General features: G+C 40.0%; 1 long non-coding RNA gene across 1 annotated transcript; it reads right to left on the bottom strand.

The window, feature by feature from the left end:
• Nucleotides 1–72208: 72208 nt before the first annotated feature.
• On the bottom strand, nt 72209–123292 carry LOC122744381. The gene is made up of 3 exons (XR_006355075.1): nt 123089–123292; nt 121950–122060; nt 72209–72247 (listed from the first exon to the last, which is right to left on the bottom strand). It is a non-coding gene; the product is annotated as an uncharacterized LOC122744381 (long non-coding RNA).
• Nucleotides 123293–144179: the final 20887 nt, after the last annotated feature.

Here is a 144179-nt window from a genome sequence, read left to right as displayed (position 1 = left end):
ACTATTTCAAACCTGTTCACTAATGGAAGATCATTCTACGTATATGTTCTTATCTCCACAAATAAGTTTCTCTAAGTATCAATAGCTGCTCTTTATTGTTGTTGTTGTCCTTGTCAACACTGTAGTTGTAGTCCTTGCTGTTTAAGGACTGAGTTCCTCAAAACAAAGACAAGTTCTGCCTCTTCCTCTATGAGCATAACATTCATTGATATGCTTAGGGATCAGACTTGTGTGATCTAATGGATCTAGTAGTTAGACCTTTCTGTGTCTAGGTTTCACTGAGATCAATAGGAACAGTATTTGGAACAAAGGATCAAGAGCTGGACTTGGAGTCAGGAAGTAAACTGAGTTCAAATTTCACCTCCATATCTTTGTGATCCTGTGCAGGTCATTTAACCTCTGTTTACCTCAGTTTCCTCAATTGTAAAATAAGTATAATTATAGCATCTATCTCCCAGCCTTGTGGGGAGGGGAATGACATAATATTTGTAAAGTACTTTGTAAATACTAAAGATAACTGCTATCATTATCAGCATTACTACCTTGCATCATAGGGCAGCTAGGAGGTGCACAGGGCTTGGAGTCAGGTAGACTTAAGCTCAAATCCAGCCTCAGACACTTATTAACTGTGCGACTGTGGGCAAGTCCCTTCACCCTGTTGACCTCAGTTTTCTTACCTGTAAAAATGGGCCAGAGTAGGGGGCAGGTAGGTGTCGCAGTGGATAAAGCACTAGACCTGGATTCAGAAGGATCTGAGTTCAAATCTAGCCTCAGACACTTGACACTTACTAGCTGTGTGACCCTGGGCAAGTCACTTAACCCTCATTGCCCTGCAAAAAACCAACCAACAACAAACAAAAAAACCCACCAACAACAAAAATGGGCCAGAGAAGGAAATGGAAAATCACTCCAGTATCTTTGCCAAAGAAAATCCCAAAAGAGATCACAATGAGTTGGACACAACTGAAAACAACTAAACAAGACAAACTTCTATGGTGACTGTGAAAATAAAATGGGATAACAAATGTAAAAGTACCCGGAAAACTAAAGGGTTATGTTATTGTAATTATCTGTAGAGTTTATCATTGTGTTTCATGTGTACAATGGACAGCACATTGGTAGATAACCCTAAAATATGTTTAATGCCCTACCTACAGTCAACTCTTGAGTTTACTTTGCAGATAAGCCAGGTACTCAACAAGCATTTATTATGTGCAATGTTAAAATAGGTATCTACAAGATATATCCAGTGTAGATAAAAACTTACCTCAGAGGGAAAGGACATTTGCATGAAGTGGAATTTGAGCTATCTTGAAGAAAACCAGAAAGACCAAGAAGGAGAGATGAAGACGAAGAACATTGCAAACATAGGGAGGGGACATCTTGTGAAAATACCTGGAGTCCAGGGGGGCAGCTAGGTAGTGCAATGGATAAAGCATTGGCCCTGGATTCAGGAGTACCTGAGTTCAAATCTAGCCTCAGACACTTACACTGACCCTGGGCAAGTCACTTCATTCCCATTGTCCCACCAAAAAAAAAAAAAAGTAGTCTACCTCTATGGGCAGCTACATGACGTAGTGGAAAAAGTACTGGCCCTGGATTCAGGAGGACCTGAGTTCAAATCTGGCCTCAGACACTTGGTACTTACTAGTTGTGTGACCCTGGGCAAGTCACTTAACCCTCATTGCCCCACCAAAAACAACAACAACAACAACAAAAAAGACTACTTTTGGGGGCAGCTAGGTGGCACAGTGGGTAAAGCACCAGCCCTGGATTCAGGAGGACCCGAGTTCAAATCCAGCCTCAGACACTTGACACTTACTAGCTGTGTGACCCTGGGCAAGTCACTTAACTCTCATTGCCCTGAAAAAAAAAGAAAAGAAAATACCTGGAGTCCAGAGATGGGATGTCATCTTCAGGAATCAATCAATCAATAACCATTTGTTAATTAACCAATTAGTAATTAGTAACCTAAGCACTGAGGATACAAACAGAGGCAAAAGTTTCTACCATCAAGGAGTTCACAATCTAATGGGGGGAAAAAACTTGAAAAAAAATATAGACAAAACAAACTCTTTACAGAAGTAATAGGAAATAACAGAAGGAAGGCAGTAAAATTAAGTGGGATTGGGAAAGGTTTCCTGTAGAAGATATGATTTTAGTTGGAACTTGAAGGAAGTCAGAGAAGCCAAGAAGTAGTTGTGAGGAGGGAGAGAATTCTAGGAATGGGGTATAGGCAGTGAAAATTCTGAGAGATGGAACGCCTTGTGCATGTAACAACCAGGAGGCCAATGTTACTGGATTTAAGAGTACATGTCGGGGGCGGCTAGGTGGCACAGTGGATAAAGCACCAGCCCTGTACACTTACTAGCTGTGTAACCCCGGGCAAGTCACTTAACCCCCATTGCCCCGCAAAAAAAAAAAAAAAAGAGTACATGTCTAGGAGTAAGGTGTTAGAAGACTAAATAGATAGGAGGGGGCTAGGTGATAAAGGGCTTTGAATGCCAAACAGAGCATTTTGCATGTAACCATGCTGTAGGGAGCCACCAGAGTTTACTGAGTGGGCAATGGCAGGATAGGAGGACATGATCAGACCCGCACCTTAGGAATATCACTTTGGTGGGTGAAGGGAGGATGGATTGGAATGGGGAGAGTCGAGGCAGGCAGTCCCAAGCAGCTATTGCAATAGTCCAAGCATAAGGGCCAAAGTGGTAGCAGTGTCAAAGGAGAGATGTTGAAAAAGTGAAATTGACAGGCTTTGGCAACTGCTGGAATACGGAGGGGTGAAATAGTGAGGAATCCAGCTTCATGCCTCGATTTTGAGTTTAAGGATGGTGTTGCCCTCACCTTCTTCTTGTTATTTACTCATTCTCAAAGAGGACCATGACACTGGAAAGGTGATGTCATGATTTGGAATGAAGTGAATTTAAGTGAAGTAGGGCTATACAAGATCACCAACCTTGCTCTCTCCTCCAGAGCCATCTGGATCCTGTGGCAAGATATAGATCAGGATGGCTGGAGGTGACTCCAGATGCATTGGGAGACCTTGGCCTTTTCCTGTTGCCCTCTACAGTAATAGGGAAGGTAGGAGATGGTGAAGATGTAGGGAGAAAGTTCAGTTTTGGACACAGTGAGTTTAAGATGTGTGCTGGACATTCAGTCTAAAATATCAGAAAGGTAACTGGAGATTCAAGATTGGAGGCCAGAGTTTGGGACAGGAGAAGTAGATTTGAAAATCATCAGCATAAATATGGATCAGAAAGTAGGCCAGTGTAACTGGACTATGGAATGTTTGGAAGCGAGTACACTGCAAGAAGACTAGAAACAAGGGGCAGCTAGGTGGCGCAGTGGATAGAGCACCAGCCCTGGAGTCAGGAGTACCTGAGTTCAAATCTGGTCTCAGACACTTAACACTTACTTGCTGTGTGACCCTGGGCAAGTCACTTAACCCCAATTGCCTCACTAAAAAAAAAAAAAAAAAAGAAGACTAGAAACATAGGAAAGGGCCAAGTTGTGATGAGCTATAAATGCCAGAGGATTTTAAATTCAATCCCAGAGGCAATAGGGAGCCACTGGAGTTTATTAGAGGAGGGAGAGTTGTCACATGTTTAGACTTGCATGTTAGGATAATCATTCTGGTAGCTAAATGGAACATGGATTGGAGTGGAGAGAAACATGAAGTATGTAGACTCAGAATCAAATAGTTCAAGCACAAGGTGACAACTGTATGACCAAAGAGGAGATGTCCTCAAGATGTTATAAAGGTAGAGAGAGCAAGACTTGAAAATAGATTGGATATGTGGGGTGAATGTGAGGGAGGAGTTGAGGATGACACTGAGTTTGTGGGCCCTGGTGAGTCACAAGATGAAGGTGCCTTCAAAGGGAATAGGAAAGTTGAGAAGAGGAAAGGGTTTGGGGGAAAGCTAATGAGTTCTGTTTTGGAATATGGAAAGTGAACCACTTACCACTGAAGTTTCCTATTATTTGCTTTCTATTTATAGTGCATAGAAGAAATTGATTTTTTAGGTAAAAGACAATATAGGCAGGCCCTGAACTGTCCCAGGACCCACAGCTTTGAGAGACATTGGGAGAGAGGGGGAGGGGCCTTAAAGCTTATAGAGAATCTGAGTGTTCAGAAGAAATAAAATCTGTGAAAAGCAGGAACAGCTGAAGAAAGCTGACTCTGCGGGAAGATTCCCAGGCCTAGTTTTTCCTCTCTTTAATCCTTGCCTCCCCTCTATTTCATCGTTCACACTGTCTGAAATCATTCGTTTTGTTTTGCTACACTGCCTACCATTCCATCAATCGGAGCTTTTATTTCTGTTAAGAAACTTCCCCTGGAATAATACCATGCTGTAAGAAACGATGAGAAGGGTGATTTTAGAAAAACATGAAAGACTTGCATAAAATAATGAAAAGTGAAATGAGCAGAACCAAGAGACCATTGTACATAGTAATAGCAATATGGTTCTAAGAATAACTGTGAGCGACTAAGATTCAAATCAACTACAAAGGCCCTATGAAGCAAGATGCTCTCCACCTCCAGAGAAAGAACTGATAATTAGAAGTATATATGATATGGTATGGTGTGTGTATACATGGGGGTGCATGCACCCAGATACATGTATACACCTGTGTGTATATATATACCTATGTATGTGCACATGCATGTATGTGCATATGCATAGCAGTGTGTGCTTACACATGTGTGTATGTACATATATTGTATATGTACAGTATATTATGTGTATGTAGGTGTATACACATGCGTGTCAAATGGTGGTCTTCTCTAAAGCTGGTTGGGGAGAGAGAGAGCGAGGGAGACAGTTCAAAACTTAAAATGTAACAAAAAATAAATTTAATTAAAACAATAAAAGAAACCTTTTTGCTTCAAAAATGCAAATATTTCTAGTAGATCTATAATAACAATATTAGTACGGTGAATTAATATCACAAATATTAATGGTAGATACTGTTGGTAGCTAACTCAATGATAGAATACAAGCAAAATGTAAAGTAAAATAATACAAGCAAAATGCCCTCAAGTTGCTGGGAAGATAACACATAAAAGGGAGCTGAAAGAAGATGGTTAAGAGCAGAGAATCAAAATCATGGCCAGGAGAGGAATTAAGAATGGTTGGTTTGGGGGGCGGCTAGGTGGCGCAGTGGATAAAGCACCAGCCCTGGATTCAGGAGTACCTAAGTTCAAATCCGGCCTCAGACACTTGACACTTACTAGCTGTGTGACCCTGGGCAAGTCACTTAACCCTCACTGCCCCACCAAAAAAAAAAAAAAAAAGAATGGTTGGTTTGGACACCTCCCCAAAATAGAGGCCCTTCTCCTCCCTCTCCCCTCAGGAACTCATCAGTGGGGGAAGGGGGCCTGAGCAGAAAGATGTTCCTGGGTGAAAAGGCCCAGGGGTGCTGAGGGAAGTCCAAGAGTGAAAAAGCAGCTGGGGAATGATGGTCAAATCCAGAGAGTTAGAAGCATAGGCAAGAGGAGAATATGGAATGAAACCTTGGAAGAGCGTATACTCTTAGCCTATTGTTGTTTGTCCTTCATTCTCAAAGAGGACCATGACATCAGAGTGATATCATGACTTGCACTGAATTGGATTTTTAAGTGAGGGAGGGCTGTGCAAGGTCACCAACCTCACTCTCTCCCTCAGAGCCATCTGGATCCACTGGCAAGATAGATATCAGGATGACTGGAGATGTATGAATCCCCTATACATGTCTCCAACAAGATATCCTCTATTTAAAAAATCTTCAATAAAAGGGAACAATTTAAAAATGAAACTAAAATTAATTTAATCAGATTAATTTCCTCTTAATCTAGCTGGATTTAAATGCACTAGAAAAATGGGAATTTTGAATGGAGACATACCTGTCCTTTCTCACAAAGTAAAGGCATTATAGGGGAATTATGGGGCAGCATAAAGGTTCTAAGGGCCAGGGGGAAAACACCAGGGTGGGGAAGGAAAGTACAGAAAGGAAGATGGGAAGGTGTCAAAAGCAAACCATTGCCTTCAATAATTTACCATGGGTCAGTTCTGTACCACAAAAGAAAAGAAACACTATTTCTCCTCCTGTACCAACCACAAGAGACAGCTTCCCACTCCATTCCTTGAACCCAGGATTCAAGTGAGTATTAATAGTACATTTGGGAGGTTTAATGGGCTAGTTTGGGAAACTAGCGCCGATTAATAAGACTTTATGAAGTAAAATCTAATCTTGCTTCCAAGAAACAATTTACAAATGAGCTTTTCTAATAAAACCCATTCATAAATTAAAGATTGCCCACATGGTAACTCATATATGGTAACCACAAACCATCTCTAAGATGACTACATCTTTAAATATACATATATATTTAAAGCATATGTGTAGGTATGTACATATATATGTGTGTGTGTGTGTGCGTGTATATATTTAAAGTTATTAACAACAATCTATGGCTTCCTTTGCAGGAATGCTCAGTGACCGTTGACCAGATTGCCTGTTTTCTCCACCAGCCATCTGTTCAGAAGTACTAGATTGTTAGAACTTTGAAGGAAATACTACCCACATTATTCTAATAAGAATCTCAGAAAGAAGAGGAAGTGTATACACACTGTGGAAATTTATTTTGATTTGGGGACCCTACCTTTAGGCTGAGATTGGAGAGCCTTGGGCCCTCAGGGTCTCTCCCCCTCCTCCTCAGCTTCAGCTGAGCAGAAAAAGCCCCGTGGGCTATACAAGATGCCAGGTCAGACAGCTGGGGGGAAAAAAAGCCCCAGCTCCCTCCGCGGAGCTATCTGAAGGATCCCGGATGACCTGTGCTGAGGCATGAGGCTGGAGAGCACCCCCCCCCACCACCACCAGCAGCTGCAGCTCTGGCTGGCGGATTGGCTTGGTCTGTGGGGGCGAAGGAAGCCCCGAGATTTGAGTGGAGAGAAGAAAAGGTATCTATAGACCTGGGAGTTAGACTAGAGAGGGGACGGACTAGGAGGGGAGACGGACTAGATAGAGAGGCAAGATTAAGGAGAGGGGCTGACTAGGGGACGGACTAGATAGACAAGACTCAGAGGTTTGGACTGACGAGAAGAGGTCAAGAGGCGGCTGAGGAGATGGCAAAGATTGGAGACTAGAGATGGGGCTACAAGGACGCAGGAGAAGAGAGAAGGACTAGGAGCAGGCAAAAGAGAGGCCGAAGGGCAAACTGAGAGAGCAGACTGACAAGGTTACAGGCCTTAATACAAACCAGGGAAAGTGTAATGTGCAGTGAGGCTGGAGGCAGCTAAGGCCATTATTGTATTCAAGAAGTTCGAAGCACAGCAGGTGTGAAAGAGACCACAGGAAAGCAGTCAGGTTGTACATTTTATTTCCCTGTATTCTTTTTTTTTTTTTTAAGTGAGGCAATTGGGGTTAAGTGACTTGCCCAGGGTCACACAGCTAGTAAGTGTTAAGTGTCTGAGGCCGGATTTGAACTCAGGTCCTCCTGACTCCAGGGCCGGTGCTCTATCCACTGTGCCACCTAGCTGCCCCTTCCCTGTATTCTTAATTTTCAACAGTATCTCATAAATAAACTCTGCTTTGATTATTTGGTTAAGAGCCTTTTTTTATGTATAAGGTATTTTATTTTTTTATTTTTCCGTTACATGTAAAGATAGTTCTCAACTTTTGTTTATACAAGCTTTACAATTTCAGATTTTTCTCCCTCCCTCCCATCCCTCCCCCCCCCAGACAGCAGGTAATCTGATATAGGTTATATCTATATATCTATATCTATATACATATACATATACATATATATATACATAATAACATTAATCCTATTTCTGCAATAATCCTGTTACAAGAGAAAAAATCAGAGCAGTGATGCAAAACCTCAAAATAGAAAAAAAAACCAACAGCACCCAAAACAAAAGAAATATGGTTCAATCAGCATATATACTCCACAGTTCTTTTTTTGGTTAAGAGCCTTTTTAATCTTTAGTTTATCAATTTGGGAGTGGAGCAGTGTGGTGGAACTTTACAAACGGCCCACATTAAATTAACGAAGTCAGATAGCCAAATAGTCAAAAGTCCCCAGTTTAGTCCTCCAGTCAGCTTCAGCCCCCCAAATTAGCCCTAGTCATCAAAAATATTTTCACAACACATGTATTGGCAGTAGCCAATAGAGAACCTGACAGGCTGAACCCCATCAGACAAACACACCATTTTAAGACAAGGACAGAAAGAGAGACAGAGATAGAGAGGAAGAACATGACATTTAATGGAAACTATCAAGCATATGCAATATTGGCAAATTCCTGGCTCATTAAAAATATACAAAAACACCAAAGTGTCAAGAAGAAGATACTTAACAAAAATCCTAAAAATACATAACAATTATTTCTGAAGGAGGACAGAAATGGATTGCCAATCAAAATTTGTCCTAGCCGGTTCCCAGAGAGGGAGGGGGCAGAAGAACCCAGCTGGAGCCTGCTACTCTGCCCACCAAGAGACAAAGGAAGAGAATGGGCACACTCAGATCAACAGGAAAGAGAAATAGAGAGGATAAGAATAGCCAAGAAGGCTCCCGCCCAACTGCTCACCAGGAAGAAGACAGCAGAACTAAGATGTCCGTGCCTGACAGGAAGGAAAGGGTGCCAGAAAGAAGGGGAAGCAGCCTCAGAAGACCTAGGTGTCCATGAGTGCTGAGTACTACTTCTAGATGAGTAATGTCACATGCTAGGATCTAGGTCTCACCAACTCTGCCCTCTTGAGAAGAGGAGTCAACATTGTACCTTTCCATTCCAAGTTCTCCAAATCTGAAGGTCAGCCTTCTTTCTTTACCAAGGAACAAGTCAGTTTTGAATTGAGTTGTCCTGCCCTGCTAAAAACAAACAGAGGCAGCTAGATGGCAAAGTGGATAGAGCACTCGCCCTGGATTCAGGAGGACCTGAGTTCAAATCCGGTCTCAGACACTTAACACTTACTAGCTGTGTGACCCTGAGCAAGTCACTTAACCCCAACTGCCTCACAAAACAAACAAACAAACAGAAAACCATTACCTCAATTGATTAAACACAACTTGTTAGGAGCCCATTGATTTTCCTGGCTGGCATCAATTGAGGGGAAAGGTAAGCGATTCTGGCTCACTTTCCAAACTTCTTTTTTTTTTTTTTTTTTTTTTTTTTTTTAGGCAATGGGGGTTAAGTGACTTGCCCACGGTCACACAGCTAGTAAATGTCAAGTGTCTGAGGCCGGATTTGAACTCAGGTACTCCTGAGTCCAGGGCTGGTGCTTTAACCACTGCGCCATCTAGCTGCCCCTGAGCCATCTAGCTGCCCCCCAAACTTCTTTTAGATTACTTAGTTCCAGCTATTAGTGCAAGAGTGCCTGGATGGCTACTCAGACAAATTACTTAACAAAATTATCTATGAACAATTAAATAAAGTAATTGCAAAGAAGAAAATAATAGAGAAATAAAATGTGAAGAAGTTGAAGCAAGGGATGAACCAGTGAATAAATCTTGAAATATCAAGAACTTTGGTTTCCACTTTTGGTTCAGGATTGCTACAGTTTGCATGCAGCAATGCTAATTCCTCATATCAGTTAAATTTCTCAAAGTTTGAAGCTTATAGGTAGTCAAAGGGTGGTAAATCAAATTTGAGCTTTAGTCCTAAAGCCACTATAATCCACTTTAGCTAGGTGGTGCAGTGGATAAAGCACCAGCCCTGGATTTAGGAGGACCTGAGTTCAAATCCAACCTCAGAACTTGACACTTGCTAGCTGTGTGACCTTGGGCAAATCATTTAACCCTCATTGTCCCACCAAAAACCAAACAAACAAAAAAGCAAGGCTTTTCTTAGTGGCAAAATAATGTTGGCTTCTTGAAATCAATAAGAATGAATGAGAAGGAAGCTAGAGTACCCTACACCTTGATACCATAGCCAAAGGCACAATATGTTAAAACAGTACAATATATAAAAAGAACATTGGATCTATAATCAAAGGACCTGCCACTTACTACTTGTGTGTCTTTGGACAAGTCATTTACCATCTTTAGGCCTGTTTCCTCCTCTGTGACACAAGAAGGTTTAAAACCTTTCCAGTACTAGAATCTATCATTTATGTTTCCCCTGGATGTTGACAAAGATTTGATGTAACAGTCAGTGTGGAAGGTTTTTAATCCCAAGTTTGGCTTTTCATCACTGTTCAACACAACCCATCCTTAAATTTGCCCTAAACTAGTTAACTATTTCAATAAGCTCTGAAATGGCTTCCATCATTCCATTCATCCTCTGAGCAGGACTCATTTCTTTTAGGGAAGAATTAATATCCACAAATCATACACAGAACAATGAAAAGAGGACATTCATAAAATTCAAAGAAATTTGGGTTGTCATCACATTTATTTTCCATTCCTATAATGATTTCAATAAAACAAATTTCCCATCCCAAAGATTAAAAAAAAAAAAAGCAATGGTTGGATTAAAAGCCAATCCCTTCCATCTCTACTACCATCTGCACCGTCACTACCCCACCCCCACTCCATTCTGCTTTACTGCAATCTTCTTATATAGAGTTATGTTTCTAGAAAAAGATGATTGACTGTTACCAAAAGTACATACAGGGTAGGGAGGGGAAAGAATAAGGGGAGTGGCATGTGAACAGTACTGGATCTTTAAGTGCCTAATCTGCATTGATCGTCAGTGGTAAACGTCTTGAGTTCAGTCACTCACTTTCTATTATTTCTACAGTACTATACTGCTGTATTATATTTTTCTATATTTTTACAGCAACCCATGACTTGGAAACTTTCAAATAGATATGTCAAGTGAAATTCAAGTCTGGAAACAGAGCTCATTTATTTTAATCTTAACTTTCAGCCTTTTAATTTACTTAGCAATGGTCAATTCTTATGCATTTTCTGGGTTTACTGTTGACATTTATTTCAAGAACTCAGAGCAATAAATGTCAGAGTTTTTTCTTCAGCTCTGTCCTTTTTTTACAAGTCTCCTTAAGTTGTTTGTTGGAGTTTTGTTGGTTTAGGGATGGGGACGAGTGGGTGTTTCATTCAGTCCAGGACTCTATGACTCACCCAGGCTGAAAGTGCAGCCACCACTCAAGGACTGATCCCCCTATTCCAATGCTATGGGATTCACCATATTGGTGCTGGACATAGTGAGGATAACCAATCCCAAACAGCTTTCGCCAGGAGGTGTCATAACCAGCTAGAATAGGTTCTAAAGAGACATCAACCTCAGTTTCCCTGGCAATAGAAATTACAGGCCTGTACTACCTCTGCTTGACAATCTCCTTAAATTGTTCTTCTTCTTTTTTTTTAGTGAGGCAATTGGGGTTAAGTGACTTGCCCAGGGTCACACAGCTAGTAAGTGTTAAGTGTCTGAGGCCGCATTTGAACTCAGGTCCTCTTGACTCCAGGGCCGGTGCTATATCCACTGTGCCACCTAGCTGCCCCCTAAATTGTTCTTCTTAATCAATTCTTCATCTTGTCTTAAACTCCATGGCTAGTTGTAGTCTCCTACCACAATGAATTTTTTATGTGTCTCAGTGAAGAGGCTAGATTAGAATTTATATAATAACAGCTAATATTTATTGAGAGTTTTAAGTTTTACAAAGTACTTTACATATATTATGTTATTTGATTCTCACAATGACCCTATCAGGTAGGTATTATTATTATTATCCTCATTTTCCAGATGAGGAAACTGAGGCTGAAAAAGGTTAAGTGATAACCCAGCTAGTGTCACAAGGATTCAAACTCAAGTGCTCTTGACTTAAGGACCAGTTCTATAGCTACACTTTGTAATATCACCCCATTCCAAAGAAAGTTGTATTGCTCCTAATATTTATTATACAATTAAATATATCTAAATAGCTATCTTCTGGTAGTAATTTCATTAAACTTCTCTTCATATTGAATCCATTGGATTAAGAACTCTCCACACAAAAAATCCTAATATATAAAATGGGAATTTTGCCTTGGGAAAAGATAATTATTATGGTAGCCTTCTGAAATGTATTTTCTTTTAATAAATCTTGAATTGTCTTTACCTTGTTGTACCAAGTACTATGATAGGCATGATGGGGGAACCCCAAAATACTGCAAGAGAAAGAGTCCCCACCTTACAGGGGATTAGCTATCTAGTTGAAACAAGAAGCACAGGCATGAAACAGTTAAAGAGAAAGGTTATCCAATATGAGCTTCCTTAATTTCCTTTCTCTCCAAATAAAAAATTATCTGAATTTTCATTCATCCCCTTTTGCCTTCCTTTTTCAGAAGAAATTTCTCTTCTCCTTTACAAAGCTAAATCTTACACCTATTTTCTTGATGCTTCTCCCTCCCACCCTCACCTGAATGTCAACATATCAAATATCCCCTTTCACCTCTCCATCTTTAATCTAATTACTCTTAACTGAGTCCTTTCCCTTTGGGTATAAATATTCTCAAGGCTCCCCTGTTATTTTTAAATACATTTGTATTTATTTCATTAATATTTCCCAATTACATGTAAACAGATTTTAACAATAATTTTTAATATTTTGAATCCCAAATTCTCTCTTTCCCTCCCTCCATCCTTGAGAAGGCAAGCAATTTGATAGCAATTAAACATATGAAGTCATGAAAAACATATTTCTGTATGAAGGGCTCCCTATTATTAAAAGAAACCAATGTTCCTTTGATCCTACAACACCTAGGCATTATTGTCCCTGTCAGTTCTTCAGCCTCTGACTGACAAGGTTCTGTAATCTGTAGCACAAGCATTCCCTTAGGATGAAAGAGTGGCTAGTGGAAGTATTCTTAGGGACAGAACCTATCTGACAGCTGACACTGTAACATTTTTCACTACAGACAAATTCTGAATTTAAAATATAGACAGTTGCAGGATGGGACACAGCATGGCCAAATTTGATGACAACTAAGACAACAATGACAACCACAAGCACCCTGAGGATACACACATACCATGACTCCCATACACTTGTTCTGAGGTGGAGAAAGTTTCCAGGTGGATGACAATTAGCAAAGTACAGAAACACAAACAAAATGGTCTCAATTACAAGTCTCACTTGGCTCTTGCTCTTGCTCAATTCTTATGTATAATTTCTTGGTGAGTTGTAGACAATTTACTGAAAAATACATGGCACTTAATCACTCAACTCCCTGCCCTTAAGTACACTGCCTCATGCATCCCTGAGGAGTACTGATGCAAGCAGCCAGAAACTCAACCCAAATACTCTCCATAACCACTGGCAGGATTGTCCCAGGGGAGCCTTCTCTGCATGGTTGCACCTACGCACTCCCACCACCTCACTCTACTGTGCTGACATATTCCATCTCTCTACCTCCCTTTATCACCAGATTTCTTTAAAAAAAAAAGTCTATACTGAGTGCTTCTATTCCCTAATTTCCCATTCTTCTGTATCTTACAATGATTTTCCCATCAACGCTAAGAGGAACAAAAAATTGCCCTCTTTAACAATCAACCATGACCAGGTCACTAAATCCAATCATCTTTTCTCAATCATCAATCTGTTTGAAATTTCTGAAGCATTTGACACTGTTGACTCTGTTCTTTCTTTCTCTGCTCTCTCAGCTTCTGTGACACCAAACTATATTGTTTGTTTTTTTGTTTTTTTCCTATCTCTCTGGCTTCTTTCCTATTCCTTTTCCCTTCTAGCTCTCTAAACAAATGGACTCTTCAAAGTTCTCCTCTTAGCCTTCTCTTCTCTCTCTATACTTTCTTCATTAGCAATCTCATCCACTCCCATGACTATAGCTGTAACTTGGGCAGCTAACCCTCTGATCAATACCTCTAGTCCTCACCTCTTCTGAATTCTAGACTCCCATTTCCTACAGCCTGCCGGACATCCCCCTGTCGCTTCTATTGACACCTCGAATTCAATATATGTGAAACTAAACAACGTTTCTGCTGAGAAGAAGTAAGGTACAGTGGAAATTATGCTGGATTTTGAATCAGAAGACCTGTGTTCAAATTTTACCTCTGACATTTGTTTAATTAATAAGAGCTAATAATAATGACTAGCATTTAATAATAATAAAAATAACTAAAATTTATATAGTGATTACTATGTTCCAGGCTAAGTGCTTTACAATTATTATCTCATTTGATCCTTACAATGAATCTGGGAGGTAGGTGCTATTCTTATATCTCTTTTACAGATGAGGAAACTGAGGCAGAGAGAGATAGTAACTTATCCAAGGGCACACTAGTAGTAAGACAGGCAAGCAGGGGAGTGGGTAGTGTGCTGGGCCTGCAGTCAGGAAAAACTGAGTTCAAATCCTGCCATACTTACTAGCTGTGTGAGTCTGGACAAATTATTTAACGTACATTTGCCTTAGTTCCTTACCTGTAATATGAGGAAGTTGTAGAAGATGGCCTCTGAGGTACCTTCCATTTCCACATCTATGACCTTCAAAACCACTTATCTGTGGCATGGTGAACAAAGCTCTGTACTTGGAATCAGGAAGAATGGCTTTTAATTCCCACCTTAGACACTGACTAATGTGTGTGGCCCTTGCAAAATCATTTCATCTCTGAACCTCAGTTTCCTTATCTGTAAAATAGGGGATAATAATAGCACCTACCACACAGCGTTGTGCTGAGAATGAAATGAGTAAACAAATATAAAGTTCTTTGCAAACCTTAAATTACTATATAAAGGTGTATTATGATTATTACATCCACCAGTGATAATATCATCCTCCCAGGCAGTCACCCACACTTGATACACTATACATCATTCAAAGACTCACTCAGCAACTCTAAATGAGGTCATCCTCCATCCCTCAGTAAAAGTAACCTTGTTCTCTGTATTCTGTGGACTTTATTTCTATCTGTTGCCTAGAATACTTACCATATACTGTATTGCATTTCAGTTATTTTTGTTCCTGTTCTACCTCCCCTATTAGAACATAAAATCCTTGAAGACAAGAACTTCATCTATTCATTTTTTAAAAAATGGAACCTGTGCTTTTATTGGTAAAGTGAGTTCCTGGTAAGGAACTTCTTCTACCAAGGCAAATCAGGGTCTTTTCTACAATATATATAGTCTTAAAGAGTTGCCTGGGATGCTAAGATAATAATAATAATAATAATAGCCAACATTTCTATAGAGCCTACTATGTGCCATATGAGATAGTGATACTATTATATATAATGCTAAGCACTTCACAATTATTATCTTATTTGATCCTCACAACAACCCTGGTAGATTGATGCTGTTATTATTACCACCATTTTACAGTTGGGGAAATTGAGATAATCAGAGGTCAAGTGACTTGCCTGGGTCACAGCTAGTACATGGATAGGGCTGGATAAGTAAAAGGCTGGATTTGAACTCAGATATTCCTGACTCTAGGGCCAGTACTCTACCCTGAGCTTCCCTAGCTACCTCTAAAGAGTTAAGTAACTTGTCAAGCATCACACAGTTACTGTATGTCAGAGGCAAGACTTGAACTTTAGGGCATCTTGACTCTTAGGGCTACCTCTCCTTTCTGGCTTACTCTTTGGTTTGCTCCACCTATGCACCAGCTGCCTTTCAGCCCCTGAGGATAGAACCAGCCTGAGACCTGTTCAGTTATAGGTAAGTCTCTGCCTGAAACTATCATAGCATCAGAAGCCCCAGCCCCACTGCTCTGTTCCCTTCAGAGTCACTGTCTATTCTGCTCTACCTCTACATTGTCTGTGTTCTCACTACCCCTCCAGTGTTCAGCTCCCCTTTATGCATAGTTCCCCCTTTAGAATGTAAGTACCGGGGGCAGCTAGGTGGCGCAGTGGATAGAGCACTTGCCCTGGAGTCAGGAGGACCTGAGTTCAAATCCAACCTCAGACACTTGACACTAGCTATGTGACCCTGGGCAAGTCACTTAACCCTCATTGTCTCGCCCCCCCCCCCCCAAACCATACTACTAGAATGTAAGTATCTCCAGAGCTGGTCACATTGTTTGAATACTAAAAGTATATTTGCCTAAAAGACAATTTTGCAGGGACCTCACACAAGGTAAGCACTCACAAAGAGGTCAGAAAAAGCAATACAAGAACACTGTCTAGGTCATTCTGAAGAACTTTGGGATCCATTATGAGACACAGGAGACATGGGCACAGGACAACCCAGCATGGCATGCCCTCATCAAAGAAAAGGCTGTACTCTATAAGCAAAGAAGAACTGAAGTAGCTCAAAAGTTACGAGAGATATGCAAATTTAGACACATCTCTTCTCCAAATGTTCATATGGTCTATTTGTGCCTGACCTGTGGTAGAGCCTTTGAAGCTCATATTGGTCTGATGAGCCACAGTTGGACAATCTGTACCTTGACCCCAACATAGTGATGTCATTTTGGTACTCTTTGGGAACAAAGAACAATCAACCAACCAACCTTGAGAGCAGAGACTGTCTTGTTCTCTTGGTTTTGTATTCTCATATCTCCAGTGCTTAGAAGGATAGTGTAGAATTTAGACTAGTGGAGAGGGGTCATAAGGGTATTCCATCTGAAGCGCTTGCATAAGCAGAGACAGAGATAGGAATGAGAATAACTTATGTAAAAGATAGTAAGAGATTAACACAGAGGGTCCATGATGGAGTACCCTACATTTTTCTCCTCCAAATCATCCTTCACACAATTACTGGTTTAATCTTGCTTATGTATAGATCTGGTCATAGTACTCCTCTACTCAAAGCCCTCCCATAGCTCTCTAGGATTGTCTACTAAATTGAGTTCAGATTCTTCGTCTAGTATTTAAGGCCCTCTGTGATCTGGTACCACTTGACCTTTTTCACCATTATTTCATATTCATATTTTCTCCCCAGCACCTAGGGGGTACATTCTTTCCTATCTACCCTCACTCTCTGGAAGGAAGAGGCTCAAAATAAACTCAGCTTCTACATAACATCAGTCCCACCAAGTTCACATTCAAATTTGTCACTGCTGATGGATGAGTCCTTGTCTCAGCTACTGCTGGACTAAGTTGTGAAGGGCACCCCTGAAGACATCGCTTCTGGGCTGCCTTCAAACCTATCATGGACCTGGAGACTTGTTCTCTTCACCTTTTGAAAATCACAAGGTCACAGTCTCTAAATCCTTCACTGAAAACCGAGGAACAAACACTTGAGGCAAGCAAAGAGCCCAAGCTCTTATTCACAGGTCACATGGCAGTAGAGGGGAAATAGCCCAAGACCCCAACCCTTCCAGCACCATCTTGCCCCAGTGTCATCAGCAAAGGAGTCAAACAAAAAGAGAGCAGTTTAAGAGTGAATAACTAGGGCTCTGGCTCCTAGTGTCTTTTTGCAGCCACTCCCAATTTCAACTACATAATCAAATGAAAAGGCTTCTCCTAAATGTGTAGTTAGCAGGCCAGAACCAATTGCAGAATATCTACACATGCTTCAAGGTCTAATCAAGGCACTTCCATTACTTATCATTACACAATGAGATGAAGGGGAAAAAACAGGTCAAGTCCTTTTGAAGCTGAGCTATATCTGATTTATAATCAAGTTCTAAAGAAGCTTTGACCATTTTACATTGTGACTTCAGGAGCCACCACTGTTGAAGGGTCAAGAGTATAGTGGGGAAAAAGAAACCAAATGGTACATTATTGGTGAAATGATGGGCTGAGATTGCCTCAAAGGCTTTTCTGCCTTGGCCATGCCTCCCACTCCTCTAACAACAAGCCCACTCACTATAGCATCAATTCCAAAACAGCTGCTGTAGCCAGGCAACTCAAAGGTATTAGGTAGAATGAACATCATTGCAACATCTCTAGACAAAAATGGCTAATAGAAATGCTCTGGTGAATTTTGGCATTATTGTGAGGGGCTCATAGATGCAAGTGCATTGCTAAGCATTGTCATTTTATATTAATTTCTCTCAAAAAAATATGCCACATGAATAATGGGTTTTGTGTCAAGAGTTTTATATTATAAATCCTTCATTTGTGTCTAAGAGGTTTTCTTTTTCTTGCGGCCTTCTGGAATGAAATCTGGCCTTTTGCTGAGATATTTTTCCAGGAGTAAATCAGCCGAGTTAGTAACTTCCAAATTTCATGGAGAATCAAATGTACTTTCTCACTGATAGCATTGCTTACTTTTAAATGATAATATTCTTTCATCTGTCCTCATTTTAATAGCTTTATATTGAGAGCTAAGAACACTTTGTTACATATTTGAGATAGTGGATTAAAAAATTGCTTTTGAATTTTTAAAATTACAACTACTCATGCTAGAAGACTTAATTTCTTATCAATAATGAATCCCAAATTCCAGAGTCTTAGTTTACCCAGAATAGTTCCCTTCTCACTTTCCCAGTTTCTAAAGATATTTTAACAAGAATGCTTAAAAAAATTGGGATATTCCAGAATCATCTCTGAGATTCTAGTGACCTTAACTAAGCTCCAGTATACTGATTTTTATAACACAAAAAACTTTGTTATTATTTTTATTTTATTTTTATATTTTTACACTTATAATTTATTTTTATTCTTTGTGAGCAGCTAGATAGTACAGTGGATAGAGTGCTGAGTCTGGATTCAGGAAGACCTGAGTTCAAATTCATTCTCAAGATACTGACTAGCTGTGTGACTCTGGGCAAATCGCTTCACCTCTTTTTACATCACTTTCTTCATCTATAAAATGGGAATAATAATATCACCTACCTCCCAGGGTTGTTGGTACAATCAATGAGATAATAATTGTAAAGCACTTACCTCAGTACCTGGCAAATAGTAGGTACTATATGAATGCTAGCTATTATTATTATTATCAGGAACTAAGTGATACAGTGGAAAAGAGTTCTAGGCCTAGAGTCAGTAAGATTCATCTTTAGGAGTTCAAATCCAACTGAGGCTTACTAGACACTTATTAGCTATGTGACCATGGGCAAGTTACTTAACCCTTTTTGCCTCAGTTTCCTCATCTGTAAAATGAGCTGGAGAAGGAAATGGCAAACCCCTCCAGATCCTTCCTAAGAAAACCCCAAATGAACCTAGATGGTTTTCAGGAAAGGTCTGTCTCACCTGGGTAAAAGGGGAACACAACTCAGCACAGAGGGGGTCTGGGCAAGCCAGCAAAAGGCTCTTTCTTAACCACAGCACAGATCAGAAGCTGAGGACCCAAAGTTCTAGTTCAGCAAGTTAGTGGCACAGCAGGCCAGTTTTTTGGCCCCCCAGCCCCAAAGCAGAAGGCAATCTGCCATCTGGGATATCTGCTACCAACAAGCCCAACTAGGATGGGTCACTCTAGTGCAGTTAGCAAGCTGCAAGCAGCTGAGCCCTCAGAACAGAAAGCCAGTGACTAGATCCCTGGTTCCCAACAAAAGAAGCTTGGGACACTGCACACTATACCCCAGGAGTAGAATTCAACTTTAAAAGGAAAAAAAAGAGGCAAAAATGTGAATAAGAAACAGAAAAGAAACCTCACCATAAAAAAGTACTATGGCAACAGGGAGAATCAAAGCATAAACTCAGAGGATAACATCAATGTCAAAACACCTACACATCAAGCCTTGAAGGGGAAGAAGAATTGGTCTCAACACTAAAACATCCTCTTTGAAGAGCTCAAAAAGGATTATATAAACCAAATAAGAGAGGTAGAAGAAAAATTGGGAAAGGAAATGAAAGCTATACAAGAGAAAGTCAAGTGCTTGGAAAAAGAAAAGAATCCCTTAAAAGTACAATTGGACAAATGGAAAAAGAGGTGCAAAAGCTGGCTGAGGAAAAGAATTCCTTAAGAATCAGAATTGGGCAGATGGAAGCTAATGGCTCAATGAGACAGCAGGAAGAAGTAAAGCAGAATCAAAAGAATATAGAAGTAGAAGAAAATGTAAAATACCTCTTCAGAAAAACAACAGACCTGGAAAATAGATTCAATTTAAGAATAATTGGAATATAGATCAAATTTAAGAATAATTGGTCTACCTGAAGACCATGATCAGAAAAAGAGCCTAAACAGCATATTTCATGACATTATCAAGGAGAACTGCCCCAATGACTTAGAACCAAAAGAAAAATTAGTTATTGAAAGAATCTACCAATCACCTCCTGAAAGATACCCCAAAAGGAAAATTCCATGGAATATTCTATCCAAATTCCAGAATTAACAGGTAAAGGAGAAAATAGTGCAACCAGCCAGAAAGAAACAATTTAAATATCAAGGAGCAACAATCAGGATTACACAGGACCTGACAGCTTCAACATTAATGGATCAGAGAGCTTAGAATATGATATTCCAGAGGGCAAAGGAATGTAGATTACAACCAATAATATACTAACAAGCAAAATTAAGCATAATCTTTCAGGAGGAAATATGGGCACTCAATGAAATAGGAGACTTTAAAATTTTCCTAATGAAAAGCCCAGAACTGAACAGAAAATTCCATCTATGAATACAAGACTCAAGAGAAGCATAAAAAGGTAAAACAGGGGTGGGGTGGGGGTTGGGACAGGTGGTACATGTTATTCAATAAAGTTAAAATGTTTACATCCCTACATGGGAAGAAGATACTTGCAACTCTTGAGAACTGTATCTTTATTGGGACAGAGGATGCAGGTATAAATTGATTTTGATGTGATGATATTAAAAAAAAAACTGATGGGGTAACAAAAAGGATTATATTGGGGAAAGAGGAAAGGGAAGGCAGAATGGACTAAATCACATTACATGAAGAGGCACAAAAGACCTATTACCATAAGAGTGAAAGAAGGGAGGGGTGAGCATTGCTTCAACCTTTCTCTCATCTGATTTGGCTTAAAGAGGGAATAAGCATACACACTCATTTGGGTACAGAATTTTATCTTACCCTATAGGGAAGTAAGAGGGGAAAGGGTAAAGAAAAGGGCAGGGTGCTGATAGAAAGGAGGTTAAAACTAGGAGGCAAATGGGGAAAGAAAAGGGAGGTGGGCTGTGTAGTAATATTAAGTTTTAGAGGTTTCAACTTTTGTTTTTATTATATGTTTCATGTGTAACAACTGGGCAATAACTGTAAAATCTCTAAAAGATTCTGAATTTCCTTAGTCATGTTTTTTGAGAAGTCTCATTGTTTGATTTGGTTATTGGCAAAGCTATTTAAAGTTGTGTTAAGATCAATTTTGTAGGAAACTTTCCAGCTGATTACCAGCATCTGAAACACATGAGAGACTTTACAATCACACCCAAAACTCTACAGCTGAGACTTGTTAGTTGATCATCAGCATCCACACTTTCACTCTACAACTACACCCAGAGGACATCCCAAGAACCATCTGAGATAAGACTTTCAAAGACTTAAATAGGACATTTTCCTGTTTTCCTTTTCCCTATTGCACACACTATTTGTAATATTCACCTACTAAAGGGGAGTGCCCCCTTTAGTTTTTCTTTGTTTTTTGCATTTTTACATGAAGAGGCTGTAAATTGTATACTCAAGAACAAAGCCTTTAGACAGTGTACACATTATCAAAAGTTCTAGCATGCAAAGAAGGAAGGAACACCTAAATTCTTTCTGAGTTTATATTGTGATTTCCATTCCCTCCCCTCTCCCCAACCTCCACACCCCCACCTAAACCCCTCCACATCTCCTCACCAATTCTCAGGTACTATTCTATTTGGTAATGAAATCCTGGTGATCTTAGGATGAATATTAGTCAAACTCTGATCTTGGTGATAACAAAACTAGACAGATGTTACCCAATATCTTGCTAGTGCTGTTTGTTGAATTCAAAGACTCATTAAGATAGTTCTCCTTTTTGAACCTTAAGTCAGCTACCAAAAAAAGATGAAGTCAAAATAAAAGACCTGCCAAGATAAAGCTATAACCATTGAGGTGAACTTGATCTTCAGGATACAAGTTAGGATCCTTCCACCTAGTTCAGCTCTCATCTTCATGGGAGTGTTCAGTTAGTCAAGTTACCATGTATTCTAGCCACTGTTGACCTGCTTCTTTCTTCTTTAGAAAATGTTCCATTTTCACCTGCCTGACTGGAGAAGCTGCCAGAGTAGCCAATCCTGTTAGTCGTGGCTCATTGGTAGTTTAAAGGATGGGAATCTGATGCATTAGGTTGGTTTTCCCCTCCTCAAACCCTGGAACTTCCCTAGCAGCATCAGCTTCACTTCCATTTCTATCTAAGAGTTTTTTCCCCATAATGTATTTTTGTGAATGAGGATTTTCTGCACCTGTTTCTTTGAAATCTAGATACTGAAATGAGCTGACTCTGGAACCAGATATAAAGATTGTAGGACCAGGGGGCAACTAGGTGGCACAGTGGATAGAGCACCGGCCCTGGATTCAGGAGTACCTGAGTTCAAATCCGGCCTCAGACACTTGACACTTACTAGCTGTGTGACCCTGGGCAAGTTACTTAACCCTCATTGCCCTGGAAAAAATAATTAAGGTTAGAGTCAAGATCCTTCCTCCCTACTCCAAGAATTAGGGCAATATTCAATAAATCACATCGCTAACTATGAGCAAAGCTTTTGCATGGATACAGAAGTGCCTGTGGGCTGAGCCAAGAGGCAGGTTATGTCTACAACAACATAAAAAAGTCACCATCTAAAGGCAATCAACCTCTGACCAAATATAGTATCATACTATCCTAGTTAAAGGACACAACTTCCCCTTTTGGCTAACAATAGATAAACTGAGGGAAATGTACTTGAAAGTGGTGTTTATGTGGGTGTTTTTTGAGAAGTGTAGTGTCAAAATGAAATGTATTAATAAAATTAACATGTAGCATGAAAAAATTAAATATAATCATAATAATTTTAAAAGGATGTAAAGGAGTAGGAAAAGCCCTTTCATATAACAACGGAAGCAGAAAGAGATCCCACAGGGCCAAGGTCCATGTTTTATTTTTCTTTGGTTCAGGGATTGCCACAGCCAAAATATTCAACACCTAGAATCCAATATATTGGTAATGAAACACTCTATACTTAAAGCTAGGCTGGTCCTTGGCCAAAAGAGTCACTACACTATTAGGATGATAATCAAAGCCTTTCTTTTAGTGTGTAATCTATAATTATATTCTACTGGAATAGTTTTCAAGAACCCCAAATCACCTCCATAGCATGTTGAGGCATAAGAATAGGGTTTTCTCCCTTACATACCCATGAAGTTATTGAAAATATCTAAATGTGACAAAATTCAGTCATGCTAGTAAAGATGTATGTGATGAAACTCAGTGATGCTACTAAAGATGTGAAGGAAATAGCTATACTCATACATTGTTGGTGGAATTGCAAATTTACGAAAATAATTGTAAAACCTTTGACTTGATGATCCCATTTTTGAAATGTACCCTAAAAGAATTGTTTGTAAAGAGCCATTAAAATTATTTATGGTAATATTATTTGTATTGCAAACAACAGGAAAAAAATCTAAATGTACAACAGTTGAGGAATGGCTAAAGAAATTATGGCATATCAATGTCCTAAAATCATATTACATAAATTAATAAATATAAGAGATATAAAGAAATTGTAAATGTCTTACAAATGTGTCTTTAATTGGTTTTATATTTAATTCTATGTAAAGAATGTTAATAATTAGATTTACATCAAATTGTAAAAATATATAGTTCTGTGTTATTATTGAGTTGTTTCAATCATGTCTGACTTACCACGACTGCATTTAGGGGTTTCCTTGGCAAAGATGCTACAGTGATTTGACATTTTCTCCTCCAGCTCATTTTACAGATGAGGGACTGAGACAAACAGGGTTAAATGACTTGCCCAGGGTCACAAACCTAGTAAGTGTCTGAGGCCACATTTGAATTCATGTCTTCCTGACTCCAGGCCTAGGATATGTTGATTTGTGAAGTAGAAGCACAAACAGCGTTCAGATGCTTTAAATATGTTAGTAGTAAAAGGTATTATAAGTGTAGAATAGTAGTTAAGGCTTTGGACAACATCAAGAAGAACTGAGTTCGAATCCTAGCTTAGCAACTTACTTGCTATATGACCCTAGGCCTAGGAAAACTACTGAACCAAAGACAAAAATTTAATTTCTGGTATCCTTTCCAAGGGAAAGAGTTGGGGAAGGCAGGAGAGTTTAGCAGCTCAAGTTTTGTATCTTGACTAGCATATTTTGGGGAAAGACTGAATTTACCGAACCAACTTCTAGGGGAAAGGTACTCAGTTAAAACTGTGCTGATATATTTGTTTTAAATTTAACTTTTTTCAATTTACAAGCATTTATTTCCTGTCTCTTCTAACTCCCCAAGTGAAAAAAAAAAGTAAAACAAAACATGTGTACCAAATATGTATAGTCAATATGCCGATATATTTGCATGTTAAAGTTCAGGGACCTCACCTGATTTCTAGGGATTATTGCTGGGCTCATGCACTAATGTCAATTTATTAGGTTTGGCAATAACATTCAAAGCCATTAAGTAACTAAGAAATATGTAACACACACAATCCTTTCATCATTCAAGTTTAGGTGATTTTGTTGGTATGTGTATTCCTTCCACTACCCAGACCACAATCCACAGAAGTGGTTTAGGCTGCTCCTTGAGCAACAGATATGAATCACCAGGCTCACACTGGGTCCAGCTGGACAAGACCTTCCAGAACTTGGCTTTGCTGGAAGAATCTTCCAGAACCAAAGGTTACCACCAGGCCATGATAAGGCATCATAAAATGTCAGGGGAGGAGCATATGTGGTCCTTTCTACAAAATGAGGTGGGATCTTAAAAATCCCACTCCAGCCTTATCACTGGTCCTTTTATCTCAGTAAGTCACATTGTTGTGGCTCGGCTATCAGCCATTCACATTCATCAGTGTAGCTGTGGAAATTTCCAGTGACTACAAGAAGGAAATTAATACCTGAATACAAAATAAAGGATAAGAAAAAACCAGTGTGGGAGCTGAAAACAATGTTTTATAGTTTCTGCAATATCATACATCTTTAAAACTAAATAGTTTAAAACTGAACTGATAGATCCTTATCAATCAATCAATCAACAAGCATTTATTAAACACCTATCAGGTGTCATTCATTCCAGATTTCAGAAGGAGACATTGAGAGAAGGGAGACAGTCCCTGACTCAAGGAACTCACATTCAAACAAGGAATACATGTGCATATTCAATAAACATATACAAATTATTTGTAAAATAACTACAAAGTATACTAAACATACAAGTAACATTTTGGCAGAGAGGTGGACCTGGAGTCAGGCAAACCTGAGTTCAAATCCTGCTGCAGACATTTATTAGCTGTGTGACCCTGAGCACATCACTTAACCAGTCTGCCTTTTAAGATGAAATTCTTTATCTCAGAAATGGGGATAATAGCACCCACCTTCCAGGGTTGTTGTGAGGATAAAAGATAATATTCTTAAAGTACTTTGCAAACCTTAAAGTATTATTATAAATTTGAGCTATGAGAAAGTAGAGTTATAAAAAGAAATAGCTAGATAGTATTTAGTTCTTTTTACTTTTTTTCAATAGCATCCAATTTCTTTTACTGCACATTAGGCCTAGTGTGCATTTCTGTGGAGCCAGTAGATGGAAAGATGATTCACTAAACCATGCACAACTCAGAATGTAATGGCGCTTCTGTCTAAAGCAGCTCTTAGAAACCTTAGCTGTGAAATAGACTTCATTCCATTGTCCTAAAGGATGGGTCTCACCTCTACAATGGATGTGCTCCTGAAAATGTGTGAGTAAACTGAATGTCTACAAATGGGATTATTTTAAGTGCTCTAGTGGAACTTGCTATTTAAAGGACTTTGCGGGGGGGGGGGGGGGGGGGGGGGGGTGGGGGGGGGGGCAATGAGGGTTAAGTGACTTGCCCAGGGTCACACAGCTAGTAAGTGTCAAGTGTCTGAGGTTGCATTTGAACTCAGGTCCTCCTGAATCCAAGGTCGGTGCTTTATCCACTGCCCACCTAGCTACCCCCAAAGACTTTCTATAGTAAGTCCTCTCATGTAGTTAATTTAAAATTGGATTTTCACCAATTGAGTTTGCCTCAAATGGAGCTTAATTCCACTGCCCTTCTTGCTAAGCAATGCCTATTAAGATCTATCAAACACTTTTTAGAAACAAATATTGCTCCATTCAAATAAGCAGTATTCCAACTCTTGTTGTATAAGCATGTAACTTACTTGCACAATTCTTCAGAGGAATTGTTCCTCACTCTATCCCTACCCCAACATAGAGCAATATAGTAGCAAACTTTGGGGAAATGCAGGAGAGGAAATAATTTGTTAGATTAAACTGGAGGAAAATTGCTATGCCAAAAATGGAAACTACAAATTTGGAAATTCCTTTCCATGATGAAACATGGATACCTTTTGTGTGAGAGCTGTAGCCCAAACTTAAACCTGTTTTTACAGAATCAATCCGTGTTTATATTTAAAGTTTTCTCTTCATTTCCCACTTCATCCTTTTCTTCATTTCCCTTCTTACACCTAGACTTGTCCTCTCATCGCTTACTTTATTTGCCTTCTCTCCCTGCACATTCTTCCATATTGCCCCTGTGCCAAAAATAGACTTGACTGTTTTCAAACATTTTCCCCCCTCAAGCTTCTCTTTGTGAAGCCAGTCAGTGATAACCCTCTATGGAAAGCAAGCAGAAGGGAGGAAAGAAAGGGATAGATAAGGATATAGGGCCTGGTACAGAGACTTCTCAATAACATTGTTGAATGAATTAGAACTACATCTTAAAGACTGCTTTTTATCCTTGGAATTTTCCTCCTTTCTCTTTAAGCATCCTATCTTAGGGATTTATTTAAACAGAACCTGTCCCTTTCTCTATCTTCCATGCAATCTCCCCCTAATAGTCAATGAATTTAAATACCCATTCAAAAATACAAATTTAAAAATACCAGTTCCATCCATAGATACATAAGTAGACTCTGTCCCTTTGATAGACCCTATTCGGTAATCCTCAATTAAGCCCATATAGTGAAAATTCATCTCACCTTCACTTTTTGAAAATTTCTTGACTTTTTTCTTAAGGCTCATAAGTCAATTTCTTTTGCAAAGAAGTTAAGTAAATTCCACTACTTTTTCCCACCTTCAAGGCTCTCCAATGGACACAATATGTGGCTGACAAAGCATTTTTTGCATAACTGACTTACACAAAATGAAAAATAAGGTGGAAATTCAATGTACAAATGAGAGTGGCCTGGGTCCATAATTGTTTCATCCAGTATCAACTAAAAAAAAACAAAAAATAAGAACCCTGCTTGCAATTATATTGACACAGATTGTTAATTCATTTGTCTCCTGTAGGAACAGAGCTGTTTAATTGTAAATGGGAGTCTGTTTCTATCCACATTGGTTCTACTTTCCTCCTCAGTTTTGCCTTAAGTAGTAGAAACTAAAATTTATACAGCGATTTATGGTTTTCAAAGTGCTTTATAAATGTTATCACAATAACCCTGTGAGGTAGGTACTATTATTACTATCGCCATTTTACAGATTACTCACTCAGCTATGTGTTTGAGGCAGGCTTTGAACTCAGAACTTCTTGATTCCAAGTATAGTGCTCCAGCTACTTACTACATCAACCACAAATGCTTTGTTCTTCCTAGTATATAAGTACTTTATGTCCATCTTCATGATGATCCTCAAACACAACTGTGTAGTCACTCGTTTTGAACTCCATTGAGTTGGTGACTATGTCATTGGGTGGGAGGTAGGGAGGAAAGCTAACCTCACTTCTATAAGTACCTAAGGAAACAGCACACCTATCCTGTAGACTTACTTTTAAAATATACACTCTGAGGGGCAGCTAGGTGGTGCAGTGGATAGAGCACCGGCCCTGGAGTCAGAAGTACCTGAGTTCAAATCCGGCCTCAGACATTTAACACTTACTAGTTGTGTGACCCTGGGCAAGTCACTGTAACGATTGGAATGACGCCACCTGCTGGAGACTTACTGTAAAAGAGTTCCACCCATGAAGTGAAGGTCTTTGAGGGCAAGACCAGGAGTCTTTTCTTTGGCGTCAGGAAGTGACACGGGCTAGTGGGAGGAGGAAGGAAGAGACTGGCGCTCAGTCTCGCTCTCTTTCCTGAGGACGCTGGTGGAGAGCGGAGCTAGAAATGTGCTCTCCCTTTAATAGATAGGAATCTAGGCCTTTCTCTCTCTCTTTACCAAATTCTTATTCTCCTTAATAAATGCTTAAAAGTCTAACTCTTGCTAAAGCTTATAATTTATTGGCGACCACTCATTAGATATTTTAGACAGTTTAGCTAGAATTTTAGCCCTTAACATCACTTAACCCCAATTGCCTCACTAAAAACAAAAACAAAAACAAATAAAATATACACTCTGTTCTTTTCTCCCTAACAGTTACATATACTGGCTGGTTCAACTCCCTGCCCACTCTCTCCCCTTTTCTTTTCCTTTTACCCATTCATTTTACTAAGAAAAAAAAATCTTAGATCTTTGAACTTGAGAGATCCTTTCCTGTCCATTTCACTGTTCAGAATCATAGGATTTAGAGCTAGGAAGTCCCTTAGCGGTTATCTAGTACAATGGTTCATTTTACATATAAGTCTTTGGCCCCATGTGGTATCATGTATGATAGAACACAAAATGTATCACCTTACTGAATGTTGCTGACTAACGGACATCAAATATAGGTTGTGGGACAAAAGTATCACAGAGCCTTGCCAAAAAAAAAAAAAAAAGACATTTCTTTGATTATTTGGAAGGCAGCTAGTTAGTTCAGTGGGATAAGGGCTGATTTTGGAGAGAGGCATCCATGTTCAGTTCCCAGAACCTGTGTGACCTAAGACAAGTTATGTGACCTCTCTGGACCTCTAAAATGAGGAGATCCCACTAGAAGATCTTAAGTCTCTTTGCTCATCACAGTCAGGATAGGATGTTGTTTAAAAACAAAACAAAACATAACAAGGTAAGAAATGCCTATTGTCCACCAACAGGTGCATTTTTTCACTGTTTCTCTGGGGTCTGTGCCTCTACACCCCCCTTTTTATTTTAAAAGTGATTCTGTCTCTGGTTTCCTTTATCTACCACCATGTACCTGTTTCATGATTCCCTACCTTCAGTTCCAAGTTGGCCTCCTGAGTCAGTCTATCCAATCTTCCATTGTCTTACACAGGTCCACAGAATAGAGCTGGAAGGAACCCACAGGTCATTTCAGTCTACCCGTTCATTTTAAACATGAGGAAACTGAGGCCCAAGACAAGTCAACATTCACCTACTATGTTCCAGGCACTGTGATAAGCAAAAAACTATCCCTCCTCTCAAGTCACTCACTGTCTAGTGGGGGACTCGACAGGCCAACAACTATGTAGGAGTGTAGCTGGGCTTTGCACATGCCCAGATCACCTAAGCTGGAGGCACCCATGTGGGAGACAGCAGAAACTTCCTTCTGAGAGAAGGCTTCTGTGTTCCTCTACCCTGTGGGTGGAAGCAACCTCTTTCCTTTGGCTCCAGAGCCAGAACAGCCTGTCTTTCAAAGTGCCAGACTTGGACAGTTTTGTTCTCTCTTCCCATCTGCATCCAGTGGTAAAGGTCTTGTTCCTCCACCACAGGATGATCACCGTACACTAAGCTGGGTGTGGAGGAAACACCCACCTTCCTCTCCCAGGGGCTTTAAGGCCTGTTGCCCTGAGAAGTAGGTTTAGGGTTTGGGTCAGTTTCGTCTGTCCTTTTCAGTTCTAGGTACAGGTGATGGAGTACCTGGACCCAGGAGCTCAAACCACAGTGACTTTGGAGCCAAGATTTCAGGCAAGATGTTGCTGTGGGTTCAGCAGGGAAACCCAGGGTGGGCCTATGGACTTGGAACTCTGTACTGATGCTATATAGGAATTAGGTTAGCCTGTGACCCTAATTCCCCTCCCCTCTCCAGAGACTGTGCTATAGGGCATGTTATATATGGTATACTGGTATGGGGAAATTATGCCTCCAGATATTGGGTGGGGGGGTGCTTATCAGTTTCTTCTGGTTAAGCCTTTAAAGTAAATCTTTGTAAAAGTGAATCTGACTGTTATATAGTTAAATGGAACTGGGGTGCCAGGGACCCCCTAAAATTGGGAGAACACAATTGATGGGGGCCTGAGTCAATGGCAGAAATTTGAATTTGAATTAAGGTGCCCTGACTTCAGATCCAGTGATTCTTCCATCAGCATCCCAAATAATCAATGAAATAACTTTTTTTTTTTGGCAGGGCAATGGGGGTTAAGTGACTTGCCCAGGGTCACACAGCTAGTAAGTGTCAAGTGTCTGAGGTTGGATTTGAACTCAGGTACTCCTGAATCCAGGGCTGGTGCTTTATCCACTGCACCACCTAGCCACCCCCTGAAATAACTTTTTTCCTGAGGTGGTGTGACTTACCCAAAGCCTCACAGCTACAGAGTGGCAAAACTGAAACTTGAACCTAGGTCTCCTAACTCAGTGCTCTTTCCCCTATGTCACATGATATGTTCACATTTGGGATTAATGTATTTTTTTTCAGGGCAATGAGGGTTAAGTGACTTGTCCAGGGTCACATAGCTAGTCAGTGTCAAGTTTCTGAGGCCAGATTTGAACTCAGATCCTTCTGAATCCAGGGCCGGTGCTCTATCCACTGCACCACCTAGCTGCCCCCTGGGATTAATGTCTTTTTAATTTAATTTAATTTTTTTTTTTTTAGTGAGGCAATTGGGGTTAAGTGACTTGCCCAGGGTCACACAGCTAGTAAGTGTTAAGTGTCTGAGGCCAGATTTGAACTCAGGTACTCCTGACTCCAGGACCAGTGCTCTATTCACTGTGACACCTAGCTGCCCTGGATTAATGTCTTTTTAATTTAGGTTCTCAACATACATCATAAATATCAACAATTACCAAAAAAAGAAGAAAATATGTTAACTCTCCTTAACCAATGTTCAAATATGTATAAAAGAGAGAAACAGAATTTTTTTTTCCAGATTAGTCTGCATCTGAACTAGGAATATTATATTGAAACCAACAAATGGGGCAGCTAGGTGGCACAGTGGATAAAGCACCAGCCCTGGATTCAGGAGGACCTGAGTTCAAATCCAGCCGGACACTTGACACTTACTAGCTGTGTGACCCTGGGCAAGTCACTTAACCCTCATTGCCCTGCAAAAAAAAAAAAAGAAGAAGAAAGAAACCAACAAACACTATTCCCACTAAGCACACACTACTTATATATGCATTTCATATACAGGGGCATAAAAATATATACTGTGCTTTTAGAAGGGTATACCTCCCCCAAGTGTTTGGAAATTCCTTCAGAAGAGGGTTAGAACTTGTTATAATTTTAGCAGCCTATGAAAATATCTCCATTCTTAACATTTTTTTAAAAAATGCCTATAAGGGGGCAGCTAGTTGGTGCAGTGGATAAAACACCAGCCTTGGATTCAGGAGGACCTGAGTTCAAATGCAGCCTCAGACACTTGATACTTACTAGCTGTGTGACCTTGGGCAAGTCACTTAACCCTCATTGCCCCACCCCCAAAAAATGCCTATAAGTAGAATACACACCTGAACTTTGTTAACTTGGGGGTACTGGTTAGTTCTACTAAAGTATATTCTGTTATTACTTTCATTTTCAAAGTAGATATACTGTATTTCATCTATTACTGTGGATGAAACTTTGCAGTTAAAAAAAAATACCCACAGAAGCATTTCTTTAGCAAGAAATTGTCACGCTTACTAGCTATGTGACCTTGGGTAAGTCACTTAACTTTTCTTTGCCTCAGTTTCCTCAACTATAAAATGAGGATAATAACAGCACCTACCTCCCAGGGTTGTTGTGAGGATCAAATGAGATAAAGTTTGTAAATATTTAGCACAATGTCTGGCACATAGTAGGCTTTATATAAATGGTGGATATTATTGTTGTTATTATTATATAAGCCAGTATAAAGCCAGCACCTGAAGCAACCTAGACTAGACAAATGTGTTACAAAGCAAGACAACTAAACTGAAAGAGGAAATGGTGAGCAAATACATTTTAAACATACAAGGGGGTTGATGAGAACAACTCATATCCACTAAGCTAAAAATATTTAGAAAGAAGATCTTTAGATTTAAACCACCATTTTTTTTTTTTGCCAGTTCTTTCTCATTCCACAATGATATGGAACACACTGCCCAATTAGCTTGCTCCACAGTAGCTATATATACACTAAACTAGAGGCAAATAGCTGGGCCTAAATCACAGTCATGCTTAACAACTTTCATTCCTAGGAGTACGGATTTAAAGGAGGAAGGAGTATTAGAGGTCATGTATCGGAACCCTCTCATGTTACAGATGAGGAACCTGAGACAGAGAAAGGTTAAGTGACTTGCCCAAAGTCACACAGCTAATAAGTCTCTGGGGTGGGATCTGAGCCTAGGTTTTCTGAACTCCAAGCCCAGTGCTCTCTACTCTCCACCATATTATCTCTCAAAGTCCCTCCTAGCTCTAAACTTATGATTTGGTGACTTCTATTCTTGGAGAGTCCCTTCCAGCCCTGAAATTCTATGACTGTATGAATTTTCTTTTCCATTTATGAAAGAACAGTGACTTGGAGATCACAAAACTAGAAGGCATCTTAGAAATTGTCTTTCCAGAGCAAGAAAACTAAGTTCAGGAGTAGTTCTGTGTGTCTTACTTAATTATGGTCACACAATTAATGGGTTAGAAACTTGGAACTAGAACTCATCTCATGATCCCTAGTCCAACACTGTGCCCTTTATGCTACCTCTTAACGTGGCCATTTTAGTTTTTAGAATCTAAACTTTGTTACCATCTAGAGGTTTTTACATTTCTTCTTTCCATCAGCTTTTCTACAGCCACTTCGAGTGAAAACCTGCATGTTTGAACTTATTTTACATACTTAAATTCTGTTTTGTTATATTTATTTGAGTACATATCTTGTCATCTCTTCTACTAGACTATAAGCTTCTTGAAAGGGAAGGATCAGGGCTCCTTGATCTTTACATTGCCTTCAGCACATAGTACAGTATCTTGCACACAGTGGGTGCGTAATAAAAATCTATGGAATTGTCTTAAATTGAGTTTGGAGGATGATAGATCTTTGGTGTGTGGGAGGAAAGACCAGGCACCTCCTATAATCCTAATTCAGTATCTATGTCTCTTCACAGACTTGGAGTTGCTTGTTGGCACTGTTTCCACATACTAGAAGCCCAAGGCCAATAGGGAAGAAGCAGAGATTAGGAGGTAGATGAGGAAGCAAACAACTAGGTATGGAAGAGAAATAGTGAATAGCGTCTGGCTCTCCCCTCCTCCAACTAGAAGCCAGTGTGAAATGAACATGCTGGAACCCTTAGCAAAGGACAAAACACATTCCATTGATCAGAAAACCTTTTGGCAGCATTGTGTTTGTTTCTAAACAGAAAGAGGAGCAAAGGAAGAATTTCTTAATTTTCTTTTCAAAAGGCAGGGAGGCAGAGAAAATGTGTGTGTTGGGAGGGTTTGGGAGATTGAACAAGATAAGAAGAAAAGAGGTTTCAATGATGTTATCCTTGCTGGTCTTCAAAATCCTATTGCTACCACTGAATTATGTGTAACCAATATCAAAATTAAGAGATGAACCTGAGTATTCCATCAAGGAATGTTGTAGTATATTTATGGAAAATCAGCCCTAAAAACCTTTAGGCTTGTAGAGGATTCAGGAAGAGAGAATATTTATGTTTTTAGAATGGTTCCAATGATTTGGGGAAAATTCATCAAACCGGTATTATTGTACTATCCATATTGCAAAAGTGAAAGTGTCTCTGCTAGTAAACAATTAGAAAGCTGTCTCAGATGATCAATATTTGTAGATGCCATCTGATCTTTAACCTCCTATTTCTAGCCCAAAGTTCTCAAATTCTGGCATACAAGGCTTTCTAACAATAGCTGACTCAAATTTATCTATTTTTTTCTTAGCATTGCCTACCACCAAGGAGACATCAATCAAAATGGCTGGTATCATTCTCTACATTTTAACATCTGCTATATTTGGGGCCAAATGAATAATTGATCCTTTGGTCAAAATCACTAGGTTAGCTACAAAGAAGGCACGGAATCTGTTGTTTAGAATTTCCCAGAGCCAGAGGCTCTCTTCTCTGTCTCTGGCTGTCTCTGTCATTATCACATGCTTGTACAGTAGGCCACTTAAGAGTCAACATAGACTAAAGTTTCATTCATATGCTAGTGACACACTGATTTATTTAAGAATCAACACTAGTGCTCCATCTGCCACATCTGTCTTAGTCAAACTGATGACAAGCCTCACGCATCTTAAACTATTTCCTATAAATGAACACAGACAAAACAACTCATGGGTTTTTAAAAAAATATCAATGTCATGGGTAAAAGATAGGGGAGACATGGCTAGACAGAAGTTTGTCTGAAAAAAAAATCTCTGGAGAGTTTAGTGGACTGAGAGCTGAAGATGACTCAACAGTGTAACTAAAAAAAGCTAATGTAATCTTGGGTTTCATTAAGAGAGATGTAGTATCCAAAATGAGGAAGGACTTGGTCTTGGTACACAGTTGTATGAACTGATCAGACCACATCTGAAGAACTACATACATAGAACTTAATAGAATAATCGTGTACATTACAAAACATATACAAAAATAGAAATTTAAAAAGAAGAGATAAAGATTACACAATTCAGGGCCCCATGTTTTAGGAAAGACACTGATGAGCTGGAGAGTGTACAAAGGAGGGTGACCAGGATGGTGATGGGCTCATGGTGATGACCATGTCTTATAAGGATGCATTAAAGGAAATGACTTGGGGGTCAGGATCACAAAATCTCAATTAGAAAGGGACCTCAGAGAAAGAAGATAAGCTTTACTCTTCAGTTTAGAATCTGTCAGATACACCCATATGGTTTTGCATGCAAGTGAAGGACAGAGATTAGCCAGCAGAATTTCCCTTACTAGCCAATTACTCTATCAATTTCCAACTCACATTTATAGTAATTATGAAGTGAAAGATTGAGAAATTCTACAGTCTGGGGCAGCTAGATGGTGAAGTGGTTAAAGCACCGGCCCTGAATTCAGGAGTACCTGAGTTCAAATCCGGCCTCAGACACTTGACACTTACTAGCTGTGTGACCCTGGGCAAGTCACTTGACCCCCATTGCCAAAAAAAAAAAATTCTACAGTCTAAGTGGATAAAAATACCTAGTTTTTAGTTATGCTTTTATACTATTTAACAAAAGAGAGAGTCAGCTTGTTGCAATGGTCTCCACACTTTTTGACCTTGAACATCTCAGTAAAAAAAAGTTTGCATACACACACCCAATGACTTAATTTATTTGTCTATTATATACATATATTATTGTAGGACAATTATATACATTATAAAACATACATAAAATAGAAATTTAAAAAGAAGAAATATAGATAAATTAATATTTGTTCCTAGATTGACCATTTATCTATTGGGAAATGGCTCTCATTTTTATATATTTGAATCAGTTCTGATATTTTAGCTATCAGACTTCATCCTAATGATTTAAAAAAATTTATCTTGTCTATGGTCACAGAGGTAATAAGTGTTAGAGTCAGGATTTGAACCTAGATCATTCTGAATCCAAAGTTAGTCTTCTATCCACTACCAGAATATATTTGGTTCTTTATAAATGTTAAATAAGCAGAAGTCTAGAGAAGATGTAGGCCTAATAAGCTACAGAACCTTCTTTTATGTTGATATCGTTGCTATAAGATATATCTAGCATCTCTAGTGGGAAGGCAATGTAATGTAGTAGAAAGACTTTTGGATTTTCCTGGCCCAGATGTGCTGCTTACTCAAGTCATTTAACTTTCTGTGAACAGGGGGTTCTTAATATTTTTTGTGTCCTAGGCCCATTTGGCTATCTGCAGAAACATATACATACATATGCAAAATATACATGCACACATGTTTTATATATACATAAAGTAAAATTCATAGGAATAAAAACAAAACCAGTTATTTTGCAATACAGTTATAGACTTTCTAGAAAAGTTCATAGACTGCAGATTTCAAATCATTGGGCTACATGTATTCTAATTTCCCTTCCAGTCCTAGATCTATACTATGACCTCTCAAAGTGCCATCCCTCCAGGTACTACTTAGGATGGGGAACTGGTAAGATCTATGTTCCCCAAAGCCCAGCTGCTCTTTCTAATGAAGCAAGAACAACAAACACAAAGGATAAGTTTTCCTTTCTTCCTAACGAATCCATCTTTTCTCATTTTTATCCCAGGTCACATAATTCTTGACTTTGGTCTTATTTGGAGGTCCTTCATCTTGTTCAAACTTTGTTCTATTCAGGTTTTAAAAAAAAAAAAGCAGTGTCCTCTACTCCTTATGGCATTTATAGCTGCTGCTGCTGCTCAAACTCTTGCTTTTCACCCTGGCTCTTCAGTGACCCTTGCTACCCATCACATTCCAAACGAACAGCATTACTTCCTTAAACATGTTAAGCCCCCAAGAACTTTAATCTGGATTCTTCTTTCCAAACTGGTTACTCCATGAGTCACTCAGACCCAGGGGAATTCATTTGCCATTTGCTGCAACTTGTCTCACCATTTCAGAATTGTGCTACTGTTGCATCAGCTGAGGCAGGGTGGGGCAGTGGAAGGAAGCCACATTGGCCTTGGAATCAGAGGATCTGGGTGATAAGTTCTAACTCTGACATTGTGCTGAACCTCGGTTTTCTCATCTTTAAAATGGGGGTAGATATTTGAGAGAGGTGCTCCCTATAAAGCTACACACACACACACACACACACAAATTACTAATAGTTGAGTATTGGCAGCTCTCTGGCTAGGGATTCTGATTCTATCATTATCTGAATTGAAATTGTTTCCTCCTTAGCTTGTAATCACTGAACTGGCACCATTAAGACTTTCTGAAATTGCTGCATTTTTCGTCCAAAGAATTTTGTGATAAGTGGTTATTCAAGGCAGTTTATGAATAAATTTTTTTTACAATGTTTTCAAAGTAGGAGAGGAGTCTCTGCTATAAATTGTTGCTCACCAGAAACTTTAGTGATATTAAAAGTGGTAACTTCTCTAGATATCTGTGAAGCCTGAGTAAGCTTCTCCATTAAAATACTAAAGAAATTAAAATTAATATTCTTGTTGTCATTCATCCTTTGTTTTCAAAGAGTACCAAGTGACATGGGGTGATATCTTGACTTTCAAATGAATTGGATTTAAGTAGATCAGAATTGCACAAAAGGCATACACTTCACTTTCCCTTCCAGAGTCATTGAAGTCCAGGGGCAAGACAAAAGTCAAGCTGAGTAGCAATAGCCTAGAATTCAATGGATGGCCTTGGCATCTTAGATGTCTGACCAAGCTCTAAGCACTCCACAATACCTGATTCAGCTGCCTTCATGACTGTTGGAACAAATTGTTCTCATCCACCCATTCTGCCAAGGAAGTCTTCTTCACATGCTCGGGGCAGACATCCCCCTACCTCACTGCTAGGTTTGAGGCCTGTCAGGTATCCTCAACAGGATTTAGCCCATCTGCCAAGACAGTGTTACTGAGGTGTGGTCACTGTGTATACTACGGCTTCTTGGAGCCACAGGTGAAAGATCAGAGACAGGTGGACACCAAAGGTGGATAAGTAGTCCTAAAAAGGGCTTGGCAATCCCTGAATACCATATACAAAGTTCACAAAGTCCAGCAAAGTTCAAGGAAAGAAGGGAATAAGCATTTATTAGGTACCTACTATATGCCAGTCACTGTGCCAAGCCCTCTATACATATCCCATTTTATCCTCACAATAACCCTACGAGGTCCATGCTATTCTAATTGTATAATTAAAGAGACAGATAGAAATGTAAGTGACTTGCCCAGGATCACACAGTTACTAAGTCTCGGAGATAGAATTTGAACTTAAGTCTTCTTCACTGTAGGTTCAGAGCTCTATCCATTCATCTGACTGCCTTGGTTCCCATAAAGTAACAGATATATTGAAAACCAGAGTATCCAAATAAATGGGGTGGGGGGGGGGAAACACCCTTAAACACATATGTGCCAGGAGCTATGCTAAGCTTTTTTTTTTCCCCCAGGGCAATGAGGGTTAAATGACTTGCCAAGGGTCACACAGCTAGTAAGTGTCAAGTGTCTGAGGTCAGATTTGAACTCAGGTCCTCCTGAATCCAGGGCTGGTGCTTTATCCACTGTGCCAACTAGCTGTCCCCTATGCTAAACTTTTAAATACAAGAATTCAAATATAGTAGCAAAGATAATTCTGCCCTCAAGGAGCTTATAGTCTAAAAGGGAAATAGTACACAAAAAGAAATGGTGACTAGAAAGGAATACTTTGGCCCTAAAAGCTATTGGGTTAGTTTCAAAAGCAAAAAAAAAGCAGGGGGCGGGGGGAGGGCAGCTAGGTGGTACAGTAGATTAACCACTGGCCCTGGATTCAGAAGGACCTGAGTTCAAATCTCGCCTCAGACACTTGACACTTGCTAGCTATGTGACCCTGGGCTAGTCACTTAACCCTCATTGCCCCTCAAAAAAAAAAAGTTACTAGGTTAGTGAGTAGAGCCAAAAGGGGTATAAATGGATGTGCCCTATCCAGGAACAATGGTAGAGTTGATTTAATCAAAGAGATGAGATAGGGAGGAAAGGATTTATGCTAAATTACAAGGCAGTTGGAAGTGGAAGAGATGGTGAGTGAGTGGGAAGTACCTTTCTTGAAATAGTGGTCTAGGAGAAACAGTGATCAGTCAGGACAAACTGGGTCCCAAGTTTCTCCAGAGAATCAAGATTTGTGTGGAGGCAATAGAAAGTAAGGAATTCAAATTCACTGAATCTGTCAAGTTTTTAATATCAAATTTAAAATAATAACTTATACACAACTATAGCAGCAGAGCATAAGCTCTGCCAAGTGCTACCAAGCTGAAAGGCCTCGAGTATAGGACTGACAATGGATCACAGTATTGGTCTGTCACAGGAAGACCAGCCCGGTAAAGGGCAAAGAGGTTCATTCCAGGTAAGCCAGCTACCAAGTGATGGACTCTTTGATCACATAAGCCCAAGAAACAGACAAAAATTTTAAATGGCCATAAGTCTCATGCAGCCCCACTCTATGTCCTCAGTGGAGGCAGTTGCGGGGGCGGGGGGGGGGGGGGAGTCGAGTAGCAAAAAGGAGCTAGACAGTGCTAAGAACATCTATATAAACATGAATTTAAGCACTTATAATTTCAATTCACCATCTTTGTCCCAGAGCCAATAAATGGACATGCTCCTGGAGGGAATAAACCACATCCACAGAGATGTTCTTGCTATATATAGATGACACCATAAGAAATCACAGCTAGGGGCGACTGGGTGGCGCAGTGGATAGAGCACCGGCCCTGGAGTCAGGAGTACCTGAGTTCAAATCCGGCCTCAGACACTTGACACTTACTAGCTGTGCGACCCTGGGCAGGTCACTTAACCCCAATTACCTCACAAAAAAACAAAACAAAAAAACAAACAAACAAAAAAAAAAGAAATCACAGCTAAATGGAGGGGCACAAATAAAAAGAGATGGTGGCATCCATTTTATCATATGCCCAAAGGCAACAGGAAACATCATATCATGAAGTACTTACTTGGTCACCTTGCCTTGAAGTGTTTATGATCTAAGTCAATAGACTACCATGGTGGTTATTGCAGCCTACATATAAACATTCATTGCTAAGAATAGAATCACAGCTAAATGAAAGGACATAAATTAAAGGAGGTGGTGGTGTAGATTTAATCACGTGCCCAAAAGCAACAGAAAACATCATTTCATGTAATACTAGGTCACCTTGCCTTAAAGTATTTATGATTAGCATAAGTAAACAGACTGCTCTGGAGATAAATGCAGATTACATACCAACATTCATTGCTAAGAATGAGGAAACTGAGGTCTGTGGAAGACCTGATAAACTCTTCTTAATCAGGCTCACTCATATTTTGATACTCAGTGGCTTCATTGCAAATGCAGATACAGAGAAGAACTGCAAAAAATATGCTGAAAAATATGGTTAAGGGGCAGCCAGGTGGCGGAGTGAATAAAGCACCGCACTGGATTCAGGAGGACCTGAGTTCAAATGTGGCCTCAGATACTTGACACTTACTAGCAGTGTGACCTTGGGCAAGTCACTTAACCCTCATTGGCCCACCCCCCAAAAAAAAAATTTGGTTAAAACAAAGAGAAGTGAAAGGCTTTTAGACAATTCTGAAAACTTACATATACATTATGGATACCTTCTAGTGTGTTGGACTTATTATTAAATATTGTATTTACACATCTGTCATTTTATCATAATTATTATTCCCCAATAAATCCTCAAATAGAACCTTCTATTGTATAAATAAATATGATCAAGCAAAATAAATGAATACATTGTCCATAATTGAAACTGAATGCTTGATTCTGTACCACTAATCAACCACTTCTCTGAGCAGAGGCAGGAGACTTGCTTCATGATTGGTTGCAGGGTTAGTCTGAGTTCTGAAGAATTTCAACGTTCTCCTTAACATTATTGTAACCATTGCATCAAATTGTTCTCTTTGTTCTGCTTACTTCCCTCCGAATCAATTCATACTAGTCTTTCCAACATTTTCTGAAGTCTTACTACTTGTCATTGCTTATGGCACAATTATTGAATACTTGTTTTAAAAAGGGTTTTGAAAGACACTGAACTTAGTAAGTCCAGATGGCATCATTTAAAATGAAATTAACTAAGTCTTAGTTAAGATAGAAATGGTATGCTATAAGTATAGCTGATATAGGATCACAGATTTAGAGCTAGACAAGATTTTAGAGGCTATCTAGTTCATCCCAGTAGAATGTGAACTCCTTGAGGACAGGGACTGTCTCTTGCTTCTATTTGTACCCCCAGTGCTTAACATAATACCTGAAACATAGTAGACCCTTAATAAATGTTAACTGACTTACCTCATTTTACAAACGAGAAGCAGAGAAGCCAGTTTATGGGCACCTAGACCTAAAGAGGCTAAGTGACTTGCCTGGGGTGATAAATGTAGTAAGTAGCAAAACTGAAATTCAGACCCAGGACCTCTGAATCAAAATCCTCCATGCATTCCACCATATGGCCACCTTGCCTTCTTATCAGAATCACAGTCATCTTTTCAATCAAATCATCAGCTGGCTAGAGAAAAGGTCAGAGAAAACACCAAATTAAGAGGAAGAATAAAGAGAAAAATACACAATTATACCTGCTCCAATTTAGCCTGATTAAAGATGTCAATTCCAAAAAATAAACAAAAAAACATGAAATGAAGAAAAATAAAGCCATTGACATTATCTATTTCCTAATAGAGTTGACCTGATAAAAAAAATAGTCATCATGACAAGGAAGGTAAAAGAGCCCAGAAACAATTTTCAGTCAGCAAATCCGTTATTCTCTTGTTGAAGCTAAAAGACATGGGAACCCGAGGCAGCACCAGTTTAGTTCAATAGCAAAATTCTATATAGGAAGAGGGTGGGAGACTACCAACAGTATTTGCCTTGCAAAACATCAAAAAACCACAAGGAAAAAATTACCCAATAAAGATCATATGTAGATGAAATTGGAAAGAGGATGAAAAGAATCTATCTGTGGGTGTTTTGTGGTTTATGACATAGTGGGGGTGGGGTCTAGACTCAAATTACAATGCCACCACAATAGTCTGATGACCTTGGGCAAGTAAGTCAAAGTCTCAGTCTCAGTTTCCTTATCTATAAAATGGGAATAATACTGATTAAACTACCTACTTCAAAAGGTTGTTATAAGTTATAAAGTACAATGTAAATGTACACTATTATTACTTAGAGGGATCTCTTCTCATTGGCAGTGATAATGAAAACTTTATCTGGAATCTGCCACTTCTGTCCTTGATGTTCTACGGGAACAAGCTCCAAAGGCACTTAAGAAGATTGAGTCAGGAATAATGGATGGACTTGATCCAGTCTGGAGGTGACATAATTTTAAAGATATTTAGTGATCCTCAAGATAATCTCAGAAGGAAAGATTTCAATAGAATGATTGATATCAGCACTTTGTGCTTTGACAAAAAGAAGAAGGAAAAAAAATAGATGGAAGAGATAACAACTATCTGCTATGTTCTGCTTTTTAGTTCTTTATAAAATCTTTATGAGGGGTCAGCTAGGTGGTACAGTGGATAAAGCACTGGCCCTGGATCCAGGAGGACCTGAGTTCAAATCCAACCTCAGACACTTGACACTTACTAGCTGTGTGACCCTTGGCAAGTCATTTAACCCTCATTGCCCCACAAAAACAAACAATAAAATCTTTATGAAAATACTCTATGTGTGCATCAAGACTATCCCTGATGAAAACACAAGTAAAGAAGATATAGGCAGTCAAAATATATCATAAACTAGAAAATCTTCAACAAACCTGAACATTTCAATAACCAAAAGTCAGAAAATGAGGATGGTAATGAAATCATGAATCTACCACAAGGCAAAACTTGTTCGTTTTAATATACATTACATTTAATATGGTAGCACTAACACTATCTCTATCCTGTCAGCTTGTCTATGATCTTCTCTGCCCCTTCATTTCCACTGTGTGTGTGTTTTATATATTATATATATAATATTTATATATGTATATATATCCCCTCCCCCAGGGCAATGAGGGTTAAGTGACTTGCTCAGGGTCACACAACTAGTAAGTGTCAAGTGTCTGAGGCCAAATTTGAGCTCAGGTCCTCCTGAATACAGGGCCAGTGCTTTATCCACTGTGCCACCTAGCTGCCCCCTCCACTTATATTTTTTAAATATTTCATGACACTTTCTTCTTTCCTCTCTACCCTTTTTCTTGTCTCACTATCCTTAGTGCACCCCCAACTCACCCCAAATAAAAGCTCTCCCTTATCAAAACATAGTCTAGCAAAACACATTTGTTTTGTAATGATCCTATCTTTGAATGTGTTTCATTTTGCATTCAGAGAAGCAGCCAATTTGCTACAGCAGGCCATGTCTTTATAGTCACACAAATGACTGAGAAGTCAATAAGTAGAAGTTAAAAAGTAGAAAATAAAAGAGAACATTACACCGATTGTTGGTTTAAAAAAAAAAAAGCATTTGGCTTGCAAAATAAAGCCTTAAATGCTCTCTCCCCAGACACAAGGTGTCTCCCACGTGAGTATCAAAATCCTGCAAGAGTCTGTGACTGATGCAACAAAATTTTAATCTGTATCCTCCCTCCAAACTGGTTAATCCATGAGACACTCAAATCCAAGGGGATTCACTGGCTCTTTGCTATACTTGTCTCACCAATACAGCATTATGTTACTATCACATTGGCTGAAGCAGCAGGATGTGGTGAAAGGAAAGTACGCTGGGCTTGAGGTCAGAAGACCTGGGTTTTGAGTCCTAACACTGTGTTGAACTCTATTTTCCTCATCTGTAAAATGGAAATATAGATACATACACTACCTACCTCACAAAGTGGTTGAAAGAAAAATGTTTCATTTCAAGAGATATACTGATAAGCTAAAGAACCCTGTAGCAGGACCACAAATATGGGTGAAAGATCCCAAAATTTATGCCAAAAAGACCATGGATTTGCAAATCAAAAGATCTGGATTCAAATCCTACCTTTCCTATTTCCTTTCCCCCACCTCCAGCATATGAACAAATACTTCTTTTTCTTTGACAATGAGGTAACATGGTGGAGGGGAAAAAACCTGAAGCTACAATCTAGGCATGAGATCCCTCCAGAGAATAGTCATGATATATTTTTGCTAAATAGAATATATTCTGGTTTTTCTAACTAAGAATAAATATACTTATTCTATTCTGTTTTCCCTTCTGTTAGATTTGTAGGCTGCTTATGTCCATGCATTCAATGAACATTTATTAAGGACATACTATGGACAAATCCCTGTACTAGTACTGTGAGGGGCACAGTTTCAATAAGGCATTGTCCCTGCCTTCAGGGAGGTTGCAGTCTATTGTGGTGCAAAAAACCCATAACATTAAAAAATACATTTCTACAATGCCTTCAGGTTTACAAAGTACTCAGGGGCAGCTAGATGGCACAATGGATAGAGCACTGACCCTGAAGTCAGGAGGATCTGAGTTCAAATCTCAACTCTGATACAAGTTGTATGACCCTGGGCAAGTCACTTAACCCCAATTGCCTTAAAAAAAACCACGGCCATCTCCAGTTGTCCTGATATATATCTTGCCACTGGACCCAGATGGCTCTGGAGGAAAAAGTAAGGTTGGTGATCTTGCACAGTCCTCCCTCACATATCCAATTCAGTGCAAGCCAAGATATCACCTCATATCATAGTCCTCTTTGAGAAAGGACAAACAACAACAAAGTGCTTTCCTCACAACCGTCCTGTGAGATTTTAGTGTATTTTCTAGATGGTTACTGATGAGATAAATTACTTATGTACAGTCAGTCACACAGTTAGAAAATCCTGGAGCTGAATCCCTGACTCTCACTATTTGTTATTGTCCGTGTATAAGACAAGGATGGGGAAAAGAAATCTCCACTGAGATCAGGTATCCAGATGAAGGGCCAAAAAAAGAGCAAGATTTGAACATTGGGATATATTGCTCCTCTTAATGTACAGTATTTAACCAATGTCAAAGAATTTACAGAAGATCAACCATTACTTCCCCCACACATATACCCCACATGACCTTATTTTATATTACAAATACAGAATCATGAACTAAAATGCATGATATGTCTTTTAGGCTAATATCTTTTCTGAAGAGAATTCTTTTCTTCCTGAGTCTCATTCTAGGCTTTGGAAGAGTCACAATTTCAGTGAGATGTGATCACTGTCCAGTCTATTGAAGAAAAACTTCATTTTTTTTTCTGTTCTCAGCCCAGTATGAGCTGATATTTGTTAGAGATCACAGGAGAACTAAGCCTCATGGCAAATACATAAATACCTTTGATTGGCAAAAGTATATATTTATGACTGGATACAATAAAAATAATTCAGTGGATTTTTTTTTTTACTTGAACAACAGGGACTAGTAAAGGGCTGATATTTATAGAATGAGGTCACATACTTCAGGCTGAGTAGATGCAAAAGTGTTCTGAGATGTCATTCAGGCTCAGAGTAAAGATAAAGAGAGCATCAGCTGATCAGTCAGGCATTCTTAACACAGCCGCCTTCCTCGATTTTTTGGGACCATCAGGAATGTTGTCTCCATTCCCTAGGACAAACAAGGATCCCAAAGACTGGATTACTCACTCTTTGCCAATTAAGCTTTCAAAAATATAAATCATTTAGGTATTGGAGAATGACTCAGGGGGAAAAGATGCATATATAGGCATTTACAGTACAAGAATAAACAAATAAATAAAGCTACATATTGTATGCCCAACTTCTGAAATTACTTGATGTTTGAACTTTGGCTATAAAATAATAAACACACACGCATATACACAGAAGCTTATGTAATGATTTGTCATGTGAAATTCAAGGTTCATGCAATGCTTTAGAGAAAGGCTAGGCAGATAATGGGATTAGCCTATTTTCTAAATTTTCATTTATAGCCCTGGGATTTTAAACAATGGGCTTGTGTGTGTATGCATGACAATGCCTAATATATGAGCAAGATACAAGATACATCCTGAAAGTTTATTGTAAGTCAGTTATTTGGAATTTAGAATCCATCTCCTTATAGAATTAATTGTATGTTTGTTTAAACATAAAAAAGCCTCTTTTAACCAATCATCTAGTATATAGATATATAATAAAAATATAAGGATATAGAACTTAAACACAATTTGTAACATCATTCCTACAGGGAAAAATGCATACTAAGTTCCAACTGGGGATACCAGGAATACATTTATATATACACATACCTACATGTGCACATGTATCACATGGGCATGCACACACATATGCAGACAGGTGCACACATACAGTACACACACAAGAGAATTTCAGAGTTGAAAGGGTTTTTAATGGCCAGCTGACCCAATCCATACTTGAATAAAAATCCCTGGAGAGTGGGGGGAAGGGAAGAAAATGAAGGAGAGGGGAAGGCAGGGAGGAAGCAGGGAGAAAGGCACATATCTAACAAGTTGTTACCTTCACCTTACTTAAAGACTTCCGGTGAGGGAGAACCTATTACCTCCAGAAGTAACAAGTAACTTCTCTGGCCACGGCAACCCCCTTTTCCAGTGGCAGCAGCTTCAGAAATGAGATTAGGCTCTGCTGTCCCAGTACCCTTGTGGCTCTGATGATAGCAAGTAGAGGGCTGAGGGCTCTGGTATTGTCAGGTGCAGCCTGGGGACTGGGAGTGGAGAGGCATTTCAAGGGCACAAGTTCTCACAGTGGCAACGGCCATCCATATGGAAAGATAATTCATAAGGGCCTGCACTTGCCTGTCATAATCAAAGTCCTAAAACTCTCTATAGTTATACTGTAAGTGTTCCATGCAATTAGGCTTTGGGGTTCGACTATCTCTGAACAATGAAGGGCTTTCCCTGGAATTGTTGTATACCACTCTACAATGCCAAAGACATAGACATAGAAGTTCATGCAGAATATGGGATCCTAAAGTCACATGTTGTAGTGAGTATCTCCAAAGCTGGAACTAAGGTAAAACAAGCAGGGCTTGGTCCTTTGTGCTGACATTTAGAGGGGCACCATTTCTTCCCCAAGCCCGTAGTCATAGACAATTTAGGAACTGGCACTATATGCTAAAAATAAGCAAGTCACCAAGGATATTGTCCTTTTGTTTCTAAACAGCTCGTCTAAAGTGGGTGTGATGGCGTCTTCCTGCCTGACTCTAACTTCTGCTCTGGATATTGGGGGTTCTCTTTTTCACTCCTGCCCTCTCTCAGGACCTTTAAAAGCATACCCATTTATTCAGAAATCTCTTAGCAAAGCCTCAGCAAACTGAAATTATGACTGCTATTTCTATCTATAGTGCTGTTAATTCCCCACAAAGATTCTTCTCTGCAGTTTCCAATCCCATTCACATCAGCAGCAGGACCTTGTAAGTACACTTGTCTGGTGGAGGGGAATCATGTCAGATATGAAAGTTCTCTCTGCTTTCATGGCAAGTTCTAGGTGAGTCACAGTCTTTTAGTGTCAAAACAAAACAAAACAAAAACCATTCCTTCTGGATTCTCTACTCCCAAGGTGAACAGAAGGGAAGATTTCCAGAATTGCTTCAAAAGCCTGTGTCAGCATCTGCCCAAGATACCTCAGCCAGACTGGCCACAATAGAAACCCAGAAGGCACAGGTCAAATCAATCAATCAATTAATAAGTAGTGATTAAGGTCCTACTATATGTCAGGACTTGGGGAAATAAGTACAAAGAATGAAACAATTCCTACTTTCAGTGAGCTTATATTCTGATGGGAATATAACAACACACATATAAATATATATACATAAATAGATAATATAAAGTTAATACATACAATATACATACAAGCATAAAAACAACATAATTAAATGAGTTTGGGAATGAGGGCACCAACAGTTTGGAGATCAAGAACTTAGAGTATATGAGGGGGAGCTGAGGATTCGGGGAACGAATTAAAGGGTCACAGTCACTGTTGGTCCCACGACATCACTACCCCATAGTAGTAACAATTGCCCCCGGTTTCTCATCAGACTGGGTCACCACACTTAGTGGCTAAGCCCTAGTCCTGGAATCAGTGACTGCTGCCTGGGAGTCAAGGAAGACAAATGACATTCCTTCTCTCTTCTACCCCCCCACCAAACCCCCCCCACACACACACACAGACAACTTTCGTGACAGGGGTGATGGGGTTTTAAGAATCAAGGATCATGGTTGCACTGAAGTGGGGTACAGGTCTGACCCCTTGGTGTGACTGCTTTCCCCCAGTCTTCACCTAGGCTATAAGAGGAAGGTAACTCTTGAAGTAATGGGAATGGAAGCCAGTCCAAATGGTAAAATCTCAAAATCTTCCCACAACCCAAGGGGGTTTCTTCCCAACCTACACTATTTCCTTCCTTCTACTGACCTTGGGCTCCCTCCATATCCCAGGTGCCAGAATTCCTAAGTATCTCTGAACATCTCTGGCAGCTCACTAGAAAACCCTTTACTAAAAAAAAAAAATGAGGAAGACAAAAAATATCTTTTAAGATGCGAGAACAAATTATATTATAAATCATAAGTGTTCAGTGGGGTCTATGTGTTACTAATAAAAAAAGTAGAATATTTTGCAATGTATAATATGAAACATTCTCTTAAAAAATACACTCACTTATGAAATATATCACCATTAAGCATTTAAAAAATCCAATATACACCCAACATGTGTATTAGATCCTTTTTTCTTTTGGACACCCAACTAACCATGTTTGAAATCCCAACTCGGCAAATCACTAATAGGTACCCTCAGAGTAAAGAGTTTCCTTGAACTGCAGAGCTTTTCAATAATAGATGTGAAGTGGGGGCAGCTAGATGGCGCAGTGGTTAAAGCACCGGCCCTGGATTCAGGAGTACCTGAGTTCAAATCCGGCCTCAGACACTTGACACTTACTAGCTGTGTGACCCTGGGCAAGTCACTTAACCCCCATTGCCTGCCAAAAAAATAATAATAATCATAATAGATGTGAAGTTAGAGAAATGTCACCATGGATGACTGAGTAGCTTTCATTTCACTTATCACTATTAGTCACAACAGTACTAGCTAGAAAAACACCTCGTATGATTGTGTGCAGCAAATGAGATTGACAGAGAGCTAGGAAAAAGAAGCTTTGAAATATATGGAGAGAGATTATTCAGAGGCTAGGAAGCAACAGTTCTCTCTCTCAGCTGAAGATAGAACATAAAACAAAGAGCCTAAAATCATGATGTTCTGGAAAGGAAAATAATAAATGTTGGAGAAGATGCGGAAAAATTGGAACACTAATGCATTGTTGGTGGAGCTGTAAACTGATCCAACCATTCTGGAGAGCACTTTGGAACTATGCCCAAAAGGCTATAAAGCTTTGCATACCCTTTGACCCAGCAATACCACTATTAGCACTTTTTCCCAAAGAGATCATGAAAAAGGGAAAAGGACTCACATGTACAAAAATAGTTATAGCTGCTCTTTTTGTGGTGCCAAGGAATTGGAAACTGAGGGGATGCCCATCAATTGGGGAATAGCTGAACAAGTTGTGGTATATCAATGTAATGTGCTGTAGAAATGGTGAGCAGGAGGAGTTCAGAGAAACCTGGAAGGACTTGCATGAACTGATGATGAGTGAGATGAGCAGAATCAGGAGAACATTGTACACAGTATCAACAACATTGTGTGCTGATCAACTGTGATAGACTTGACTCTTCTCAGCAATACAATGGTCCAAGATAGTTCCAAAGGACTCACGATGGAAAATGATCTCCAAATCCAGAAAAAAAAAAAAAAGAACTGTTGAATCTGGATGCAGATCAAACCATACTAATTCTATTGTTTTTCTTTTTTTGAGGTTTTTCCTTTTCGCTCTGATTCTTCCCTCATTACATGACTAATGCAGAAATATGTTTAATGTGATTGTACATATATAACCTATATCAGATTACTTGCTGTCTTGGGGAGGGATGGAGAAAAATTTGAAACTAGAAATCTTATAAAAACAAATGTTGAAAATTATCTCTAAATGTAACTGGAAAATAATAAAATATTTCTATGGGGAAAAAAATCATGATGTTCTGACTTTTTCAAGTGAGTTTCTGTAATCTCATTCTCCAAAGGTCTCTTTCATCAATAGGTCCCCATCTATCAATATAGAATGGTTAAATCATGGACCTACATAAGGGAGGAAGGATGGACTAACTGACCTTTCAAAGATCCTTTCAGTTCGAGTGTTTGATGATGACAGCACAGCTTTTCTAAATACAAGGATGTTAACACAGGAACAGCACAGTCTGGAAAACCTTATGGAGTGTCAGGGCCGATGAAGCTCTGTCAATTCTTACCCATGAAGAAACCGCTTCCAAACAGCATTTCCTAATAACTTGGTCCTGGTCAAATCATCCCAGGAAGCATGTGCTTCTGTTTGGCTATTTATTTAATTATTTATTGCATCCTTCAAACAAACACCAAAAAAATGTACTAATTCCAAGAACAAGACAAAACAGCCTGCCTGACCCTGGAGAGACACAGATGGGGAAATAAATGGATGCTTCATTCTTTTCCGCTTGCTCCAGATCAGCTGCCTAGTTTACCCTCATCACATGGTTGGCTCCAAGGCTGTCTAGTTCACAGGCTTGTTGTGAGGCTACTGCTTCATGAATCTTAAAGTGTTATAGATCCTTAAATTACAAAAATTTAAGGCAAAGATGTGGTGCATTAGATAGAGCTTTGGACTTGGAGTCAGAGAAATCTGGGTTCAAATTCAACCCGAGCTATGGGGCTCTAGCCGAGTCATTTAAGTTCCCTCTGCCTCAGTTCCCTGATCTGTAAAATGAAGATAATAATAACATATATCTCCCAGGGTGATTTGGGGATAAAATGAGATAATATTTGTAAGATACTTTGAAAACCTTAAAGGATTTTATATAAATGTTAGCTACTATTATGATTTAGGTGAGAGAAGACTGTTCTACTTTTATGATGAAAATGATTGAACTTTAGATTCATACCTTTTGGCCTCCCTGAGGCAAAATAATAAAAAACAGGTCAAAAGGGTGCTAATAAAAATGTTTTTGGGTATCGCAGCAATCTAATCCCGAGTGGCAGAGCCATAACTAGGGCAGGGTGACCAGAGTTTTGACTCAGGGCACTAACAGCAGTTGTTTTCCTCCAATAGGTACAAAAAATGGAGCTTAGCATCTCAGCAAGAATAACTAATTAAAATGGGGAATCTCTTCCTTCACCCACATTCCCAGTCAGTAATCACACTCAAAGAGACTTGTTCCCTAGTCTGGTATCACCCTGCTCCCTCCTCTAGCACTGAGCCAACAGAACTCTTAAGGTTTCCTAGATTCTGTCTCCCTCACTGATGGGGCAATGTCCTAGAATCTCTCCTTTGACAGGGCCTTGTGTCCTGAGGTCTCCTCCAAGCTCTCTCCCCACACTCAGCCACCCTCAGTTAAATTTATCTTAACAAGTTAATCTGATGACACCTTTCATGCTGCTTGCCTGGGGTACATTTCATGGTACTTACTCCAGGACATTAGAATTGTAAGGCATAACTCAGATGGAGTGAATGGCAGTATTGGGAAAAACAGCTAAATATCCAAAACAAAAGTTCAACTTTTGCCAATCACTCCAGTAAGTTAGAAAGGTCATAGAATCTTGAGCCAAATGGGCCCTAAGCTTCTCAGAACTCTATCGCATATCAACATAATGCTCTTCCTATTCAGTTCTTTTCCCCTCTAAAAGGGGCTTTTCATCCATCCTAAGGGAAGATCATCTAATCCCACCCCCTCATTTAAGTAAACAAGACCAGGAAGGTGGGGATACTTGTAATAATAATAAATTACATTTAAGGTTTGCAAAATGCTTTCCTGCCCAAGACACTTCATCAAGACTGTCACAGCAGGGGCAGCTAGGTGGTGCAGTGGATAGAGCACCGGCCCTGGAGTCAGGAGTACCTGAGTTCAAATCCGGCCTCAGACACTTAACACTTACTAGCTGTGTGACCCTAGGCAAGTCACTTAACCCCAATTGCCTCACTTAAAAAAAAAAAAAAAGACTGTCACAGCAACCCCATGGGGCAAATGAGTAGAGGAAGTCTTATAATCCCCATTTTACAGAGTAGAAAAGTGAGACTGGGGTGGCAGTAAGTGATTCCAAGTCAGCAGCATCCCAACCTAGGTCTTCTGACTCCAAATGCAGATTTTTTCCCAAGCCTCACAGAGGTGTTTAAATATAACCTCTACTCAGGTAAGTTAAATGTAGAGATATTCACTAAAATCTTCTCCAAAAAAAATATTTTTTAGATCATGGTCATTCATCAGTATGGCTGCTGTCAGATTTTAGTAAGAGGGGAGGAGGAATTTCATTCCCTCAGTTGGCAGATTCTGCAGTGTGACTCAGCTTGTGCTAGTGGCCAAGCCTGGGCATCACAAGTGTTTAAACTACAGGAGGCATAAAGAGCAGTGACAGCAGGCTCCAAAGTGATCCAGGCAGCTTATTGCAACTCATTATTTGCATACTTAGCTCCAACACTGACATTTTAGAGAGAAGCAGACTCCAGGGCTTCCCAATTGAAAAATTCATGAAAAAAACACAGCAATAAGTTTTAAAATCTAAGATACTTTCCCCATATTCCTTCAGGCTTTTATTTGGGGGGGGGGAGGGGGGAAGGAATTGCTGCTGCATTTTGTTTTCCAAAAGGTTGTGCTGGTATTGTTCTAAATGTGCTCATCCAAAGGGACATGGAAAGGGAGCTGAATTTGACCTCTGAGCTATTTATGAGCCAGTATCACCCTCAGGTACCTCTGTCTGCTTCTGGGTAAAGGCTACTTCAGGCATCCAGCATCAGCAATCAGAGCACGCTTAGAGATGCCACAGTGTGGTCCACTGCAACCGTTCTGGATCACTGAATTCTAACCCAATCTGGAAGCTTGAGCCACTTTTATGAAAATGGAGTGCTATGATAAACCCTAGGGAATATCAGGACACTGTTGCAGCCCTGAGATTGAGAGATAACAGCCACGATAACAAAGGTCAGGGAAAGCATGAATAGATCAAATGAGATAGCATGTGTAAAGCTTTTTGCAAACCTTAAAATGTAATTTTTATGTGAGTTATTCTAGTTGAAGTGCATAGAAAGCTCCAAAATGCATTTTAAAAGAATCAGTTTTCCTTGTTCTTTTTTAAAAATTTATTTTATTTTAGTAAATATAATGAAATAAGCATTTCTATAACAGCATAATTTTAAAAACATCATTGCACATGAACTTGTAAATCTTTTATGTACAACTTGCTATTCCTTTTAAATATGATAAAGTAATAGTGTAAATTTCCTTTTTTTCCTCTTTTTTTTCTTCCCTCCCCCTGCCCTGCCCTAGAGATGGCTACCATTAGACAGAAACAAGTTATTATATATGTAAAATTATTCTGTGGGGCAGCTGAGTGGTGCAGTAGATAAAGCACGGGCCCTGGATTCAGGAGGACCTGAGTTCAAATCCAACCTCAGACATTTGACACTTACTAGCTGTGTGACCCTGGACAAGTCACTTAACCCTCATTGCCCCACAAAACAAAACAAAATAATTCTATACATACTTCTATTTATCATTTCTTTCTCCAAATGCAGATAGCGTCTTTCTTCATATGCCCTTTATTTTTCATTTGCGTATTTATAATAGTCAAAATGACTTAGTGATTCAAAGTTATTCTTTTTTTCTTTTTTTTTTAGTGAGGCAATTGGGGTTAAGTGACTTGCCCAGGGTCACACAGCTAGTAAGTGTTAAGTGTCTGAGGCTGGATTTGCCTCAGTGCTTTATCCACTGCACCACCTAGCTGCCCCCTCAGCAGAGGTTCTTAACTTGGGTTCATGAATAGATTTCAGAGGGTTTGTGAACTTGGGTGGGTAAAAAATAAAATTCTTTATTTTCACTAACCTCTAACTAAAATTTAGCATTTCCCTCAATTATGATTTTTTTTAGGGCAGCTACGTGATGCAGTGGATAAAGCATTAGCCCTGGATTCAGGAGTACCTGAGTTCAAGTCTGGCCTCAGACACTTGACACTTACTAACTGTGTGACCCTGGGCAAGTCACTTAACCCCCATAGCCCCGCCAAAAAAAAAGAAAAAGAAAAAGAAAAAAAATTATGATTTTTTTTAAGAGACATTATTCTGAGGAGTCTTTAGGCTTCACTAAATTGCCAGAGGAATCCACGACACACCCAAAAGATGAAGAACTCTGGTTTTAGAGAGTCATTTGAAACTACTAAGATGTTAAAGAACCTGTCCACAGACTGTGTTAGAGGCAGGACAAGAACTCAGATCTTCCTGACTCCAAGGCTTGTCCTTCTATACCATGCTGACTTTATGCAGAGGAATGCTACAATGCCATAAAAAAAATCAAAGAAATTTGGAAAGTCTAGTATGACGACACATGAAATGAGGACAACAGAGTAAACTCCCTGACTGACTATATCTAAAGACTTCAAGGATCCAAGATTTCACTTGTCTATGAACCTAGAGGATGTTCTCCTAGAGTCTTTCCTCTTTTGTTGCTCAGTCGTGTCCGACTCTTCATGACCCCATTTTAGGGTTTTGTTGGCAAAAACACTGGAGTGGTTTGTCATTTCCTCCTCCATATCATTTTACAGATGAGGAACTGAGGCAAACAGGGTTAAGGGATTTGCCCAGGGTCACACAGCTAGGAAGTGTGTGAAACCGCATTTGAACTCATGAAGGTGAGTCTTCCTGATTCCAAGCCCAGTGCTCTACCCACTGTGTCACCTAGCTGCAGCTGTGGCCAAAAACAATCTGTCACCCTGAAGCCAACCTGGTGATGTCTCTCTACACTTATTAGATGGTTTCTGAGGTCCTTCCCAGAAATCTATGCTCTGCAAACAACAGAGAGATAACCTGTCAAGGGTCCCATACTTGAACCTTTCCAGCTTGGTAAAGCCTATCAGAATGTATGTTCTAACTGATGTAGCTTTAGGAACAAAAGGTCACTTCTATGCCAGAATGAGTCATTGGAATAGGATTTTTTATGGAGAGAGTATGACTAAGGGAAAAAAAGTTTAAGTATATACAGAAATACAGCTATGACTGGGCAGGAAATGCAAGGAGATACCTAGAGCTATGAGGAACATATTGTATACACAGAAATTCATGTTTTTAAATAAATTTTTCTTTATGTATTTTGTCTGCAAGCATTCTTCCTACTGCCCAGAGTCTTCTCATATAACAAATATTTTTAAGTCAAAAAAAAAAAGAAAAAGAGGAAAAAAATCAGTATAACCAAAATAAATGAAAAGTCTGAAAACATGCAATATACAACATCTATAGAGCTCCCACCTCTGCAAGGGGGTAGAGTAAAAGTATTCAGGGTTGGGAAAAGGAATCTTTGCATCAAGTTTCTCTGATAAATGTTGCAATTCTAAGACATATAAAGAATAGATCCACATTTATGATAATAGAACCTATTCCCTAATTGATAGTCAAAGGATATGAACATGTAGTTTTCTAAGAAAGAAATCTAGGCCTATAGCTATATTAAAAAATGTTCCAAATCACTACTAATTAAAGAAATGTTAATAACAACAACTATGGGATTCCACATCACACTTTTACCAAGATTTGCAAAGTTAGGGGCAGCTAGGTGGTACAGTGGATAAAGTACTGTCCTTTGATTCAGGAGAACTTGAGTTCAAATCCAGCCTCAGACACTTGACACTTACTAGTTGTATGACCCTGGGTAAGTCACTTAACCCTCATTGCCCCCCCCCCAAAAAGATATGCAAAGTTGACCAAAAAAGTAAAATGATAAATGTTGGAAGGGCTGTGGGAAGATAGACACATTGATGCAAATTGGGACTATTCTCAGAAAGGTGTTAAACTATGCTTACCCTCTATCCAGAGACACCACTACTAGGTCTATACTCTGAAAAAGATCAAAGAGAGAGAAGGTCCTGTATGTATAAAAATATTTATAATAGCTTTTTTTTAATTAAGGGGTTGCTAATTAATTGGGGAATGCTTGAATAAATATGGTGCGTGAATGTAATGAAATTCTCTTGTATTATAAGAAAGGACAGAGGGGATAATTTCAGAGAAACCTGGGAAGCACAGAGAAGTGACCTGAACCAGGAGAATAATTTATACCAATAACAATATCACAAGAAACAACCTTGAAAGACTTAAAAACTCTGATCAACACAATGACCAACTGTGATTCCAAAGGAGAATAAAATTAATAGTTTGATTATATGAAATGTAAAAGCTTTTGCACAAACAAAACCAGTGTGGAAAATATTGGAAGGAAAATAGTTAAGAATCCTACCTACCTCTTATCAGGCTGGTGATGGACTAAATATGCATAGTGAGACAAACATTTTTCAATACGACCAATACAAGAATTTGTTTTGCCTTACTATACATATTCATCACAATGTTTTCTTTTTCTTTTCAGGAGGAGAAGAGAATTGAAATGTTGGAGGGAGAGAAATTAAATGTCTTTTAATGGAAAATAAGTTTTCATTTTAAAAAGTCTTTCTCTGTTCCAATCCATCCTCCACACAGCCACCAAAGTGCTTTTCCTAAAATGCAATTCTGACCATATCATTAGCTCTAGTGGCTCCCTAATGACTCTGGGATAAAATATTATTTCATCCTTATCTCATCTATTTTTAATTCATATCTTGTGTTAACTTTTATTATGTGTATCATTAAGTACAATAGTCAGCATATATTATTTCCAAGTAAATAAATACATACATATCAGAGTTACATACTAAAAAATCAATCAACATGTATTTATTGCCAGGCCCTATGCTAAACAATGGGGATACAAGTACAGAGAATGAAAGTACTCTTTTTTTGCAAGAAGCTTACATTCTAACAGGAAAACAAATACATGTGTGCATATATATCATATATGATATATACATGCACACATTCCCACATGACTACGCACGTGTGTGGGTATGTATGTATATATACATGCTTATACATACATACCATAGCAGGATTATTAAACTCAAATAGAAAAGGGGGCAGGGTGGCTAAACCATACATAAGGATCCCTGAGCACTACATATGAACTTACTTTCAAAATGTAATATTATCTCTGTTTTATTGTATTTTTATTTAGTTAAATATAAATGCAGCTCAGGCTGCATTTGGGAGTGTTGGGCTGAGTGTTTGACACCTCTGTTGGCTAGTATCAATTGGCCAATATACTGATTCCTGTTAGGGGTGAATAATCTAACAAGTCTGGAGAGCCCTGCTCTAGATTAAAGGCTCCAGAAGGAGGGAAGGACCCCAGGATGGTGGGGGACTGTCTACAAATGAGAGGTTACCTTGATGAAATAGCAGATCTGCTTCTTTGTTTTCACAGAAGACAGGAGGCTGGAGCTGAAAGTAGAACAAAAAAGGCCTTGACTCCTGGGCCCTGGATGAATCCTCCTGACTGTATTTTTTTTTCTGACAGGCCCCCAAAAGATAACCTTCCTGCATAAACTCTCTAATGTTTGCCTTTCAAAACAGGTTCTACCACTTGTGCTGACTTCCCCAGGATACAGAAGTAGTTCAGAGTGAGTACAGTCATGCTGGTGAAGGCCTAGTGACTGACTTCATTCTCTCTTCCTAAAATTTCTGCTAAATATCACCAAAATGTTACTAACCCCTTTTTAGTAGAAACAAGAGGGCACAACAGCTAACTGGCATTATTAGAGAAAAGGAAAGCTTACCTCAGTTTCTTCCAATTATAAAATGGGGATAGTGATAATAGTACTTACCTCACAGGCTTGTTGTGAGGATCAAATGAGATGATATTTGTAAAGTACTTGGCATAGTGTCTGGCAGGCACATAGTAGGTGCTTAATAAATATTTGTTTCTACAGTCCCTTCCACATTCATCTCCTTCAGCTCCCCACCAAATAGCTTCTTAATTTGCCAACTGAGCCATGTCCCACAAATTGTGGAAGTTTAAGGATAATTGAAAATGTTTGTCCTTCAAGATTCATTAGAGTAAATGAGGTCTGTTAAAGACCAGCCTCTGCCACCAGGTAAGACTATACCTAAATTCATCAGTGGTTAGCAGTCTTTTATTCCAGAGCACTAATATATTTTTTTATTTTTTGGCAGGGCAATGAGGATTAAGTGACTTGCCCAGGGTCACACAGCTAGTAAAGTGTCTGAGGTCGGATTTGAACTCAGGTCCTCCTGAATCCAGAGCCAGTGCTTTATCCACTGCACCACCTAGCTGCCCCGCTCCAGAGCACTAATAAACTTTACTTCCCTCCTTTCTGTAGAGAGGATGGTAGATTATAGGTGTGGCATGAGGCATACAATGTCAGAAATATTTATTCACAGTTCTCTATAAAATGAGGAGGTTGGACAATGTGAACAATAAGGTAGCTTTTAGCTCTAAGATTCTCTTATTCTATGCTTTTGCACAAAATTTCCATCACTGATATGTCTTCTTCAGTAATTCCTGCTTCCTTCACCTTTACTTCTAGGTTCCGTTTTGCTAAATTTTAGTCATTTTGGTTGCAGTCCCTTGATGGGCCTAAATTCAGTGAGACAGAAAGTTTTAGATTAAGCTAATGTACTACAAAAGGTCACCTTAAGGCCTTCAAGGAAGTCTTGAAAGTTGCTGCCAATGGATCCCTGGCCTCTGTACAAATTGGATGTGGGACAATAGAAGGTGACAGAATGCAGACCCACTAACAATGGATCAGCATAACCATGAGCAATTAAATCATTCTTCCCTCTATCTACTTAACTTCTCAAGCTACTAGCCCATCTTTCTTCTTCCTTATATTAACTGTTGTGTCCAGGATACCAGAAGTAGTGGGAAGGAATGGGTTAACACCCCATGCTACCAAAACACCAGGACTGTTGTGATCAAGGAAACAAAGGTAGAGACCTGGGGCAACTGGGGTAAACTCTGCCCCCAAGAGGATTGATCTAGGACCCAAGTGTTGGCCCTTTGGGCAAAGAGAATATTAAAACAGTTGGGGTTTTTTTTGGTGAGGCAATTGGGGTTAAGTGACTTGCCCAGGGTCACACAGCTAGTAAGTGTCAAGTGTCTGAGGTCAGATTTGAACTCAGGTCCTCCTGAATCCAGGGCCAGTGCTCTATCCACTGCACCACCTAGCTGCCCCTAAAACAGTTTTAAGACTTTGTTTGGAGGTCATGAGATCCCAATTAACTATTTCTAATCTCCTTTCCAGTAGCTTTTCTCTCCTTTTAACTTCTTGAACTTTTTAACTACCTTGGAAATTATTTCTTTTGGGGGGTATTTGAACATTTTTAGTAAATGAACTTTTTTTGTTGTTGTTGTTTGAATCCTTGAGTTCTGAGAGATCCATTGCACCAAATGTGGAATAACCAGTATAGAATCTCAGAGTTGGCAGAGATCTTAGAGGTCATCTATTCCAAACCCACACCCGAACAGGAATCCCTTCTATAGTTGTCCCAGTGAGCAAACATCTAGCCCAGAAGTGTCAAGCATGTTGTCTGCAAAGCCACATACCACCCACCACACTCCCAAGTGCAACCTGAACCAGATTGAGATGTAGTTCCTAGTTGATTTTAATGTGTTGACATATTTATTTAAAAAAATAAATATATAAACATATGTGGTTTTCTAAGTCAATGGCCCACAGGGATCCTTGTGTATGCTAGTAGTCCCCATTTCTCTTTGAATTTGACACCATTGATCTAGCCTATGTTTGAACACCTCTAACAATATAACCCAAGTAGTTCCCAAAGTAGCCTGTTCTATTTCTGGATAGGATTCATTGATTTTTGTTTTTGTTTTTGTTTTTGATGGGGCAATGCGGGTTAAGTGACTTGCCCAGGGTCACACAGCAAGTAAGTGTCAAGTGGCTGAGGCTGGGTTTGAATTCAGGTCCTCCTGAATCCAGGGCCAGTGCTCTATCCACCATGCCACCTAGCTGCTCCCTGATAGGATTCATTGTTAAAAAAAAAAATTCTTTATGTAACCAGAGCTGCAAAGCCTATTGATATGGGACTTTTCCCTCATTGATGGAGATCAATGTTCTGCACCTGTGTGAGGGACTGGAAGGAAGTGGCAGGAGAAGAGAGAGATCTAAGGCTCTCCTGGCTTCCAAGTTTAAGAAGGAAGATCTTCCGATGTTAACCTCTCTTCAGGTCATTGAAGGGAGAGAAAGATTCCAGGAAGAAATCAACATGAGAAGAGCTGAAAATCTCCATCATTTCCCTGGCCTCAGTTTGCTCCATTAGGATTTAGGGAAATTTTTTCTCTTTAGTGAGATCTCTCTTGGCTGAGCTGAGCTATCTTATAGTTATATTGAAGAGTTCCTTCAATCTGGATCATCAGGTATATAGTCATGTATGTATGTGGGTGTGTGTGTATAGATAGATAGATAGATAGATAGATATAGATATAGATATAGATATAGATATAGATATAGATATAGATATAGATATAGATGAATATATAGATATGTGTGTATGGACACATGTTGATGTGTATGTGTATATGGACATGGACATGGCTATGGATATATATGTGTGTATATATATGTGTGTGTGTGTGTGTGTATATGTGTGTATATGTATATATATATATATATATATATTTCCCCCCCATTTCTGTTTCGCTGTTGACTTGGGGAGATATGATAAAACCTCCTAACTACAATAGCTGGCAGTTGTGTAGCGCTTCAATGTTTGCAAAGCATTTTGCATATGTTAGCTCATTTGTGAGTTAGGTTCTGCTTTACAATTAAGGAAATAGAGCTGAGAGAGATTGCATCCTTCTCAGTACCTCACAGCTAGTGTCTGAGGTAGGATTTAAACTCTGGTCTTCCCATCTCCCAGTCTAACACTCTATCCACAGCACCACTTACTGTGAGAGAACTGCATGAAAGAGCAGTAAAACAAAATATTCAAGTTTGGAGGAGGAGAGTGATTACAGACAATGGGATCAGGAAAGGATCTAACTTGAATTTTGCTCTGAAGTAGGAAACAAATAGGCAAAGAGGTAGACTCATGAACCACAGGAGAGTACAGGTTATAGAGGGAGAGAGTTGAGAATTTGGATGAAGTGTAGAGGGTGTGGAGAATAACATGACATAAGGCTGGAAAGTCAGAATGGAAATGGATTGTGCAAAGGAAATCTGCCCCAGAATTAGAAAACGAGGTTGAATGTTGCCTTTTTGGTTGCCTCTGCAAGGTATCACTCCCCAGAGGTGCTGTTGCCAGGTCTCTTGAGTGGCAGAAGATCTTGTTGTAGCACTGAATTTGTGCTTCTCTTACACACTGATCATATTCTCCCTTGTATTACAGGTATTAACCTACATGCCTTTGCTTTCATATTAGATTAGAAACTTCTTGAGGACAGGGACAGAAACACACACACACACACACACACACACACACACACACACACACATGCGCACACATTATAATAGGGTCTCATTTCATTTTTGTATCCCATGCTCCTAGCACAGGGCCTTGAATATACTAGACATTTATGTGACCCAGGGAAAGTTACAACGTTTCTGGGTATCAGTTCCTCATCTATAAAATAAAGGCATTGGACTAGATGGGGGAATCTTAATTTGGGAACTGTGAACTTTAAAAAAATATATCAATCTATTTCAATATCATTGGTTTCCTTTGTAATCCTGTGCATTTTAATATATGCATTTAAAAACATCATTCTGGGAAGGGGTCCATAGGCTTCACCAAACTGCTAAAGGAGTCTGTGACACAAAAAAAGGTTAAGAACCCTTAGCTGATTAAGGACTAAATGATCTTTTAGCTCTTATCTATGAACCTAAATATTTTTTGAATCAGTTGGAATAAGGGAATTAATAACAATAATAGTAAAAATTAAAATATATATAGTTCTTTAAGGTTTGCAAAGCATTTTATAAATATTTCATTTCATCCTCACAGCTCTGGCAGGTATCCCATTTTAAACATGAAGAAATTGAGGCAGACAGAGGTTGAGTTATTTGCCCTGATCACACAGCTAGTAAGGGTCTGAGGCTGGATTTGAATTCAGGTCTTCCAGACTCCAGGTCTAGTGCTCTATCCAATGATGATGGGAAAATTATGTTAAGAATCTTTCCAGGGGCAGCTAGATGGTGCAGTGGATAAAGCACTGGCCTTGGATTCAGGAGAACCTGAGTTCAAATCTAGCCTCAGACACTTGACACTTAACTAGCTGTGTGACCCTGGGTAAGTCACTTACCCCTCATTGCCCTGCAAAAAACAAAAAAAGAATCTCTCCAAGCTTTAGGAAAGTTAAAATGTCATAGATGGAGTTCTTCCCCCACTGTACAGCCTGGGATGGGGGAGGAGGGGCGATTTAAAGGCAGATGGCCTACCAAGTTCCCATGACCATGTAATGCCAGAGGAAGTGACAACATGTAATTCAACAGGACTGGGCTGAATGCATGCGAAGAAAGTCAGAGGAAATGGTGTTGTGCTAGTAAAACCTGATGTCCTCCTTCTCCCATCACCTGCACAGGACTGGGATACCCAGGCCACTTATGCCCTCCTCTTCACACTTGTCCTGTGTGCAAATTAAATGAGTAGCTCCTACAATACCTATGAGAAGCAGAGATTCCAGACCAGCATCAGGCACAATCTACCTATTCTGCTCTTGTTCTCTGGGACAGGCCCTCAGGATACTCCAAGGACTGCAGTGAATGCAATAGACTAGACACCAACCTGCCATGGATGTTTTGCCATGAATAGAAACGTCCTTGCTAGCACCCTGCTTGGGGAGCTAACAGGGAGGTGAGTCAAAATATCATAGATGTGTGGGTAAAGCACCAGCCCTGGATTCAGGAGGACCTGAGTTCCAATCTGACCTCAGATACTTGACACTTACTAGCTGTGTGACCCAGGGCAAGTCACTCATTGCCTCACCCCCACCCCCCAAAAAATAAAATTAAATAAATAAATAAATTTATATATGCATACGCACATATATACATATGCATACACACATATATACATAAATACATACAAACATGTATATATATATAAAATAGATGTAACTGTCCCCACCATACAGCTTGGGCTGGGAGTAGGGGGCAGTTTAAAAGTAGAAGGCCAAACAAAGTCTCATTGGTCATGTGATGGCAGAGAGGTTTAGCCAGCCTGGCACTGGAGGGGCTGATGTCATCTCTGGGGAAGATCATGCTGACAGAAGGGATGTTAGATTGTTTTCATTTGGTTCTAAAACTCTGAGTAAAGGTTGAAACAATAAATCTTTATGAATGGTAAGTGACCTCCAATAAAATATGTCAGGGATGGGATGAGGAAGCAGGGTTTTCCTGGAGTAGGATGAAGGCGGCTGAGCTATAATCTGATTGTATAAATTCATGCCAAACCTTAGGCCAACAGAAGAATCTGGGACACCACCCACATAAGGGCGGAACCTCAGGGAGAATCACAGCCCACTCCCAGAAAACCTGAGAGAAGCACAAGGAGGTGGGGTGATACCCCAGATTTCTCTCCTACACACGACAGGTGGGGTAAGCCCTGGATTGACAACACACTCTGGTCTGGACTATTGAAGAGGACCAGGCACTAAAACCCATGTCTTCCGGTTGTCCATAGGGGTTAATTGTCGAGGGGGAAAGAATCCCCCAGTTCATGCCCTATCTCCCATGGGAAGTCATTTGTGATCCCTTTATTCATTATTGTTCTCTCCCTCCTCCTCAAATTATCATGTATCGTGTACAGTGGAATTATATCTCATTGCCTTCCTCTTCCTCTGCCCTGCAAACGGAGGGGCAGGGTGCAATGTAGGGGTCCTGACTATGGGCTAGAGTGCAGATTGAGCCTCCACTCACTCCTTGGCATCCATATAATCATTGGATAAAATGGTATAGCTACAGAATCCTCTACATCATTTACATGGGTCTTGGTTTGGTTTGGGCTTTTTGCCTAGTCCATATAGTTGAATTCCAAAAGTTAAATTGTATGATGCATAAATACTGCTGTATACTTTGTAATTACCTATTATATCACCCGTTAAATGTAAAAGGGAATCTTTATCTCCCCCTACCCCTCTCTACCATAGTGCCTTGCACATAGTAGAAATTCTTCAATATTTATTGGATTGGATGGGATAGGATCAAATTGGAAAGTGACTTTTACTGCTTTGTATCATATACAGCCTGTCACATGTGTCAAATAAATATTTGTTGATTGATGGGTCACAAACCTTGAATAAAATCAGAATTAAAATGAGAAAGAGAAAAAAAAACAATTGACAGCAATTGACTCAAGATGAGGGAAAACACAATTGACAGCAATTGACTCAAAACCGCTATAGACTTTGCTTGCTGTGTCTAGTCCAAATAAGATCACCCTCTCTGTAAACACACTGGACACAAAACATGTGAAAAACCAATACTACATGTGAAAGCCAAGTTACACATGTAGTCAGGATAGCAGGGACAGGTAGGCACACACTTCCCCAGGCACACTTCTGTCCCATGGGAAGCAGAAGCAGCCCCAAATGCCAAACCAGTGATTCCTAGCCCCATTTTTAAAAGCCTTAAGGTGTCTTCTTTTGTTTCTACATTCTCCAAACCAAAATAATTGTAATTTGCTCTAATTTGAAACACAAATATCTGCCACCCAGACCAATCAGGGGTCAGTACAGGAGCTAAACAAAGATGACAGAGTTTTACAGCTCCCCAAAGTCAGGAAATTACTCTGCTAAAAGTTTGATGATCTCCATATCTGCAGTGACTGCAGTTAACTAGATGAATCGCATAGTCATCGGGCCTTGAAAATCCTTTCCTCCTGTTCTCTTACTTCTGCCCAAGACTGCAATGGAAGGACAGCCTGCCTCAGACATCAACACTCTCCCAAGAACACAATTCCACAGTTAATGTGAAACCCAGCCGCCTGCCAACTGGATAAAGTATGTCCCTGATTCGTGACAGGATATTGGACCCAGTTCAGTACCACAAAATGAGACAATAACCCAATCGGACTGTTCAGCCGCATTTTAAACCACACACACACACACACACACACACACACACACACACACACACAGACTGAAAATAAAACTCTCTGTAATCCGTGTCACATTGGATTGTCACTGGGCCAGATTACAGGTGTGTCTAAAATCATGCACCTGGGTCCTCGATGCCCAGGAGAGGGAAGAAGGGTGCATGTATAGTTCAGGGGATCCTGAACTGATCCAGTTCTGAAATGTGCTTCCGGGAAAGACTTTTCTGTTCTGCACTGTCAGACTGACAGCCATCAGCTGCCAGCAACCAGATCTGGGATTCTTGCCAATTTCCCAGGCAAACTGTACGGGTCTGACTTCTCTCCTGTCTCAGGTTGTTTAAATCTAGCAATTATATTTCACTGCATGCAACACAGAATGCAAAATAGAAACTAAAATTAGAAGGCTAAGATGCTAATAGGACTACTATGGATAGAGGAAACTCAAAGAAGGTGCTATTAGAAAAAAATGCCAGGGACTCTTGATTAAAGCAACAGAATGGAAGAAATAATCTGTGAAATGGGAGAGGAGGTGGGTAGAAGTTAGTATAAGTAGAGTGAATCCATTGATCCTTGCACCTGCAAATAATTTTTATTGTCCTTAGGATAGCCCAAAACTCCATGATCTGCTTGCTTTTAATTGAATCTCTTTCATATTCATCAACATCTATTCTCAGTAAATTATAGACAAATTTTCAGCAAATTGCCCAGCAATTTGTAGCACCAGATTTGCTTCTCCAACTGAGATGAGAGTTAAGGTCTGTGTCTCTAAACAGGATGATAACATCAAAAAGCAATGCCAGGTTGTTAATGTCCATTCTTTCTTTCCATAAACATTTATTTAGCACTTAGTAAGTGCTAGGCACTGGGCTAAGGCCTGAGAGAAATACAAACATGAATAAAGCAGAACCCTTGTTCTATGGTCCTATGGACCTAAAGGAGTTTACAATCTATTAAGTGCTCCTAAGAAATGGAAGCTTGCATTTGCAACTGAGCAAGAGCAAAGATCTCACTAGGGCCAGGAGAATCCCGCCCCACTCCACTTCCTTCCCCCCACCCCCACCCAATTAATGTGGACTGTCTCAATAAAGAAGTCTGACTTTAGACCCTTGAGACAACATAGGATGGGAAATGGGGGGGGGGGGCGGTGATCACTGCTGATTAGCCTTCTGGGAACGAACACAAGCATCACATCTAAGGTGGCACTGAGGGCCATTTAGTGCTGGTGATGGTTGAAACCAGCCCCCCCCCCCCAGTTCTCTTAGGAGGACATCTTGGGTGTAATGGAAGGGAGGGAAAGTGGGAAGGAAGGAGACCTGGGAGGTCAGGGGTGGTGAGTAATGTGATAGGTGTCTATGTTTTTAATCGATGTCTGTGTGAGGAATATGAAAGGTGTTTGTGTTTGTTTCTTAAAGTAGAAGGTAAAGAGCAGGTTTAAAATGTGCCCCAAGAGTAGAATATTGTACATTCCATCCAAATCCTTTGATGTGTCTGGTGGTTTTGCTGAAATTCTTTTTTCTTTCTTTTTTTACAAGTGCTGGTTTAGTGCAGGGAGTGGGGGAGGGGCTGGAGATATATATATATATATATATATATATATATATATATAGAGAGAGAGAGAGAGAGAGAGAGAGAGAGAGAGAGAGAGAGAGAGAGAGAGAAGAAGGAAGGTGATAGAAAAACAAGATGGTGTCCCTTTTTAAAAACTGAACCTACAAGCAGGATGGTACAACCATCTCAGCAAGCATGGAAGGCCTGAGAAGCCAGGAGCCTGGGACTTGAGACTAAAGGAGGTTTTAGACTTAAAACTGGCACCGTGAGAACAGAGCTAAATTAAGCCCCTTCCCCTCCTCATGATGTAGGAGGCAAAAAAGGGTTAACAGGAAAACCTAAGACCCAAGCTTTAATTCAGATATTAGCTCTAAAAGAGAGTCAGACCCCAGTTCATGGATAACTTACAAGTCAGGATGCTAGGTTCTTGGACCCACATAAATCAGTACCCATAACGGGAACAGAAGGAGCTAGGCCGTGAAGGCCTAAGAATGTAACAGTGATAAAATTGACAGGCTATAGAAACTTAGACTAGAAATAAAAGAAAAATGAAGGTGTTTTGAAACTAGCCATGGGAATCAGAGACATGCGCAGAAAAGGCCAAATTTGTCCCCAGATTCACCTTATGACATATAAACCCCATGAAACACACCTCCACTGAAAAAGGTACCCACCTTAGAGGTTGGCTTAGGACCCAGGAACTCCAAATTAGGATAGGCCCTCCCTTGTACCTTCCATAGGTGGAGATTATTATAATGAGACTGATAAGTCAATTTATCTATACTATAAATATAACTGTCTTTTCTTTCACTATTTGAGATACCTTTCCACTATTCTGGTTCTCTCCCCGTGGTCACTCACAGGATTGCAATAAAACTTGGGAAACTGAGTCACTGAGTCTTGTAATTCTTTTGGGATGACTCATGATCAATTTGACCCCAAATTCAGCCCATATCATTATTTGGTGCCCAACGTGTGAGGACATTTTAGTCCCAGACTCAAACTCTTCTTTTTCTTGTGAAAGTTGGGGGGTGATCTTGCTAAGGTAAGCTTGGGATTTGCTTTTGCCTCCTGTACTCAGGTTTTGTTCATTTGAGAGTTCAGCTGGCTCAACAAAGGGAGTGGGGGTATTTCTCTTTGATCTGGGATCAAGCAATTTACCCTGAGGGATTTTACCTTTTTTTTTTTCCTGAAAAGGGAAGAAAGGAATTGCCCTGTTAGCAGGACCCAGCAGTCTGGGGAATGCCCTGGATTGGGTTCTTTGCTGTTTTAGTGACACTCACGTGGACGCAGGTGCAATGTCAGTAACCTCCAGGAGGTTACAGATGGGTCAGGAGGCTAGCATCTCTAATGACTCCCCATTGGGTATATCTTGAGAAATTGGGATAAGTTTGATTTTACAGATTTGAAAAAGAAGCGTTTGGTGTTTTGTTTTAACACTGTTTGGCCATGGTATCAGCTGGGCGACCAAGAAACCTGGCCCCTGAATGGTACGTTCAGTTTAAATGTATGATCACTTGATACGAGAAACAACAAGGTATATTAATATTCAAGTTTGCCATCTGCCTGCTAATGTTTATATGGTATTATGATAAGGTTAAATTAACTAGGTATCCTTTTGGTTTAGAAGAAAGTGAAATTCCTCCCCATTCAGATGAGAGGGAAGATGGTAACTAGGAGACATAGTTATGCATTTCAGGTTTTATTATAAATCTGCCCAGTCAGATCTCTGTTATGTACTGCTAAGGGCACCAAGCTACCAACTCCATAGTACAAGGGAATCACAGAGCAGACCTTGCTGCTAGATTAGTTGCCAGGTCCATTCACCGGTCCACCCTAGCCCTGTTCCCCTTGAATTCTATTGTGTCCCAAAAGTATTTCTCCTTCCTATATCAACAAGAAGATTAAGAATGCTACTGCCTCTTCTTATACCAGAGTTAGAAGGGGATCCTGGGATAATTTTATTTGGTGGATCTGGAAAACAGCCGCCCTTACCCAGAGACTAAGGTGGTACAAAGAGGGGAGAAAGTCTATGCTTCCCATGTGTTAGGGGAGTAAGTTTGTATATTTGAGATCAGACCTCTTTGTAAAACTCCACTGTTATATATGTGTGTGTACATAAATAAACACAAAACTATCACAATAAATTATTATCACAAGGGGCAGGGGGAAACTGCAACAGTGTAGGTGAAGGATTTGAGGACAAAAAAAAAATACACTAGATAGTTTCTTAAGAACAGTTTGGTACAGGAAGCTCCCATGTGATGGTTACTCAGCCTGATGCCTCAACAAAGAACCTCAGAAAACCCAGAACAGCCCTCAGCAGTCACTGCCAAGATTTCTCCTAGTCCCTCTAGGAACAACAACATATAACAATAACGTGTAACAACACAGTGAAAGATATTTCAGGATGGGGCTCTAAGTTCCTGAGAAGTCTTCCACAACAATACCTCAAATATTGGCTCCCAAGCCAATCCTTTTATATTCTATGACAAGGGCTCCCTTCCCCCATTTTTATGGTGATAACCACAAATTTACTGAGAATTGACTGATCCCCACCCACTCCCCCCTTCCCAGGCAAATCAATTGCCTGGGGCAAACCAATCTTCGTCAATTCCAGATTCTTGTCTTATGGATCTCTCCCAAACAAACTATCCCTTCCCAAATTATTATGTAAAAGAGTCCATTTACATTAAGTAGTTTCTATTTAGAGTTAAGTAGCTTCTATGCTTAACTAAAAGGTAGTCTCCTAGCTCCCTTTGTTAAAGGTTCATTTACATTAAGTTCCCTTTGTTCTGTTACCCCATATAAACCCTGTCCTCAGTTCCCAACTTTGGGTATTCCTAGCATCTTGCTTTGGGATACGGTGAGCTATAGTTCCTCTGCCCCATTAAAGACCTTATTTCTCCTATATTGATTATTTCATTAATTTGCAGGTTAACAATGGATAACTGAGAGGGGCAGCTAGATGGCGCAGTGGATAGAGCACCGGCCCTGGAGTCAGGAGTACCTGAGTTCAAATCCAGCCTCAGACACTTAACACTTACTAGCCCTGTGGCCCTGGGCAAGTCACTGAACCCCAATTGCCTCACTTAAAAAAAAAAAATGGATAACTGAGAGCTGAATTTTGGGGAAGCCCATGAAGCTCTCTCTGGATGCCAGGTTGTTCTTAGCATATCAATCTAGGAATGGCAAAGATCTAGGCTACTTCCAGGTAGGAGCAGAAGGCATGATTTTTCACACAGATGTTAGCAGGGAAATTTGTCACCAACTTACGATGTATCAGAGTTGAAGATTATTGCCCTCCAGCCCCTACCCTTTGCAGGTGAGGAATCTGAGTCCCTGTGTAGTGATTTACCCAAAGTTATATAATGCTACAACTAAGATTAGCTTGTCCTTGCTCCCAACTCAGGGCTCTTTGCACTATGCCATATTGTCTTCTTTATTCATGGAAGTCACAAAGAGAATAAAATCAGGGCAAAATAAACATGTATCTTGGGATAATGCCTATTCTGGTTATTGGAAGGACCCTCAGAGGCCATGTGTCCAACCCACACATGAAAAATAATAACCTCTATGACATAGCTAAGAAATGGTCATCCAGTCTTTGCTTGAAGTCTTCTAATAAAGGGGAATCCACTACCCCCCCCAATTCCATTTTTGGATAGTTCTAATCCCTAGGAAAGTTTTCCTTACATCAATCATTTTCAATTTTTCAATTTTCAAATTCTCTTCATTGCTACCAGTTCTGACCTCTGAGACTAAGAAGAACAAATGTATTCCTTCCACAAGACAACCTTAAAATTATGATGTATATGACAAGTAAAATCTAATGTGTGGTCACCTTTTTTTATGTTCCCAGTTTAGGGAAAACTAGCTAGGGTTTATTTATAAATTAGAAGCCTTAGTAACAAGTCTGGCATTAAGAATTTATTAGAGGGGCAGCTAGGTGGCTCAGTGGATAAAGCACCAGCCCTGGATTCAGGAGTACCTGAGTTCAAATCCGGCCTCAGACACTTAACACTTACTAGCTGTGTGACCCTGGGCAAGTCACTTAACCCCAATTGCCTCACAAAAAAAAAAAAAGAATTTATTAGAGTAAAGAGAGAACACATGGAGTTCAGAAAGATAGCAAAGCCTATCTACCCTAAGAGTTCAGCCTGACTTCTCCTTCCCCTCTGCCACCAACCCAAGGTTCCAGCAATGAAATAGAAAAAGCCAGAGAACCAGCAGCACTTCCTACTTCCCGCCTCCCTCCCCTGGAAGAGGCCATCCTTCAGAGTCACCCAAATCCATTGGTTCACTGGACTTGTTTGTGGTCTCTGTTGAGTTCAAAATCCTTAGCTTCTAAAAACAATACCCTCTTAAGGGCCAACCAGGCGTGGTTTCAATTTAATTAACTTTAAGTGGGTTAATCCATTAGTCTCAGTCAGTCTCACTTAATTCAATCAATCTAGATCAATCTCCTCTGGTTGGGGCCTTTGGGTGTTGGCAAATCTCACATATATAAAAAATTTGAGAGACATAATTACCCAAAAGGTAATTAAGCATGTTATTAATCGTGCTAGCCATGATTAATCAAAGGGGTCAGTGATACTCCCTGTTAACGGCTAAAATTCTAGCTAGTCTGTCTAAAATATTTAATGAGTGGTCGCCAATAAATTATAAGCTTTAGCAAGAGTTAGACTTTTAAGCATTTATTAAGGAGAATAAGAATTTGGTAAAGAGAGAGAAAGGCCTAGATTCCTATCTATTAAAGGGAGAGCACATTTCTAGCTCCCTTCTCCGCCAGCGTCCTCCGGAAAGAGCCCCAGACTGAGCGCCGGTCTCTTCCTTCCTCCTCCCACTAGTCCGCGTCACGTCCTGATACCAAAGAAAAGACTCCTGGTCTTGCCCTCAAAGACCTTTGCTTCATGGGCAGAACTCTTCTACAGTTAGTATCCAGCAGGTGGCGTTATTCCAATCATTACATCCCAAATGCCAAAGAACCCCTTAATGGAACCCACTCAGTGTTTTGTATGACTTTGGAAGAGTGTTCCTGAGGATGGTAATCAACTCTGATTGATTAACAAGTAATGAGAAAGGGCAGCTAGGTGGCACAGTGGATAGAGCACCAGCCCTGGAGTCAGGAGTACCTGAGTTCAAATCCAGCCTCAGACACTTAACACTTACTAGCTGTGTGGCCCTGGGCAAGTCACTTAACCCCAATTGCCTCATTAAAAAAACAAAAACAAACAAAAAAACAAGTAATGAGAAAGAAGAGTATGATAATGAAAGGTGGGCCTATTCTAATGAAGGACTGTGGGACAAGACTCATCACTCAAGTCTTGGAAAAAGAGACATCTCTTATCTAGACTATCCCACCTAGGATAATCTAGACCAAAGGAGGTTCGACTTTGCTTAGACCTGGCTAAGTAGAGCATAATGAGCCAGAATTCACCCTAGATTAAATTCTTTGTAAGGTCCTCTAGTTGGATGTGGCAGTAACTCCCACCCAGAGTTAAAAGGCAAGTACCCTTGGGATTTGAGCAATCTCATCCATTAACAATGTCCTTCAGATGCTGGCTTGGCCTAGTAGAGAATAAGGATCTAGGAAGGGAAAAATCCTGGATCTCCCCAGTATTGATAATTAGTTATTTAATAATTGATGGAGGAGGCTAAAAGGGTTAACAGATAACCTAAGATATGAGCTCTAATCAACAGTAGCTAAAAGGGGTTAACAGATAAACTAAGACTTAAGTCCTTGTCAATAGTAGCTAAAAAGGGTTAACAGAGAAACGAAGATTTGTGTTCTTATCAAATAGAGGGTTCCAGTCCCCATCAATCAACAATATTAACAGAAGCTTAGGGAAGGTAACCAGGGACCATTAACCATTAATAGCCATTAATATTCCTAGATGACAGGAAATGGAAACTGCACCTAGAAACTAGATCTTAAAGTAAAGAGATATCAAACAGAGAGACCCTTGGAGACTGACAAGTTTAAGCATGTCTTTATGAACATGTGCAGAAAGACCAAATGTGTCCTTAGGTTCACCTTATGATGTTTAAACCCCAAAAACACACCCCTAGGGGAAAAGGTACCCACCTTGGAGACCGTCTTAGGATCCCAGGAACTCCAAAATAGTATGTGAACTTCCTACAAGGAGGAGATTAAGATAATGAGGAGATGACCTACTTTTCTCACTATAAATATAACCATTTTTCCTCTCCCTATTACAGACACCTATCTCCTTTGGGTGATTCTCCCTGTGGCCTCACAGTATTTTAATAAAACTGGGGAAACTGAGTCACTGAGTCTTATAATTCTTTGGGACACCTCATGATCAATCTGATCAATCTGATCAATTAAACCCATCCCCCACTTCAATAATCATTTCTCTCAAAATTCTTGAAGACCACTACTGTTCACTCCCCTCCCCCTTCAATCAAGGTATTCTTTCCTCCGAGCTAAATAGCCCTAGTTTCTTCAACTTGTCCTCATATGACATGATTTCAAGACCCTTCACCATCCTATTCACCTTCCTCTGGACACTCGCCATTTGTCAATGTCCTTCCTTAAACATGGCTCCTAGAACTGAACACAATACTCCAGATATGGTTATCTCAGGGCAGAGTAGAGTGGGACTCTCACTTCCCTCTACACTGAGTTATCTCTCAACATAGCTTGAGGATGCAATAAGAAAACACCTAATATAGTGAATAAAATACTGGAGCTGGAGTTAGGAAGGTGTAAATTTGAATCTTGTCTCTAATATTTACTATGTTGATAGCCTGGGGCAAGGCTCTTAACCTCTCCAAACCTAGATTTACTCATCTGTAAATTATAGGTAATAATACCAATTATATCTACTTTATGGGATTGTTACATTGCTCATACACAAACAAAAAAAGGATACCTTTTTGGTGTTTTGTCAACCTTAAAGTACTATGTCAGTGTCAGCTATTACCATTCTTTGTCACCAAGACACACTATTGATTTCACACTGATCTTGTAGTCCACTAAAAGGCACAGATCTTTTTCAGAAAAATCTGCTGACTACTCAACCCTCCCATGTTATACCCATTAAGTTGTTTTTATTAACTCAAGATAAGATTTTACAATTAGCCCTATTAAGCTATATTTTATTAGCTTTTCAAGTCCAGTGGTGTTAAATTCAGATTGAAATGGGTCAACCATACATAAAGATCCAAGCAGGCCACATGTTGACTTAGAAAACCATATATTAACATTATCTATGTTTTATTGTATTTTTATTTATTTTGTTAGATATTTTCCAATTTATTTTAAGCTGGTTTTGGCTATAGTAGGGAGTGTTGCTGGCCAGCAGTTTGTGTGTTTGACACCTCTGTACTAGCCTATCTCTCTCTCTTTATATATGTATGTATATATATACATATATATATATATACATATATATATATATATATATATATATATATATATATATATATATATACATATATATATATATACATATATATATATATATATATATATATATATATATATATATATAAAGTAGTTTTCCTTGACTATGTTTCTTCTTCTTCTTCTTTTTTTGGCAGGGCGATGAGGGTTAAGTGACTTGCCCAGGGTCACACAGCTAGTAAGTGTCAAGGGTCTGAGGCTGGATTTGAACTCAGGTCCTCCAGAAGCCAGGGCCGGTGCTTTATCCACTGTGCCACCTAGCTGCCCCCTCAATATATTTTTGATTGCTAACTCTGTCATCCATCATATTAGCTATACCATCTAACTTCATTTCATTTACAAATCTGAAAAGCCTACCTTAGCATTGGTAAAAATGGTAAACGTCACAGAGCCAAGAACCTAAATATTTTAGTCTAGCCCATATCTTTGTCTTTTCCACAAGAGAAATTTTTATCACTGTCTTGCTAAAATGTAGGAAAAGTAATCTGTGGAATTTCCCTTAACTTTCAGTTTAGTCAAACTGTCAAAAAAAAAAAAGGGAAATGACTATAATTCATACTCTAATCTTAGAGATGTGGGAAGATCATGTTAATTAGAGCAGGTTACCCTGGAAGCTGTAGGTCCTTCAGGTTTCCTACGACCTTGAAAAAAGAGATTTCTTTTCTTTTTTTGTACTGAATATGGTGACTTTTTTTGAAGGTATACAACATAGAATTTTATGTTTCCCATGCCCTTACAAAGGGGAGCTTTGGGGGTAATTACTGTGAATAGGGCATGGTATCTAGAATATAAGGAAATGGGTTGGGGATTTGGGCCCCTTAGTGGTAGAACTCCTCTTATGGCTCAGGTTAAAGATCCATGGCTTTCCCTTCATTGCCAGAGGGACCATTTACCATCTTCTGGGTAGTAGTAATGGCATATACTATCATCATGTGTCTTTCCACAATGCCAAAATTGTTCTGGAAAATTTTTTTTTTAATTTAAAAAAAAAGTAGAGGGCAGCTAGGTGGCACAGTAGATAAAGCACTGGCCCTGGAATCAGGAGGACCTGAGTTCATATCCAGCCTCAGACACTTGACCCTGTGACCCTGGGCAAATCACTTAACCCTCATTGCCCTGCAAGCCAAATAAAAAAAAAAAAATTGACGTGAAAGACTGTGGCCAGGGAGGCCAAGAAGTTGGTAGTGCAAGAGGCATCACTGACAATCTTAAGGGAATTATCATATTTCTCATGATTCACTCCTATCATGAGCATAGGGACATCAGAAGAAAAATAGAGTGATACACTTAACTCCACCTTTCAAGTGGGTCTGACCTTTTCCATGGTGGTAAATATGCCTGTATATTCTATTATATACTTGGCTCCAGTGTCTTGGTATTTAATATTAGTAAGATCATGCTTCTGGAAGATAGTCATGCTTTTTCATTGATCATCAGCTTTCCATTCTCAGCCTTGACAGTGCCCATGAACTTTTTTTTTTTTTTGGTGGGGCTAATGGGGTTAAGTGACTTGCCCAGGGTCACACAACTAGTATGTATCAAGGGTCTGAGGCCGGATTTGAAGTCAGGTCCTCCTGAATCCAGGGCCAGTGCTTTACCCACTGTGCCACCTAGCTGCCCATGAACTTTTAATAAATAGGATCATATTGAAACCATGTAGTTGAGGTCAAAAGTGGGGTCATTGATGACCACAACATCCACCCTGCTTGAGGTGAATGAAGCCCTGGTCACCAGATACCCCAAACAGCCAAATCCATTGACTCCGACCTTTATAATCTTATCTCAGGGGTGCATCTGCAACAACACATCATGGCACTAGTCTTGGGAGAAAAACTGACAGAAGAATTTTCTAAAGGCAAGTGGAGGTGGCTATACAGGAGAGATATGGAACAGAAATGAGTGCCATTTAGCCAGGGCTATTCTTATGTTACATCAAGAAAACATTCCGTGATCCTTGAAGAAACAAAAGGGGGAATGTGTTAAGATAATGAAATTTGGTAGAAGCCTAGGGCTCTGACTTGATTGAGGTAGTAGTGTTTGAATTGGGTGTGAATAAGGAACTACTGGGTGCCCACTTAGAGGTGATTAGATCTTGAATTTGAATTTGGCCAACCCTAAGAAGGAGTGTTCTCAGAGGCTATGGGCTGCTGCATTGGCAGGAGACCGCTCTCAGCCAATCAACTTAAAGAGCCTCCCATTTCTGGGAAGAGGACACAAAGTAGGAAGTTGAGGCTGGCAGATAGGATCTGCTTCTTTGGTTCAAGACATCGGTTTGGTGGTAGGACTTCACGTGAGCAGTTAGGAAGGCTAGGATTTGCATGCTATAAGGAATCTGTTCTCAATCTTTCTCTCTCTTTACTATCTTATATCTTTTAATAAACCCTTAAAAGCCTAAATTCTTGGTGAAATTATCAGTGATCTTAGCCAGTTTCCCCAAAAGACTGGGGGGAAAGATTAGAACCCACATTTAGATTTTTAAACAACACACTTAAGTCAGTTGTCAAATTTTCAATGTGACCCTTTATACTTCAGAAATCAGCAAATGCTACAAATCAGGGTTAGATTTATTGTTTTGTTGATTGTCTAGACTTAAGAAATTCATGGAGAAAATATTAATAATGAAGATCAAACTGGAAAGTGTTCTATGGATACATGTTTTCCCCCTGAAGAGACAGTTGTTAAGTCTTTACCATCACACTCCTGCATCCAGCATTTTGGCTTTGGACTGACTGAGCAGATATTAGAGTAATTGCCAGCAGCCACAACTCACATAAACGGAAGACAGGTGAGGCCAAGACCAAAACTTTGAAGCAGAGGATGCAATAAAGACATGGGTGAAACAACACAGTCAGACTATAGCCAAGAGCCTGAGAGCAAGATGGGCCCAAAAAGCAGCTGTATGGTTGGTGAGATGGCCAAATCCAGGCTACAGCACTTTTCTTCTCTCTCCATCTCTGACATGGGGAAGTTGTTCTCTTTTTAACTATCCAGCATATCCCTGTTTCTTCTCCAACCAGGAAGGAAAGGGAGAGGGGGAAAAAAGCCATTTATTTGCTCCTGATTACAGTCATGGTAATTGGCATTTGGAAGAGTTATTCCTTAAATTGCTTATTCATGATTTATGTGACTTGAAGCTGCTATTAAACTATGAAGGGAACATGAGGCAAACCATGAATTTGTCTATTAATGTGTGGGGCAGGAGGGAGGAAAGGGAGTCAAAAAGGGAGAGGAGTTTTTCCTCAGTAGTGGGGGGTGACCAAGTTATTTCAGAATGTATATATTCAGATCATACCTTTGATCTATATCCTTTCTTTTTTTGTGTGGGGCAATGGGGGTTAAGTGACTCGCCCAGGGTCACACAGCTAGTATGGGTCAAGTGTCTGAGGCCAGATTTGAACTCATGTCCTCCTGAACCCAGGACCAGTGCTTTATCCACTGGGCCACCTAGCTGCCCCAATCTATTTCCTTTTGAATTCAGAGAAAGACAAAAGAGAACAAACTGGAAGCTGAGCATAGAGAGAGGAGGTGGGAAATGTGGGAATTGGTACAGTTTTTGACCAAGAACATTGGCAAGCGCTCCCATTTCTGAAGCCTTTACCTCTAGTCTTTCTTCTGTCCCCTTCTTGCTCTCCTTTATCCTCTCTCCTACCTCCTCTTCACCTTCAGGACAATCAGCTGGTAGCACTTGGCCCTAGTCCTTCTCCTTCTAGTGGCAGGAATGAGCCTTTAAAAGACCCAAAGACCTGCCTGGAGTTAGAGGATGTGAGGCACCTGTACCTTGTGGGGACCTTTTGTCATAGAAACCACTCAGCTGACTTACCCCAGCAGAGCTGGAAGGTGACTTGTTCCAGTTGAAGCCATGGTTCTTGATGACCACCCATTCCTTTCTCAGATGTTCACTAGTCAACCCTTTAATAATCTATTCTAAGGGGCAGCTAGGTGGCACAGTGGATAAAGCACTGGCCCTGGATTCAGAAGGACCTGAGTTCAAATCAGGCCTTAGACATTTGACACTTACTAGCTGTGTGACCCTGGGCAAGTCACTTAACCCCAATTGCCTCGATAAATAAATCTATTCTAGACTTTTGCTAGCAATCAAAATCAACCTTACTGACCTATAGTTTGCAGGGTCCATTCTTTTCATTTTTTGAAGTTTAGGACATCTGCCCTTCTCCAATCCTCGGAAACTCTACTCTTTTCTATGCTTTTTCAGTGATCATTGACAGAGGCTTGGCAGTCTACCGTTCTTTGAACACCCAAAATGTAATATATCTGGGCCAGGTGAGTTGAAGTCATCAAGGGGGGCAGCTAGGTGGTGCAGTGGATAAAGCACTGGCCCTGGATTCAGGAGGACCTGAGTTCAAATCTGACCTCAGACACTTGACACTTACTAGCTGTGTGACCCTGGGCAAGTCACTTAACCCTCGTTGCCTTGCAAAAAAAAATAAAATCAAATAAAAAGCAAATGAAGTCATCAAGGGTGGTTAGGCATTTACTTATTGTCTCTACTTATCTTGGGTGCCAACTCCTTAGACATCTTTGCTCTCTCCTTTCCACTCCAAAGATTATTCTCTTTAGCAGAGAAAACAGAAATAAAATAAGGGTTGAGCAGAGCTGTATTCTCTCCATTTTTTTATTTCATCCTGCTATTTTCCCCTTAACACAGGTCTTTATTCTCATCTTTTCCCAATACAACTAAAGTCTTTATTCAAGGCTGGCTCAACCCAAAAGAAAGCCCAGGATACAGCCACAATGCTACCTTATGAAAAAGCACAAGTATTAACCCAGGAGTTAAAATGTTAAGTTTTAATGGACCCAAGATAAATCTCTCATAAATCAAGCAATCAGGGCAGCTAGATGGCACAGTGGATAAAGCACCGGCCCTGGATTCAGGAGGACCTGAGTTCAAATCCGGCCTCGGACAGTTGACACTTACTAGCTGTGTGACCCTGAGCAAGTCCCTTAATCCTCATTGCCCCACAAAACAAAAACAAAAAAAAAAAACAGAAAATAAATTAAGCAATCAGTTGAAGTCTTTCAGAAGCAATCAGTTTATGTCATTATAGCCCTCTCCTCCACCCAGTTATCCTCCAAGCCACCATCTATTTGTCCATTCCCAACCTCGCAAGCACAAAACTCTGAGCAAGAATAATCATGGAACACTTTTAAATTCCTTACAATTTTCCTGGAACTATTGAAGAGTTCCATTCCAGAGCAGCCATCAAAGTTGTCATCACTGTCATCATCATCTCCACTATTATTATTCCTCTCCTTACAACAGCAGTAATTATTAATATCCTCTCCCTGAGGCTCTCCTACCACCTCACAGGTATGTATTATATAATGCAATCTCACAGCATCCTGGTTGAGAGGGAAGGTATAATTATCCCTCATTTTTAGGAAAGGAAGCTGAAAGCCAGGGAGTTTCCATTAGCCTATTTGCCAAGGAAGATGCCAAGATTGGGTAGGGCTAAGAAATGGCTCTGGATGACCTAGCTCCTATTCCTTTTGCCAAGTAACAGAACTGCCTAGGTAATAAATTCAGAAAACAAAACATAAATAACCTATTGTTGTTCTATATCCCAGAATATTCTGAGGTAAACATCTTTCTTTCTTTTTTTTTGGGGGGGGGTGAGGCAATTGGGGTAAAGTGACTTGCCTAGGGTCACACAGCTAGTAAGTGTCAAGTGTCTGAGGCCGGATTTGAACTCAGATCCTCCTGAATCCAGGGCCGGTGCTCTATCCACTGCACCACCTAGCTGCCCCTAAACATGTTTCTTAAGGCCATATTGTTGAGGACAGTGCAATAACCCATTTCCTAGCAGTTAGCTCTATGCTAGGCCTTCTCTTTTATTAGTGTTTCTTATTGAGCACCAAAGGGGTCTGAATCCTGCATGGGCACATATTCCACAGAACCTGACTTTGAATGCTTACATAAGAGGTCATTAAGCAGCACTTCATTTACTGAACAGCACAGAAATCCTGACCATACTCCTGAACCAAGCATTTAAGCCAGTAGCCAAAAAGTAAGCATTGCCTTAGAGCTCTGAAATGATATGCCTATTTTTCCATTTTGTTGCACAGGCTCTAGCTGCTTCAACTTTCACTTAACAAAGTAAGCCCTTCTACTTATTAATTCATGGGAGATAGGTAGTTGGCACAGGGGATAAAGTATTAGACCTGGATTCAGTAAGTCCTGGGTTCAAATCCTACCTCCAACATTTATGATTTGTATAATCCTGGCCAAATTGCTATCTCTCTTGGCTTTAGTTTTCCCACCTGTAATGCTAGCACCCCACTTGCCAAAGTTATTATGATAATAAAATGAGGTAATATTTGTAAAGCATTTTTGAAAATCCGAAGGCATTGTATAAATGTTAGCTATTGTTACATTGTGGAGAGGATGTTTGTTCAAGTATTGATTAGACTAGATAGTTACTGAAGTTTCTTCCAACCCTATTTTTTCTGTTTTTAGGGGAGCAACACATATAGGTATAGCTAGCATTTTCATAGTGCTTTTTTTTTTTTTTAGTGAGGCAATTGGGGTTAAGTGACTTGCCCAAGGTCACACAGCTAGTAAGTGTTAAGTGTCTGAGGCCGAATTTGAACTCAGGTACTCCTGACTCCAGGGCCAGTGCTCTATCTACTGCGCCACCTAGCTGCCCCCTTCATAGTGCTTTAAGGTTTATAAAGTGCCTTACAAATACTACCTCATTTTATCCTCACAGAAAAGTTGGGGATAGGTGCTATTATTATCTTCATTTTATAGATGAGGAAACTGAGGCTGACAGAGGTTAAATGACTTGTCCAGGGTTACATAAGTAAGTGTCAGAAGTAAGATTTAAACTCAGCTTCTCCTGACTCCAGGTCCAGAATTCTATTCACTGTACTACATACATGGTACATATACATGCATGTCTACTTACATAAACACATACATATGTGATGTGTACATGCACATGGGTGCACACAAAATGCATACATAATATGTGCACATTTTTTTCCTGTAGGAAGTTAACTGGTTCATATTGGGATTGAACCTATAACCACATTCTAACCAAATGAATTAGCAATTCCAAATAGCCATAACCTGATGACCTGTCTATCTCAGGTTTCTCACATAAGAGTACTTTGTTGGAACCAGATCTGACTATACCCTGAACAGACATATTTTGCCACAAGTCAGGGCTGAAAAATCAGCACTCTTTTCTTTCCTCTGCTCTCTGCTGTCTCATTTCCTTCCCAGCCACAGTGAATAGGCTGATGGCTATTTATTGATTGCTGAACACTGAGCATGCATTTAGTTTTGTATAAAGAATAGAGCAAGATTGAGTCTCTGCCCAAGGGCCCTAGCATGACTCAGCAGCCTGTCCCTGACTTTCCGATGCAGCCAGTGTATCTTTCCCTTTCCTTGGGACCATGAAATCAATGTTACTCTACAGTTTTTGCTGAGACTATTCCAGTCACAGCAGTGAAAAAAAGCCTTGCTGAGACAGGCCTACCAGGCTGCATGAGGCCTGCCTGATCAGAGCAGGAAGATGGCCTTCAAGGCAGGGCCCCTGCACCAGACCCACCAGAGCCAGTCACAGGTAATATAATATCCAATTGCAAGATATGAGCACTGCAGGACATATAGATTCAGACTAAGGTAAAAATTCTTTTTAGGTTGTGGACCCCTTTGACAGTCTGATAAAGCCTTTGGACTGACTCTCAGAATCATGTTTTTAAATGCACAAAAAATACATAGGATTGCAAAGGAAACCAATTAAATTGAAATACAAAATTATCAACATTAAAAAAAAAAGTTAATGGACTCTGGGTTAAGAATCACTGGGATAAGGGTGGTTTAAATGAGATTTTCTTCTTTGTTTTGCCTGAAGTGGGTATTACTGTACCCATACTTATACCCATACCTATAGACAGATATAAATATAGCCACAAATAGAGAAAGAGATGGCTATAGATAGAGAGATAAATATAGATATAGAATAATCATAATTAGGACTAGTTTGTAGATTCCAAATGACCACATGAGGGAATGAATGAATGAGGGAATTAAATATTTCCCAATTACATATATTTCAGAATTCTTTTTTTTCTTAAGTGAGGCAGTTGGGGTTAAGTGACTTGCTCAGGGTCACACAGCTAGTAAGTGTTGTGTCTGAGGCCAGATTTGAACTCAGGTACTTCTGACTCCAGGGCCGGTGCTCTATCCACTGTGCCACCTAGCTGCCCCTCCCAATTACATATAAAAAAATTTTTAACTCTGACTTTTTAAAAATTTGAGTTCCACAAATTCTCTCTCTTCATCTCATCCTCACCCCACCTCCTTGAGAAGGCAAGGAATTTGATATTGATTATACATGTGAAGTCACGGAAAACATTTCCATATTAGCCCTGTTATAAAAGAAAACACAGACAAAACAACAAGGAAAACAAAGAAAGTTTTTTTCTTTTTAAAAGTTTGCTTTGATGGGCATTCAGAGTTCCTCAGTTCTCTCTCTGAAAGTGGGTTACAGGGCAGCTAGGTGGTGCAGTGGAAAAGCAATGGCCCTGGATTCAGGAGGACCTGAGTTCAAATCCAGCCTCAAATACTTGACACTTACTAGCTGTGTGACCCTGGGCAAGTCACTTAACCCTCATTGCCCCACCAAAAAAAAAAAAGAGAGAGAGAGAGAAAGAAAGAATGTGGATAGCACTTTTCATCATAGGTTGTTTTTTTAATTGTATTGAATCAGTCTTGATTAGAGTATCTAAATCTTTCATAGTTGATCACTCTTACAATATTGCTGTATACAATGTTCTCCTGGCTCTGCTCATTTCACTTTACATGAATTCATATAAGTCTTCCCAAATTTATCTGAAAACATCCTACTAGCCATTTTTTATATCACAAAAATATTCCATCACAGTCATATACCACAACTTTTTCTGCTATTCCCCAACTTATGGGCATCCCCTCAATTTCCAAGATTAAAAATTTTTTTAATTTAAATTTTCAGTTTTTATAAATATTTTTGTACAAATAGGTCCTTTCCCCTTTTTTTGATCTCTGGGATACAGACCTAGTAGTTATATTACTGTGTCAAAGGGTATACATATTTTTATAGCCCTTTGGGCATACTTCCAGAATGGATGGACTAGTTTATAACACCACCAACAGTGCATTAGTGTCCATATTTTTCCATATCCCCACCAACATTTGTCATTTTCTTTTTCTGTTATGTTTGCCTTTTTGATAAGTATGACATGATAAATCAGAGTTGTTTTAATTTTAATTTCTCTATTTCAATAATGATTTAGAACATTTTTTCATGTGATTATTGATCACTGATTTTTTTTCTGAAAACTGCCTATTTGTATTCTTTGATCATTTATCAATTGGGTAATGTCTCTTATTTTTATGAATTTGGCTCAGTTCCCTATATATTTATTTGAAAGGTGAGGCCTTTATCAGCAAAACTTTCTATAATTTTTTTCCACTTTCTGTTTTCCTTCTAATCTTGGCTGCATTAGTTTTATTTATTTGTTTTATTTAACCTTTTTAATTTAATGTAATCAAAATTATCCATTTTACTCCCTATGATCCTGTCTCTTTTTTGGTCATAAACTATTCCCTTATCGATAGATCTCACAAGTACATTTTTCCATGTTCCCCTAACTTACTTATATTACCCTTTATATCTAAATCATTTATCCATTTTGAGTTTATCTTAGTATACAGTGTGAGATGTTATTCTATGTCTAGTTTCTGTCAAACTGCTTTCCAGTTTTCTCAGTAATTTTTGCCAAACAGTGAGTTCTTACCCCAAACACTAGATTATTATGATCATTTACTATCTATTGTGTATCTAATCTAATCCAATGATCAACTACTCCATTTCTTTTTTTTTGGGGGGGGGGGCAATGGGGGTTAAGTGACTTGCCCAGGGTCACACAGCCAGCAAGTGTCAAGTGTCTGAGGCCGGATTTGAACTCAGTAACTCCTGAATCTAGGGCCGGTGCTTTATCCACTGCACCACCTAGCCGCCCCCAACTACTCCCTTTCTTAGCCAGTTTCAGATTATTTGGATGATTGCTGCTTTGTAATATAGTTTGAAATCTGATACTGCTAGGCTGCCTTCCATCATATTTTTTTATTTATTCCCTTGATATTCTTGACTGTATGCTCTTCCACGTGAATTTTGTCAACATTTTTTCTAGCTCTATAAATTAATTATTTCATAGTTTGATTGGAATGGTACTTCTGAATTAAATTAACTTAGGTAGAATTGTCATTTTTATTATATTGGCTCTGCCTACCCATGAACAATTAATATTTCTCCAGTTGTTTAGATCAAACTGTCTTTATTTGTGTGAAAAGTATTTTGTAATTCTGTTTATATAATCCTTGGATTTGTCTTGGCAGGTAGATACTCAAGTATTTTATATTGCCTGCAGTTCTTTCAAATGTAATTTCTTTTTCTAACTCTTCCTGCTGGGTTTTGTTGATAGCATATAGAAATACTGAAGATTTATGTGTTATATGATCAAAACTGTTAATTGTTTCAATGAGTTGTATAGGAGGCAAAATAATGTATTAATTGCTTTAATTTCATCTCCACTAGTGGTATATTCACTCTTTTCATTTTTGATACTGGTAATTTGGTTTTCTTTCTACTTTTTAATTAAATTAAATAATGGTTTGTCTGTTTTATTGGTGGGTTTTTCCCCATAAAATCAGCTCCTAGTTTTATTTATTAGTTCAATGTTTGTTTGTTTGTTTACTTTGAATTTAATTAATCTCTCCCTTGATTTTCAGGATTTCCATTTTGGTGTTTAATTGAGGATTTTTCATTTGTTCTTTTCCAAGTTTTTTTTTTTTAGTTACATGCCCAATTCACCAATATGCTCTTTCTCTCTTTTATTGAAATACACATTTGAAGACATAAATTTTTCCCTAAGTACTGCTTTGGCTGCATACCACAAATCTTAGAATATTATCTCATTGCTGTCATTCTCTTTATTGCAATTATTGATTGTTTCTATGGTATGTTCTTTGACCCACTCATTTTTTAGGATGAGATTAGTTTCCAATTAATTTTTAATCTATGTTTACATGACCCTTTATTGTATATAATTTTTATTGTATTATGGTCTGAAAAGGACACATTTAATATTTCAGCCTTTCTTCATTTGGTTGTGAAGTTTTTATGCCCTGATAGATGATCAATTTTTGTGAAGGTATCATATGCAGGTGAGAAAAAGGCATACATCTTTTTATTTCCATTCAGTTTTCTCCAGAAACCTATTATGTAACTTTTCTAAGATTCAATTCATCTTCTTAACTTCTTTCTTATTTATTTTATAGTTAGAATTATCTAATTCTGAGAGGGGAAAGTTGAGGTCCCCCATTAGTATAGCTTTACTATTTCCTTCTGTAACTCATTTAACTTTTCCTTTAAGAATTTGGATGGGGGGCAGCTAGGTGATGCAGTAGATAAAGCACTGGTCCCAAACTCAGGAGGACCTGAGTTCAAATCCAGCCTCAGACACTTGACACTTACTAGCTGTGTGACCCTGGGCAAGTCACTTAACCCTCATTGCCCCATCAAAAAAATCCACTCTATTTCTTGATTTGGAGCTTTAAGTTGAGGTTGAACTCTATTCCCCATATGAAGTTCGAGGGAGAGGCACAGTCTCTAACTTCAGATTTTTTTTGCACTGTTGTTTTCAGAGCTAGTTCTGGAGATTTGGAAGTTTTTTGGTGCTTTTGAGTTGGTGTGATCTGGGGAGAGGTGTGGTCACTACTCTCCTGATATGAATTCTGGTCCTTATTCAAAAAGGGCCCCTGATCCCCTGGGACCAGAAGTGATAATGTCCCTTATGATCCCTTCTCCTTTCCTCAGGTTCCTTGATCACTTGTGACCTAAAGCGATATTGCTACTCAATGCTCCCACTCCTTCTTGACCAAAAGTATTCATCTCTGCTCTTGAACTATGACTCAGAAGTGTAAAAGAAGTGCCAAACACTGACTGGTCCTGCATCCAGGCTTAGCACAGAGGTCCCCTGTAATCTCTTTCTGACCAGTCACCATCTCTGACTTGAGAGCTCCCAAAGCTGCTGCTGCTTCTGTCACCACAACTTAGTCCCACCATTTGTGTTTCATCCACATAAGCTCTGGGTCAGCTTCTACCCTTATGTCACAGATCTCCTTTTCTGACCTCCTAAATTGTCTGGGGTTGGAAGAATGTCTCATTCTGAACTTTGTTGGCTCTGTCACTCCAGGATTAGATCTGGGATGTTATCTTAAAGTTGTTTGGGGTGGAATGTTGGGAGAATTCAAATGAGTGCTTCCTAGTCTACACTGTCATCTTTGCTAATTATTTTTTTTTTCAGGGCAGTGAGGGTTAAGTAACTTGCCCAGGGTCACACAGCTAGTAAGTGTCAAGTGTCTGAGGCCGGATTTGAACTCAGGTACTCCTGAATCCAGGGCCGGTGCTTTACCACTGCGCCATCTAGCTGCCCTTTGCTAATTATTTTTAAGGATTAAGTTTAGCCTTTTGGCTTTATTTGTTTCCTAATTTTCTTTTCTTTTTAAAAATTTTGATAGTCTTGAAAACAAGAGGAATGGTTTTTGAGCATCTCTTTTCTCCCTAATTAAATTATAAGGTCAAATGATCTTATATTTCTCTTATATTCTGCCCCTAGTTGTTCCCCCTCCCTCCAATCCTATAACCTAATTCAGTACTGGGCATATAACAGAGCTCAATTAATTCTTGTTTATTAGAATGGAAGAGAAGTATGAGCAAAGCTTGAGAAGTAAGCCTGCCTTCCACCTTGTGTAGTCTTCCAAGGAGGACTGCCAAGAAGGCATGATATAAATGTAAGCTATTGATATGATGATTTTCATCATGTAGCTCAGGCTAAACTCCAGGATTCCATGCGTAGCAGTTGGGTTTGTAGAGGTGCCCAGCAACTGCTACGTCTTTGATCTACCTCTAAAAGGGCTTACTTGATGAATCTGTAAAAAGCAGACTCTGGCAGGTGGCAAAGCCAAGATGCCTCCCTGAATTCTTACAAATGTATTTGAAGGTAGATGAACAATCATATTCCTGCCCTTTGCTCACCCTTCTATCTTCTGAGGAGCCTCATCTCTATTCTTCCTTGACAGCATGAGTTGCTGTCATTCTCCTCAAGAGCCAGGGCTATAGCAGAGAAAAGGGGGAGGGAGCCCACTCATTGTACTGGGTCCACAAAATATTCCCTCACTCAACAACTATTAAGTGGGCACTATGAGCCCAGCACTGTCCTAGGTACTGAAGGAGAGAAAAAAGACATATAAGTTACAGTCCTTGTATAGGAACGACTAACAATATTACTTGGGAGATGAGACAAAGAGAAGAAACACAAGATGATGTCATTAAATATCAAGCATTTATATTATGGAATAGATAATAAGTGTTCTAGAAGGAATTCAAAGGAAGAGATCAATATAGAAAAGAGTAGCTGGAAAAAACTACATAAAGGCCCTTGTTGTTGTTTAGTCATTTTCAGTCATGTCCAACTCTTTGTGACTCTTTTTGGGGTTTTCTTGGCAAAGATGCTGGAGTGGTTTGCCATTGTCTTCTCCAGCTCATTTTACAAATGAGGAAACTGAGGCAAACAGGGTTGAGTGACTTGCCCAGGGTCATACAGCTAATAAGTGAGTCTGGGTTTGAACTTAGTCTTTCCTGACTCCAAGTCAGGCACTCTATCTACTGTGCTGCCTAGTTGCCCCATAAAGGGCCTTCACTATCTCTCATTTTTATTACTGTAATAGTCTTTTTTTTTTTTTTGCAGGGCAATGAGGGTTAAGTGACTTGCCCAGGGTCACATAGCTAGTAAGTGTCAAGTGTCTGAAGCCGGTTTTGAACTCAGGTATTCCTGAATCCAGGGTTGGTGCTTTATCCACTGCGCCACCCAGCCACCCCCTGTAATAGTCTCTTAACTGGTCTTCCTGCCTCCAGTCCTTTCCCCTCTCTATTCATCCTTCATGCAACTGTCAAAATAATCTTCCCAAGGCATGGGTCTGACCACATCACCCCTCTAATCCAGAAGCTCCAGTGATTCCCCTTTGACCCTAGGATAAAATACAAGTTCCTTAGTCTGGCATTCAAAGCCTTCTACAGTCTGGCCCCTACATCAATTTCTCTCATGTTCTAGCCAAACTGGACTACTAGTTGTTTCCTGGACTAACCATGCCATCTCCTACCTCGGTGAATCCATATTGACCATTTCACCATGCCTGAAATATGCTCCCTCCTCTACTGGCTATTATATTCCTAATCTTCCTTCAAGGCGCAGCTCAGATGCCATTTACTTCAAGAAACCTTTGCTGGTCCCTACTCCCCAGACCTTAAACCAAAAGTTTTCTTTTGTTCTTCAAATTTTCTTACAGCATTTAGTCTAATTGTCTCTTTTGCCTTCATCATTGCTGTCCTAGTATTTTAATCTTCACGCACGTTATGCTTCCAATAAACTGTTAGCTCCTAAACAGGGGAGATGTCATTTATCTTTGTGTCCTCAGTGCCCAGTACAGCGTCTTGCACATAGTGGGCACTCAAGTATTAAGTGAATAGAAATCTAACCTGAATTGAGACATAGAGGATGGAGAGGATGGGGTTGCCAGAGAGAAGGGAAAAAAGGCTTTTTTCAGGCAGTGTGAAAAAATGTGTATAGGCAGTAATGCACATGGAATGTATTGGTAGGGGGAAAGGGGGCAAATAGGAAGAACACTGACCTGCCTGGAAAACAGGGCTCATACTGGAGAACTGTGAAAAATAAAGTTAGATAAGCATGATGGGTTTAGATTGACAGGGTTCTTGAATAACAGGTGGAGGAATTCAGGCTTGACTGAACAGGTAATAAGGAGCCATTGTATGTTTTTGGGCTAAACTTCACATAAATGCTCAGTGGGTGTAGATCAATGGACTCAACACTGAGCAAAGAGGAAGGACAAGAATGGACATCCATTCATTCCATTTTCTCCTCTACCAGGAATAGCACAGAGCCTTCCCCACCCCCATCCCAGGCTCTTTCCCTCTGGGACTTTACAATCTAAAAGGCCTTTAATGAGAGGGCTAAGTCCCAAAGGGAACAGTAATGTAAGGAAAGAAGCCCTGCCCCAGGACCCTGCCCTGCAGAGTCTGTTTTCTCACCACATATGTGCAAACAATTCGGCCACAAAGATAAAAGCAGGGAAGAGGGAAAAATTCCATTTTCTCTAGGCAAATGATAAGCTGGCAGGTTAGGGTCCACAGAAGAAGATAAAAGCAGCAAACACTGCAGAATGAGTCTTGGGATTGGAGCCTGGTACGGATGCAAATTAAAGTTAAAACTATATAAACAGCCACACAATTGGACCATTCATGGCTCCTTCATTAGCAGCCAGCTCTCTGGGTGCCATTACCCACAAAGACAACTTCCTTTTTTTCCCCTTGTATTTTCCAAGCTGGCCAACAAAGGGATGCAAAAGACAAAAGGGATACTAATTGAAGAGGCTAGAGGAGGAGGGTTTGGGGATACTTGTTTTATGTGCAAATGAAACAGCAAATGAAGCATGTCAGACAGCCCAGTTCAAAAATGGCTTTCTTGCTGTGGGATCTAGGCTAACTCCACTGGCCAGTTGAGAGGGGTGGGAGTGGGGGTGTAGAAATTCTTCACCATCTAGAAAAGGAATCTGATGGGAATATTTACCAAAATAAACCCATTATTTCTTAGGCGAATTGCAAACTGGTCTGATGAGGCCATCCCCAAAATATGTCTCTTTATCCATGCTTAATCCCATTCAATAAGTGGCCTAAAATAATGAAGACACTAATTGCTCTCAACAATGCTATTTTAATTATGTAAAAGATGCTTTAGTTTTACTAATAAAGAATTCAATTGTATTCATCTATAACTAGAGGGAACTTTACCAAAAATGTACTTAGTAGCTCAATGAGACTTCATGTTCCAATTAGGTAGCCAGTACTGACAAATTCCAAGCTCTAATGACAAAAGAAATGTGTTTTATGGGCACTCCAAGACTTCCACACCTCTCATTACCCAAATATGTGACAATCCCACTATATTCTGACCTAGTCAAGCCATATTTACTTAACAATGAGATACTTAAATCTTATCCTAGAGCAGGGTTTCTTAACCTGGGATCCATTGACAGATTTCAGAGAGTACATGGACTTAGGTGGGAACAAAATTACAACTTCATTTTCAAAAACTCCTAATTGAAAGGGAGCAGCTGCTTCAATAATTTAAAAATATGATTCTGAGGAGTCCAAAAGCCAAAAGAGCCCATAACACAACAAAAGTTAATCTTTATCCTAGAGACAAAAGAGAGCCAGCAAAGGTTTCTGAGCAGAGGAGTGACATGAGTAAACCTTCGTTTTAGCAAGATTGTTCTGGAAGTTGTATGAAGGAGAGATTGGAGACAGGAAGAGACTGGAAGCATCATACTCATTAGGAGGCTCTTGGCAATGGTCCCTGTGAGGGATAAAAAGGGTTTGACATAAGTATTGATGAGAAAAAATGCTGGAGGGGCAGCTAGGTGGTGCAGTGGATAGAGCATGAGCCCTGGATTCAGGAGGACCTGAGTTCAAATCCGGCCTCAGACACTTAACAGTTACTAGCTGTGTGACCCTAGGCAAGTCACTTAACCCCAATTGCCTCAACCCCCCCCCCAAAAAAAAATTACCTCCTGAGAAGAAATGCTGGAGAAATAGAATCATTGTGATTTGGCATCTGATTGGATATGAAGGACAAGGGACAGAGGAGAGTCAAGCTTGGTTCTAAGGCTAAAAATCTGGGCAACTAGAAGGACAGTAGTGGCCTCTACAAAAATAGGGAAGTTTGAAAGAGAAGCACATTTACAATGAGCTCTGCTTTGGACAGCCATTAGAATAACTAGGCAGAAGTATCCTAAAGGCAGTTGGTAATGCCAGACTGTGGTTTAGGGGTGATATTAGGACTATTTATGTAGACTTTTTTGCAAATTAAGAGAGCATGGAAGGGGGCAGCTAGGTGGCGCAGTGGATAGAGCACCAGCCCTGGAGTCAAGAGGACCTGAGTTCAAATCCGGCCTCAGACACTTAACACTTACTAACTGTGTGACCCTAGGCAAGTCACTTAACCCCAATTGCCTCACTAAAAAAAAAAAAGAAAAAAAAAAGAAGAGAGCATGGAGGGGCAGCTAGGTGGCACAGTGGATAGAGCACTGGCCCTGGAGTCAGGAGTACCTGAGTTCAAATCCGGCCTCAGACACTTAACACTTACTAGCTGTGTGACCCTGGGCAAGACACTTAACCCCAATTGCCTCACTAAAAAAAAAAAAAAAAAAGAGAGAGCATGGAATAGTTTGTGTCAGATGTATGGACAAAGGAAGAATCTAGGAGCAAAGAAGATATAGAAAGCAATACAAAATAGAAGATAGATAATTTTAATTATATAAAATTAAAATGCTTTTGTACAAACAAAACTAATGTAACCAAGGTTAGAAGGAAAACAGAAAACTGGGAAAGAATTTTTGAAATAAGTATCTCTGATATAGGCCTCATTTCTCAAATATATAGAGAATGGAATCAAATTTATAAAAATACAAGTCATTCCCCAAGTGATAAATGGTCAAAGGATATGAACAGGCAATTTTCAGACAAAGAAATCAAAGCTATCCATAGTCATATGAAAAAAATGCTCTAGATCACTATTGAGCAGAGAAATGCAAATTAAAACAACTCCAAGGTATCACCTCACACCTATCAGAGTGGCATATATCACAAAAAAGAAAAATATTGGCTGTTAGAGGGGATGTGGGAAAACTGGGGTGTACCAATCCTTGCTGGAGTTGTGAATAGATCCAACCATTCTGGAGAGCAATTTGGAACTATGCCCAAAGGGCATATGCATGCCCTTTGATCCTACTACTGGTGAGTTTATATCCCAAAGACACCCCAAAAAAGAAAAAAAAGACCTATTTACACAAAAATATTTATAGCAGCTCTGTTTGTGGTGGCTAAGAATTGGAAATCAAAGGAAAGCCCATCAACTAGGGAATGACTAAATAAGCTGTGGAATATGATAGTGATGGAATATTATTGTGCTATATGAAATGACAAACGGAATAATTTCAGAAAGGCCTGGAAAGACTTATATGAACTGATGTATAGTGAAGTGAGCAGAACCAGGAGAACATCGTACACAGTGACAGCCATATTGTTTGATGAAGAACTGTAAATGACAACTAGTCTCAGCAATACAATGATGCAAGACAATCCCAAAGGACTAATGATGAAGCACACTGTCCACCTCCAAAGAAAGAACTGTTATTGACTGAATACAGACTGAAGCATGCTATTTTTCACTTTCATTTTTTTCTTTTATTCAAGTTTTCTTATATAAAATGACTAATACAGTGACGTTTTACATAGACGCACATGAGTAACCTGTATTTGTTTGCTTACTGCCTCATGGAGGGGAAGGGAAGGAGGGAAGGAGGAATAGAATTTGGAACTCAAAACTTGAAATAACAATGTTTATTATTTTTTAAAAATAAAAGTCATCTGCATAGAATTGATAGATGAAAACATAGAAACAAATGAGAAATAGGACAAGAGAAAGACCTTTGGGGGCTGTTTATGCATTTCGTAATCCAACAAAAGTGAAAAAGGAAGAGCCATCAGACAGCAGGAGAGCCAGGACAGAGCAGTGTCACAGAAGACAGTATCCAGGAGGAGGGAACAATTGATAGTGTCTAAAGTAGTAGAGATATTGAGTAGGAAGAGGATTGATAAAGGCCATAGGATTCATTAGTTAAGAGATCATTGGTGGGGCAGCTGGGTGGCACAGTGGATAGAGCACCGGCCCTGGATTCAGGAGGACCTGAGTTCAAATCTGACCTCAGACACTTAACACTTACTAGCTGTGTGACCCTGGGCAAGTCACTTAACCCCCATTGCCCTGCCAAAAAAAAAGAGATCATTGGTAACCTCACAGAGAATAGTTTCAGTATAGTGATAGAGATGACTTTTTTCTAGGAGTTTGGCTAGGCTGCCCTCATGGAAAAGATGGAAGAAGAGAGCAGGCCAGAAGCTGTATCTCCCTTTTAAATGGATACTGTCTATACCCCACCACCATGAAAGGATGATATTTTAAGGGGTTGGAGAATCAAATGAAGAATGTTTAAAGTCAAACAATGAAAACTGTTACTGGGCTCCTCTGCTCTAGACCCATACACATGGTAGAGTGGGCTCAGTCTTGAGGGAGCTAGGATGCTAATAAGAGAAATTAAGCTCCTTTTCTCATTCTCTTTGTCTCCGGACACCTCTACCCTGAAGCCCTAGAAAAAAATTACTTAAAGCTTGGGTCTTTATCCAAGCCTAGGGCTCTTCAAAAGTGGGGAGTGGAAAGATGCTCAATGTACAATATAAATTAAGTATAGGACAGCTATTTATTTCCTTTATACAAAATAAATGATAGCTGTGACACCTACAAGTGCACATTGACATAAAAAAACTTAAACAAGAAACAATAATATAACTATTGTTACACTCTCCCATGAGGTAGATAATTAAATCATCAAGATATAATGAAGGGAGGGGCAGCTAGGTGGTGCAGTGGATAGAGCACTGCCCTGGATTCAGGAGTACCTGAGTTCAAATCCGGCCTCAGACACAACACTTACTAGCTGTGTGACCCTGAGCAAGTCACTTAACCCTCATTGCCTCACTTAAAAAAAAAAAAAGATATAATGAAGGGGCAGCTAGGTGGCACAGTGGATAAAGCACCAGCTCTGGAGTCAGGAGGACCTGAGTTCAAATGAGGCCTCAGACACTTGACATTTACTAGCTCTGTGACTCTGGACAAGTCACTTAATCCTCATTGCCCTGCAAAAAAAGAAAAGATATAATGAAGTTTTCCAGACTGCTGATTAACATTTTACAATTCACTTTCGCTCTGTGTTATCTGAACAATTACTTCCATGTCCATGTCCTCTGGTAACCTTTGTCAGAGGTTAGGTTCATCCCTTTAAGGTCATCCTTTCCTATGCAGAAACTCTCCCTTCGACCAATCATCTCCAACCAAGAAAACCAGGATCTTTGAACTTCTCAGATTCATAAAGTTGCCTCTGAAGCTGGACTCAGTTATCTTGAAATTTCTCTTCCATTACCTGTGGATTGCTTCATCACCTTCAGCCTTCCCTTTTGAGGTTACATTCCATCCATTCTGTATGAATCTTATATATCCCTATTTATTTACATGTTGTGTCAGCTATCAGACTAGAGGGTCCTCAAGGTCAGGAGCTATTTTTGCTTTTTTTTTTTTTAATATCTCTAGCACCTAGAATAGAAGTGCTTAATAAGTTGCTTATTGATTGATTGATTCCAGAGTGAGTCCTCAATCACTTATCCAGCTCATATGATTGCCTGGAAGCAGACAGAGGAGCTCTGCACATGCTCCATGAAGGGACCTGGGCGTGTTTGTAAGCAGAGGGAAGGAGCCATTGGGTAATCAGAGATGGCCTAAGTATGTCCCTGAATCCCTCTACCTTCAGGGTCCTGTAACTATCACGCCCCTTTCCCTGATCTCCCTCACTGCCAGGGACCAGCCTGTGACCCCCATGCTCAGTAAACTCTGGTGGTTTCCTTTTCCCTCCAGGATCAAACAGAAAGAACTCCATTATTTGACATTTAGAGCTCTTCCTAGCCCATCCACTTCCTATCTTTCCTATATTCTTATGCTTTACTCCTTTCCAAGCCCCCTGGAGCCTACTGGTGGTTGTTCCTCATCCATAACACTTCACCTCATGGCCCTTTGCCATTATTTTGACTCTTCCCTGGCCTGCGAAGCTCTCCCTCCTTGCCTCTGCCTCTTCACTTTCCTGATTTCCTTCAAGATTTAAGTCAAATCCTACCATCTGCAGGAGGCCTTTCCCACCCCAGTCAGTTACTATTACTTTATTTCCATCTACTCAATAAATATCTTGTAAATACCTAGTTATTTACCTGTCTCTCTCATTAGAATGTGGGATCCTCTTGCTTTTTTGCTGTGCCCCCAGAACTTAGCATAATTCCTGGCACATAGGAAACAATAAATGCCTGTTGACTGATTGACTGAGTCTTGTTTAGAGGCCCTTGGCACCCAGGACACCCCAGGATGAACAATGGGTTGAGACTCTGGGTATCCCAGAAGCCTCTCTCTCCTTAAGTCTCTTAAGTAAGTTTGGCCAAGGTGCAGAATGTACAGTTACAGATTTGCTGATGAAAAGCTTCAATATTCTTCTTTTTTTTTTTTTTTGTGGGGCAATGAGGGTTAAGTGACTTGCCCAGGGTCACACAGCTAGTAAGTGTCAAGTGTATGAGGCTGGATTTGAACTCAGGTCCTCCTGAATCCAGGACCAGTGCTTTATCCACTGCACCACCTAGCTGCCCCCGAAAAGCTTCAATATTCTTAAAGTTGGAGTCAAAGTCTTCTGTTGAGAGAGAGGGAAAAGGACAAGAGGAGTACTTGAGGAGTCAGTCAGGGAAGAATAAAAGAAATAAGAAATAAAATAATCAATGTTGTTCAATAAACATTTACATAATAGCCCCTGTGGGATGATCCTGCCAGGAAACACTGTTCTTACTCTTAATTGTGACAGGTTGTTTTCCAAACAAGGGAATAAATGGAGATATCTTCACATTAAACCAGTGCAGGCTTTCAAACCTTAGATGACCTTGAATGGACATTGAAGTTTGAATAGTGGGCAACTCAACTGGGAAACAGATAGTTCTATGGTCAGTAAGTGAGTCTCATGGGATTTCTTTCCCCCTTTCAAATGTCCTTGAGAGCCTGACACTTCTACAACTCGTCAATGCTTATTCCAAGAGAAAGAGTCCCTTCCCTCCAACTCTGTTTAGTTCAGCTCACTAACAAGGGCAAAAGAGGAAAGGATGTAAGGAATGAAGCTTAGAAGAATGGAAAATATATATATATATATATATATATATATATATATATATATATAATTTATTGGAATGGAGAGTTTAAAGCTAAAAAGGATCTTCAAGATCTAATCCAATCTTTTCATTTCACATATAAGGAAATAGGCTGAAAAAGGGGAAGTGACTTGCCCATAGAATCACAGACTCTTTGAGTCTTCAGAAGGGACCTCAGGAGTCATCTAGTTCATCCCATACCATCACCACCCCTGCCCCTCCAAGAATCTCCACTACAATATGCTCAATAAGTGGTCATCTAACCTCTGCTTGAAGATCTCCAATGAGGAAGAGCCCAGTACCTCAATGGAACTCCATTCCAGCTATGGATAGCTCTAATTGTGGGGAAGCTGTTCCTGATACCAACCCTAAACTTACTTCTTTGAAGCTTCTGCGTTGTTCTTCTCTCTGGCTAAACAGAGCAAATTTCATCCTTCACACAATAGGCCTGCAAATACTTAAACTCAGCTATCATGTTCCCCCACTATCCCCCTTAGTCCTTTTTTACCCAGTTTTTCTCAGCTCCAGTTTCTTCAGCAGAAGAAGCGAATGAATAGCAGACTCAGGATACCAGTTTGGGTCCTCTGACTCCAAATCTCATGCTTTTTCCATTAATTTTGAATGTCATTTTTAATTGAGCACTAGGGATGAATCCATTCTCTTTGCTATTATAATTGCAATCTTTCCTGGTTGCTGTTTTGAACAGAGGCCTTTTTGCCCTGTTCATGTGATCAGATCAGCTAGGAGGGGAGAAGAGAAGGGATGTGTTGTCTCATGATCAGACTGTATCCACCCCTCCCATTCTGTTATGTTGTCCAGTAATTTGTACTGTTCCTCTCATATCTCCCTAGCTGATAAGGTTTTATCTGGCCTGAGCAGCCCAATTCATGATGGGAGGGGAACCTACAAGCAATGGTGATTAAGAGTACCTGACCCTGCACTATTTCTCCCCCTAACACTTACTGTACTCCATCCCTTCATTAACAACCTTGCCTATACTGTGCAACAGGATAATAGCCTGGAATTGGTTTTGTGCAAGTTGCAAAAAATCTATGCTTCCACTAAACAGGAAGAGTGAAGATTAAGGGAGGTCCACTATTAATTATCTCACACCTTCCAGGGAACTTGAAGGATCTTCACAATGACAAGACTAGAGCAGGAGTCTGAAAATTAATCTGGTGGTAAAGGATGGAGGTAGAGGGGAAATGGGGATATTTGATTAACAAGCATTTATTAGGGGCAACTAGATGGCACAGTGGATAGAGCACCAGCCCTGGATTCAGGAGTACCTGAGTTCAAATCCGGCCTCAGACACTTAACACTTACTAGCTGTGTGACCCTGGGCAAGTCACTTAACTCCAATTGCCCCGCCAAAAAAAACCCAAGCATTTATTAAACATCTATTATATGTCAAGCAAAAAATACTATGTTAGAAACTGGAGATACAAATATGAAAATAAAGTCACTGACTATCCTTCAAGAGCTTAAATTGAAGAAGCACACAACATTCACAAAGATGAATAGGTACACATTAATTCCTGGGGCAAGGGTGGAGAGATGTGAGCATTAACAACTGGCAGACACCATGGAAGTTATGGAAGACATTTTAGTGGTTCACAACACATATAACTTGAGGGTTTGTTTTTGTTTTTTTTCTGGCACTTGAATTACAGCCCAGCCTACAGGTAAAAACAAAACAAAACAAACAAACAAACAAAAACCCTGAATGACTCTCAAGTCTCAGGGCAGAGGTGGAGAATAAGCTTCAGTTTTTTGTTATTATTTTGAGTTTTTCTGAGAGTGACTAATCTGGGCTCTTTCTTCCCAAACCAACCTGATGGAGGAGGCTAAAAGGGTTAACGGATAACCTATCAATAGTACCTAAAAGGGTTAACAGAGAAACTAAGGTTTGTGTTCTTACAGTAACCAAGAGGATTCAGTCCCTACCAACCCTCACCATCAACAGTGACAGGGACCATTAACCATTAATAGCCATTAATATTCCTAGATGACAGTACACCTAGAAACTAGATCTTAAGTAAAGAGATAAAGACAGAGACCCTCTGGGTCTGACAAGTTTAAGCATGGCTTGAAGAACATGCACAGAGAAAGCCAAATGTGTCCTTAGGTTCACCTTATGATATGTAAACTCCAAAAATACACCTCCAAGGAAAAAGGTACCCACCTTGGGGGTTGGCTTAGGACCCCAGGAATTCCAAATTAGGATAGAACCTCCCATGAACCTCCCACAAGGGGAGTATTAAAATAATGAGGAGATAACCTACTTTTTCTCACTATAAATATAACCATTTTCATCTCCCAAATGCAGACACCTTTCTCCTTTGAGTGATTCTCACTGTGGTCAGCACAGTATTTCAATAAAACTTGGGAAACTGAGTCACTGAGTCTTGTAATTCTTTGGGACAACTCATGATCAATTTAATCAGTTAAACCCACCACCCACATCAAACCCACTGAGCACTGGGAACCCAACATTTTCTGGGATAAGAAGTTATTACTTGGGTGCTTGGTATCCTAGTGGCTTCAGTTAGCTTATCTTTACATTAAATAAGATAATGTTTATAAAATGCTTAGCACAGTGCCTGGCTCATAGTAGGTGCTACATAAATGTTTATTTCCTTCCTACTCTTCCTGTTTTCTCAAGTCCTGAAAGGATGAAAATAGGAACTGGAACTGTGATTTTCTTTGTAAGAGAAATTGATGATAAATTCCCTCTACTAATGCAGGAAAGCAACTGAAGAGTCTTATAAGAGTTTCCAAGGGGGGCAGCTAGGTGGCGCTGTGGATAAAGCACTGGCCCTGGATTCAGGAGGACCTGAGTTCAAATCCAGTCTCAGACATTTGACACTTACTAGCTGTGTGACCCTGAGCAAATCACTTAACCCCAATTGCCTCACCAAAAAAACAAAACAAAACAAAAACCCAGAAGCAGTTTTCTTATGCAATGGAGATGCATTAGGACTTTTTTCTTTTTCTTTTTTTCATATTTCTACATTAGTCCATTAGAACCTTTTTCAGAAAAAATACAGGAGCAAAGCAAAGATACCCACTCTCCCCACTGTCATTTGATGTAGCTCTGGAAGTGCTAGCAAAAGCAATGACAATGATTGTAATGTATAAACTACATCAAATTGTTTGCTGTCCTGGGGGGGGGGGGAGGAAGGAGGGAAGGAAGGGGGCGGAATCTGGAACTCAAAAAAAATCTTTACATGTAATTGGAAAAATAATTAAAATAAATCATTTTTTTTTTAAAAAGCAATGACAAGAGAAAGAAGCTAAAGGCATAAAAATAGGTAGAGAGGAGATAAAACTATTATTTGGGGGGCAGCTAGGTGGCACAGTGGATAGAGCACCGGCCCTGGAGTCAGGAGTACCTGGGTTCAAATCCAGCCTCAGACACTTAACACTTACTAGCTGTGTGACCCTGGCCAAGTCACTTAACCCCAATTGCCTCACTAAAAAAAAAACTATTATTTGGTGATCATAAGATGGTATACTTGGAAAATCCTAAAGAATCAGCAAAGATACTAATTGAGACAATATTTTTAGTAAAGTTGCAGACTATAAAATAAACCCTCAAAATCAACAGTCTCTGTATATAATAGTAACAAAACACAAGACATAATAATATAAAGGAAAATCCCATTCCAAATACATACAAAATGTGTGACATATCTGGGGATTAACCTACCAAAGGACACAAAAGACTTATATGTCTTCAATTACAAAGGTTTTCTTTAAGTAATGGAGAAAAACTTAAATAGCTGGAGGAATATTCAGTCCCCATAATTAAGCCATGTCAATATTTAAAATGACAATTACTCCCAAAAGTAATTTACACTTTTTAATGCTATGCCAATCAAATCACCAACAGGATACTTCATAGAGTTTGATAAAATGAAAAGAAGTAGAGATGAAGGGAGAATAGTATTTCCAGACCTCAGACTATATTATAAAGCAGAAATTATTGAAACTATTGTTTTAAAAGAGAGAAAGCTATCCAGAGAGAGAGAGAGAGAGAGAAATATATCAATGGAATGGATTAGTCCAGGGAGAATCAGAAACAAGGGAATTCAATAAACCAGTATTTCATAAAGTGGAAAACATAAATTAACTAGTAAAAAAAATCCTCCTTATTTGATTTTTTTTTAAGCTATTGGGAAAACTAGAAAGCAGTCTGGCAGAAATTAATCTTAGACTAACAGCTTATACCATTTCATACTATATTCTAAATAGATAAATAACCTTATATTAAAGATCACACTATAAAAAGAATTAAAAGAAAAACAGATCGTATCCCTCATAACTATGGGTAGGAGATATATTCTTAACCAAACGAGAGAGAAGTGATTACAAAAGATAAAAAAGATAAATTTGCTATCTAGCGGAGGGGGGAAAGGAGAGGAGGGAGGGAGAAAAATTTGAAATTGGAAATCTTATATAAACAAATGTTGAAAACTATCTCTACATGTAACTGAAAAATAATGAAATACTTTTATCAGAAAAAAAAAGATAAATTTGATTACATGAAATTGAAAAGGCTTTTACAGGAACAAAATTAATGGGCTTCAGATAAGAAGGGAAGTGGTAGAATGGGGGAAAATATCTTTGTACCAAATTTCTCTGATAAGGGGTTAGTATCCAATATATATAAGCAATTAATAATACATACAAAGGGGCAACTAGGTGGCACAGTGGATAGAGCACTGGCCCTGGATTCAGGAGGACCTGAGTTCAAATCCAGCCTCAGACACTTAACACTTACTAGCTGTGTGACCCATGGCAAGTCACTTAACCCCAATTGCCTCACCAAAAAAACAAACAAACCAAAAAACAACAACAACAACAATAAATACATACAAGACTAATAGCCATTCCCCAAAAAGATAAGTGGTTGAAGAATATCAACAAACAGTTCTTAAAAGAAGGTTGCAAAGTATTCACAACCACTAGAAAGAATGCTGCAAATCACCAACAAGAGAAATGCAAATCAAAACAGTCCTGAAATTTAACCTCAAGCTCTGCAAATTGGCAAAAAATAGCAATCCTACAACCATTTTGGAAAGCAATTTGGAGTTATGCAAATAAACTGACTAAGATGTCCATACCCTTTGAACCAAAGATTGGGTTTATATGCCAAGAAAGCCACTGATAAGAAGAAAGTCCTCATGAAACCAAAAATACTTATTTATAGCAGCACTTTTTGTGGTAGCAAAGAATTGTAAACAAAGTAGATGTCCATCTATTGGGGAATGACTAAACAAATGTTGATGTCTAAATGTAATGGAATAATATTGTGCTGTAGGAAATTGTGTATATGATGAATACAGAGAAGTATGGAAAGATCTGTCTGAACTGGTGCAGACAGTACTACTACAACAATGTAAATAGAAGAAACAACCACACACCAAAAAATCCACACGGAATGTAACAAAATTATAAAGACCAAGCATGACACAAATGAGAAGATACTCCCAGTCCACTCCCTCATGGAGGGAGGAAGTCCACAGGTGTGCATTGTGCATGTTTTAAGACTTTTTCAATGTATTGATCAGTTGTGCTGATTTCTCTCTCTCTCTCTCTCTCTCTCTCTCTCTCTCGCTCTTGCTCGCTCTCTCTCTCTCTCGCTCTCTCTCTCTCTCTCTCTCTCCCTCTCTCTCTCTCTGGTCATTATTTGTTATATGGGATGGCTCTTGGGGAGGAGAAGTGAAGAAGAAACTGAGGATAACCACAACGATAAAAGAAACAGGGAACAAATGGAAACTTTAAAAAAAAAGAACTTTTTAAAGTTTCCTGGGGGCACTGGGAGGTTAAATAACTTGCCCAGGGTAATAATCTATATGTAGGAAGACTTAAACCCAGGTCTACCCTCTGCATCACAATGCCTCAAGCTTTCTATGCTTGGTCATCTAGCTGAAGCCTCCATTCCTGCTGCTCCCCTTCAGACACTTTGTGTTCCAGCCGAATAGACTCTCTTTCCAAAGTTGACCTGCCATGTTCCATGTATATACCTTAGTGCAGGATGTTATGTACTACCTCTTGCCAAAATTCTTTTTTTTTTTTTTTGGTGAGGCAATTGGGGTTAAGTGACTTGCCTAGGGTCACACAGCTAGTAAGTCTCAAGTGTCTGAGGCTGGATTTGAACTCAGGTCCTCCTGACTCCAGGGCCAGTGCTCTATCCACTGCTCCACCTAGCTGCCCCTCTTGGCAAAATTCTTCTCTTTATGAGGCTCAGTTCAGATGCAGGCTCCTCAGAGAAACCTTTTCTGATACCCCAGCTGAAAATATACTCTCCTCAAATTTTCTTCAAGTTATTTATCTTGATTTCTCTTTCATCCCAATCATACTCAATTTAAAATTATATTTATCTGTGTCCATATTGTATCGTTCTAGGAGACTATTAGCTCCTAGAGGGCAGAAACTGAGTCTTACTTCATCTTTGTATCACCATCCACCTAGCACATGGTCTTGTTCTTAGTAGGTACTTAACATGTGTTCTCATTGATCTATATTTTCCTAGCTGATGGGTTCATTCAGGTTTAAGGGACATTTAATTTCTGTTGCCAGTGACGTTGAAATAGAAGAAATTGGGGGCAGTTAGGTGGCACAGTGGATAAAGCACTGTCCTTGCATTCAGGAGGACCCGAGTTCAAATCTGACCTCAGACACTTGACACTTACTAGCTGTGTGACCCTGGGCAAGTCACTTAACTCTCATTGCCCCACAAAAAAAATTAAATAGAAGAAATTCATTCTAATTTCTGTTGCCATCGAGGTTGAAATAGAAGAAATAAAATAAAAATTTATGTATACAGAAAAAAATAAAATCTTACATATACACAACACATATATACATACATTTATATGTATGTGGGAAAATATGCACCCAAATACTAAGCAAGTTTCCAAGTGTGGATTTATGCTGCAGAAAAATAATATAAAAGAGAACCATTACAGTACCATAAATCTCTTCTTTACCAAGATGACAGAAAGTAAGTATCATGGTCATTACCAGTTTCCCAAGTTTCCAAGGAAATGTTCCTTGAGTTGCTAGCTTCCACTTCCTTCAAATAATTAAAGCAGGTATGCCAGTGTTCCTTGCCTAGAAAAAGCCTGGAAAAAAATGCCAAGCTGTTAATCAAGTCGAGGCTTGCTCTTGTGGCCTCTTCCCCAATCACTAACAAGGGCTCTTACATGTTCTCAAATGAGTGTTGTGCCTGGAATTCATTAACAAGTTGAAAGCCAATTTTTTTTTTCCCACAGTATGGTAGGAGGTACTCAGATGAGTTCTGAAAAAGCCTTGAATGAATTGATGGCGTGAGCTTTCATGTTATACAAAGGGCACGGAGATAATGATTGAAATGGCCTGGGCAAACATAGGTCATAAGCATCTTCCTTTCAAGACAATAAAGTTAAGTTCATACACACACACACACACACACACACACACACACACACACACACACGAGGCAGAACCAGTAATTCTTCTGTGAATTCTCAAGGCCATCACAAGGATAGGAAAGGTATACTTTCAGAAAAGTGATTGTAAAAGGATTAAATCCTTGCTCTTGGTCTATTTTAGGGGCTAAGAACAGAAAATTCTAAAGCAGGCTCAAAGTTCCTGATGCCCTGATCACTAGACGAATGTGACAGATTTTTGTTTTGTTTTGTTTTCAGTTTAACTGCCGGAAGACCACCTATGTCACCTTCTCCCATGTGGTACGACCAAAATATTTCTCAGAATGGGAAGAGCGGTATTACTTGACTGGATGAATAAATGAGTGAAAAAGTATTTAGTACGTGTATATCATGTGCAAAGCACTATGGTAAAACCCTGAGGATACAAGTAGAAAAGCAAGACTGTTCTAAAGGAGCTCATAACCTTATGGGTAAGAAAACACCTGTAGGAGATTTCAGTTGCAACAAGTAAGATGAAACGGTTCTGTGGTTCTTAGGGTATTGCGGCAAAGCAGATGATGGGGTATCCTGGAGTACAGCCTGGGGAGAAATGAAGAAATAACTGCTCTGGGTGCCTTCCTTAAAGGGAGATCCACCAAAGAGAGAGGCTGCATGGACTGAGGTGTGGATTCCAGGACTGAAGGGATCTTCCAAGATGAAGAGGTTTCTAGGGCATGATGGAGGAGTATGGAGCCAAAGCTTGGTAGAATGTTTCGTCGGGAGAGAAAATTACAAAGGGGAGATATGATAGCAATCTTCAAATGGTTGAAAAACTGTCACATAGAAAAGGGAGGAGACGTGGAATGAGCTATCCTACAGGGCAGAAGTAAGACTAAAACCTGAAGATTGCTAGGAAGATATTTTGGTTCAGTATAAGAACTAACAGGTAGAGCTACCCAATGCTGGAACGAGTTGCCTCATTAGAGAAGGCCCTCCCCCAATCACTGAATTCATGCAGAAGCTATGAATATTTCAGGGGAAGGATTCCTATATTGAGCTTCTATTATTGTACTATATGATCTCTAAGATTTTGTTTCTTTTTTTTCCCAATTTTAAGATGAAATTTTGAGACTAGCCTACGAACCACAGAGTAGCCTACATTGGATTGTATTCACTCTCTCCAAGCCCTGGAGCACTCTCGAATGTCTGTGTAGAATCAGTGCCTCTATTTTCAAACACCCCCTGAATCAGCAAGGGGTCATGATTCAGTACAATTCAAGGGCTATATATGTACCAGGCTGCTCTGGGTACAAAGAATACAAATACAAAACAGCTTCTGCCCTTGGTGAGCTTACATTCTTTTGGAAGAAAACAAGTACAAAGGAAAAGTCAATACAAAATAGATTCTGGTGTAATTTTGACATATAAGGAAACTTAATGATAATTGGGAGAATAGGGAAAGGCCTTAAGTGGGAAATGGCCCTGGAATTGGGCCTTGAATGGAGCTATGAATTCCAAGAGGAGGAAATGAGGAGAGAAAGCATTCCAGGCATGTAGACAGCCTACACAACAACATAGAGGTAGTCAGGAGAAGGAATGTCACATACAGAGAGCAGAAAGTAGACTAGACTGACGGAAATGCAGAGCACATGAAGGAGAATAGTATGACCTCAGGCTGGAAAGAAGTCAGGGCCAGATAGTGAAGAGTTCTAAATGCCAACTGAGGCATTTATATTTTATCCTGAAGGCAACAGGGAGCCATTGAAGCATCCTGGAGAGAGAACCATCATGGTCAGACCTGTGATTTAGAAATAGCATCAAATCCAAAATTGGACAAATATTTCCTTTGGAAAAACATATTTTTTTTACATAACTGCATTGGCAAATACTTTCAACATAAGCTTCAGATGCATATGTGAATTTTCCTCATGAAAAACAGCTTGTGGGCAGCTAGATGGTGCAGTGGATAAAGCACCGGCCCTGGATTCAGGAGGATTTGAGTTCAAATCCAGCCTCAGACACTTGTGACTTACTAGCTGTGTGACCCTGGGCAAGTCACTTAACCCCCATTGCCCCGCAAAAAAAAGAAAAAGAAAAACAGTTTGTATCCTTGTACTTGGAGTACATAACATGTGATCAAGACATAAAATTTAGTAGACTACCTCTCAGCGGGCCTAGATGATGTTTACATAAATATCTCAGTAGACTATCCAGCACATTCTAACAAATATTTTAAGAATCAAGACTGAAAATCTCAAGGTTTCCTATAAACACATTGTCCACCCTAGTAAGTCACAATAGAACTGAAAAATTCCTTTTATTGACTGTGCTTGATAATGTCCCCTCTAACACATAAGTTCTCCAATACCTGTACTTAGTTTCCCTCTAAGAGATACCAACGACAGCTATTGTGGTAGAAGAGGGTATGACTCAGCCATATATGGGATGGGAAAACAGGATATAAAAGTTCAACATCACTGATGTGAGCAATGAACTATAATTCCAACCTATATTTAAATGTCAGAATTCACTGGTAATTACCTCCTGCCATTTTCTCTGTTCCTCAGTTCAATGCATCCCCAGAATGTGAAACTCATCCTAATAATTAAGCACTGGGAAACACTTTTTGGCCTGTGAAAATTAAATACCTTTAAATGCAAGCTATGCCAAGCTATCGTCTTAGGTTCTCCTGAATCTCACAGGCCCACAGTGACCCCATCAGTTACACTGATGGTAAATGAATTTTTTTCTTTTCTTTTTCTTTTCTTTTCTTTTTTTGTGAGGCAATTGGGGTTAAGTGACTTGCCCAGGGTCACACAGGTAGTAAGTGTCAAGTGTCTGAGGCTAGATTTGAACTCAGGTCTTCCTGATTCCAGGGCTGGTGCTCTATCCACTGTGCCACCCAGCTGCCCCAATGGTAAATGAATTTTAACTCAGCCAATCTTCTTGACTCTTTCATCTTCTGGGTGTTTCCAGGGATATAAATCTAGCCACACATCAGCCAATTCAAAGGAGTACTCAATGTGAGAGAGAAATGAAAAATAACAAAGATACACACTTGCTTGGGACACTGAAGAAATTATAGAAATCTCACTCCCAATCCCAGAAAGCAATCGGGGTGATGGAGGAAAGATAGGGTGCATTCCTGGCAGCAATTGCTATATTTCCCATGGGAAATTCTAAAGACTTCTTGCTTCTTCATCTTCAAAGGGGATAACTTCAAGTCAATTTAATTTTATACTCATTTCCTAGATCTTCATTGATAAGGGTCTCTGTTTCTAGAATAACCAAAGCCCCAGTACTCCCTCTGCTGCTAGATCAAAAATAAGAGAACAGGGGGCAGCTAGGTGGCGCAGTGGATAAAGCACCGGCCCTGGATTCAGGAGTATCTGAGTTCAAATCCGACTTCGAACACTTGACACTTACTAGCTGTGTGACCCTGGGCAAGTCACTTAACCCCCATTGCCCCGCAAAAAACCAAAAACAAAAACAAAAACAAAAACAAAAAGAGAACACAGCAGAAGAGCAGAGAAAGCAGCCAATGGGACAAATAACTTAACAGACTGGGTGGACTTGTTTGGTCACCAGAACATGGTTCTAGATCCGGGGGAACCATCTGTTAAGCAACCAACAGCCATCCAAAATGGAAATAGTTTCCATGCAGCCACCTAGCGAGGTACTCTGAGAAATGAAGACAAATACATGAACCATTTATACACCAAATTAGATGAGAATAATGGATGCTGGACTTCCAGGGGTTTGATGGGTATATAACTGGTGGTGCGCCAGGCACATACCTACATGTATTTTCACCAAGCAAGGAAATCTAATAAATTCTCAGTTACAAACTTTGTTATCAGAATATTATTTTGTATTGTAGCTATTTCTGTTCCTCTCTTAGCTCCCCAAATAGAACTAAAAGTTTCTTTAAGACAGGGAATATATCTTAATATTCTTTGATAAACCCAAAGACTCCAGCTTCTTGGATAAGAACCCACTATTTTTTTTTTATCACTTTTTTTTTTTTTTTTTAGTGAGGCAATTAGGGTTAAGTGACTTGCCCAGGGTCACACAGCTAATAAGTGTTAAGTGTCTGAGGCCAGATTTGAACTCAGGTACTCCTGACTCCAGGGCCGGTGCTCTATCCACTGCGCCACCTAGCTGTCCCAAGAACCCACTATTTGACAAAAACTACTGGGAAAACTGGGAAATAGTATGGCAGAACCTCTTAGTCCTCCAGACAACTTTTGACTACAAGTCACTGATGCGACTTTGCATCCACTACATGGATAAAATCAGAGGTTTGGGCTAAACCAAAAAATAATCCCTAACAGCATCTTCTCCTCCTGGATTATTGGTTTGTTGTGCCAAAGGAGCTTGCATAATTCAATAAAACTATGAGTTATGCCGTGCAGGGTCACCCAAGACAAATAGGTCATGGTGAAGGGCTCTGACAAAAAGGTGATCCAGTGGAAAAGGAAATGGCAAACCACTCCAGTCCTTTGCCAAGAAATCCCATGGACAGTAAACTTGAAACTTCAGGAGATAGCGGAGGACAGAAAGGACTGCAGTGCTTTATGTTCCATAGGGTCACAAAGAGTCATACACAACTGAGCAACAACAACAATGGTCTCTTCCCCAAGTTATTTTTAAGGAAGTAAGGAATTGCACCCGATATTTTAGAAAGATTTTTTTACTCTGAATTTAAACATCAAAAAAGAGATCATTTCCATATATACAGCAGAACATAAAAAGAGGATATTTGACAAAACAAACAAAAAAACAAAAGGGGCAGCTAGGTGGTGCAGTGGATAGAGCACCAGCCCTGGATTCAGGAGTCCCTGAGTTCAAATCCAGCCTCAGACACTTGATACTTACTAGCTGTGTGACCCTGGGCAAGTCACTTAACCCCCATTGCCCCACAAAAACAAAAAACAACAACAACAAAAGAGGATATGTGAAACCACAAATTCTTATTCCATTCCACTTGCTTCTTTTAAAAAAGTATATATTGATTCCATATATTACTTTTTTAAACTATCTTACTCATTTGTGCTTCCTTTTGAAATTCCTTCTGTTTTCTTTTGTGCATTTAAAAAAATGTTTCAATAGCCCTTTTTTCAGCAGGGAGGCCTCACTATTGCTAACCTGTCTTCTTCCCAATTAAAAGACTGGACGGGGGGGAAAAAATGTAAGAAATTTGCTTAGCCAAACAAAGCGACTCCATAATATGTCCACATCTAAAAATGTACATTTCTTTCTGCACCATAAGTCCATCACCACACTAGCTGGTTGGTAACATCCTTCATCAGAGATCTTCTGAAGATATGGCTGGACATTGCATTATTGATCAGAGTTTTAAAGTCCTTCCAAGTCATTTTTATTTACAATGCTGTTGTCCTAGTATAAACTGATCTCCTCGGTCTGCTCATTTCATTTTGCATCTGTTCATACCAATCCAGGATTCTCTGAAGTTCTCTTTTGTCTTTTCTTGCAATGCTATAATATTCTATTACATTGATGTATAATTTGTTCAGGCATTCCCCAGTTTACAGTCATCCCCTTAGATTCTATTTCTTCGCAGTTCTTTATTTTCCCATTTAAACCCTCCTTCAGGATCAGGAACTTTGTTTTGCTTGAGACTATACCTTCTTAGGTATTATTCTCCTTCTTAACACTATATCCTGGGGGCAGCTAGGTGGCTCAGTGGATAAAGCACCAGCCCTGGATTCAGGAGGACCTGAGTTCAAATCCGGCCTCAGACACTTGACACTTACTAGCTGTGTGACCCTGGGCAAGTCACTTAACCCCTATTGTCCCACAAAAAAACACAAAAAACCCCCCACTATATCCTAATAACCCTCTTGTTTCTCTGTTTAGTTTGATGAATTTCTACACCAAATTATATATATATATATATGTATATGTATTCAACTCTCCTTTGTCTGTTTCAGATAAGAGTGAAGTTCATCTGATATCCACTCCCCCAACCCTTCTTCCACATTTGTATACTTTTATGACATCTCAATTATGTATGCAAAATAGAAAGCTCCACCCCCTTCTTCCTCCTTTCTTTACTAGTATACCCTTACTTCTCTTTCCATCTCTTAAAACTCCCAGAACAGAACCAACTCATTTCCATTTAGGGTTTGTTTGTTTTTTTGGTTTACATTCATCTGCTACCTCAGTACCCTTTGAAGATATTAAGGTTTTGAAGAAACACTTATTTCTTCTCCACTCTATTAAATGTTAGCACTACATAGTCATACAGACCTTTCAAATTGCTCATCTAAATTTATCTTTCTAGGTTTCTCTTAACTCTTGCATTTGTATTTCAAAGTTTCTTCTCAGCTTTGATCTTTTCATTAGAAGTGTTTGAAAGTCCTATATTCTAATAAAGATCTATTTTTTCCTTCCTATAGGATTATAGGAAGTTTTTCAGGGCAAAGACAAGTCATTCTTCATTGTAATTATAAGGTTAACTAAATCCTCTAAGAAGGACTTCTGGGTGAAGCCAAAGATGAGGCCTCTCTTTCCTTCCCTCCCTCCTTCTCTGAGAGTTCAGCTACAGGGGTGGGCAAACTACAGCTTGTAGGCCAACTCCAGTCCACTGCCTGTTTGTGAACTAAGAATAGTTTTTACATTTTTAAACAAATCTTTATTATATTTAAACATGTAAAAATCATTCTTAGCTCAGCTTTAATGGTCCTACAAAAACAGTGGTGGATCTGATTTGGCCTTCAGGATGTAGTTTGAAGATCTGGAACAAGAGGGCTGGACTCACTTCAACTTCTGGAATTCCTATCCTTAATTCTAGCAATCATTTTCCCTGTGGAAAATCTCTGGAGTATGGTCAAATTTCCTTGGCCTATCCAAACAATTCTTGTGCAATGTCATTCTAATCATTCTAGTTCAAGTCTTTTTTTGCGCTAAGGCCCTTTGATTTATTGTTGAATTGAAATGTTTTCTTAACTAAAGTATTAGATCTAAAATGATGGGGGGGGCAGCTAGGTGGCGCAGTGACTTACTAGCTGTGTGACCCTTGGCAAGTCACTTAACCCCAATTGCCTCACTAAAAAAAAAAAAATCAAAAACAAATAAAATGATGTGGGGTGGTTTGGCCCCACCCTTACCTATAGATATAGAAATTATGTATGTATATATGTATCTATCTAGCTAGCTAGCCTTTATCTTTTGCCTTTGGGAATATAGTATTCCAATATCTTCTCTGTTTATAATGGGAGCCTCCAAGTCTTGTGTGATCCTGGCCTTTGTTCCTAAGTGCTTGAAATCCTTCTTTCTGGATGCTTACAGTACTTTTTTTTTCCCTTTGATGTGGAAGATCTAGATTTTGGTCATGATGTTCTTGAGACTTTTCCTTTTGGGTTTGTTTAAGGAGATGATCACTTCAGGAGATCTTGACTTTTCTTTCTAGTTCTAATAGATACGCAGTTTAATTCATGATTTCTTGAAATAAAGTGTAAGCTTTTATTAATATCATGATTTTCAGAAAATCTAGTCATTTTAGAATTATCTCTTTTCAACATGCTTTCTAGGTCAGTTTTTAAAAAAAATATAATGGGGGCACCTAGGTGGCACAGTGGTTAAAGCACTGGTCCTGGATTCAGGAGGACCTGAGTTCAAATCCGACCTCAGACACTTGATACATACTAGCTATGTGACCCTGGGCAAGTCACTTAACCCTCATTGCCCTGCAAAATATATATCTATATATATATGTATGTATATAATATAATATTATACAAACACATATCTTATGTTTTCTTCCATTTTTCAGTCTTTTGATTCTTTACTAATGCTTCTTGCAATCTCATGGAGTCATTGATTTCTGTATGGCCTCTTCTAGTTTTCAGGGAACCTGTTAACTAGGTAAATTTTAACACTTTCTCTTCTAAGCTATTTAATTTTCTTCCTGGGGTGTCAAAGAGCATGACCTTCAATAGGTTCACAGTCAGACATAGCTAGCAAAATGAATACTGATTGCTTAGCAGATGACATTTAAAGAGTATTTAACATTCATGGACACAATCATCCTTCTGGACACTTTGTATGGGTCAGGTATTTTGCACTTCCAAATGGCAAGCCATTTGGTAGTTGGTAGCTAAATGGGAATGCCAGTACACAGATGTAAATTAAAACCATGGAAACAATTTGGAATCTGCCATCATTAAGGAGGTAATACCTCTCATAAAGTCAGTTCCAGTACATAATTAAGACATGTTTCAACTGATTAACTAACACACCCATTGCCCAAAAGATTCAAATAAGTGCTTTAAAATGGGTATGGATGCCTGCAATAAAACAAACAAATGAGGACAAAGTTGGTAGCTCTGGAATAAGCTGTTTGTCATTCTAAAGAATGGATGTGGAAGGAACATTGGCTTAACTCACAGGGCGCTTCACAAATGTCACTGCCTCAGAACTAGAAAATAGAGCAATGGAATTGGTACTTGGGAGAAGGAAGGAGCAAGCATTTGTTAAACACTCACTATGTGACAGGCACCACTTCACAAATAATATCTCATTTGAGCCTAACAACAACCCTGGGAGGCAGGTGCAATTATTATCCCCATTTTACAGATGAAGAAACTGAGACAGACAGAGGTTAAGCCCAGAGTCACACAGCTAGTGTCTGAGACAACCATAACCCTGAATTAGCCAAATACTTAATGTTGATATCAGTTACTGCTTACTTCTAAATGCTCTCAGGTTGACAGGGAAATTGTGGCTAGTGGATAAAGTTGTAGATGAGAAGTCAGCATCCTACTTCAGGCACTACTGTATCTCTGTATGTTTCACACTCTGTGACTCAGTTTCATCATTTGTAAAATGAGGATAACATTACCTATAAAATTTACCTGATGAGATAGTTGTGAGGCTCAAAGGGGATCATGGATGTAAATTACCTTGCAAATTGCAAAGCACTACATAAATGTCATCTAAATGTTATCATTATTAGTCCATCATAAGAAATGTATTTTCTGAAACAAGGAAGGAATCTGTCAGGTGCAACTGACAAAGTTTTGAAAATCCACTTAGAGGGAAGTATCCTTGATATTATATAATTAGATGAAGCCAAATAAGATATAGAATAAATAAAGGGAGAGGAAAGAGGGAGATATTTAGAGAGGGAGCACTTGGTACAAATAACACAAGTTCCTTCCTGCAGGAAGGATTCTCAACCTTCTCCACTCCATGGAAAAGGTCCCACAGGTCATGTTGTACTATAGTGAATCAAGCAGTGTCTAAAAGCTTTTATGCCATGAATTAAGTTTCCTACACCCCTGCAAAGCAAAGTAGGCAGCATCATCCTGCTTTTGTTGTTGGAGAAACTGAGGTACAGAGAGATCTGCTGACTTCCCCTGTTAAGGGCTAAAATTCTAGCTAAACTGTCTAAAATATCTAATGAGTGGTCGCCAATAAATTATAAGCTTTAGCAAGAGTTAGACTTTTAAGCATTTATTAAGGAGAATAAGAATTTGGTAAAGAGAGAGAGAAAGGCCTAGATTCCTATCTATTAAAGGAAGAGCACATTTCTAGCTCTGCTCTCCACCAGCGTCTTCAGGAAAGAGAGCGAGACCGAGCGCCAATCTCTTCCTTCCTCCTCCCACTAGCCCGCGTCACTTCCTGATGCCAAAGAAAAGACTCCTGGTCTTGCCCTCAAAGACCTTCGCTTCATGGGCGGAACTCTTCTACAGTAAGTCTCCAGCAGGTGGCGTCATTCCAATCATTATACCCCAATGACTCAGGGACCTGTTCCAGAATAAAATCATGGAGGTAGCTTTGAGCTCTAGACCCTGCCCTTTCTAGATCCCATTTTCTTTCTTTCTTCCTTTCTTCCTTCCTTCCTTTCTTTCTTTCTTTCTTTCTTTCTTTTTTTTTCTTCTTTTTTTTTTTTGCGGGGCAATGGGAGTTAAGTGACTTGCCCAGGGTCACACAGCTAATAAGTGTCAAGTGTCTGAGGCTGGATTTGCACTCAGGTACTCCTTAATCCAGGGCTGGTGCTCTATCCACTGCGCCACCTAGCCACCCCCATAGATCCCATTTACTTTCAATCAGTGTTTTTATTTAGTTAGGGAAAAAATGTCTATTCAATTTTTTTTTTTCTGGCAAGGCAATGAGAGTTAAGTGACTTGCCCAGGGTCACACAGCTGGTAAGTGTTGAGTGTCTGAAGCCGAATTTGAACTCAGGTCCTCTTGAATCCAGGGCCAGTGCTTTATCCATTGTGCCACCTAGCTGCCCCTCTATTCAATTTTAAACTATTTCTCAATGTAAGGCACTGCCTCTGCACAATATACATAGGCCCCAGCACTAAGATCTCTGCTTCTTGGCAAACTACCACTTAACAATTCCCAAGACAATTTCACAATCAGTCTTGTTTCAAGCTCTCCTCGTATTTCCAACTCATTCTCAAAAGATGGAAGGGGTGGGGGGAGTTTAAAAAAAAAAGATGGAATGAGAAGTGCATGGTGATGAATCCATGCAGAATCCTTTTTATACAAGGTCCTCCAGTATGTTTTAGCAGTCTCCATCCCTGTTCTGTGCTTCATTTGACATGCCAGGCATCAGTACTTGCCCCTCTAATCCTGGCTTCTTTTGAAGCCACACCTTTCCTATTAACCCAGACCAAGTGATGAAGTACACATTAAACTAGTGAATTAAACTATCTTAACTGTAAGTGAGCTGAATCTCCACACCTTTGCATTTGGCTACCTAGGTCATGTTCCCTATTGGGTAAATTATCCGTCTCTATTTTCCCTCCTAATCCCTCTTATCATGCAAATCTCTCCTTTCAAAAAAGATGAGTTGTGGGAATGAGGTTGAAAGAAGTAGCCAAGTGATAGTTCAAAAACATTGTAAACTTCTGCTTTCCATTCTCTGACAGTTCCATTGAACAAATAATACAGGTGGTTGTGGGTGTCATTGTAGAGGGTACAGTTGGCTGGCCAAAACTCCTCATTGCCCATTCCTCCTTACTCCTTCTTTCTCTGGGAATTTAATGAGTCATGCCCTATTAGAACAATTAGCTGATTTTTTTAAAGATAAGGGCAATATAATGGACTTTGTATTAAAAGAAAAGTTAAAAGTATAATCACAATAGCTCAGAGCCCCCAATTAGGAAAATTCCTAATATTTAGACAGAGATTTGACTCTGTCCTAATTTGAATTTATGTTTATCTCTGGCTAATCCCTAGCTAATCTTTATGGTTGAAGGAAAAAAATACAGACTATCAGAAATGTTGGGGTAAAGAAAAAAGTAGACTTAATTAGCAATGTCTTTTAATGGACAATGGGATGATACATTTCTCCTTAGCCTTTAAAGGCATAGATACAACCAGTAGCTTCAGCCTGAAGTCTTCTGCATTGAGATGTCTTTTAAGGGGTGATGGCCTCAATCTCTCCCTCCTTTGCCAAAGTTCCAGTCTATTTTTTTCTTTCTCCTTTTGTCTGTTGTTCCCCACCACCACCACCATTGTTTTTCAGCCCAGGTCTTGAGTTCCCCCTTCTTCCTTCCTCCCTGTTTGTCTCTTCTATATGTGTCTAAGAACTCCAGGGGATCACTCAACCAACTCTGCCTTCCAGCTCAGAGATCTCCCTAATCCCAAAGAACTTTTAGGGTCAAAAGAGAATTTTTATCCCTTTGAACTACAAATTTCAACATGCCAATTGGTTCTCAAAGTATAGTTGCACAGAGATCCACAATCTTTCTTTTGTAGAGATAATGAAGAGTAGAGTATTGTGGAAACTCTAAATCTGTGAAATTGCCCTGATCTGCTGAATTTAAGGGCATGTAAGTGGGGTTTTTGAAACTCAGCATTAAATTCTTCATTATGCCTTGCACACAGTAGGCATGTAATAGTCATTTAACAAATGCTTATTTTACTGGTCCTTGTTATAGTTTTATTTGTTTTGTCACCTTATTATTTTCCTATATGTACCTTAGATGATGGCATACAAATATATGCAATTTTAAATACCTCATATTAGTATTTAAAGTTTAGAGAACGTCTGGATTTTAGTGTTGTTCAGGGCCAGCAAAGGAAACTAACATAGGACCCAAAATCCTTTTAACAAATGGCACAAGGATCCCAGCTGCCTTTGGAAAATTCAAAAAGAAGAAAACAAAGTACCTTTTTTCCTAAAGTTCATATAAGTCATATGTTTAAAAAAATTTTTAATTAAAAATAACCAACACCACCAAACCCTCAGGTTGCAAAAAATTCCCCAACCCTCTTCATAGTCACAAAGCCCATACCTATACTTAAGAGCAATGAATATCAGATACTAAAGGAAGTATAATCTTTGGGGGTGGGGGTGGGGCAATAAGGGTTAAGTGACTTGCCCAGGGTCACACAGCTAGTAAGCGTCAAATGTCTGAGGCAGGATTTGAACTCAGGTCCTCCTGATTCCAGGGCTGGTGCTCTATCCACTGCACCACCTAGCTGCCCCGAAGTATAATCTTTATGCTGAAGAGACTTATTTTTGATTTCCCATTAAAATAATTTCTTGATCCATACTTGATTTCTTATAGAACCAGATTGATTTCTTTCTAGTTTTTCCAAGTTAACCAGACTTCAAACAACTTTTCTGAAGCCCAGTTACACAATATGGCTCTTCTTTCCTGCACATTCCTCATGACAGTCCTCATTGTAAATGTTTGCTTTAGACTTAATCTGCAGCTTTACAAAGATAATGTCCTGAGCACACATTTGTTTCCAAATGGGTCTCTGCATTGGTTGGAATGATTTTTTTATTACTATTTTTATAATTGTCACCATCAGCTTCTCTTTTCCCATTCTCATAGGTTTGGGGATTAGGGTTTTTTCGGGGGGCAGAGATGTGGTGATGGAGGTAGGCAGCAAAACCTCTAAATCTCTTAAGGCCAAGCATCATGTCTTAATATTTTTGTAACCACCCCCTCCCAACCCCACAGGGTCTAGCATAGGAAGTATTTTACACAGAGATGGTGTTAAAAAAAATGTTTGTTGCTGTTGCAGCTGCTGGACAAATGATTGAATGAAAAGATAATGAGTAAATAAAGATTTCCAGCCCAAGAGCGATAAAGACAGGCCTAGCACTAGAGAAGAGGGAGTTGTTACCCTGACATCTCTATCTCAAATGCATGGAACTTGCATATCGTCTTTGTTCCTTGCAGACCTTGGTATGCTTATCAGTGCACCAGGGTCTTCCTGCTTGGCCATACTGCATTCCTAAAGTGGGAGACAGAGCCGTTTTTCACTTGAGTTTTAATGTCTAAAGTTTAAGAATTCCTTAGGAGTTGTGATCTCTTAAGTTTCTTGGAGTCCGGCATCCCACTACACCTATTACATACTCCTAGGTTTTCTTTGGGGGGGGGGGGGGGTCTACCTTTCTAAGGACATAGGAATACAATCAAGTGTGTCTGAGACCTGGCTCAAACTGCTGTGCTACAAATCAGAGATTAATTGTTTTTGTTGATTGTCCAGACTTGATTTTTCCAGTGATGGAAAAAATGTTAACCATGCAAATTAAACTTAAAAGTGTGTCATAGGTACATTCTCCTTCCCCTCCTCTCCACCTTCCCCCCACCCCCAGCCAGTAGTTAAGCATCTACCAGCACACTCCTGAATTCCCTGAGGTAGTGAGTAACAAAAGTCATTGGCAATGGAAAGGGCACAACAAACATACAGACATGGGGAAAAAAATCCCCATGGCTACAGGGGCTATGTGTCCTTCAGGTTCCTGTCTCTGCCACACAGTCATTGCAAGTCAAGCCTAATCTATTCTCAGCAGCAATATATTGAATCATTTCTGAGCAGAGGTGGCCAGTTATCCAGACACATAAACATCAAGAGGTCAGACTCATCTGGGGGTCTTTCCAGTGCCTGTTATCAGGCAGGCATTGCCACGCTAGTTTTTGATGATACGTATAGCCATCCTCCAAGCAGTTCTGTCTACAGGGAACTCAGTAGTAACAGCTGTGATTGTAGATCCAGCGAATATCCTGTATTCCTAATGCCACGCTCCCTCTTTGCAGTCTCTTCTGTTCATTCCTCATCCAGATCTCATCCCTGACTTTGGGTATCATGAGCCCTTTTCTCTTCTCTTTCTACATCCTTTATTTTGGTGAACTCATTAACACCCATAGGGTCAGTTAGCAACCCTAAGTAGATGACTCATCTGTTCTATAAATTCAGCCCCCCATCCCGGTTTTAATCTCCAGTCCCAAATCACCTAATGTCTTCTGTACGTCTTCATTAACTGGGCTTGCCATAGGCATCTCTATTTCAACATATTCAAAACAGAATTCAGTATCTTTTCTCCAAACCACCTTTCTCCCTAATTTCTTTATTTCTGTTAAGGACACCGAGGACTTCTTTCCAGTCACCTCGGTTTACAACCTTCATGTTATCCTTGATCACCTGCTGCCATAGTCAATCTGTTGCCAACTCTTATTGATTCTACCACCCTTAAATTTACCTCCTTCTCTCCATTCATATGACCACCACCTTAGTTTAGACTTTGGCCAACTTTCGCTTGGACTATTTCAATAGTCTCCAAGTTGGTCTCCCTCTCTATCTGCAAGACCTCCCCTCTCCAAACCCTTTTCCATAGAACTGTCAAAATTCTACTCCTAAAGGATGGGTGTGAGCATTCCACTGTCCTAATCAAGAAACTTCAGTGGCTCCCTATTACTTCTAGTATAAAATATAAACTCCTCTGTTTAGAATGTAAATCTCTTCATAGTCTGGCTCTGACTGATCTTTTTAGATTGCTCTCATGTTATTCCCGTATTTGCTGGATTACCTGTACACGACATTTCTCCTTCCTCTGTGTTTTTGCACAGGTTGCTCCTCACACCTGGGATGTACTCTATCCTAACTCCTACCTCTTAGAATTCCTAACTTCGTGTAAATTAAAATGCAAAGAGAACAGAAGAAAATTCAGAGGGAACCTCAAACAAGCAGGAAAATTTTGAAAGTAATATGTTGTATTTGTTACACGTTTTTTAAAAATATATATACTTTTTGAAAGTATATGGCAGGGGGGCAGCTAGGGGGAGCAGTGGATAGAGCACCGGCCCTGGAGTCAGGAGGACCTGAGTTCAAATCTGGTCTTAGACACTTAACATTAGCTGTGTGACCCTGGGCAAGTCACTTAACCCCAATTGCCCCACCAAGAAAGAAAGAAAGAATATGGGGGCAGCTAGGTGGTACAGTGGATAAAGTGCCAGCCTGGATTCAGGAGGACCTGAGTTCAAATCCAGTCTCAGACACTTGACACTTACTAGCTGTGTGACCCTGGGCAAGTCACATTGTCCCGCAAAAAAATTTTAAAAGTATATGTAATAGGGGCAGCTAGGTGGCGCAGTGGATAAAGCACCAGCCCTGGATTCAGGAGTTCCTGAGTTCAAATCCGGCCTCAGACACTTAACACTTACTAGCTGTATGACCCTGTGCAAGTCACTTAACCCCATTGCCCCGTAAAAAAAAAGTATATGTAATAAACCCATATATTAAATGGGTAGTATTGTTTACTTACCTACCTTAAAAGAGTATTGAAGCTTATTAAATTACATCATATAAAAATTGTTCTTGGTCGTTAAAAGGTTAGAAATTTTTCAAAAATAGTATATGTAATAAGATGCATGGTTTCATATGCAATCTTTATCTATTCTATTTGCTAAGTGGAAATCTTCATTTTAGAGGGAATATTTGCTAAGTACAGAATTTTTTTAAAATTACAAATGTAATCAGTCCTCCGATACAAAACTTTTTCTGAACCCAATCCCCCTAGATATTAGTGCTGTACTCCCCCCATCAACTGCTTTGTATTTTTTTTTAATGAGGCAATTGGGGTTAAGTGACTTGCCCAGGGTCACACAGCTAGTAAGTGTTAAGTGTCTGAGGCTGGATTTGAACTCAGGTACTCCTGACTCCAGGGCCAGTGCTCTATCCACTGCGCCACCTAGCTGCCCCTGCTTTGTACTTTTTTAAAATTTACTTTGTATTATCTCATCTGCTTCATATTTTTTCCCCAGTAGAATGCAAACTCCCTGAGGGTAGGAATTATATTGTTATTGTCTCAGCATCTAACACACAGTGACTACTTTGTGGGGTTTTTTGTTGTTGTTGTTGTTGTTTTGCAAGGCAATGGGGGTTAAGTGACTTGTCCGGGGTCACACAGATAGTAAGTGTCAAGTGTCTGAGGCCGGATTTGAACTCAGATACTCCTGAATCCAGGGCCGGTGCTTTATCCACTGCGCCACCTAGCCACCCCACAATGAGGACTTTGTAAATAATTTTTGAACGAACGAATGAACGAATAAATGAATTATTCTGCTAACTGTTAATGGAGTGATCACACTCTTGTTCCAGACCAAGGGAATAAGACCTACCAAATCCAAAACACTAAATTGCATCCCTTGTTCCCCCTAAAAGAGACATGGTACAACCTGACTTTTATAACAAGACTGTATCTGCCCCTTTACCTATTGTTTCATCCTCTAGGAAAGAATCACATGGAGGGAGGAGACTAATAAATTGCTTTCCCATTCCTCTTGTTTTGGAACCTCTCTAGGTACAAGGGTGGGGGTGGGGTGAAACCAGAGATATCCAGATGAACCCCAAAAAGCTACACAACAAAACAAACAAAAAACTGTCACCAATCACCAGCTGAAGATTAAAATCCTCCATCAGATGAAACCTGGTTCCAGAACTCTTTAGCCTAAAGGAAGGGAGGGGGTGGGAACAACTCATCCCCCAGGAACCTGAGCCAAACCAGCAGAACCAAATCAGAACTGTAAAATCCAGTGAGGTGTGTAGGCGTATTAAAACACACCATGAGGGGCAGCTAGATGGCACAGTGGTTAAAGCACCGGCCCTGGATTCAGGAGTACCTGAGTTCAAATCCAGCCTCAGACACTTGACAGTTACTAGCTGTGTGACCCTGGGCAAGTACTTAACCCCCATTGCCTGCAAAAAAACAAACAAACAAAAAAAAAAACCACACCATGAGAGAAGGAAAGAGTTGGGGGACAGAGAGGTGGATCTTTTCACAATGGCAAAAAGGAACCACCTACCCTGGAGCAGGGGTTTATCTTTCCAGACAGGCCTAGGTTTTATCTCTGAGTAAAGAGAAGCTTTGGCAAGTCTTGTTTCCTGCTAACTTGCTGAACGTGTCCCATGCTGACACTCTAGACATTACCATAGCGGGCTTCAGGCTTTAGAACTTGTGGCTTGGCTCTCCTCAGGGACAGGCCTGGTGGACATGCTTCATCATTCATAAATTAGAATGTTTTCATGCTTATTATGTGCAAACTGCTGGGGATATAAAAACAAAACCTGTGAGTTCCTGCCTTTAAGCAGCTTATATTCTAACTGGGAGAGATGACACATGTATAGGGGAATGGTGACCCCAAAGGGATATTTTGGCTTGAAAAGTCCCAGAGATGGTGGGTGGAGCCATGGGGGTTGATAAATCCTTTCCAATAGAGTCCCCAAAGCCCCTCCTTAGGTACCTCTCTTATTTTATTTTATTCATTCATTCATTCATTTATTTATTTGTTTTTGCAGGGTAATGAGGGTTAAGTGACTTGCTCAGGGTCACAAAGCTAGTGTCAATTGTCAAGTGTCTGAGGCTGGCTTTTGAACTCGGGTCCAAGTCCTGAGGCCCAGGGGAGTTCATTCCAGGGGTTCCTCTGAAGAAAAAAAAAATCTGTGAACAGAATACTTTCGGTGGAAGGATTTTTCCCAGCACTTTAGGAGATGCCCCACCCATTTGAGGTAAAGGAAGAGAAAGGATGACAATGATGCCTATTTTAGGAAATCTCTCAGCCTTTGGGCCTCAAGCCAGCATTGCTGGGGGTGAGGGTGAGTGGGATTGCATAAGGAGTTTAATAACTGGAGAGAACTTAGGTTAGATGGAGCCAGGTGACCTCAGCCCTTCCTCCATACTTCCATACTCTCCCTGAGGCATGACCATCAAGTCTGACAGCTCTATTTTATACTCTGACCTGATTTTTAGTGAATCCCTGCTGAGTAGTAACACTACTCTTTGGCATAAACCAGTCATGGCACTATTGTTCTAAGGCCTGTGGAGCAGAAGTTCTTAACCTGGGGTCCACGAACTTGGATAGGAAGGAAAGAAAACCTATGTATTTATTGTTTTACTAACTTTGGTTTCCTTTATATTCTCATGTATTTCATTTTGTTCATTTACACTTTTTTTTTTTTTTTTGCGCAGGGCAATGAGGGTTAAGTGACTTGCCCAGGGTCACACAGCTAGTAAGTGTCAGGTGTCTGAGGCCAGATTTGAACTCAGGTCCTCCTGAATCCAGGGCCAGTGCTTTATCCACTGCTCCACCTAGCTGCCCCTCATTTTGTTCATTTAAAAACACAATTCTGAAAGGTAGTCTAGAGGCTTCCCCAAAACGACACAAAAATTAAGAACCCTTGCTCTAGAAAGAGAGGGATGATGGCAGGCAGGTGTAGTGATCTCTCCACCTTAACCACAGATCTAGAAATTAAGGGAAGAGGTCCCAATTAGCCTCTCCTCCAAGTGCTACAAATCCATCATCCTACTTTTGCCCTTCTGTTTTCCCATTCTTTCCCTATTTGAGTATTTGAGTGCTTAAAGGAAGCTCAGTATTCCAGGCTGGATCAGGTCACCCCTGCTTCCCATGAAGACAATTTCTTCCTCCCACTCCTCTGAGCAGGGAGAAGGCAACTGCTCCAAATTCAGCACCTCTGTAAAATTCCTTCTTCGGGGCTTCCTTAGAAGCAGGAAATGGTGCAGAAAGCCCCGATTCTGCCCCAGTGAGCACATATACCCTTTTGGCCCTGCCATTGTTGTCGATTCTTGTTTGCTATGCAGTGTGCCATTGCTGGATAAAAGGAAACTTGGAGTGAGCTGATCCGAATTTGTGGGGTTATTTGGGAGCAATAAAGAATGGGGGTAGGGAAATACTCAAGTATGGAATGAAAAAGCTGTAGACTCACCCAGCACCTCTTGGGAGGCTGGAAAATGAGAAGACAGCTGCACAGAGTATGGCCCTGGGAGGTTCCCACCTGTTGGCATTCCCCAGGCTAGCAGTCTTTATCCAGTTCAATCTGGTAAGGAAAAAGAATACCAGAGAGATGTTATAATAATAACAATAATGATGGCTAGCATTAATAATAATATAATCTTATAATAATAATAATAATGATGACGGCTAGCCTACTATGTGCCAGGCAGTGTACTAAGTGCTTTACAATTATTTCATTTGAGCCTCACAACATCACTTCGAGGTAGGAGCTATTATTATGCCTATTTCACAGATGAGGAAACTAAGGCAGAGATCAAGTGACTTGCCTGGGGTCACACAGCTAGTAAGTGTCTGAGATCAGTGTAGACTCCAATCTTACTGACTCCAGGCACAGCTCTCTTACCCAAGTAGCTTTCTCACAGAGCTATTCAGAAGTGGAACGTGGCACCTCATAAGTACTGGCTCAAAAACTGAGGCTGGGTGACCAATTGTTGGACTTGTTGTAGAAAGGATTCTCATTTAATATCATGTTGACTAGGGCAGCTAGGTGGCACAGTGGATAGAGCACCGGCCCTGGAGTCAGGAAGACCTGAGTTCAAATCCAGCCTCAGACACTTAACACTTACTAGCTGTGTGACCCTGGGCAAGTCACTTAACCCCAATTGCCTCAATAAAAAAAAAGAAAAGAAAAGAAATATCATGTTGACTAGATAGACTCTGGGGAGCTCCTTCCAGCTAATCTAATGCCACACAGCAAGCTAGTGGTAGAGCCTAGATATGGCTCCTAACTGTCTCCCGGTGTTCTGTGTACCATACAGCATAAAAACAAATCCATGGCAGTGAATGGATTTTGAAATCCATTCAGGCACCTCAAATGCTTTGTTTATCATCCCTCATAATTTTCCCATCACCCCCCAAATACAGACCAACAATATAAGTATACATTTAGAGGCATTTATTTGTTCAAAGGGCCCTCTTGGCTAACTGAAAAAGAAACAGGTCTTCAGGGAAGGGGAGCCGCTCTCTCCTTTTGTGGGCCACTTGAGTGAAATCTATGCTAATTTGGGGCACACATAGGCTCTTGACCCCTCCCCTGTCGGTCTCTCTCACCCGAGTTTCCTGTCACACGGCTCAGTTCACATGACTCAGCACACTCTCCTTTGTCCTGCAGGATCTCTCAATGTCCAGAGATGCAGTAGGCCATTCTGCTACCTAGAGGCCTCTGCTTCAGGAAACCAGTTTCTGTACACAGACCCTTCCCCCAACCCTGCAATCTTTAATTCTGCAGGGCTTCAGTTCCGCTGTACACACAGCACTTAGAGTTTTGGTGCAAAGAAGAAAGCTGCAGGGATGGGGAGGGGCAGCTAATATCGCTGCAGCATTTTGGAAAATGTAGTGGGAGGACAAGCAGAGCCATGTCCCTGAAAGGAATCTTTGGCGCTTAATAATCATGATCTTCATTAATATTCACCAATATTATTCATGAGATACTAATTTAGCAAAGAAAGACAGCTGATAGACCTTAATTCTATATCCCAGAGCTTTTGTTTTTCTTCTTACTGACATGGTCTCGGATTATTACTATGTAGGTTTTATATTTGAATGAGTTTTCTTGTTTAGGGAAGCTCAGTAGCTCCAACAGTCCTGCCATCGATTCCCTTAAGATTTGAAGCTTTTACAAAACTGATCCAGAATTTCCAGGCTGTGGAGTTGTTAGAACAGGCATCCTTTGCTTCTTGGCCCTTTTAAAAAGCTCTACAGCATTCATCAGAAAGGATGTCAGTAACAGCCTGTGGACCCCTTGTGGATGCTGCGGGTCCATCCCAAGGAGAAGCATCAGCAGATTTCAGAGCAGCTCCAGAGACGCTTAAAGCCAGAAGCTCAGATCAGGGCACTGGGCCAACTCAAAGCATAATGCAGTGTAATCACAGAGAGCAATTTAAAAATCAATATCAGCCTGGCAACTAATGCAGTGTCTATGAAAACAGGTGACAAATGGGACCATCCTCTCCTCTCTTATTCTGTCAGCCACTCACTCCCTCTGCAATCCAATCAGGCAAACTTGCACCCCAAAGTGGTATCCCACATAGGTCTGGGGTAAACTAAAATTCCGCAAGTCCTAGAGAAAATCTCTGTAAAGAACAGTTTATAATGATGATGCTGAAGATGGTGATAAAAACAAAATGTATATTAATGACCCTAAGTTGGGCAACTATCCAATTAAGCCCACAATCTGCCCTCAAACTGCTTACCATCTAAAGGGCTTCTTAATCTGGGGTCTATGAATTTGGTTTTAAAAAAATATTTTGATAACCATATTTCAATAGAATTGGTTTACTTTTTAATATGTATTTTATTTTATGCATTTACAAACATCCTCCTGAGAAGGGGTTCATAGACTTCACCAGATTGCCAAAGGGGTCCAAGACACAGAAAAGGTTAAAAACCTCTGTCCTAGGATCAGGCAAGACACAAAGATTTGCAGGGGAGGAAATAGAGGATAGAGCAATGAAAAGGCAGGCAGAAAAGAGGGGAACAAAAGAATGAAAATCTCCTATTCCTTAAAAGGATATAAAATCAAAGCAAGCTAGATCCTATTATCAAGTGGTGTTCTAGGACCCTATGCAGAATCCTATTTAAAAGATGGCAACTTGAAAGGGAGGGAGGAAGAAAAATTTGGAACTCGAAATTTTATAAAAAACAAATGTTGAAAACTATCTTTACATGCAACTGGAAAATAATAAAATACTTTTATGATTAAAAAAAAAAGATAGCAGCTTAGACCTCTGAAGATTTCTTTTTTCTGGCAATCAAAAGAGAGGAGGCCATTTTTAATGAATCAAAGGAGTAATCAACACTGGGGCAAGATAGATTTTTGAAGGTCCAACTTCCTACCAGTACCAGCCCAGACCCTAAAGCATTGACCTCCATTCCTGGAATCTGAGTTGAAAAGACATTTTTTTGAAGTCCCCATCAAGAGGTGAGGTGGCATAATGGATAGAATGGTGGACTTGTGGAATCAGGAAAGACTGAGTTAAAATCCAACCTACTTGATTGTGTGACCCCAGACAAAGTTACTTAAGTCAATCTCTCAGCCTCAGTTTCCTCATCTGGAAATTATAGAAAATAAAAACACCTACCTCATAGGGCTGTTGTGAATATCGAATGAGAGAACATCTGCAAAGTGCTTTATAAACTTGAAAAGAGCTATATAAATTATTATTGCTGCTGCTACTACTACTTTTTTAAATTAATTTTTTCGGCGGGGGGGGGGAGGTCAGGGCAATGAGGGTTAAGTGACTTGCCCAGGGTCACACAGCTAGTAAGTGTCAAGTGTCTGAAGCCAAATTTGAACTCAGGTCCTTCTGACTCCAGGGCCAGTGCTCTATCCACTGTGCCACCTAGCTGCCACCACCACCACTACTACTACTACTACTACTGCTTCTAAGTAGCACAGTGGATAGAGCACTGGCCCTGGAATCAGGAAGACCTGAGTTCAAATTTAGCCTCAGAAACTTACTAGCTGTATGACCCTGAGCAATTCACTTAACCACTCTATGCCTCAGTTTCCTCATCTCTAAAATGGAGATAAATTATATCATCTATCTCCCAGGGTTGTCATGAGGACTGAATGACAAAATATTTGTAAGGTACTTTGCAAACCCTAAAGCACTATACAAATGCTAAAAATTAATTAATTAATTAAGTCGCCATCAAGTATACAAATACTAAAGGGGCTGGAGGGCTAGCCTTGGAGTCAGGAAGACCTGAATTCAAGTCCTGATTCTGCCACATAAGAGTTGTGTGACTGGGCAAATCATTTAATATCCCAGTACCCAGGGAACTGTCCAAAACTAAAAGTTATTGGTGGGTTGCTAATGTATTTCTGTAGAGGGACTCTATACCAAGAGTCTGGTATACCTCTGAAATCACAGGTCTGGACAATACCACACACACTGTGTGTGTGTGTGTGTGTGTGAGAGAGAGAGAGAGAGAGAGAGAGAGAGAGAGAGAGAGAGAGAGACAAGCAGGCAGTGTGAAGGGGCAACAAGTCTTTCCTGCGGTCTGACAATTTGTAATAGGCACGTTTTCATTTGTGGTGATCCAGGCTCTGTACCACCCTTCCCCTCTCCTTTCCTCCTTCAATATTCTATCAGGGGGATTAGTTATCAGCTGGAATGGAAAATAAAAGGACAGATTGACAAAGTGCAGGCATAATGGATACAAGGCATGGGAACAGAGCAGAGATCTCTATTACTAGGTCAGGACGACATTGCCTGAACTCCCCACTCCCTGAAAGTCTAGGCCCCTAGGCTGCTTTCAGACTATAGATGGCTCTTGAAAATAATGCCCCAGACTTCAGTAGTTCTAGGCAGATGGCTTATGTCAGACTAAATGTCGGGGTGTTCTGAGAGAACAAGAAGGGCCTTGCTTGCTCCCCGCAAATACAGATTTAATTCAAAGTGAGAAATCATACGTGTGAATAAATCCATACCTGGAAGCCTGTGCTACTGAGCCCCCTTTCCCCACCCCACCTGCTTTCCTTCCTCCAATTTAAATTGTAGATGTCTTCTTTTCTGCTGAGCCTGTAGGAATGATAACTGATAGGATTGAGCTGCAACCTGGCGTGAACTCTCCAATAGCAGCAGCTCATCGGTTGCCATGGCGCCCTGCAGTGCCATCTCAGACTCAAGCTCAGGCTCCTATTACAGACAAGACCTGCAGCTTCCAGAAAAACATAATGCCCACCAGCCTGAGGGGATAAAGGAGAGACAGCTGGAAATCTCACTCCTGCTAATCATTCCAGTCTTGTAGCCCAACAACCAGCTCACTGAAGAGACTGGCAAAGAGAGGAGTGCTGGTGAATTTCAGTTGCATCTTATTGTTGCTAAAGCAGCCTTAGCTAAACCATTTTTGCTTGGTTTTCTCATCTTTAAAGTGGATGTGATAATATATTGCCTTACCTATTTCACAAGGTTATGATGAGGATCAAATGAAGTAACATGAAGGACTTTTGAAAAGTGTCTCTTGGGGCAGCTAGGTGGCGCAGTGGATAGAGCACCAGCCCTGGAGTCAGGAGGACCTGAGTTCAAATCTGGCCTCAGACACTTAACACTTACTAGCTGTGTGACCCTAGGCAAGTCACTCAACCCCAATTGCCTCGTGCAAAAAAAAAGAAAAAGAAAAGTGTCTCTCATGTTACTTCATTTAATTGTCATCATAACCTTGTGAAAAATGATTTAGCAATTTGCCCCAGGGTTATACTTTTAACAGAACAGACATGGAACTTGGGTTAGAGCTCCTGTTTTCTGACTATTAGTCCTGCACTTTTGCTGACTCCATTTCTTAAGTAGAAGTCGTCAAAAGGAAATGAGCTACGTTTGGTGGCTTAACCAGTGGTATTTTGCTTCCCCTTTTCACACTGGACGGGACGGTTTGAGCTCTGAGAGCTGGGCCAGAGGATTCAGACAGGCACAGTCGTGCCATGCACATGGTTAGTTAGTTAGTTAGCTCAGCTGAGAACCAAGTGTTGCAATATTTATTCAGTGATAAGACCTTGCCATTCAGATTAAATGCCCCCTTCTGCATAGATTATTTTACAGTAAAATGGCCCTAGTGTCAACGTGTGTCTTCCTGCTGCCCTTCAAGTTACTGTAGTATACATGATCACCAACAGTTCATTCATTCCAGTTTTCAAAAGGATCCCTGTTTGCCTCCCTCTACTTCAGTCAGAAACTTTTGCTTCCATTGCAGCTGGCTATGGAGGGGCAGGGAAACAAAGTTTGTCATCTTATTTGGGGGGAAGAAACTGAGGCACAAAGGAAAGAATTCTCTGGCCCTTTCAGTAGTATTGTGGCAGGATAAGGACTAGGAGTTCTGGCCATGGCATCAACCCCTACATTCTAAGCATGCAAAGGAGCCAGCCTATGGTTCCTTGGGTGATGCTGAGAGCCAAGAGACAAAGATTTTTCCATTCAAGCTCTCTCTCAGCTTGTTTCCACGTTCCCTGCCTTTGGTCCAGGAGATGAGTGAGTGAACTCGGCTTTCTGTCTTCCCTTTTCTTCTTTCCAAAGGCACCCCCTTGGCTGCAAGTTGCTTCAAAAGTTCCTTCGTATAGACTTCCAGCAATCTGGCCTCAAGGATGGAAGAATACAGAGACCTAAAGGTTTTGCCTTTGCTGGAATCCAATGATTCTGCTGATTCTTGGTGCTTGGTGATAGCCATTTCTATTTCAAGATGCTTAAATCATTCCTTTGTTCATTCTGCTGTGTAACTAGGGCACATGCTAAGACTGTTGTTTGGGGTAGGCGTCCTTTTGGCCTTGTAGAGTCAAACAACCCACTCAGAAAGGGGCTGGTCAGACTCCTGACTAGTGTGGTCTTTAGATGCCCCCATCTCTAAACCTCATTTCAGGAGGTGCTCAGAATAGCCTAGCCCCCAACAATTCTTTGTTTGATTTTTCATCTTCAAGCATTTATTTTCTCTCCCTCCTATATCGCCTCCACCAATTAAAAAAAAGAAGAAAAACAAAAACATTGTAATAAACATGCATGGTCACGTCTAGAAAATGTTTGTCTCCTTCTGCATCACCCCCGAACAAATCTTACAGTCTCTCACAACCTCTGATCTCCTTTTATGTTACTCACTCCCCCCACCCACAGGCCAAAGATTCATAGCAGGCTGTCATTTGGGGTGAGGCAGTCTCTTTCTCTCTCTTCTCCTCCTCCTCCTCCTCCTCCTCCTCCTCCTCCTTAAAAAAGCATCTCCATCTTCCCAGAATCACAATGTTAGTTTGCTTGATTCAGTTACCTAGCAATGACCCTGATGTTCCTTTACCTTCTTACACCTGGCTCTCCTTCCTAACTGAGCTTTCTAGGGCAGGGATCAGGTTCTCAGCCTAGCCCATTTTCCACACTGCGGAGTATACAGGCAATTCATGAATAAATTACAGCATGTTGAGTCACCATGAGAGAAAGTGTTCTCTTCTCTACTCAGTCAGACCCTTTTCTCCAGCACTCTTTTCATCCCATCTTTCATGTCCTTGGTCCACATGAACTGCTAATTTATCATAAACTTACTTAACTTACTCATTATCAGTTTATAATTACTGCCACTATGGAAAGCAGACTGTCCTAACTGAAATTAGGGCCCTTTTTTTTTTGAACTCCCTGAAATTCAGAATGTTTTTTCTTTTGAAAATATGTTCATTGATTTTTATTTTTATTGATACCTTTAGCTTTTGCATTATCATCAGTTCCAAATATATCCTTCCCTCCTCACCTACCCAGAGAGACAACCTCTGTAACAAAGAAGAGAAAAATGAAGAAAGAAAAGCAGTTCAGCAAAACTAACTGATGCCTCATCCAAATCTAATAATATACACAATGATCCATAACCATAGTTCTCTGCCTCTGCAAAGGAGAGAGATGCATTTTCTCATCTCTTCTCTGTGGTCAAGACTGATCATCCTAATTGCATAGTGTTTGGTTCTGTTTAGATTTTTCTTTTTCTAACGAACTACCTCATACAAGCCTGCTCAGTGCTCACCTGGTCCATAAAAAGTAGCCTTGAAACCCCCACCACCACCACCAGCAAAGCATGAACATTTTTTTTTTTTGGTGAGGCAAAAGTGACTTGCCCAGGGTCACACAGCTATTAAGTGTCAAGTGTCTGAGATCGAATTTGAACTCAGATCCTCCTGAATCCAGGGCTCTATTCACTTCGCCACCTAGCTGCCCCATGAACATTTATTAATAGCTTAGAGGAATAAGGTAAAACTGAATAATGGGAAGTCTCCTGTTTAGTTTCTCCTGCAAGGGAGAAGGGACTATCCTTGTTCATCTCAGATTCACCCTCAATATAAATATTAATTCAGTTTCTACCACCTCACCTAGGAACCTCCTAGACACAGGTCAAACACAGTAAGAGAGCCAACTACTATGAAACTCATTCTGGGAATTTTCCATTCACTTAGGTTTATAAACTGTTCTGGGATCCCGCTCCATTCCCAAAGAAACTCTGGAGCATGATATGACCATGATTCTTTTTCATGACCTGTTTTTCCTGGGGAGGAAAAACTGGAGATTGTTTGGAAGAATATCATGGTTCTATAGCAGGTAGGGATTCTAAATAATAATCAATTATTATTAGTGATTATACATTTAAATATTGCTTTAGGAGTTACCACATGCTTTTCTTATAACCCAGTTAGGTAAACATCATTATTATTATTCCACTTTTACAGATGATAAAACTAAGGCTAAAAGAGTTGAAGTGACTTTAATAAGGTCACATGGCTAGTAAATGACAGAACTAGGCCTCAAAGCAGATTAGACTCTAATTTCAATGTTCTTTCCACTCTGCCACTATAAGTGGGCAGAGATATTCCCTTTACTGCTTCCTTAATCCTGAACTCCAAGTTCCTTCTTCAAAAAGTCTTGTCCTGGAAATTCATCAATAATGTATTTGCAGAGGAGAGATGATCACATGTGACTAGTAAGGAAATAATGGGATGACTCCAAAGAAGAAAAATATCCCCCTGGCACTTAGCTTGTTATCTAGGCTGGCACTTAAAGGGATCAGATCATTAAAAGGCAGGTGAACCAAGGAGATGAAAGCTACTACAGGTGGCTGGCCAGGTCCTAAAAGGAAGAAAAGGAAAGTAATTTAATCAAAGCAGAAGAAATCAAGTCTGACTGTGTTTCTTTACTCTTTATATGGAGGGAAAGGAGAAGAATTACTGGAAAAGTAGAAAAGAAATCAATGTCAAAGGCAAATCCTGAAATCTAGGGAACAAACGTTGAAGTGGCCCTCCCTCCTCTCAAGTCTCTCTCCTCTCCAACCCATCCCCCAAACAGCTGCCAAAGTCATTTTCCTAATGAACATGTCGTGGGCCTGCTCAGAAATGTCTGGTGACTCCCCATGGCCTACAGACTAAAATATAAACTCTTCAGCCTGGCTTTTTCGGGCGCTCCACAGTCTGGCTCCAGCCTAACTGTCCATTACTCCCCTGCACATGCTCTACATTCTGACCAAAGCAGACTACTAGTTATTCCCTGAAGTCGGTGTTCCATCTTCTACATTTTCACAGGCCATCTCCCAGGTCCCTTCTCTGTCTCCATTTGCTGAAATTTGTCTTCCTTGAAAGACCAATCTGGGGGTCATCTCCTTTCTTGATCCTTCCCTCCAGATGAAAGTGATTTTGTCTTCTACTATACATTATGACACTGCAGTGATCACATTCTGCCTTGCAGCATATATTTATTTGTGAACCTTGTAGTGTACCCCCCTATACACCCTCTATCCCTCCACTTTGGGGCATTCTCATGCAGCATTCCAGGCAAGTACATGGAAGCTTGGGTTGGGGAAGGAGCCTTTCTCTTGCCCTCACTTTAAAACACGCAGATATCCTCTGACCGTTATTTCCAACCTTGATGAGTCAGAGGTCTGAATTCTGTTGTTATGAAGTCATTGTTATTGGCTACTGAACCAGACCTCTGAGGGTATATTACAGGGGGCCTTCCCCAACCTTCACTTGTCTTATCTGGTAACTTTTAAGTGAGAAGGACTCCTGTGAACCTCTAGGTGGAGCAAGCAGCAGCATCTGTCATATCTCCCTAGCACTCCCTACTACCTCTGTTTCTCCTGGGGTTTTTTGGCTTATTCTTTCCTAATCTCAGGTGACTGAGTGTCTAGATATAAAGTTGACCAGGTCATGACCTTATGAATTTCAAAACGTCAAAAGAATCATCAGAGGTTCCCTTCCCGCTCAGAAACTAGTCAGACCAACAGAATCCATAGCAACAGTAGCCAAGCCCAGTGAGGAGCCAGTGTGGTAAACTGAGAGACTTGCTTGACCCAGCCCAGCCATGGATTGGCTCATCAGCTAAGACATCACATCCTAGAAGGAGATAGCCCAGCTAAGCAGGGAAGGGACTTATCCATCACCAGTGCCATGCCCTAAAGTGAACTTGGTGGGGACTCAGCAGAGGCATGAAAGGAATCCCAGGACCAGAAGTTTTAAGTTACTTGTTGGCCCCATGTATTCCTTACATGGGTCTAATCACCCCTATTATACTGTAAACGCCTTGAAGGCAGGGCCTATGTCATTTTTCCTATTTGCAGTCCCAATGCCTAGTTAGTTCCATACTTAAAGCACCTATGATTTAATCACAATGGGCCCTACCTCCACTGGCAGATCACGAGGCAAATCACAGCTGCTCCACATCTTTGTAGATGTCCTTTGTGGGTTGTTGAAACAGGGGAAAAAAACCTGCTAAGAAATCAACCTTCCGGGGCAGCTAGGTGGCGAAGTGGATAAAGCACCGGCCCTGGATTCAGGAGTACCTGAGTTCAAATTCGGCCTCAGACACTTGACACTTACTAGCTGTGTGACCCTGGGCAAGTCACTTAACCCCCATTGTCTCGCAAAAAAAAAAAAAAAAAAGAAATCAACCTTCTTGTGATAATCCACTCCAAATTGGACTGGGCTGGTCCTTAGACAAAAGACATATAGATTATGACTGAGATGGTATTTGCATCCTTTCTAGATTATTAGGGATATCAGAGTTCATACCTCATTAGCATAAGCCTTTGAGAACTCAGGACTACCTCTACCCCGTAATGAGACAACAAAGAAATACTTTGTTGAATTGAATTGGAAGTGGGCAAGGGGGAAAGGAGGTTTCAAATGTGTGTATATACTTATACTGTACTATATACCTAGGCAGCTAGGTGACACAGTGGATAGAGTGCTGACCTAGGAATCAGGAAGACCCGAATGTAAATCTAGCTTCAGACACTTGTTAGTTCTGTGACCTCGGACAAGTCACTTAACATTTGTTTGCTTTAGCTTCCTCAACTATCAAATGGGGAATATAATAACCCCTACCTCGAAAGGGGTGTTGTGAAGATCGAATGAGAATATTTGTAAAGTGCTTAATACAGTACCTGGCACATAGTAGATGCTACATAATTTTTTTCTTTTTTTTTCTTTCTTTTTACATTTATTTTTTAAATTTTTTAGCTCTAAATTCCCTGCTTCCTTCCAACCACGCCCCCATCCAGTGAGAAGGTAAACAATATGATGGGGCAGCTAGGTGACACAGTAGGTAGAGCACTGGCCCTGAAGTTGTAAGGATCTGACTTCAAAATCTGACCTCAGATACTTACTAGCTGTGTGACCCTGGGCAAGTCACTTAACCCCACTTGCCTTAAACATTCAGGACCAGCTTTAGTTGTCCTGATATATATTTTGCCACTGGACCCAGATGGTTCCGGAGGAGAGAGTGAGTGAGGTTGGTGACCTTGCTTGCACAGCCCTCCCTCACTTAAATCCAATTCACTGCAAGTCATGACATCCCCCCGAAGGACAAACAACAACAAACAATATGATACCCATTATACATATCATCATTATTATTATTACAAGAGCCCCAGCAGAAGCAGGGTGTGTGTATAACTTGGCCAACTAACATTGACACCGGTAAAAGCAGCTGCTAGATTTGTCACTTGGGCTTTCTCCTGAGTTAATAGAATGTCATGATATAGATTCTCATTCAGTCTGCTAATCATCTCATGTATTCTGTGCTCTGAGAAACACAGGAGTGAGTATAGATACAGGTTATTATCGTCTAGGCTATTCCCATACCAAGAGTCAGCAAACTCCAGCCTAGGAGCTAAGAATGGTTTTTATATTAAAAATGTAATGCAGGGCAGCTAGGTAGCACAGTGGATAGATAGAGCATCGGCCCTGGAGTCAGGAGGACCTAAGTTCAAATCCGGCCTCAGAGACTTGACACTTACTAGCTGTGTGACCCTGGGCAGGTCACTTAACCCCCATTGCCCTGCAAAAACAAAAACAACAAAACAAAACAAAAAAAGTAATGCTCAGACACTAAAAATGTCAAATCATTTTTAGCTTGCAGGCTATATAAAAAGAGGAGGTGGCCCAGATTTGGCCTATGAGCCATAGTCTGCCCAAAGACCTATACCTAATGTAAAGCAGCCTAACAGGTAAAAATTCCATTCCAGTATTTAAATGTTTAGTTAGTTCTATGATCCTGAGGTGGATGTTCCCTTCAATGATGCTGATTACAACCTATTTATGACTGGCTATGCTGTGTGACTCTTAGCCATGGTCTTCCCCAAGTTTCCTTCCTGGGGTCTGTCCAATGTGCTGGAGCCCTTCTTGTCTTTTCCTGACATAACAAAGATAGGAGTGGGAGTAGGCTGGCTGTCCACTGGCAATTCCTCACTCTTGCCACATGATCAGCCCATCTTTTTGGATCATACATTTCTTTGATCTCCTTTCCTTTGATTCTTCTTTGTAGTTCCTTATTTGCGTGATGTGTTGTAGCCTGCTCGCCCTCACCAAGCACCTCTCCATTGTACTGTGAGTTGTATTTATTTTTAACATTTTGGAAACTGTAGGGTTTCATGGCTCCTACTCATGCAACAACACCGGTAGACTATTGGTGTTAATTTCTATACACACACATATATGTGTGTGTGTTTGTTTCTAGAGTCATTAAAAGTTTGTGGCCATTAAAGAGCTTTGCAATTCCCAAAGGCTTTCTTTCTAGCCCTCTTTCCTTTTCTTGTTTAATTCTAGACCCAATTCTTTGTCCATTCACACTATTTATACAAGTTATAAGTCCGACAAATGAGCATTAGGAGTTTTCTACATAACTGCATGTCATAATTTAAACAACAAACATTCTTCAACTACTTGGTTTTTCCTCTAAATGGCCATTTCAAACCACTGTGTTGAGGAGTTAATCACCTCTTCCAAAAGGACCCCATTGTGTTTATCCCAGAGTGATTATGAAAAACAAAGCATAAAAAATTGATTTGATAGAGCAAAATACCACCTCTTGAAGGCTCTCTCCTAAAAAAAAAAAAAAGTAGTCTATCCATACATCAAAATTATTCAAGATTGGGGCAGCTAGGTGGCGCAGTGGATAGAGCACCAGCCCTGGAGTCAGGAGGACCTGAGTTCAAATCCGACCTCAGACACTTAAAACTTACTAGCTGTGTGACCCTGGGCAAGTCACTTAACCCCAATTGCCTCACTAAAAAAAAAAATTAAAAAAAATTTATTCAAGATTTCTATTGAAAGATAAAGCAATAAAGATAACTTTGGTGACCTTTGGTTGTTTATCCCAGGTAAGGCATAACCCACGGAAATGGATATCCACCAAAGATGGTTGTTATCATCATGGAGGAGATTGTATGCAGAGTCTGAGTTAAAGAGGGAATCCCTGTGGATGGTGAGATTCTCTGAATGCTGCAGTCGGTGGACAACATTGTACTGGTTGCATCTGAAAGCCCCCAGCTCTTTAAAAACTACAGCCATCCTCAGTATCCCATTCTAATGTTTAAAAACTTTCCCTGGCGGGCAGCTAGGTGGCACAGTAGATAAAGCACCGGCCTTGGATTCAGGAGGACCTGAGTTCAAATGCAATCTCAGATACTTGACACTTAATAGCGGTGTGGCCCTGTTGCCTCACCAAAAAAACAAAACAAAACAAAAACCTTCGCTGTAGGAAATTCTTTCCCGCACCCAACTTACATTCCCTATTGCTCTTTTTAAGCCCCTTTCCTTTTGTTTTGTTCTAAGCAAAGGTGAAATTAAATTCAATTAATAATAATGACAGTTAACATTTACACAATGCCAACTAAGTGTCAGACCCTATACTAAGAACTTTACAAATATTATCTCATTTCATCCTCATAACAGCCCTGGGAGGTAGGTGCTATTATTCCCATTTTACACATAAGGCAAGTGGGAAAAACAGAGGTTAGGTGACTTGTCTAGGGTGACATAACTATTAAGTTTGAGGTTGGATTTGAACATCTTCCTGACTGACATTCTATCCATTGTAATCAAATCAATCAATAAACATTTATGAAGCTACTTAAGTGCCAGGCACTATGCTAAATACTCAGGATACAAAAAGAGGCAAAAAACAGTCCCTGCCCGCAAGGCACATGGGGGAGACAAGTGCTAACAAATATGTACAAAGCAAGCTATAAGGATAAATAAGAAATAATTAACAGAAGGAAGGTATAGAAGGTAGTATTTTAGTTGAAACTTAAAGGAAGGGGGCAAATAGGTGGTGCAGTGGATAAAGCATCAGCCCTGGATTCAGGAGGACCTTAGTTCAAATCTGGCCTCAGACACTTGACACTTACTAGCTGTGTGACCCCGGGCAAGTCACTTAACCCTCATTTCCCTGCAAAAAAAAGAAAGAAAGAAAGAAAGAAAGAAAGAAAGAAAGAAAGAAAAAGAAACTTAAAGGAAGCCTAAAGGTCAGTAGTAGGAGCACAGGAGGGGAGCATTCTAGCAATTCGGGCAGCCAGAGAGAATGTACCACCTAGCTGCCTCAAAAAAAAACAATTATTAAGCATCTACCACATACCATGTCTTTGTTGGCTTCATAAAAAGACACTTCATTGGAGTCTCTTTTCAACCATGTATTTTAATGTCTGTCACTTTGATGGTTATTCTTTTTCCTTGCCCATTAAAACCAACTCAGTCAGCACCTTCTGTTGGGGCGGTTCAAACACAAAAACAAGCTCCTGTTCTCCAAACCATTAGCAAGTTAGCCTTGCTTTGCTCCCACTCCTTGCAGCAGCCACTTCCCACATGTCACAGCTTGGACACAGAGGCAAGAATTCTATCCTAGGCAAACAGGGGTCAGATGGTGGGAGGAAGTGAGGTCAAGCCTGAGGCTGGGCAGTTTATCAGAATAAATAAACCATCTCAGCCATGAGAACAGGGCAGGCCCCTCCAGAGCTGAGCCAAAGGTAGAGAATATATAGCTAGGGAGAGTCTGATTTTTTGAATGAAAGAAATCTGGACGCATTCATTCTGCCATTCCGGATGGGAATCATTGAACTATTTAGATACCCGAGCTCAAAGAAAGTCAAGTTTCTTTGACTCTCTTTGCTGTGCTTCACTCAGAATGCTTATTGGGACCAAAACCTTATTTATCAAGACTCAAAGGAGATCATCTTATTGATCACAGTGCCTGGCACATAGCAGGTTTTTAAGAATCCTGATTCTCTTTCCCTCCTCTCCAACTTGAACTTTAAGGCCTTTAAAATTATAATTAACTGAAGGAGGTAAGGGTTTAGCCCTTAACTCCTGAAGAGAGATGATCTGCCACTCAGATGTAAAAATTGCAATGCACAGAAAAGCAATAAAGGAGACTCATTTCATTTCCCTACCTGTGACTTGCCAGGAAAAAGGACAAATTAATCATTATTATTAATCATAACCTGGTGCTTCTGTGTACTTATTATCCGCCCCCCAAAAAAAAACCCCTGCTTTTTTCATTTTATTATTGTTACCCGTGGTGCTGCCTTTCACCCATTTTGTCACATTAATAAACCTGGGCATATCTTTAGTTCTTCCTATTACCCTATTTCACATATCCCATCAGTTCCCAACTCTTGTCAACTCCAGATCTGAGATATCTTTTCAATCTTCTTCAATCTATTTCCACTACAGACTAGGCTATGCCCCCATTGCCACCCAGCTATATTATTGTAATACCCTCCTAACAGGTCTTCTGATTTCTAATTCATTCTTCACACTGCTTAATGAATAATATTTCTTCTTTATAGATCTCATCAGTTACACTCAGCTGGGGCAGCTAGGTGGTACAGTAGACAGAATGCTAGACCAGGAGTCAGGAAAGCCTGAGTTCAAATCCTGCCTCAGATACTTACTGTGTGACCCTGAGCAAGTCACTCAGCTTCTATTTGCCTCAGTTTCCTCATCTGTAAAATGTGGATAATAATAGTGCCTACCTTCCAGGGTTGTTGAAAGGATCAAATGAGATAATAATTGTAAAATATTTAGCACAATTCCTGATACATAGTACTATATAAATATTAGTTATTATTTCTTAACCTGTGGCTGACTCAGTTTCCTTATCAATAAAATTATGGATAACAGATAACAACTATCTCCCAGGACTGTTGTGAGGATCAAATGAGATAAATATTTGTAAAGTGCTTTGCAAACCTTAAATTAAAATGCTATGTAAATGCTAGCTGCTACTATTGCTATTAGAGCTAAAAATGTAAAGTGTTTCCCTAAGTGCCCAACAAGTCAGACATACAATCAATCAACAGGCATTTATTAAACCTCTTATGACCAGGCTTCTACAGTATGGTATTACCCTACCTTTCCAGCTTTCGGTCACTTTGCTGAGTTTGAAAGGACTTCAGGGGCCTTCCAAGCCATTCTGTAGTTGAAGAGGGAGGGAGAACCTCCTCCTTCCTGAGGCAGCTCATGCCACTTTGGGTTAGCTCCAATTGTCAAGAAACTTCTCCTTCTTTAAACAGAAATCCAGCTCTTTGTTCCTTTCTACCCATAGTTCCTGGTTCTACCAGGACAAATCTAATTTCCTTTATTCAATACAGCCCTGGGGCAAATTCCTGGACAGCTCTGGACCTCAGTGGTCTTCGTGGTAGACAAGATGATCTCCAAGGCCCCTTTCACTCTAAATCTGTGATGTGATCTATGATTCCAAACGCTGGAGGGTGTATGTATCTAGTGTGTGCCCACCTCAGTCTCCTCTTTTGTTGGCTAACTATTCTAGCCCTTTCCAGGCTAACGCAATCCAGTTCTCATATAGTATGATCTCAAGGCCCTTCTCAATCCTTGTTGTTCTTCTCTGATCACTTTCCAGCTTATCAATGGCCTTCTTTTTTTTTTTTTAAGTGAGGCAATTGGGGTTAAGTGACTTGCCCAGGGTCACACAGCTAGTAAGTGTCAAGTGTCTGAGGCCGGATTTGAACTCAGGTACTCCTGATTCCAGGGCTGGTGCTCTATCCACTGCGCTACCTAGCTGTCCCTATCAATGGCCTTCTTAAAATGTGCATAAAACTCCTTATGAGGTCTGACCTGATCACCGCAGAAAACAATGGGATTCTGAGGTCTCCAGTCTTGAATTCTGTGCTTCTCTTACTGCAGCCCCAAATCATATTAGTGTTATTGGGCTGCCATATCACACTATGAATTCATATTGAACTTGCCTCCCACTAAGACCCATAGACCTTTTTCAGATGAACTGATGTCTAGCCCTATGTCCCTCCTACTTACCCCTCCCAGCTTTATGTTTCCACACATCTCATAAGCATGACACTTATACCTTTATCCAAGTCACTGGAAAAAAAATTTAATAGCACAGAATCAAGGACAGAATCCTAGCGTCCCTCACTAGAGACCTCTTTACAAGTTGATATCAAAGGGGCAGCTAGGTGGCGAAGTGGATAGAGTACCGGCCCTGGAGTCAGGAGGACCTGAGTTCAAATCCAGCCTCAGACACTAGCTGTATGACCCTGGGCAAGTCACTTAACCCCAATTGCCTCACCAAAAAACAAACAAAAAAAAAGTTGATATCAAGCCAATAAGCACCATCCTTTGGATCTGTTTCTCCTCTACTCACTCTGTACTTCAACCAAATTTGAATACTCTGCATTCTGAACATACCCTGTTCTCTTATGCTTTATCACGTCTTTGTTCTTCATGCCTGTAATGAATTCCTAAACAACCTTTAAAGGCTATTAATTGGTACCTTCTTATAATGAAGCCTTCCCCAATACCTTTGAGAGAAAGGAATAAGCATTTATTAAGCAACTACTATGTGCCAGGCACTGTGCAAAGCATTATATAAACATTATTTTATTAGATCCTCACAAGAATCCTGGGAGACAGTGTGATATTATCCCCATTTTACAGTTAAGGAAACTGAGGGAAACAGCTGTTAAGTGACTTGCCCAGGATCACACAGCCAGTAAATATCTCAGGTCAAATTTGAACTCAGGTCTTCCTGATTCCAGACCTAGTGCTTTAACCATTGTACCACCTAGCTGTCTCAAATCAGTTAAGACCTTCCCACGGCACTTTGATTTATAAATCAATAATTACCTGTAGTGCTTTCAAGGCTCTGGACTCACAGACCCTTCTTAGCACTTGTGGGTCAGGTCCTCAGAGCTCAGCCGCTCTTCTCTTCAAAGGGTTCTAAGGGTAAACCCTGAAGGATGAGGGAGAGGATGTCTTTCTCTAGTGCTATCAAACACCCATCCAACATGTTCCCTCTTCAAATATCAACTGTCTAGTTAGAAACTTCTCAATATCACCTAACCAGTGATTAGTACCCTGATGTGATTTTGAGTATGTGCTTTTTCCTCAATATCAATTAGTACATTAACATCAATTAGCTTTTATAAAGGAATATTTACTGAGAAGATATAACAGCCCCAAAGTAAAAATATATATATATATATATATATATATATATCCCCCTAAACCAAGACACACTCTCCCAACTACCTTTCGGTCCCTATGGAGGATGGGCTCAAACTTAAAATGGCTGCTTCGAAACATACCTTCCACCAAGATGTGACACAGCTGGGGACAAACTGCTCCCTTGTTTATTTGGCATGGTGTCTTGGTGGCCAAAATATATTCATTGCCAGGCTGAGTCACTCCCCAGGACTATACAGGCCCAAGGGTTGGGCTCAAGGTGCTGCAGTTACTGCAGTATTTGCTGTGGACTCTTGTCACTGAGCCAGTGGCTCTTCTGACCTTTTAAAGCTCCCAAAGTCATAGCCTGCTCTGTTGCATTTTTAATACAGTTTCATAGAATTGCTTGAAAAGCCACTGGGGTTGCGGGTGTGCAGGGGAATGCAGCTAGGTGGCCCAGTGGAGAAAGCACCAGCCCTGGATTCAGGAGTACCTGAGTTCAAATCTGGCCTCAGACACTTGACACTTATTAGCTGTGTGACCCTGGGCAAGTCACTTAACCCTCATTGCCCCATCCAAAAAAAAAAAAGTCACTGGGGATAAGGAGGGAAGGAAAGTACAACTAAGTATGAGTGAAAGAGAGAGAAGAAAGGGGGAGAGAAGCAGAAGAGAAGAGGGAAAGAGAGAGAAAGAGGAAAGGGAGAAGGAAAAGAGAGGAAAGGGAGGAGGGAGATAAAAGAGGGAGAGAGAATAACCACTATAAGGAAAAAAGAAGAAAGATTTCAAAATGATACACCTAAATATGAGTTGGGGAGGGGGCCTGAAATGAATTTGTTTACTATAAAAGGACTACCCACACTGAACTGTGGTAGGTCTAGAAGAAATAATGGTTAGGTGAAAATAGCAGTGATGACTCCAGAAAAGCAAGTGTTGAAGACTGGCTTGATTGAGTAAAATAAATCCTATACTGGAGGGAGGGGTAAGGGCACGATGAAAGGTGGGGGTACTTTTGTGAAAGGTATTACCTCAACTCAAAAGATCATGAAAACTGGACTCTTCACTGACTGGGCAGGAACAACATTCCTTCCCAGGTTATCACACTAAAAACAAGGTCCAAAGGCCTACAAATGATTGGGATAATTTCCCATATAAAACTGTTTTCATAAAGATAAAGACTTTTGACTTGAATGGTAGTTTTAACCACACAACTTTTAAATAGCTTTGTTCTACTGATACAGTGCCCATTGATCATTATGGATGTATTCTTTATGAACATTGCTGTCAAAAAAATAAAAGATTTCAATAATTTACTGAGTTGAATAGTGAATCATGGCAAAATCCACAAATATCAATAGAAATAATGGATCTTCACACAAAGTATCTGAAAATGATGTAATAACCTAGACTTTATCATTAAAAAAATTTTTAAGAATATACATGCATAGCAAATGTCTTTTTTTTTTTTTTTGCAGCGCAATGAGGGTTAAGTGATTTGCCCAGGGTCACACAGCTAAGTGTCAAGTGTCTGAGTCTGGATTTGCACTCAAGTTCTCCTGAATCCAAGCCACCCTGCTGCCCCCAGCAAATGTCTTTTTAAAAGATTGGTAATAGGGGGCGGCTAGGTGGCGCAGTGGATAAAGCACCGGCCCTGGATTCAGGAGTACCTGAGTTCAAATCCAGCCTCAGACACTTGACACTTACCAGTTGTGTGACCCTAGGCAAGTCACTTAACCCCCATTGCTCCGCAAAAAAAAAAAAAAAAAAGATTGGTAATATCTCTCTTATGACAGGAATTTTTTTGCACAAGACACTCCAGTAAATGTTTTTGTTTTAAAAAATAAATTAAACTTCCTAAAACAGCTGTGTAATTTAAAATTCTAAATGTGGGTTCTAATCTGACCCCCAGTTTGGGAGGAAACTGACTAAAATCACCGATAAACGAATTTAGGGTTTTTAAGGGATTATTGGAAGACAGTAAAAGAAAGAGAAAGATTGAGAACAGAGTTCCTATAACCTGGCGATCCTAAACTTCCCTAGCTTCCATTTCTGAAGTCCTCTGAGGCGGAGCTCTCTCCACAGCCTCAGCTTCTCCCTTCCTGTTCCCCTCCCAGAAATGGGAGGTTCTTCAAGCTGATTGGTTCACTGGGCCCAAAGGTGGTCAAAGTTCAAAGTCATTAGCTTCTGAGAACAATTACTTTCTTAAGTACCCTTAAGTACCAGCCAGATGTGCTTACAAGGTCGACAGTCATTATATTGTCCTTACCCTTAAAGTAGGGGACAGTTAGATGGCCCAGTAGGGTCACAAAGAGTGGAACAGGACTGAAAGGACTGAACAACAAAAAAGTCTTAAGCTAAATATTGTAACAGGTTGTAGCACTTAGGTAGGTTGGTCCTCAGGAAGACGACAAGGTAATAATTAACAGTATTCACTGAGTTCTTACTGTATGCTAAGACACTAGGATACAAAGAGGTATAAGGTATACTCTAGTCCCTGACCACAAAAAGCTTAAAGTCCAGTTGGAGAGACCAAATGTACACATAAAAAGATAACTAATAATGCAGAGTGGCATATAATAAATGCTAAATTAGTAATAAAAACAGTAAGTACTATAGGATTTGAAAAAGATAAGTGTGGGCTGGCCAAGGTGATTATGGAAGGATTCACCTATGTGGTATATGAAATGGGTTTTGGAGTAAGCTTTCAATGGGTGCTAAGAGGTTGAGAAGGTACTCCAGGCAGAGGAAAATAAAATCCTTAAAATTATCACTATATAAAACATTTTTATATAGTTGCATATTTTTATGATAATAGCTAGAGACATATCCTCAGATGTTCTCAAATCCCTGACTGAGGATGCTAAGAACAGTTTTTTTAAACTTCTATAAACATTAACCTAACTGTTGGTACCCTAAGTATGATGTGTCTAATGCTCATTAAACATTAAATCCTATAGAAAGAACTGAATCTTATCATTATTATTAGTTCATAGTAAAAGTTATCTTGTTCTTAACTGAAATTTCTTAATAAATTTCTTTTAAAATCTTTTAACATTTATTTATGGACCTTATAAGAATCATAAGAATCATTTGTTTGGAGCTCATTGCTTAGATCCTAAAATAGGTTTCACGGTACTGGAGCTTTGGAATAGAATGTTTAAGATTGACAATCATATTCAATGCTTCTCACATCATAGTCTATCCAAGTAGGGGCTAGGACATTCCTTATTTCTTTTTTTTGTTTGTTTGTTTGTTTTTGTGGGGCAATGAGGGTTAAGTGACTTGTCCAGGGTCACCCAGCTAGTAAGTGTCTAGTATCTGAGGTCTAGTATCAGGTCCTCCTGAATCCAGGGACAGTGCTTTATCCATTGTGCCACCAAGCTGCCCCTACCTTGCTTATTTCTTGAAGCAAAGTTTAAACTTTTTAAAAATCCACAGCACTGGATAAAGCACCAGCCCTGAATTCAGGAGTTCCTGAGTTCAAACCCAGCCTCAGACACTTGACACTTACTAGCTGTGTGACCCTGGGCAAGTCACTTAACCCCCATTGCCTGCAAAAAAAAAAAAAATTAAAAAAAAAATCCACAGCACTTACAAACAAGTTACATGGAACTCTTTACCTACTAACACTAAACTATCCCATTTCACTGTCCCACTCTTATTTTTTAGGAAGGTTTTTTTCCCTTATGTTGAGACCATAAACCTAGAAACTTGCAATAGTATACCTGAAGAACATATCCATTCATACTCATCAGTTCCTGAAGACTCGGTGTTCTTATTTTAAATTTCATTCCTAAGATTTACAGTAGATTAAGTTTCCATGACATAATAACATGAACTGTGCAGAGCAAACTTGCCAGGGATTTGAAGAGTTCTCTAAGGTTCCTACTAGCTCTAACAGACCATATTATTTACCAAGAATTATCTGAAGGTAAATCA

Source organism: Dromiciops gliroides, chromosome 2 (assembly GCF_019393635.1).
Source record: "Dromiciops gliroides isolate mDroGli1 chromosome 2, mDroGli1.pri, whole genome shotgun sequence".
Classification (NCBI taxonomy): domain Eukaryota; kingdom Metazoa; phylum Chordata; class Mammalia; order Microbiotheria; family Microbiotheriidae; genus Dromiciops; species Dromiciops gliroides.
Note: the sequence above shows the minus strand (reverse complement) of the source record. Positions and strands in the feature narration are given on the sequence as shown.